This window comes from Diplotaxodon limnothrissa, linkage group LG1 (genome assembly GCF_057381915.1).
Source record: "Diplotaxodon limnothrissa isolate DT_005_m linkage group LG1, D_limnothrissa_male_GT1.1, whole genome shotgun sequence".
Taxonomy (NCBI): Eukaryota; Metazoa; Chordata; class Actinopteri; order Cichliformes; family Cichlidae; genus Diplotaxodon; species Diplotaxodon limnothrissa.
Genome location: NC_140596.1, coordinates 29,637,153 through 29,772,610, shown reverse-complemented (window position 1 = coordinate 29,772,610; position 135,458 = coordinate 29,637,153). Strand labels below are relative to the sequence as shown.

General features: G+C 41.5%; 4 protein-coding genes across 4 annotated transcripts in view; 2 read left to right on the top strand and 2 right to left on the bottom strand.

Moving 5' to 3' along the window:
* The first annotated feature begins 1,099 nt into the window (after positions 1–1,099).
* LOC146639983 (SHC-transforming protein 1-like) lies at positions 1,100–13,580 on the top strand. Its single transcript, XM_085356993.1, has 13 exons — positions 1,100–1,151; positions 1,230–1,792; positions 4,071–4,141; positions 7,452–7,512; positions 7,611–7,730; positions 7,832–7,885; positions 9,372–9,423; positions 9,520–9,646; positions 11,187–11,370; positions 12,169–12,241; positions 12,465–12,561; positions 12,660–12,807; positions 12,893–13,580. Exons 1-13 carry the CDS (start codon positions 1,100–1,102, stop codon positions 13,055–13,057), a joined length of 1,767 nt encoding a protein of 588 aa, XP_085213119.1. The 3' UTR covers positions 13,058–13,580.
* Positions 13,581–45,131: 31,551 nt separating this feature from the next.
* On the top strand, positions 45,132–119,574 carry fbn1 (fibrillin 1). The gene is made up of 66 exons (XM_085349505.1): positions 45,132–45,441; positions 45,625–45,900; positions 47,780–47,862; positions 48,631–48,729; positions 50,518–50,613; positions 52,256–52,351; positions 65,665–65,862; positions 66,868–66,993; positions 68,074–68,199; positions 69,223–69,375; positions 69,633–69,833; positions 70,269–70,421; positions 70,500–70,619; positions 70,705–70,830; positions 71,049–71,171; positions 72,069–72,191; positions 74,279–74,431; positions 74,933–74,986; positions 75,123–75,248; positions 75,334–75,459; positions 75,548–75,667; positions 76,025–76,162; positions 76,269–76,319; positions 76,420–76,545; positions 76,634–76,861; positions 76,956–77,081; positions 78,383–78,511; positions 79,542–79,667; positions 79,931–80,056; positions 80,147–80,269; positions 80,808–80,933; positions 81,502–81,627; positions 86,853–86,975; positions 87,195–87,317; positions 87,420–87,545; positions 90,065–90,187; positions 90,390–90,512; positions 90,637–90,804; positions 99,102–99,170; positions 99,283–99,408; positions 100,305–100,427; positions 100,518–100,676; positions 100,771–100,842; positions 100,932–101,057; positions 101,155–101,277; positions 102,038–102,163; positions 102,245–102,361; positions 102,453–102,578; positions 102,674–102,793; positions 103,341–103,466; positions 106,941–107,093; positions 107,216–107,278; positions 107,371–107,490; positions 107,581–107,700; positions 107,783–107,905; positions 108,430–108,561; positions 108,648–108,773; positions 109,388–109,594; positions 112,926–113,051; positions 113,269–113,391; positions 113,881–113,997; positions 115,790–115,918; positions 116,015–116,134; positions 116,593–116,824; positions 116,902–117,073; positions 117,497–119,574. Exons 2-66 carry the CDS (start codon positions 45,713–45,715, stop codon positions 117,881–117,883), a joined length of 8,664 nt encoding a protein of 2,887 aa, XP_085205631.1. The 5' UTR covers positions 45,132–45,441; positions 45,625–45,712; the 3' UTR covers positions 117,884–119,574.
* dut (deoxyuridine triphosphatase) lies at positions 119,433–121,879 on the bottom strand. Its single transcript, XM_085349515.1, has 7 exons — positions 121,727–121,879; positions 121,101–121,257; positions 120,846–120,937; positions 120,634–120,678; positions 120,455–120,529; positions 119,899–119,969; positions 119,433–119,495 (listed from the first exon to the last, which is right to left on the bottom strand). Exons 1-7 carry the CDS (start codon positions 121,833–121,835, stop codon positions 119,439–119,441), a joined length of 606 nt encoding a protein of 201 aa, XP_085205641.1. The 5' UTR covers positions 121,836–121,879; the 3' UTR covers positions 119,433–119,438.
* Positions 121,880–126,041: 4,162 nt separating this feature from the next.
* slc12a1 (solute carrier family 12 member 1) overlaps positions 126,042–135,458 on the bottom strand; it is a 10,733-nt gene continuing 1,316 nt past the window's right edge. The window contains exons 3-26 of the mRNA XM_085356980.1: positions 135,301–135,376; positions 134,601–134,696; positions 134,260–134,399; positions 133,950–134,060; positions 133,751–133,862; positions 133,515–133,642; positions 133,237–133,321; positions 132,858–133,021; positions 132,661–132,768; positions 132,415–132,538; positions 131,966–132,067; positions 131,547–131,702; positions 131,362–131,461; positions 131,093–131,204; positions 130,671–130,811; positions 129,991–130,097; positions 129,068–129,150; positions 128,572–128,697; positions 127,340–127,468; positions 127,045–127,156; positions 126,767–126,853; positions 126,471–126,606; positions 126,273–126,340; positions 126,042–126,177 (exon numbers count right to left, since the gene is read on the bottom strand). Of these exons, the coding sequence (XP_085213106.1) occupies positions 126,042–126,177; positions 126,273–126,340; positions 126,471–126,606; positions 126,767–126,853; positions 127,045–127,156; positions 127,340–127,468; positions 128,572–128,697; positions 129,068–129,150; positions 129,991–130,097; positions 130,671–130,811; positions 131,093–131,204; positions 131,362–131,461; positions 131,547–131,702; positions 131,966–132,067; positions 132,415–132,538; positions 132,661–132,768; positions 132,858–133,021; positions 133,237–133,321; positions 133,515–133,642; positions 133,751–133,862; positions 133,950–134,060; positions 134,260–134,399; positions 134,601–134,696; positions 135,301–135,376 (2,739 nt within the window). The remainder of the gene's footprint in view (positions 126,178–126,272; positions 126,341–126,470; positions 126,607–126,766; positions 126,854–127,044; positions 127,157–127,339; positions 127,469–128,571; positions 128,698–129,067; positions 129,151–129,990; positions 130,098–130,670; positions 130,812–131,092; positions 131,205–131,361; positions 131,462–131,546; positions 131,703–131,965; positions 132,068–132,414; positions 132,539–132,660; positions 132,769–132,857; positions 133,022–133,236; positions 133,322–133,514; positions 133,643–133,750; positions 133,863–133,949; positions 134,061–134,259; positions 134,400–134,600; positions 134,697–135,300; positions 135,377–135,458) is intronic.

Sequence of the window (135,458 nt, the reverse complement as noted above, 5' to 3'; positions counted from 1 at the left end):
TTTCAATATTGCATACTCTTTGACAATAGCTAGTGGTGTGTAATTATTATTTTATGGAAAAAGGTAAAGCTCCATGGTTTAAAATGCTTTTACTGTGGAATTTGAGAGTATGGCTGCACCGCTGCAATCTGAAAGACAATCTTTCAATCAGGAATAACACCAGTATGTAAAACACTGTTTAAATGGCGCCTGGAATATTGTTCTGATCGGGATCAAAGGGAAATGCAAATGCTTCAGTTAAATCCTCTTCCTCCTGTGTGTTAATTTGAACAATACAGTCACTATGGGGTACATTTTATTGTGTAAATCATGTCAGTCATGGTACCAGTGATAAAATGTTATTTTCCAAAGTAAGCCAAATTAATGATAATTTATTTAAAACATCTCTAAGGTGGAAGTCATGTTAGAAGAAAGGAATGGAGCACTGCTTCAGTGTAATACTGAGTGTGAGTGTGTGTGTGTGTGTGTGTGTGTGTGTGTGTGTGTATGTGCACAGCATGAGTCACCCTGCCTGCCTGTGATTGGATGGTAGTTTATGGGTGAGGGAGGAGAAAGAGAGCCTTTGGGGGCCGTCTGTCAATCTCTCCTCTGCTCCATTCACACATTCATCTGCATGCAGCGTCATGAGAGAGACAGGGGAAGTGAGCGAGATCTCATTCATAAAAAAAGAGAAAGTTCATTCATACACGCTGCACAATCCTGCTGCGCCTCAGAAAGAAAAGACAGAGGGGAGGAAAGTTGATGTGAAGGTGAAGCTGGGAGCCTGGCAACTGACTGAGAAAGTGTGTGGGTCAGTAGGATGGGGCTGTACTCTGCATGACTAGAGTGGAGCAGACTGGACTCTAGACTTAACAGGACATCCCAGAGTCCTACAGTGGTGAGTTGAATCTGCACAGCAGGATTCCCTTTAAATGATCTGACGACAGAGCGCACCCGACACAAAGATAGTTTTCAGACGCTCCTGAAACCTGATGTTATTTCTTCATCTCCTTTTACCAAAATCTTTAGTTAAAATTCCTTAATGGTGACCTGAATTTTCAAGTTTCCTTTTTTTTTTTTACATTTATTTCAGCGTTCTCCTTTGCTCTGTTTCCTGATTATGAGAGAGCAAACCTTATCCAGGTTGAAATCACAGACGGGACTCCTACCAGGCAGGTCGCTTAATCAGTACAATGAAAATCACAGTGCGGCTGATTTGATTCTGACACTTTCTTTTTCATCTTCTACAGGTATGCTGAAGCGTACTAAATACAGTCGACTGCGCAACGATTCTCCAACATCTCTGGAGGAGAACCCCCAGGGAATGTTGCCCCTGAAGCAGGACCTCTGCTTAGACTCTGAATTCAGTCAGCTGGGACTTGGGATTACTACACACCACGGACCATCCACCCTGAGGGATTTCATCCCCCGCATGGCCAACATCCGACTGCAAAGCCCTATTTCCCGGCAAGGCCTAAAAGGACAGACAGACACAGCCAGAGGCAGAAGCATCAGTGCCCCTACTGACAAACCCTTGTCCAGAACAGAGTGGGGTTCAGGAAGTAATGAGAGATTTTGCACTCACGCTTCCCTCAACGCTCCCCTATCCACGGGCCAAAATCTAATTCACCCTGCTTTGCTCTGCACAAAAAGACCTATCACCCTACAACGGATGGCAAGCCTTCCTTGGACCCCTGGATATCCTCCCTGCTCACATCACAGAGGTGGTCTGTGCTGTGTGAAGATTTCCTCTGCAAAAGGTGATCGTACAGTGGTGGGGACAGGAAGCAGAGCAGTTCACCATCACATCAAGGTACCTGACCCTGCACATGTGCATGATCAGATAGAGTAAACCAACATTTTACTTGCCCAAGTAATTCATATTCTTAATTTTGTTAATGTGTGTAAAATTCTTTGTGTGTAGAAATTACCAAAATGCTGTGCAAGCTCCTTTTCTCTGTACTATGCAAGTCGTCATGACCTAAAGATATGCCAGATTTCAGCAGTGTTAAATTACTGTTTACTTAGTGCCACGGCCAAAATAAATACACACACGTGAACATGGAAAATACACATATGCATACACTCTCTGCTCTATCCACACCGTCACACTCACAGTCACTCCCCTCCTCAGTTAGAGCCTCCTATGTAGGCAGTAGTGACTCATCCTAGCTCTCTGCTTCCCTCTAGTTCAGTCCTGCTATGTGTGTGAATGCATGTGTGTGAATATATCTAGTATCAGCATGCTGTCCTAGAACAGAACCCATCTTGTCCCGATGGCAGAGGTGTGTCCACACAGGCCTGTGAGCTGACCACTGGTGGAAATGAGAATGGACTGTCTGATTGACCTCTATAAACAAGCACACACATATGTTTCTTCTGCCCGCTCAACCCACCCATGTATACATATATTGATTTAAGTCTGGTTTTTATCAATGGACTCAGATTTTATCAGTCTTTGTTGTGGAAGGATTTTGACCCACTCTTCTTTGTAAGGTTGCTTCAGTTCATTGAGGTTTGTTGGCATTCGTTCATGCACAGCTCTCTTAAGTTTCCAATACAGCATTTTCTGTTGTGTTGCATTCTGGACTTTTGGTTGTTGCAGCACTTTTAGTCTTTTCTTTTTCAGCAATTCTGTTGTAGATTTGCTGCTGTCCTTGAGATCATTGTTCTGTTACTTCACCCAATTTTGTCCAAACTTTAGCTGTTGCACAGATGGCCTCATATTTGACTCCTAAATATGTTGCTATACAGAGGAGTTTATGGTTGACTCAGTGACTGCAAGGTGTTCCGGTACTTTGGCTGCAAAACAAACCCAAATCTTCACCCCTCCACAGCTGTGCTTGACAGTAGGTATGAGCTGTGTTTGCTGATATGCTGTGTTTGATTTTTGACAGTCGTTGTGCATCATGGCCACACATTTCTGCTTTGGACTTGTCTGGCCATTGTCCCTAATGTCTTGCGGTTTTTGCAGATGGAACTTTGCAAACCTAAGCCACGCTGCCATTTTATTTTTAGAGAGAAGAGGCTTTCTCTTGGCAATCACTCAGAACAAACTTGTTCAGTCCTTTTCTAATTGTACTGTCATGAACTTTAACGTTTCACATCCTAACTGAGATCTGTAGAACCTGAGATGTAGCTCTTAGGTTTGCTGGGACATCCACTCCCTGGAGTGACATAGTGTTAACATAGCTGAATACTCCAGACCAGCAAACTACCAAAATGTCTGGTTTTTTAGTGGTGGTCACACTTCCAGATGATCATTTAATTAAGCGCATTTGATTAGCACCACCTGCTTACCTTCTTAATGCCAGTGGAAGCAGTTAAGGTGGAGTTAGTTTTTCAGTGTCCTGTGAAATCTCTTTAAGCATCACTTAAAGAACCCTGGGGTACTTTCTTCTGAATAACTAAAATACCTTTATTTTAATAGCATGGTTATATATAACCAACAGACAAACAAAAACAACAACTCCAGTGTGTTTCAGAATACATTCCTTAAGAAGTTAAACCGATTTCAGGAAAACAATGACATAATTTGGATATGAACTTTAAATTTCTGCTCTGCGTATCTAATTTATTGATTGTTTTCAAACTAGCATTTCCATCCCGTCTCACGTGTTCTATTACACTTTTTTTTTAAAACAAAATTCCCATTCCCAGCCACAAAACTCTAAGAACGCACATGGATGGAACTTAAATGACTTAAACACAATGCATAAAACCACTTTCTCTCTCTATCAGCTTTCTGGAACCTTCTCGAAGGCCCAGTTATTTCCATTCCTCTTGACTCGTTACAGCTATGTGTAAATCTATGTTGTCTGCCGCAAATCAGCTCATGAACTTTTCACCTTTTCTGCAGAATCATTTTCTTCCATCATAAAAACTAAAAGTGAGGATGCAATAACAGAAAATTCATGAAAAGTGACCAGACTCCTGTAAGAGTGTTGTGTTTCTTTAATATATTTTAATTGTTGTTGAAAGTGCGCACCTCAGAGTCCTCAGGACTCTGTTGGATGTTCCTGAGACTTTTATTACTAGTATTATTATTATAATATATTTTTCCATTGTTTTTTTTCTGTGTGTTTTTCTAGTACATGGGTAGTGTGGAAGTGACCCAGTCCATGAGAACCCTTGACTTTGATACAAGAATGCAAGTTACACGGTAGGAGGTCCTCTCTGCACCCCTTTCTAACAAACACAAACAAACACAAATACGAATATATACATCTAATGATATAATACATGAACGTATAATACATGCAACATAATCCTGACTGCAGGGGAATGCCATATATGGATTAGGTGCTGTTTCGCTTGCACACAGATGAGGAAAAAAAGTGAGCAAAATTGCTTTATCCTGAACTCATTTAACTTTTATTTTCCCAGCTAACCATGTGTAGCTTATTTCAAAAATGTTTCAAAGAGGGAAATCAAATTAAATGTATAATATTTCATAAACGGGGCTTTCTCCTCATCATTTGATATTGAAATCCTAGTGCAGGATGCCATAACACAGCCCTCTCTGTTTACAGAAGCGCTGTTGAATGATGGAGCAGAAAATCCAATTAGATGAATTTCCTCCTAATGATCCCTCAGTCTTATTAAAAGAGAGAGAGGGAGACAAACCTCAATCCAATTCTTACAATGTGTTTTCAAGAAGAAAAACGGTCTTCCTGGAAATCAGCATTGCTTCCTAGGTAGTGGGATGTTCCATTCGTGCGCGTGGGGGTGTTTTTTTGCTTTGCCCTCGCTGACCCAAGCGTCAGAGATACAATCTCAGCTCAGATTGACTTGATTTAAAAAAAGAAACATACCAGGAATATTTTGAAGTGTTACTGCTTTAACACTGCAGATGGAAGTTTGTGATCAGCTATTCTAGTTATGTTTTTTTTTTGTTGTTCTTCTGTAATTTTTTCTTCACTACAGTGATTATTGCAAGTTATCCTTAAAAGAAGGATTTATAAGTTACAAGAAAACTGAATTTGTAAAAAGCTAAAAGCAAATTAACAAAAACAACATCTTGCAACTAGTTAGACTTCTTAAAAATAAAGATGAGGAGGATTTCGTAACACTGTAAAAGACCACGTGGGCAATGGCAAGCAGCACAACAATTTAATAATGTTTCTAAATGCAAAATTGCAAAGAATTGGAAGATTTCATCATATCATTAAAAGATTCCAAGAATCCAGAGAGACATTGGCGAAGGACAAGGCCAAAAACCAATATTGAAAGGGTGTGATCTTCAAGACCTCAGGCAGCACTGCATTAAAAATAGACAATACACAGATTTTATAGTGGAAATCCATGTGTGGGCAGCTGAAACTCACTGCTAGTGTAGACAGTTTGTGTCCTGGTCCACAAATGCAAATTGAAAATATGCCATACAATTAAAAACAAACTAAGAAACAAACAAAAGCAGTTAAAAAAAAAAAGATCCATAAAGGCCGCTACTGTACCTTCTTTAAGCCAAAGCTCATTTAAGATGGAGCGCAGATCACCTGCCTCCATCTCACCCTCCATCCTCCTTTGTCATACCAATCTGCATGTCCTCCTTCACTACATCCCTGAAACTTCTCTGCAGTCTTCCTCTTTTCCTCCTGCCTGCAGCTCTATCTTCAATATCCAGTATATCCGCTATACCTGCCCTCTACTCTCAGTACACATCACAATGTTGTCTGGAAACAGTGTAGTCCACAGAGACTCCTGCCTGACCTCATCTGTCAACCTGTGCGTCATCACTGCAACCTCAGGTCTCAGAGCTGATCCCTGATGTAATCCCATCCCAACCTTGAACCCGTTTTTCCCTCCAGCTGCACACCTGACCACTGTCTCGCTGTCTAACCTGCTGCACATCCTTTCCAGCTCCATCTCTCTGCCTCTGCCAATTTATACAAGTTTTTGAATCTTGCATACAACTCAGTATAAGCCTTTTCCTTTGCCTTTTTTTACTTCTCTCTTTCCTCCCAGTGCTGCTGTCCACTTTCTTATTTCCCCGATATCCCACTTTTTCTTTGCTAATCTATTCCTTGGAATATTTTCCTGTACTTCCTCATTCCACCACCAGGTCTCCTCGTCCTCTATCCTCCATCCAGAGAATACACCAAAGACCTTTTTTGGACTTTCCCTAAGTACTACAGCTGTTCCATTTCCTGTCATCTGGTACCTCTTCTCAACCGACCAACTCTTTCAACATTCTTCTTTCTTTCTTTCTCATTTAATCCTTGGCTCTGTCTTCACAAACGCTTTTTCTTGATTTCCAAAGTAATCATTCAGACTACTAACCAATGCTGCCTGGCACATTCTCTCCTGCCACCACCCTGCAGTCTCCTATCTCTTTCAGGTTGCAGCTTTTGCATAAGATGTAGTCCACCTGTATTCATCTTCTTCCACTTATATACATTACCCTATGTTCCTGTCTTTTGTTGAAGTACATGTTTACCACAGAATATTAACCAAAAATTCAGAAAAAGTTATTAATTGACTTGCATGTAATTGAGTGAAATAAGTATTTAATCACCCAGCCAGAATTCTTGCTCCTACGATTAGCTGTGTGCACATGTAACACACAGATTACAATCAATTACGGATACTCCTGATCTCATCTTGTTACGGACAAGACCAAATACCTGTCAATGGACATCAGGGACAAGATTTTAGACCAGCACAAAGATGGAATGGGGTACAAGACCATCAGCAAGAAGCTCAGTGTGAAGGTGACAACTCTTGCTGCGATTATTCAGAAATGGAAGAAGTTTAAAATGACCGTCAGTTGCCTCTGGTCTGCAGCTCCATGCAAGATCTTACCTCACAGGGTGAGGATGATCCTGAGAAAGATGGCGAATCAGCTCAAAACTACACTGGAGGAGCTTGTTAATAATCCTAAGACACTTGGGACCGCAGTCACCAAGAACACTGTTAGGAACACACTGCGATATGCAGTGGATTGAAGTCTTGCAGCACATGCTTAACAAGGCACATGAACAGGCTCGTATTAAGTGAACATTTAGATGATTCAGAGAAGGACTGGGAGAAAGTGCTGAGATTGGGGGAAGAGAAATGCTGAGCATGTGTGCAAACTTAGTGACCAACTACACGAAATGTCTTATCAGTGTGCATGCCAACAAGGGTTTCTCCACCAAGTACTAAGTCATGTTTGGCTTTTGAATCAAATACTCACAGCGACATGCAGATAAAAGGATACCTTTTGTGTAATATGTTGGGGGTTTTTTTTGGTTGTGTGTACTAAATGTACTCCAAAACTAAAGTAATAAAGTATTGCATTTGAGTAAGTATATTTGGTTACATTCTTCCAGCAGTGCATGTATATGTGCTTTCTGTAGTGTAGTTTTCTTCCTCTCACATGCACATCACATGTCCGCAGGGCACACCAGATCACATACAAAGGTATCTCTGTGTTACTGTGTGCATGTGCTTATGTACATGCTGATCTGTGTCTATGTGTTTGTGTGCAGAGAGGCAATCAGCAGACTTTGTGCGAGGACATTGCTCAAAACAGCAGTGAAAGCTAAAAGGGTAAGGCTTGTGTACACAGACAGGCACACACTCATACTCACACACTCTCTCTTTCTGCCACGTTCAGCTGGAATAACAGTGGTTTTTGTCATCATTAGCCTGTTTGCAAGGGACTGTCTTCTGTTCTGGGTCAGACAAACCTGCAGTTTTCTGGAAGAAGGATCATCCTCACTGTCTCCACCGACAGTATGACTCTAATCGCTGCCTCGTCCTTACAGGTGACAGTGTCAGCATGTTAAACCCCATCAAAACAGCCTCATGTCAGGTTTACTGGCAAACCTATCTGCTATTGTATCATTTCCTCTTTTCTCTTTCACAGAAGATTGCCCACCACCCCATGCAGACCATTTCATTTGCCTCCGGTGGAGATTCAGTATGTTCATATTCTCAAATCTTTCCCCTTGTACACGTTGATGATCAGATAGGGACACAAACAGGGTAGCAAGAGCACAATCACACACACAGTGAGTAATTTGATTTAGTCTGATTATTGCATTGGTGTACTACCATTTATGGAGGATTAAATCATTTCCTGCCTCAACTCTTGATCATTCTGCTCTTTTAATTAGTGGTACAAGGTCAGCATCTGAAAGCATGCTACAAATGAAACTTCAGACTTTGGCAAAAATGTCTAAACATTCCCTTGTGATTAATTTTAATGAATATGATTTATGCAAAGAACCTCTGATATTCAACAGTATATTATCCCCAGCATTCAGAGTGTGCTGGGGGTATACTGACCTTTATTTTGTTCAATTTAATTTGGATTCTTCATTCTTGGGAGTGTGTCACGTGAATGTTTTGCCTGTTTCAGAAGCGAAGCCTTCCAGAAAAGTTTGACAACCACCTCCTTAAGTGTTTAAAGCTTGTTGGTACTATATAAAAGAGCTGGCAAATATAAAGAAAAGATTTTATTTGATGGGTTATTTCTGCTAGAACTGTAGCAGTGATTAATCATGTGACTGCTTGTGAGTTTTCTCTTAAGGATTACTCTTTCAAGTCTGAGTCATTTAATAAATGTGTCTGTTTACGGTTTTACCCTTAATTTGGCTCATTGTAAAACTCTTGAATGTAATTCTTGTGCTAATTAATTGCTAAAGGCGACAAATCATGAAATCCTTTGCTGTGACTTATGCACTCATCAGAGCTAACTGCCTTCATCATCTTTACACCTTGCCAAGCGCTTATCAGACTAATTACTCAGGTCTATTCTTCTTAATTTGTTTCCCTCTGTGCGCACATATATCCACATGACAGGATTCAAGTTATTTGGCCTGAGTGAAAATTTCCTGTGCCCTAAAAATGTGTGTAATGAACATAAAAATCAATGCAGATCTGTCTGTAGGGCATGTGGTTATTAGCTGCTGTCTAGGTCAAACTGCATTTTGGTTGGCCTTTTAGTTCAAACACAGATTCACTACAAATCATGTGCAGAAATATACACTGACTAAAGATGAGAGAAAATAAGAAGGTAGTTACTCTCTGGGAAAGACAACACCAGCAAAGCTGTGGATGGGATTATAGCTCACCGTTTTTAATTAATTAGCCATACTAATCTTGTAGTGTGCTCTAAGCCTCTGCTCAGCTGGCTTGGGCACATGAAAGATAGCAAAGGGGAATTAAATTCAGTCTGACACAGAAGCTTTATGGTGAACCATATTCAGCTTACTGTGCTCTTGTATTAGGCTGAACTCTTCAGACGAAGCGTACACGTGGATGAACATTAACTGAAAATAATGGGTGAAAATATAAATTGAAATTGAGCTTTCCACATGGAAAAAGTCTATCGAGTCATTTTTTGCATTTATAATTTATAATCATGCCTTTTATTGTGTTTTTCTCTCTCAATTTGTTTACAGGACATGGCAGATTACATTGCTTATGTAGCTAAAGACCTTGCCAATGACAGAGGTATGAGAGAGAGTTTGCTTTGAGCTGGCCTTACACTCAAATTTCAATTTACTGATTGTTATGAAAATAATGTTTGACTTTTGCTCTCTATGGCAGCCTGTCACATCCTGGAGTGTCCCGAGGGTCAAGCCAATGAGGTTATCAACAGCATCGGTCAGGCCTTTGAGACGCGCTTCCGCCACCTTCTCAGCCAGACACCATCGGTCCTGTCCACCAGTTCCAGGTTATAGCTCTTACATGTATATATGTGAATATATATATATATATATATATGCATGTGTGTATATATACATAAATATTATAGTATATTATGGATTTGCTATTAAATATAGAAACAATATTATGCAGTATTTACTGTATGGGGCAGGGATAGTGGTGGTGGCCCCATGATCGGAAGGTCGGGAGTTCGAAATCCACTGAACAGCTACCCTGAGGTACCCCTGAGCAAGTTACCATCCCTACACACTGCTCCTCGGGCGCCCAATGGCTGCCCACTGCTTCACAGAGCGTATGGGTTAAATGCAGAGAGGAATTTCCCCACGGGGATCAATAAAGTATACATTATTATTATTATTATTATTATTATTATTATTATTATTATTATTATTATGTCAGTGACTCTGAGTGAATTCATATGTACATATAAGTATAGCTGAATATATGTGTATATGTATGATTGTATATAGTGCCATAAGTATTGGCCCCCGTCCTGATGTTTGCATATTTGTTACATTTAAATGCTTCAGATCAACAAATAAATTTTAATATGAGACAAAGAACCATAATCAATACAAAATGCAGTTTTTAAATGATACGTTTGGTTTATTAGGGCTAAAAACTATCTGAACCTACTGGGCCTTTGTGAAAAAGTAATTGCCCTCTAAATCTAATAACAGGTTGTGCCACCCTTGGCGACAAGAACTGCAATCAAGCACTCGTGATAACTAGAATAACTGAGGTGTGGAGGAATTTTGGCCCACTCTTCTTAGAAGAATTGTTTTAATTCAGACATACTGTTCATGTTAAACAAGCATGATTTATGCTTAAGTATCTCAATCAGATCATTTTGGCCTAATGAAAGTCCAGACTTTGAATAACCCATCAATATTTTTTTGAACCATTCGGCGTTGGACTTTATGGTCTGTTGAAAAAACCAAAGCGTCATTAAGCTTCAGGGCACAAATTGATGTCCAAACGTTCTCCTTCAGGTATTTCTGCTAGAGAGCAGAATTCATGGTTCCAGCAGTTTCAGCAAGTCCTCCTGAAGCAGCAACGCAGCCTCAGACCACTACACTACCACCGACATGTTTGGGGCACAAACCTTCCACAAAGTTCAGCTTTATCTCATCGGGCCACAGAATATTTTTCCAAAAGTCTTGGGGGTCATCAAGATGCTAATTGGCAAATGTGAGATGAGCCTGTGTGCCTTCCACTCCTGGGAAGGTTCACCACTATCTCTCACTATCTCACCCGGATATATGTAAATTAGTTTGTTTATCGGTTGTTTTTGAGATCTTTTAGCCTGTTTCACTTTGTCAGACAGGTTCTATTTAGGTGATTTGTTGATTCAGCAGGTCTGGCGGTAATCAGGCCTGGGCAAGTGAAACTGAACCCAGGTTTCAAAAAAATGTCATTAATTACGGTTAATTCATGGTTTAGCAAGGGAAGGCATATCAGGGTATCTTTATCTGATATTAAAATGTATCTGTCTTTTCTGTCCTTCCTTCCTTCTACCAATACCTCAACACTATGTGTATATTCAGACCGGCACTGAGAATCTGTCACAAATGGTGCCCAGAAGAGTTAATAATAAACCAAAAGGCAAACCGGGAAGGAGAATTCAGTGAACACCGTGACTATTACAATGTGAACCCAGGAGACCCAGGTGGAATAAAAGACTTTCAGGTCACAGAAGAGGAGAGCAAAGAAGATGCTAACATTCACAGGGTAAGACTTACCTGTAACACCAAAGCACTAATAATTTACAGTCACTTGAGTTTGTGTATATAAGGACAGGACCTTGAACACAATTTGTTCAGAAAGAAAAGTTCCCATTGTTGTTGTAAAAGCTTAAAACCACATCTCTTGGTGCTTTTCAGCATTTTTAAAGTGGTCGACTAGCATGAATACAGTTTAGTTTTTGATAGTGTTATGTCATAGCTTGTCACATTACAATTTGAAACATATTATGTTGCAATGCATGAGACTGCATTATTTAAACTTATATTGTATAGGATGTACTGTAGACTATAATCACATCTATGGACTAAGTTCACAAACTTAGCATTGGCTAAAAGTTTTAGCATTTAGCCAACAGATAAGCTGGATCTGATTACTTTGCAGTAATCGCTGTAAATGCTGAAATGCTTTTCCAGGAGACTTTGTAACTTATACAAGGTCATTTTTAAATGGCAGCCAAAACGTGGTTTTTTTGTGAAGAAATATAGAAACGATGTTGTTATAATTAAATATGATAGCAGGCACACAGTGCACTAGCACATTTTATGGTCTTGTTATTGAGCACAAAGGTTGATCCCAGAGGAGAAACACTTGAGCTACTTCTCACCAAACATCACCTCACAAGTTTTCTTCACTTCCCAGAATTACCAGATGATAATTTCCTGTCATGACTGCTCATCTCTAAAATGTTACCAGCGCAGTTGCCCCTAAACACACACACACGTTCAAACGTGCACAGCCAACAATATGTGTCTGGTGTGTATGACTCATGGTGTGCCATTGCAGGTCTGTTTCCCTCGGCCTGTTTCCCTTTATGAGAACTGCTCCATCACAGATGAGACTCCAGCTCCACCTGCAGGTGAAAATCAACTGCGTTATCCGAGTCCAGTTTCGAGTTTGTCCATATAATGCATGTGTCCCTCAAGTACAATTATGACTTCTATGCCTCTATGATTCAGAGGAAACTGTACTTTACTTTAACTTGGTTATTAAAAATCAAATAAAGTGAGCAGTGCTTCAATTGGGGTTTAAAGCTGTTGCTTTTCAACTGTTGTTTTCTTCCTCTATCTAATCTCCATCAGATTTAGAGCAGTCTGAGATCAATACTGAACAACGCTCTCTGCTCACTGAGACGCGGGTCCAGAAGCTGATCCAGGAAGAAGGATGGTTCCACGGCAGGTTGGTAATCAATATCTGTTTGACTATGAGTGATGCGTCAAAATGCTGCTAATTCCAAGGTCATTCTCTCCCGTGGAATTTTGTTTGTTTCATCACAGGTTGGGAAGAGAGCAGGCGGAGTCGCTTCTCACCTGTAGCGGAGATTTCCTGGTCAGAGAGAGCAGCTCTGCCGCTGGTCAGTATGTACTCAGCGGTATGGAGGGAGCTACTGTGCGACACCTACTGCTGGTTGATCCACATGGACAGGTACAGCTCTGCTGGTGGATTTCAAATATCGTTTAAAGAAGAGAAAGAAAGCAACTTTTAAGCATATTTTCCATTTATTGACCAGGTGCGGACCCGTGATCAGGTGTTTCTGAGCGTTGGCCACCTGGTGCGATTCCACATGGAGAATCAGATGCCCATTGTTGCTGGAAGCAGCGAGCTGTGCCTGAAACAGCCGATCCTGCAAACACACAAACATTCACAGACTGCCAGATGCATGGTCTTGAATTAGCAGTGGTTTTTGAGATGAAACACAGAGAGGCCTAGCAACAACAAAAAGAAGAAGAAGAACTTTTAAACCTTTAAACACTTTCAGCTGCCTCAAGAGAAGAGCACCCCTGGACATAATTTCCAGTGAGATCATTTTTCCAAACTGTTGGGACAATTTTGCATTATTTGCCCATTATATTATTTACTGTGTGTTTTGTTTTTTGTTTGAGTAAACTCTCAAGTCACTGCTTGTGCCTGTATTGAGAACAGCCTTTGGCCTGCAGAACATCCTGTCTCGCTCTCAGGCAGTTTGCTATTATTTACTCAGTGTCTCAACACAGTCTCTGGTGTTGGCAGGAAATAACCAGAATGTTGGCAGGCTTTCCAAATCCTTTTCTATATACTATATTTGTCTCGTGCTCATTAGTTTTGATTTTCTTTCGTTTTCGTTCCCACTTTCCATGCTTAACTTGAGAAAAATAACTTTTCATCCCACTTGTTTGTTGCATACTGAATATGAAACTGCAGTGGTCTTTGTATCTAGAAGCCCCATTTAGGTCCACATTACATGTGGTTAAACACATCTTTGGGTCTTTTACACAAGTGATTAAATCGGATTTTGTTGGTGATTTATTTGACGTTAAACCTCTAACCAGAATAACAGAACTTTGTTTTGAAATCGTGTTGCAGTCCATCCAAGAGTTCCAGTCAATTCACGCCACAACAAAAAGATATCAAACTAATGGAATTAGCTTCGAGTGACTAGGGATTGTACCACAAAATAAACAGTTCCTCACAACATTGCCCACATTATTGTTCAATTTAGAAAAGCTAAAAGCATTCAGATGTCATTGTATTCACGATAACATTTAACTGAATAACTTGGTTGTATTGAAATTTTCTTTTTTTCCCCCATTTACTACAAAAACCTTAGATACCCTGCATAATTATGAGTTGTTATACACATACAGTCACCAACCCCTTCGTCATGCATGTAGACATTCCCAGGATGACGATGACGTTTAAATTGAGGATCAGAATGGGAAAGAAAGATGATTTAAGTAACTTTGAATGTGGTGTGGTTATTTTTGTCAGATGGGCTGATCTTATTATTTCAGAATAATACGACCAGCTGACTCACCGAGATTCTAGTGGATTGGGAGATTCACATTGTGGATATGCAGCTGACAAATCGTCACATCCACATGTACATATAGTGATTTTGAATCATATTGGCATGCCATCCTATCAGGTCAATATGGATCAAACTCCCTGAGGAATCTTTCCAGCACCTTGTTGAATCGGTTCCATGAAGAATTAAAGCAGTTCTGAAGGTAAAAGAAGAAGAAGAAAAGTTGATGTTATGGATGATTCATCTTCTGTACTTCATGGGCTGAGCTCACATGGTGAAGCTTGAAAGCAAGAGCCAATAAAATGTATTATTATTATTTCGTAAACTCCATGTTTAGGATCAGCATGGTAATTGCAACTTTGTGCAACAATTTTAAAGATTCTGGCTGTTTTATTGAACATGATTAGGTTTGGCCTTGGGAGTTTTACTCTGTTTCATTAGTTTACTAAATTTAAACACTACCAGCTTTTTGATTGTGATAGATAAAAAAGAAACATGGAGAAAAAAAATTCCCTTGCATTTCAAATAAGTGGCCTCAAATGATTTGGACTAAAGTGGACAGAATTGAGCCCAACTTTAAAGAAAACCCCAGAACATCAGATCCTAGTCAAAAGGTGTGAATATCAAACCATTAATCGCATTATCAAAAACACTGTAGCGTATTTATTTAACACATTATTACATATTCAGAGAAGAGCTTTGAAGGCCTTTCTAGAAGCCTGGAGAACTATTCCTGAAGACTGGTTAAAGAAACGACAAAACGGCTGTCTAAGTTTTTACCTTATGTACTATATTTCCATGTATAGTTGCAGATCTTTCAATAAATCCATTAACTTACTTTCCACTTGGAAAATATAAAGAAATCAACATTTTTACACAATGTGTGTTTCTTAAAAGTCATTATGATTTTTCATTTTATTTAAAATTTTGCATATAATATCTAATTATTTCTTCTTTACTGAAAGAAAACAAAAGGATGTTTCACTGCATCCATGTTTCACTGGATATTTCACACCACAAGGTGGCGCTATCAGTCTTTACAAGAGCTCTTCATCCTATACTATGCCAGCACATTTTCCCCTGATTGGTCAAATAGATCTGGATAGTTTTCTAAAACTGTATCTCCATTTAATCTTATATGCAATATAAAGCAAATTCACAAGAGCTAAATACAAAGAGTGAAACCTTTTTGCATTTCAGTGTCTGTTTTAATGATATTCACACAGATGTGTCTGAAAAATCAGTGAAAATAGCTGGTAATAAACAGCCTATAACAACAACTGCAGCGCTGCTCCCTCAGATTTCAGCACCCTGTCACTTGTAGATTTCGGTGTAGTAAAAAGAAAATGACTGTATGCTCAAAGTATGCAGTGGACTGTTTGGGGCTGTGCTGCCCTCTCAGAGAGACTTGGAGGGTCTCTCCCACACTAATCACCTTCAGCACTGTTTGCCAGGCTGAGACTGAGGAACAACTGGCGGTTGATGGGTAAATAAACTGCTCTGCCAATAACCGAGAGAAAAGCGACAAACACTGATAGGATATCTAAAGAACAGCAACACTCGAAGCCTTTTGTTCGGTAACTCTTTTGGATGTTATCACAGAACCTACATGCCATTTAACTTCCCACAATTCTTGGTAAAGAACAGGAAATGAACACACTTGAAATATTGTCCCCGTGTTTTCCTGAACACTTTATGCAGAAGGTAAATGTAATAATGATATCTGCGTCATTTGATACAGTCAGTAAACAGGCAGGGACTGAATGCATCTCTGTCCAAACAAACAAACAAAAAAAAATAATCAGATATCATCTTTTAATATGAATGCTGTCACAAGGGTGAAATTAAATAATTTTACAACCAAGAAATGCGGTTTTCCTGCTTCGCTCATGCCCATGTCTGTCTGTCTGAGTCACACGGACCTCACCCAGAACAACTCACCAAAAACAACAATGACCTAGTGTGTGATGCCATTCTTTCAGACTTGTGAGGCCTGGTGAGGGTCACATGTTGTCAAACTTGCGAGGTCACCATTTGACCTCTGGCCCCTAGCTTGCAAAGCTGCGGAGTGTAACTGTACAAGACAGTCAATTTATCAGACTGGTGTTGATAATTTGAACAAAGGAAATGTTTGTCTATAGATAACCCTCTACTCTTGGACTCTTGAGCAGGATAAAAGCATATTTTTACTCTGGTATAAAAAGAAATTTGGCACTTTCAGTGAAAGGCAGTAATTTTAAGTGACTTCAAAGACACCGATGATATTTCAGTTAGAAAAAAAGAAGGTTGGACATTCAACATTTGAATAGATATATGATCAGGAGGTTTTAAATGGTAATACTGAGACATTTTTGGTCCCAGCCTTCCAAACATCCGTTCGCTTCAGGTTCGTGGGAGCCAATCCCAGCTGTCTTAGGGCGAGAGGCAGGGTACACCATGGACAGGTCGCCAGTCTGTCACAGGGCCAACACAAAGAGAAAGACAATTATTCGGACTCACATTCACACCTATGGGCAATTTAGAGTTTCCACTTAACCTAACCCCACTAACTGCATTGTCTTTGGACTGTGGGAGGAAGCTGGAGTACCCATGCAAACACGGGGAGAACATGCAAACTCCACACAGAAAGACCCTGGTGGACCTAATTCCTGGTGGAAACCACTTAATACATAATGGCCACTGTGGATGACTAGACAACAACAAAAATCTTAAAAGTGACCGTTAAGACAAAGAATATAATGTCACAAAATGGATAAGTAACCAATTTATCACTTGCTCTGACCAAAAAAGTTATTAAACTAATCCAGGAAACCATCGGTTTAATAATTAATAATAAAAAAGTCAGGGTTGTGGTCCACCGCATAACTTTTACAGCCCTCGAACCCAATAATTAAAATAATTGAATAATGTCCAGTACGTTTCACAAAATCTCCACTGTGTCAAGCTGTAATTCATTATTCAATCATCTGATTAAGAACATGACCCCCAGTAATAGATGCAGACACCCTTGGACATGAGATCTCCCTCCACCTCGCAACATGAGCCCATGAGGCCTTGAGTTTTCGCTTGCAGAAAGATTTACTGTTAGAGTAATTTAAATATTCAGCTCGACCAACAAAAGGAACTTTACTTTAAATGGTGTAAGCACATGTTGAGCTTTCCTTTGTTAGTGCATATGTGTGTGAGTGTGTTCTTTGAACCGATATCGAGACGTTTCCTCAGAAAAAGGAAATGATAAACTTTTTGTAAAAAAATCTTCAAGTTCTGTGGATTTAGTTCAGATCCAGAGCATTAATATAAAAGCCTGAACTTGAAGTCCTTTTGCAGAATAAACCTGAGTGCTGATGAGCCTGAGGGCATTAACTTTGCACACACACACATACAGATTGCTCAAATGACAAAGCATTCCCAGACCCTGAAGCGCCTTAATGGAACAATTAAAGTCATAAAAAGCGCCCAGAATACGAGAGCATGAAATTGTTCCTCGTTTCAATGTTATCAGAGTCACACAGAGTTCAGATCTGGAAGGAAGCAAAGCAAGACTTGGCCCACTGACTGGGCCATGTTGCAGCACTTATTGCCATGCCAAAATCTACATGTATGTTCCCCCAGAGGCAGCCCAGAGGTGGAGACACGTGAGTCATGTGAGATTTGCAAACAAAATGCACAAAAAAATATAGAGACCGACGCCTTTGTGCCTGTTTCTATTTCCTGTTTCCACAAGTCAGGGACCAGTGAGGGTGTGCTGTGAAAGAAAGAGAGAGAGAGCCACGAGTCTCTGTTAAATGAGTATACAGTGAGTTGCTGTTGGCTCGGGTCTGTGTAGAATAGATGAGTGTGTGCGTAACCCCCACAGCGACTGCCTCGCTCCTCAGCAGCCCTCAATCTGAGATTTTACCTCCCTGTGCTCACAGGCTCTTTACCCTGGCTTAGCATGGCAGCTTGGCAGGCCTTACTGAGTGGAATCGCACACATATGCACACACACATGCACACATGCGCAACACACTTTGTCCTCGAGCACAAAATGCCCTGGAGTTTCTTAACCTCTTTCAAATCTTCATCTTTCCACTCTCTCTTTATCATTGCCCCACTGGAAACTAGGTCAATGTCAGTTCATGTCATTAGCTTCTGCTCCAACTGTGCATGTGTGTGTGTGCTCTAACTGTGCATGTGTAGATGGACTTACAAGGGTGTGCATGATCATGTTCAGTTAGCAGCCATGCTTATCTGCCACTTGGCTAAAGAACTTCCTTGAAAATGTTTGTTTTCATGATCTGTGCCGGTGCATTGGAAATGAGTCTGTGCGCATGCGTGTGTGTCTCTGTGTGAGTGAGTGTGTGTGTGTGTGACACGGTGATGATGAGGGGGTGGGGGATTCCAGGATTTTTGCACGAGGCAGCAGACAGATGTGGGAGACTTGAATCAAAACTGTTTTGTTGGCCAACTTCAAAAGGCGACTTCTCCAGTGTTGGTCTCTTTTTGCTTTCCATTCCTCTGTCATTCGCTCATGCTTTGGCCAGCAGCTCACGCTTCTCCCCTGTCTTTCAAGCAGAGGCTTGGAATTGAGCAAACAGCAGGACGGATGTTTCAGTAAATCTTTATCATAACTTTCTGTCTTTGCTCCGGAGGACCTGTGGTCTCTATAGGACCTCAAAAGACATAATTAATAGTACACCCTAATTCACGTCTTTTTCCCCACTTTTTAAGAGAACTCCTGCTAAAGATTTTGAACAGAGGTCTCAAAGTTTCAGGGGAACCTTCTCGTAAAAGTTTACTACAGTATATAAACTGAAATCAGTCTTTCATCCATTTGTGACTGGTGCTGACTTTATTCATGTAATTTACAGTACAATTCACAAATCTCCCAAAAGTCTGGATTAGGATATGTTCTTGCAGTTTTATTGTTTGTAATTGCATTAGGAGGCTCAGCTGCAAATCAGCTGCTCTCAATGTTTAGTCCGCATCAGCTGATAGCTAAGCAGATACTCTTCTAGACATCCAGTGAGTAAACCTCACATGGAACATTATCTTGCATTACATATGCAAGCAGCTTTGTAACCCACCTCCACTCCAGCTCCTTGTTTTCAGGTTGTGCCCAACTTAATCATCAATTTGACAATCCCATCAGGCTCAGTCATTGTGTTTGTTAATCCAATGTTTTAAATGCATAGTACTTAAATGAAGCCTCCTGCAGTTGGTAGCATAGTGATAAATTATTACAATTTTTTTTTTCACAGTAGTGAGATTTATGCTTGGAAACAAGGAAACAAGGCCACAACAAGGTAAAAAAGCCTTGAAGCCACAGCTCTTTGTTTTCTCTTCTGTTACTGCTCTTTCTTCATCAGCAGTAACAATCCCCTTCTCAGGCATCCTCCTCACCTCCTCTCTGTTCTTCCTTTTGCAAACAAAGAATGCATTCATACTTGATGTCCTAAAATAAAGTTATAACATTAAAACTGGAGTAAAGTGTATTTGTCTGTCTTTTTGCACGGGGTGTGTTTATGGTTCTCTCTGCAAGTGTGTGTCTCTTACAGATGGCAGTGAACCACCAGCGGGAAACAGGGAATGTTTTCCATCCCTAAGATGGTCAGATTCTTGTGGGGGGGACACTGACTCTGCATAAATCGCACGTGGAGGGAAGATAGGCAAACTAGAACAGCTTGCATTGCTACTATTGAGTGTACCCCGCAGACCCTGAATAAATCTCTGAGTATTCAGCATGTGAACACCTGGCATCACAAACTACAACCTAAAAAATAAATGTATGCAAATACAAATGCCAAAAGGTAATTATTTAATGTTGAGTAGCTTTGTAAACTCGCTTTATTTAATACGGCTCTTCAGCATTTTGAGAAAACATTGCATTGCAGCCAAAAGAATAGTTTAGATGAGGATATTTTTAAAGCCAATAAAACTAGTGCCTCTGCAGCTAAGGTTATATCTGTGCTTTGTCTACAGCATTTATGGCCATTGTAAGAGCTGTGAGTGGAAGGCTTGGATACTGCTGTTGTCCTAAAAGTAAGGACAAAGGAAAAATTCGCGCTTTGGGGTTTGTCATTTGAAATTCATTGAAAGGTGATGCAAACTTGAAACAATATGGCAGTCAACAAAAGCTTGAGCCAGAATTGTACTAGGGACCTTGCAGTCATCAGGAAACTGTTCCTCGTAAGCACACTTTCATCAAGGATTTGAAACAAATATTTTACATTTGTATCTATCACTCTATCAAACCTGTTGCCTCTGATTTTCATTCTAGTTCTTGTCTAATTTATCCCTGTTTACTTCTTCTTATGAGGCTTCAGTGAACGGTTATTGGATCAAATGAAATTTCAGGTTTCTCATTCAGGTCCTGTGTCAAGTCTTTGGCTGATTTATTCTTATTTCTTAAGGAGAGCATTGCCAGATACTGTTCATTGGGTGTGCCACTTCTTTTGTCTTCCACTTGTCCAGTTTCCTCAACTTTTTTAAGAACACACTGCACACCATGCTGAGATTTGCCAAGTTACTGCCAAGCTTCTAGCTCTTTGGGAATCACCATTTTGGTGCAAAAATACAATTTCATGCCTATTGTATGATTGCGTTATCTTTGGCAATTTTCATAGGCTCATCTAAAGAAATGGGATTTGGATTCAGTTTGGAACCAAAAAAAGTCTGCCAAATGTAAAGAAATCAGATTTTGCACACTCCTGTATTTAGCTTTTACTTTTGTATTTACTCATATGTCTGTTTAATCAATTTTCAGCTCCTCACTTTTAAGTTGCCAAGCAATCAGTGAAGCCTCCAGGAAACCATTGACCTGGGTCAATGAAAAGTCAAGCACACACACCCAATAAAAACAACTTGTCCTTTCCCCCCTAATTTAGCAAGAGTATGGATTAAACAACAGACATTTCCTGTATACTGTGTTACTTAGTGATATGAAGAGATGATGACGGCTAATTTAGTTACTTAGGACAGCACAAAGAAAGAATTCCTTTTTATTCACCAAAGAGATGTTAAGGTGTTTCTCTCAGCTAACTCTGTATTGGTACAAAGCACTTTTTCAGTTGCCATTTTGACAAGTAATAGTGGAAAAACACAGGTGTTACTAATCACCTTAATTAAGGGTCTGTTGTGTTTAGGGACAGAACATTGATTAAGGTGATTAGTAACACCTGTGTTTCCACTTTACTACAAACCCAAATGGGTGCAGTGAAACAGGTCTATGCGGTGCATGCTTGCGTGAAACTTTCTTGATTGGGGTTTAACGGTTCCATTAATACAAGTTCTTTTATATTGATTACACTAGGGTAGCGGGCTTTTCTGATGTAACGTCCTCTTTTCTCAATCAAGGGTCACACAACTGAGTATTGCTGAAAAACATTTGGTTTACGTAAACCAGCTATTAAAACTCAGCTCCCAGGACTCTTAGGGATGACTCATGCTGTCATCCCCGCATTTCTCCTCTCCTCCTACACATGGGCCTTTTTCCTTGAAAGAGGCATCCTCCCCGTGAAATAGACCAACTACAACATTTCATGAGCCCAGAAATTCAATTTTTCTTCTTCCGTGGAACCAAAATTTAAGGGAAATGAGTTCACGCAGTGCCTAGGTACACATAATGAAAATGATCCATTTGGAGACGAGAAGGGATTCCTCTGAGTTATTTTGTGGTTATGTTTGAGTTTGTGCAGCACCAGTGTGCAGTCTGTAGTGTGCTATGTGGCAGTGAAGGGGACGATTTGTGATGACAAAGTGACTGAGCCCAAACATCTGAATTGCACCAGTACATTATCCTCATAGAAAATACAAATACAGAGCACCGGGCAGCCAAACTCACGTGTTACATGCATACACACCCATGCAGAAAGAAAGAGTGGGGTGTGTGTGAGTGTGTGTTGGGGTGAGGGGGGGGTTCGTTTCTGCTGCAGCTCATTTTCTTGAAATATTTCATATGAATATTGGCAGCAGTTGTGCTGCAGAAGACAAAAGGAAATGAACCGTGCGTGCCGGAGCCAAAGACAACATACAGTGTGAGAAAGTCTTGCTGCAGTTGCTGCTCACAGCACAGTGAGAAGCAATCTCAATCTAAGCTATTAAAAACTGCCAGGGGAGATGAGCTGGTGAAATGATATTTGGGTTGTTGCAGGAGATCGGCTCGCGTCCCATACAGCAAAACAAGTGAAATATAAAACGCAGGTTGTGTTATTACTAAATGACAGTTAGTTGGTATTCTGAGGGGGAGGGAAGAATTGAGGGGTTGTGAAGAAACAATAAGGCAGAACTTCTACTTCTACAGTGTTTATCTAATCTCTGTTTCAGTCTTACTATTTCAGGCTTTTTTTGGTTCAGCCATTTCAGGACAGAGGAGTAAACATTCCCTAAAATGAAACCCACGCTCAGTTTCTAAAAGTCAGGAGATTAGCTGAGAGACTGAAAGAAGGATGGGGTGATACACAGAGGTGGGTGGTGGAGAGGAGGAAAGTAGGGTGGGGTGAGGAGGTGGTGTCTTACTGTAAATGACACCCACTCTGTGTTGAGGAAGAGCAGAGGGTGACCCTGTGATGGGAACCATGACACGAAGAAACAATCCTGCCGTAGACTCTGACATCAGTCTGTGAGTCTGGGAATACAGCATGAGCCCATCTATTCATGCGTGCTCGTCCTATACACATGTCTGCATTGTTATATTCAAATTACTTTCTTAGCATCAAAGGGGGAAATCCAGGAGTTTTAAACATGCTGGTCAGAGCAAAAGTCTGGGGAATGTTACTCATCTGGTGAACACATTTTTAGATTATCTTGAGTAACTCAGAATGCATTTACTGAAGTGGTATGACTTGAATAAGCTTAATTTGTCCGTGAGAGAAAAGTCTAGGAAGCCAAAGTAAGCCTGTACTCTGAAAGTACAGTTTTACTAGGATGCACTATGAGGTCTTTAAGATATGAAGGTGGCTGATAATTCAAGACTTTTTATATGAGAAGGATTAAATTATTCATTTCTCCAGAAGGCAATGTAGAGAAGTTAATATGGGATGTATATCTGTTATCTCTATTCCACGTTAGCACTCTTTTTCTTTTGTATCCAATTAGGTTTTTTTGAGCCTGATAGTAATGAACTGCAACAGTCCAGCCTCAAAGTAACAAAAGCATGATATAATATTTCACCATCAATCTGAAATGTCATGTTGCCAGTTTTAGCAATGTTGCAAATATAAAAAAGACAGCCGGGCATGTGAGTAAACTTTAAAGGATATATAGTGATAAAAAATTATCAAAGAGTTCCACATGGTAGCAATGGAAACCAAGGCAATATTTGATTAAAACCATGTTTCTGAAACTTTTAGAACCAAAAACAAGAACTTCAGTTTCATTTTCGGACTAGAAAAGTACAGATTATCCAGGTCTTTCTGTCTAAGAGTTTAACCAAGTAATCTGTAATACACATACCTGAGTATAGCAGTGGAAATTTATGCATTGGCCGTGCAATGGTTACCTCTCCAGGGTGAACCCCGCCTCTCGTGTCAAGAATCGCTGTTTTGCAGGTAGGAGTTGGACCCAAAATGACCGTACAAACAAAAAACAGGAGCACAAAGAGTCCAAAAACAAAACGTGCACAAAACACACTGGCGCACAGGGAGCAGTTCATGAATGATTCAGGGGGCCGACCCGGAGGACGGCAACACAGGAGTCCAAAACAGTTCAGTTTGGGAGTCCAGCCGCGCCAAAGGCAGCGGCGGCGACGCAGTCGAAGGAGATCCAGAGACTGGCCACGCGGAAGGCAGCAGCGGCAACAGAGCAGGTCCGGAGGTTGCCCATGACGGTTATGACGCCCAGCCAGTGGCCTGGAAAGCTGCCGGCGATGTTGAGGCGCTGGATGTAGCTTGGACAGTGGCGTAGCAACCGCAGGACCAGGCGAAGCAGGCGATGGCATGGAAGCCAGAGGCCGAGGTGCTGCAGGCTGGATAGATCCCTCTGACCCTCCAGCGGAGACAGGGGGCTGAAGCGGTCCATCGGACCTTCCAGCGGAAAAAACTGACCAGCTACAGGGGGACCGACCAGCTACGGGGGGACTGAACTAGAGGGAGACCGAGCTGCTACGGGGGACTGAACTAGTGGCAGCGTAGGAGACCGAGCTCGGAACTGAACAGGCAAATGAGCGACCGACTGAACAGGTAATTGAGCTATGGATTGCACAAGTGGCCAAACTAAAGGTTGAGCTGAACACTGATTAGCAGACTGGGCTAATGGCAACATAGGAGGCTGAATAGCAGGCTGAGTTAATGGCTGATGTTAAAATGGAGCTAGTGGCGGAGTAGATGACTGAGCTAGCGGGAAACACTGGAGACTGAGGCAGTGGCGGAGAAGATGACTGAGCTTCAGGCTGGGCAGTTGACTCAAAAAACACGGCCTCGGAATAAACAGTCCCTAAGTCAGAAAACTCTTGATTATTGTCTCTTTCACTCATCACAGCCAGCAACTCTTCTGACTTCTGGCTGTGGCGATGGGCGGCGGCGCTGCTTCTTTTTTGATGACAGCACCGATGGGGCGGGCAGCTCCACATCCGGCGAGTCGGGCAGGTGAGCAGTAGTAGCTAGGGGATGAAGGTGGAGCTCGTTTAGGTTAAAATCCTGTGCGAGTGGGTGGAGCGTACCTAGTAGCCAAGGAAGACCGGAAATTAACCGCTGTAGCCTTGTTTCCACAGCGTGATGAAACTCCCTCCCCTTATGTTCAAGCCACAGTTGAAGGAGTAGATAATGTCCTGGCGAAGATCTCCTGACGGGTTGAGTGCCACTGGGTCCATGTCCGGTCGTGTCGTTCTGTCAAGAATCGCTGTGTGGCAGGCAGGAGTTGGACCCAAAATGCAAGCTCTCAGACACGAGGGATGAACTCAAAATACAGCTTTATTTGCTGACTCAAGGAAAAGATACAAAACGAAACTGGGAAAATATAAACTAAACTTCACAGAGATGCACACAAGGGAACACACAGCATGAGGGACAACACGACACTGACACAAAGAAACACAGGGCTTAAATACACCGGGGAATAACGAGGAAATGAGACACAGAAGGAGAGCACAGCTGGGGGAAATCAGAACTGACGAGACAAGGAAGCAAAGCAGGATACACTCACATGAGACACAGACCTTCAAAGTAAAACAGGAAGTATAACACTGGGATGCAGACTAGACACGGTGGAGACAGAGCAACTAAGAACACAGAGACATAAACCATAAGGCATAGAACTCTAAGAACCAAAAGGCTAAAGATGATAAATAATACACAGAGGGAAATACTAGGCACTAGAAACTAGACTCAATGAAGTAACTAAAGACCAACAATGAGAACATAATTCACAATACAAAGTGACAAAAAACACAGGAAACTCAAAACACTCAGTCAAAAACCCAGGACCCTGACATCTCGCCCTATGATAGCTGGGATAGGCCCCAGCATCCCCACAGTTGTTTGAATGCGATGGAGTATTGTTGCCTCACAGCAAGAAGGCATATTGAATTTCTTGAATTTCAAAATGTGAAACAACCACTTTGCGCGCAATACTTGAGTGAAGGTAGGCCTACTTTTACTCACCACAACTGACAGATGGCTGCAGCAGAAGCCTGGTGATGGCTAATGCCAAGAGTTTTTTGGTGTTGAAGCCAATGAGCTGCCTCTGACTCCCTTTAACTCACCCACAAACCACTTGGAATCAAATACTTAGAATTCAAAATCTAGTACTCAGAATTTCACCCTCATCTCAGCTTCTATCCAGGTCACACTTCTCTTGCAGAGGGTAATCACAGTTAGGTTCAGCAAGAGAGTTAAGGGTCCAAGATAACCAGGGAGAGGCAGTTTTACTGTCAACCACTCCAGCCCCGTTTGCCAGTAACCAGTCTGTTATCTTGGTGCAATATGAAGTTCAGCTTTAGATGTCGTTCACTTTTACCAAGCATACTCAACAGTACTTCCAGTATTATTCCTATTATAATGGAGCACATAAATGTGGGTCCAAATAATATTTAAGTGCAAAGATAATGTTTGAGAACAGAAAAGCTCACATGGATATTTTTTTTTCAGAGAACTCAGGGAAAACAGCAGAGAGGAGAAATGTTGAGTGAAAAGTTGGGGGAATGGTATGGGTGATCCAGTTATTTATGTTTGAATACCATTAAAATAAGCCTGCCTAAAACTTCAATACCTTCTGTTACTACCTTTGTAAGAAGTGGCTCATGACGGCATGACTACATGATAGAAGAGACTGATTTAAAGCTTAAAAGATGATTGCCCACAAATATGTGTAATGACTGAAGGGAAAAACTTTTTGCTTCAGTAATACATTGTTAAATGTACAGTTTCAAACGTTTTTATAAAAGTTGAACATAGCCAACAAAACATCATCCATTAGTTCTTTTTTATTTGCTAAGGTGTCAACTCACACCAGCAACCTGCAGGCTGTATGAATGCATAAACACAGATACCTGCTAATTAGTGCTAAATACCACACAAATAAAATGCTATAAACACTGACAAGGAGCAGGGTGCAAATCAGCAACCGAAATGAGTGAAGTTGAAGTCTGGCAGATAGCTAACAGCCACAGACACCTCAATGAACTTTTATCCAATTATATAGAGTTTTATAAAATTACAACATGTGTGTGTGGAGGATTTAGCTACTTTTGGAGCCAGCCTCAAGTGGCCACTCAAGGAACTGTAATTTTTGGCATCTCATAGTTTGTTTTTGGTTTGGTTTTCACATAAATCCCTAATTAACTTTGTATATCATTTGTATATTTTATCTACCCATACTTTCTCCACAGTAAAACATAGAAACATATGTTCAAACTGAGAAAATGTAAATGTTAAAGGTAGAGATGGACCGATCCGATATTACATATCGGTATCGGTCCGATATTGACCTAAATTACTGGATCGGATATCGGAGAGAAATAAAAAATGTAATCCGATCCATTAAATATCACGAAAGCACCTCACAAAACTTGTGACACGCTGTAACTCGCCTCATAACCTTAGCAGTAGGAGCAGTATGCATCATGTGATAGAGCGGCTGTGCCAGACCTGTCCACGGTCTGGTTGAGCATTTGGAGCTTCGCTACCAACCAGGCATTTCATCTCCGACAAAGTGATCCCAGACAGAAGTAAAGCAAGTGTGTAAGTCCATCTCTGAATGTTTGTAAAGCGACTGCCTCTCTCTCTCCCCCTCTCCTGCTGCTACTTCAATCATGAAACTGCTTAATGATCAGCTGATCGGCTTTTCTGTCGCCAGTCCGTCTCTCTTGTTTGTTTTTGGCCCACTTTGCACCAGAAAGAGGAAACCAGCGCCTGAGCAACAGCAGCACGTTTAAGCTTGATAAGCTGTTGTTAGAATTTATTTAATATTAGTTTTTACACCAGGATCTTTTTCTACGTAGCTGACGGCTGGTAACTGTGCAGGGGCGGATCTAGCAAAGTTTAGCCAGGGGGGCGGATAGGGCATTAACAGGGAAAAGGGGGCACAAAGACATACTTTTCTTTCTTATTCTCATTTAAAATGTCTAGCTTTTATTAAATAAATATCTGACACCCAAAATTTTAATTTGATGTAAAAATGAATAGAAGTCCATTACTGTATATAGTAACTATTAAGTCTAATATACTTTTTCCTTTGGGAAGGCACCATCTGTGCAGTCTGCAGTTCTGTTAGAGAAAGATGTTGAATCTATTTAATTATTCTTGAAAAATAATTTATTTCTGTGCATTTTTTCCCACACTGCATCAAATTAAGGTTGATTACATTGATTAAGCATCATGAGGTGGAGCGTGAGGGGTGATTCCCTATTTTTTATTTTTGTTGTTGCTGGGAGTTGGAACCCTATTAGCTAGGTTGCTTAATATTTACGCTAAGTACTCTTTCAAATACCAGAATAGGGAGGATGGTGCAGGTTTAAGTTTATTAGATTGATCAGTATTTGTACTGTTGCACCCAATGTGACCCAGTGTCCTATATTGAGATTCACAGCCAGCTAAACTCTCTCTTGCATCACTTCCTCCAAGGCACGTGTTGTATTTGGACAGGATTTAATGCAAAAAAGTGTGAAACTGAAATGATACAGAATACAGAAATGTCACATAAACATTAGCTTGGGTTGAACTTAAGTGGACATATAAAACACATCAAATGTTTCCAAATCGCTTCAATAATGTCATATACCCTGTCTGAAAGGTAAACACAACTAAGAAACTTACTCATATTGCCACTCAAAGAGATTTAACGGAGTGGGTGGCTTTGGATCGGAAGAAACACACCATGTCTTGCTTCACTCATGAGCAAACACTTCCTATCACACTTCTTTTAGTGACTAATTGGCTCAACATAGCAAACTGTGCAAACCTGCGCCCCCTATAGGCCTGGAGAAATAACATACAAACAGTTCCAGTACAGTATTGCTGAACTATGAAATATTTTTTTTACATACAGGTATAACAGAATAGCTTTAGTGTTGTTGTTTTTTAAACTTGAGTATGAACTTATACAAAATGCAGCAAGATATTAAAAAAACAGTTTTGTTGATTAAAAAACACTATATCGGATTCATATCGGTATCTGCAGATATCCAAATTTATGATATTGGTATCGGTATCGGACATAAAAAAGTGGTATCGTGCCTGTGGTGTATTCATAATTGTCTCTGGTACATTTGTTGTATGGGCAGTATGTGTTCACTGTTTGATTGTGTAATTACGTGTTACGCACTGGCAATGCATGCCGGTAGATGGTAATACAGGAAGTAAAAAGAGATGGTCTTACCGCACACAGTGGTCCCGCGTACTTATTCAGATTCAGAGTAAGAATCACACATGGTGTCAGAAGTGCTGTGTGACTTGTAAGACTCCATACATCTGCCGAGTGTGAGGAGAAGGGGAAGGTCGAAACAAAATGCCGAATGACGACGTAGACGATCGTCCGAGGGCAGGAGTTAGCACCGCGGCTAGCACTCCCAGCGCTACGTTTAGCATCCAACCACCGGAGCCCTTTGATTTTTCCAAACCACACGAATGGACAAGATGGGTCCGTCGCTTCGAGAGATTCCGTCAGGCAAGTAATCTGTCTGCGAGCTCGGAGGAAAATCAAGTGAACACTCTCATATATTGTATGGGAGACGAAGCGGATGACGTCCTGAGAGGACTAAAGTTAAGTGATGTAGACCAACGGGACTATGCTAAAGTGAGAGATAGCTTCCACAACTTTTTCATTGTCAGGAAAAATGTTGTTTATGAGCACGCACGTTTTAATATGCGCAAACAAGAGCCGAATGAGACTGTTGATGCATTCGTGACTGCCTTGCATGCATTAGCAGAGCACTGTAACTACGGACCGCTCCACGATGAGCTGATAAGAGACAGAATAGTAGTGGGCTTGGCCGACACGAGGCTGTCTGAGCGCATGCAGATGGAAAAAGACTTGGACTTGGTATAAATCTATAAATATGGCCAGGCAGTCAGAAGAAATCAAAAAGCAACAGTCAGCTTTGAGAAGTGAAACAAATGTAATGCATGTAAATGCGAAAACAGTTGACAGAGTGATACAAAAGCACGACAAAACAAAGTTCAACATGTTCAAAAATAAAACTGTCAAAACACAACAGCAATATAGCAAGAGACAAAGTAACAAATGCTACAAGTGCGGAGGCTCTCCACATCCGAAACCTGAGTGCCCAGCAAATGATGCAAAATGTCATTTATGTGGAAAAAAAGGTCACTACCAGCGAGTCTGCAGACAAAGCAAGACAGTGCAAAGTATTGAGGAGGAAGAGGAGCAAGGTTTCTTCCTAGGCTCAGTTTCCAGTGACGGCCAGGCGTGGACAGCCAACATACAAGTGAAAGATGCAAAAATCACTTTCAAACTGGATACTGGAGCAGATGTGACTGTAATAGCTGACTCGGACTTATCAAAGATTTTTGCTAACGAACACAGACCAGTTCTCCAGCAGCCAGAAAAACCTTTGTTAGGCCCTGGAAAAACACCACTGGACGTTGCAGGTTTTACAAAGCTACAGCTCAACTACGGAGCGAAACAGACAACAGAGAAGGTCTATGTTGTAAGAAACCTGAGCACTCCACTGCTAGGCCTGCCCGCCATTACAGCTCTTGGCCTGCTGGTGCGAGTTGACGCGGTTTCAATGGACACTCTGAAGACTACTTACCCTAAACTTTGCAATGGTCTAGGGAAAGTGCAGCGGGCCTATCACATTAAACTCAAACCGAATGCTGTGCCGTACTCACTCAAAACTCCGCGAAGGCTTCCTCTGCCTCTGATGGGAAGGGTAAAAGAGGAACTCCAACGAATGGAAGAGCTTGGTGTCATTACCCGAGTTGAGGAACCAACGGATTGGTGTGCCGGCATGGTTGTTGTTCCAAAGAAAAACAGCCCTAGGCTAAGACTTTGCGTAGACTTTACCGGACTAAATGAGTATGTGTGCAGGGAAAAATATGTGCTGCCATCGGTTGAACAAAGTCTCGGGAATGCTCGCAGGAGCCAAAGTGTTTAGCAAACTGGATGCCAACATGGGCTTCTGGCAGATTCCCCTGTCCGATGAGTCTGCCAAACTCACCACCTTCATCACACCCTTTGGGCGGTTCCACTTTAACCGCCTACCGTTTGGGATCAACTCAGCGCCCGAACACTTTCAGCGCATGATGGCGGAGGTCATCGAGGGTCTCGAAGGAGTGGTGTGTCACATTGACGATGTGTTGGTGTGGGGACGTAACCATCAGGAGCACGATTCCCGTCTCCATGTGTAGCTGTTGCTGTTCTGAGAGTCTATTGTGCAAATGGTGTGATATGCCCATGTAGAAAGGACGGCACTGCAACGCTGGACTTGCCCTTACTCTGGGCTCCCTCTTTATTCTGGCAACTGGTACAAAGAAAACAGCACACAGTCTTCATTAACAATCTGCAAAGCAACTGCAACATTCAGTTCACCAGCTTGGGAGTTTTTTTCCTTTTTCCTTTTCCAAACATAACACTTAACAAATGACTAAGATATATTTATACAACACAACATCAACAAAATCTTTATTTTAAAAGTTCTAGCTGAAACCAAACTTGTGATCGTATAGTAGCAATATTATTTATTTATTTTTCTCCTTTTTCCTAACCAACAACAACAATAACATATAAAAACAGCTTTTCTATTATAAAACAATCATCATTGTTCATCATTTTTTTTCCTATACAACAGCATCAATTAAAACTTATACTTAACAGCGCCTACCTGGTACAAAGAAAACAGCACACAGTCTTCATTAACAATCTGCAAAGCAACTGCAACATTCAGTTCTGTTAAAAAGAATTAGAACAATCACAATCTCATAGAGAAGCATTAGAGCTGAGTGCAAGTCAAAAAGCACCCGACTAGCTAACGAGTATTAGCTTAGCATGCTAACTAAAAATGCTACTCGTGAATAAAGTTACTACCCATGCATCAAAATGCCTGTAACTTTCGGGATACATGCTAGTACTGCTTACAATCAAAATACATGTTGACAATTACCACTATGAGGGTGTTTTCATTAATACAATTACAAAATTGACAACAGTATCGCTCACTAGCACCTACCACCAGCTTGGGAGTTTTTTTCCTTTGCTGAGGCATGCGCTGTGCAGCAATTTGGAACCTTAACAGTTGCAGTTGCTGTGTTTGTCCACCAGGTGGCTCCAACTATTCACAAAGCACATCAATTTTGAGGAAATTCATTAAGCTATTTTCTAACTCTGTTACATCCACCCCCGCAGAATTTCACTCAAAATTAAAGATGCACAACCCACAGCATCCACCAAAATCAACAAAACAAAAGAGAAACCCAAAAGAAAACAGACCCGACATGGTTATATAGACACACCAACTCAAGAAGTATCCCCAAAAGGATGAAGCAGAGTGAGCGGCGCCAACTCACTACCAGCTCCTGGATGCAGGATGCCGTCTACACCCCACACAAACCATGCCCCACAGAAAAAGAAATGTCCCCGCATCGGGACCGAAGTTCAAACATGGTGGTGCAATGGAAAACCAGAATGGAACAAAGAATACACCAAACTGGAAACCACAATGTAGAATATAAAAAAAACTTACTGAAAAGCCTGACGTAATGACTTAGAGACTTTGCCAATCATCTGACTTGCATCATTAACAACCTCTTGAGTGGACATTACATGGAGCAACCGATTGACTGGTTTGACAATGCGTCCAAAACGAGATCTGACTGGTTGTACATCGCCAGGACCAGAGTGGGTGGAAGGCGTGAGTTGTCTGTTCCCTCCCTGAGTGATAGTCGAGGGGGCCGATAAGCAGTCTCGTTCAGAGGTCACTGAACCGGCTTGATGGTGCAAATCACTCACACTCTCAGGCTCATCAGCCATGCTCAAAACATGACCAGAGGGCTCAGCGCCCTCACAGCTGTCCGAACGTGCAGCCGACAATTTGTCAACCCATTGCCGAGTTCTGTTCACAGAATCCCCACTCTCTGAGAAAGACAGCAATCCCGTCGCATCCATGGCATCGCCAGATCCAGCTTCAGAAGAAGACTGAAAGGTGCGATCTGCGTGACTGTCCACGTCCACAGGCAAGAAGTTAACAAGCATCAACAGGTTACGGTGCACAACCCTCTCCTGTCCAGTGATAGGATTCTTGATCACATATGTGTGAGTAGCAGGTTTCACACCAACGACAGTGTATATGGCGGACTCCCACCTGTCTGCTGTTTTTCGCTTCCCTCTCTCACGTCTGTTGGAAACCAGGACTCTATCACCCGTAGCGATCAAGTTCCCCTTCACACGGCGGTTATAGAGCTCAGCCTGACGTCTCTGTTCTTTGTCAACATGTCCTTGAGCAATAGCCATTGCCTCTTGAAGATCCTTTGTCAGGGACACCACGTAGCTATCATAACAACCGATTTCAGGATCTTTCAGTATGTTTTTGAACAGCACATCAACTGGAAGACGGGGGACCCTACCAAACATGAGATAGAAAGGAGCGTAACCTGTTGTCTCATGCACAGTACAGTTATACATGAATGTCAGGGTCTGGAGGCGCCGGGGCCAGTCGTGTTTCGCATCAGGAGGGAGGGCACGAATCATGTTGCCCAGTGTCCTGTTAAAACGTTCCACACTACCGTTGCCCATTGGATGGTACGGCGTCGTCCGAGACTTCTTCACACCAGCAACCCTGAGCAATTCGGCAACCAGCTGACTTTCGAATGATGCGCCCTGGTCAGAATGGACCCTCTCTGGGAATCCATAAATGCAGAAATACTTGTCCCAGAGTTGCTTCGCAACCTGTTTAGCAGACTGATCTCGGCAAGGGAAGGCCTGGGCCATCCTAGTAAAATGGTCTGTCACTACCAGCACATCAACAGGTTTCTTGTTAGAATCCTCCGCAGTCCAAAAATCAATGCACACAATTTCCAAAGGTGCAGATGTCTTGATACTCTCCAGGGGTGCCCTCCCCTCAGGATCAGCTGCCTTACCAATGACACACCGCTGGCATTGTCGCACATAATCCTTCACATCTCTGTCAATGTGCGGCCAAAAGAACCTCTGGCGGGCCAGACACAAGCTCCTAAACTGCCCCTGGTGGCCAGCATTGTCATGTGTGCCCTGGAGGACCTCGGGTTTAAGGGCATCAGGAACAACAAATTGGTATCTCTTCTTCTTGGAGACCTGATCCCTAGATACTCTGTAAAGGACACCATTACACATCGTCAGTTTGTCCCAGTGTTTAAGGTACCTAATGACCATGGCACACTCACTGGATCTTTCCCTCCGGGAAGGTCGACGGCCACGTTCCACAAAGTACAGCACTCTGGAGAGGACAGGATCCCTCAACTGCCCCTCACGAAGCTCACCCTCAGAGAACACAGGTTGAGCATCCGTTGCAGGGAGAAGTAGCTGTGGAAGCTGTTGGAGGATGTCAACAGCACGCGTTCTGGCACCCGACTCCCAAAGGGTATGTGTCTCAAAGATGGCAGAGACCTCTTCTTTAGTCAAGGACTGGTTCTTAGCATGCACCGACACATTAGGCTCCTCCTCGACCTGGCCATCGAAGAGATGTCGACTGGAGTTCGACTGTCGAAATGCCTCCTGTACTGAGCCAACAGAGATGGGAAGAGCTTCTCCAACTAGGTTGCTATAGGGACAGCAGAGCAACCTCTCTCCGACAGCCAACTTCACAAACGGTCGACAGCTTAGTGCATCTGCGACAATGTTCTTAGAACCAGGGACATATTTGATATCAAACTCGTAAGATGCCAGCTTCGCCACCCACCGCTGCACACAGGCGTCCAGATGAGGTTTAGTCATAATGTGTGTAAGTGGATTATTATCAGTCCACACCGTGAAGGCATGTCCCTTGAGCCAGTGGCTGAACTTGTCACACACAGACCATTTCAACGCAAGGAATTCAAGGCGATGAGCAGGGTACTTACGCTGGGCACGGGAAAGGGATTTACTGGCAAATGCAACTGGTCTAGCCACAAAATCACCTTCCTGAACTTGTGAAAGAACTGCTCCCAGCCCATCCAAGGAGGCGTCGGTGGACAAGACAAAAGGGCGAGCAAAGTCAGGATGGGCCAAAACTACTGAAGACACCAAAGCAGCCTTCAGATCCTCAAATGACTGTTGATGATCATGTGTCCAGTCAGTAGGTGTCAGCTTCCGAGATTGCATAGCACGGCTCACACGTGCCCGCCCCTTGCGCTTCTGCTTCTGGCCAGACAGAAGGTCAAAGAGGGGCCTTGCCAAGGCAGAGCAATTGGGCACAAAATGCTGGTAATAGTTCACCATCCCCAGAAATGATCTGACACGGGACTGTGACGGGGTGATCCCATCAGGCTCCATTAGGTCCGCAATGGTCATATTGCTGACAGCCTCGACCTTAGCAGGATCTGTGGACACACCAGACTCATTAATGATGTGCCCGAGGAATTTCATCGTCCTCCTGAGAAGCCAGCACTTCTTTGGGGCCAATTTCAGGTTGTGTTGGCGAAGTCGGCTGAAAACCATTTCCAATCTCTCCAAAGCCAACTGCTCAGATGGTGCAAAGACCAACAGGTCATCAAGGTAGCACAGCAGGCTGAGGAAATTTTGATTGCCAAAAATGCAGGTCATCATTCTCATGAAGCTGGCTGGGCTGTTGCACAAACCCTGAGGGAGGCGGTTATACTCGTACAAACCCATGGGTGTTGTGAATGCAGAGTATTTGCGATCCTCCTCATGTAGCGGCATGTTATAGAAGCCAGAAGTCAAGTCCATCGTGCTAAAAAACGCATTGCCACCAAGGGCTGCCAAGCAATCAGCTTGATGTGGCAGGGGATGAGCGTCCTTTAGCGTCCGCCTGTTGAGCCATCGAAAATCGGTGCACACTCACAAGTCGCCATTTCTCTTCCACACAAGGACAAGAGGTGAGGCAAACTCGCTAGTAGACTTCCTGATTATGTCTCTCTCCTCCATCTCGTTAAGAACCTGGCGGAGCTTGTGGTATTCGGCAGGAGGCACACGCCTGTAGGGGAGACGAAATGGCCTGTCATCTGTCAGTCGAATCCTGTGTACAAAGCCCTTAGCCTCACCACAGTCCAGATGATGGCGAGAAAAGACATCTTGATAATTGACCACAAGGTCAGCCAACTTTTCTTGCCAGTCCGATGACACATCACAGGATTTCAGGTCCAGGTCACCCAGGCCAACACGGTCCAGCCTCTCCTGTACAGTACCAACATCCACTGTGGGTACAGATGTCCCAGTGGGCTCTGTACGAGTAGACTGTTGACTGAGCTCTGGAACCTCCATATCCTCCAATGCAAGGCAGGTGTAGACATCAGCAAACTTGGCATTCCTCCGCAGAATAACAGGGTTGTCTGTGACATTAAGGAGCTTGAGTGGGACCCACCTGTCTCCCCAGAGAGGAGTCACCACTCTAGCGACCATGATGCCCCTGGGTGCAGAGCGAGAGGTGGTTGGCTCAGTAACTACAGTAGAGCCGGGAGATATCTTAACATCTTTCGGAAGTTTCCCCCATACAAGAAACTCACTGTTACCTGGCAGGGTGACAGCCCTGTTGCACCTGACTGTGCCCACTTTGTTTGGTATCTCAGTACCAGACCAGCGTTCCAGGCCAGCAAGCAGAGAGAGGAACTGTTCAAGTTCCTGATGCCCTGAACGCGACATCGAAACTGCCTCCCAGTAGCTTGCATCTTTCTTGAACTGACGGATTAAATGTCTGATGACATTCGAGCCAACTATTAAGTCATCTTGTTGATTCTCAACAACAAAGGTTGGAACCAAGATACGACACCCATACACTTCCATGTCAAGCTCCACCACTGATTTAGGCTTCACTCGTACACCACCACAGCCAACAAAAACAACAGTGGGTGCCCCCTGATTTCTCAAATCAATAGCACCAGCAGCAGCAAGCCTCTGCAGCGCTACTTCACTCAAAGAACAGGCCATTGAACCACTATCCAACATAGCACCAAGGGATGACTTGCCTCCAATTGTAACAGGAGTGTAGAACAGGCTGTCACTGCTGCTGATTCTCTGTGTGTCCTGAAAAATAACTCTCTCAGACTTGTCTAAGTCCTTTACATTGTCATACAGTTCTGCTGCATCATGTGTGTGGGAGTGTTCTTCATGACCTGTACAGCCTCCCTCAAAGCACAGGTCGTCTAGTTTCCCTGGGCATTGTCACCCGTAGAGGCCCCATTGGCACACGAGCGACGTGTGTGACCGGGCTGAAAGCATGTGAAACAGAGTCGGGCAAAGCGGCAATGGGACTGTGTAGTGTGGTCCTCCTTATTACAGACCTGACAGCTCCTGCCATTGAACAAAGGGGCCCGATTCTGTACTCGTCTGCCACCCTGCCGTGAGGGGGAATGTCCATCCCCAGCCTTCGCTTTATTCAACAGCTCCCTGAGCATCGACATCATCTCACCAAGCACAGCATTGTCGCTGGGCTGCTGACTGTGGGGGAACTGCTGCTCAGGAGCAGGGAGGGCAGACTGCTTCTGGTAATGCAGGGGAATAGTCTGGCATCTATTCTGAGTTGAGGTCGTCGGATTCCGTTCCCCATCCTGTGACAATAGAGGAGGAACAGTGGGACAGCTTGGAGCAAGAAACATCTGCTGCGTCTGGGACAAGAGAGGAGAGGGTGAGACAGAGGGTCCTACCCCAGGTGACGGGGGTGACGTAGGAAGCGCGTCAACACCAGAAGACTTCCTGTCATCGTTATTCAAGAGCTCAACACGCGTGTCATCACGAATTAGCGCTGCTGCATGGGCCTCAACCACGCGCACTCTCACAGAAGACACCCTCTTGCGCCGATACTCATCTATCCTCTCCTGAATCTCCTTGCACGTCCACTCATGTATCTGTTTGTACTTAAACACAGATGCGAGCTCAGGATCTGGGCAGTGTTTCACAAACATTTTAGCGATCTCACCACCAATGTCCTCCATTCGCCTGCCTTGACGCTTCAAACCTTCCTCAGCCATATCAGCAGCCTTGTTGAGGCGTATCCAGTAATCAACAGGATTCTCCCTGTGAGAAGGCAGAGTTGAGTAGAAGTCCTGCAGGGGTAGGCAAGAGGAAGTGCTGCTGAAGTACCTTATCAGCATGTTGAATATGACATCAGGGGCGCAGGAAGTAATAAGCGCAGGATCACTTCTCAAGCCTATCTTAACTACATCCCTGGCCTTCCCCATTAGCCTCCCCATCACCTCCTCTGTCTGCAACGACACATCAAGACTCTGCTTCCTGATGTATGATTTCATCAACTCAACCCATTCAGTCACTGTGTACTTGTCTGTACCATCACCCCTGAAAATGACAGGTTCCCTGTCGGATTTTACAATAACACTGAATTGAGTGTTTTCACTAGGTGTATTCGTATCGCCACCCGAATGTGAAGTCTGGTTATGTGAGTGAGCATTATTTCGGTCGACATCACCAACAGCTCCACTAGACAAAAGTCTGGCCGCAATAGATTCACCTATCTGTGAACCAAGTTGAAAGATCATGTCACTAAACTGGTTTAATGTGTCATTCCCATCACCGGGAGTGGAGTGACGTGCTTCGCCCCGCAAAAATTGCCCCACGGGAGACTCATCCGGATCTAAATCCGACCCAAAGGCTCCAACCCTCCCAGGCAACACAGGTGAAGCTCCCTCATCCCTCCCAACTGACCCATGTGACAGTAAATGAGCACGTGCTGCACCTCTACCCCGCCCAACAGAGGAGAGAACATTTTCACATATATCACTCAGCTGGAATTTGCTTGCCATATTAGCATATAAACAGAAAAAAAAAGGAAAAGCAAGAAAAACAAACCAAAACAAAACGTAGACAATAACAAATATTCAGAGTTGCAGGTGTCAGCACAAGCAGTCCGGAGAGAGTCCCATCAAATCAAAGAACAAACAGTCCAGTACCTCAACGTAATTCACAGTCCAAGACGAGCAAAGGATGAATCTTTAAGCACAATACACTGCAACCTGGGTTGGAGATCTGCATCAAGTTGATCTCAAATCACAGAGTCACGGCACCAATGTAGCTGTTGCTGTTCTGAGAGTATTGTGCAAGTGGTGTGATATGCCCATGTAGAAAGGACGGCACTGCAACGCTGGACTTGCCCTTACTCTGGGCTCCCTCTTTATTCTGGCAACTGGTACAAAGAAAACAGCACACAGTCTTCATTAACAATCTGCAAAGCAACTGCAACATTCAGTTCACCAGCTTGGGAGTTTTTTTCCTTTTTCCTTTTCCAAACATAACACTTAACAAATGACTAAGATATATTTATACAACACAACATCAACAAAATCTTTATTTTAAAAGTTCTAGCTGAAACCAAACTTGTGATCGTATAGTAGCAATATTATTTATTTATTTTTCTCCTTTTTCCTAACCAACAACAACAATAACATATAAAAACAGCTTTTCTATTATAAAACAATCATCATTGTTCATCATTTTTTTTCCTATACAACAGCATCAATTAAAACTTATACTTAACAGCGCCTACCTGGTACAAAGAAAACAGCACACAGTCTTCATTAACAATCTGCAAAGCAACTGCAACATTCAGTTCTGTTAAAAAGAATTAGAACAATCACAATCTCATAGAGAAGCATTAGAGCTGAGTGCAAGTCAAAAAGCACCCGACTAGCTAACGAGTATTAGCTTAGCATGCTAACTAAAAATGCTACTCGTGAATAAAGTTACTACCCATGCATCAAAATGCCTGTAACTTTCGGGATACATGCTAGTACTGCTTACAATCAAAGTACATGTTGACAATTACCACTATGAGGGTGTTTTCATTAATACAATTACAAAATTGACAACAGTATCGCTCACTAGCACCTACCACCAGCTTGGGAGTTTTTTTTCCTTTGCTGAGGCATGCGCTGTGCAGCAATTTGGAACCTTAACAGTTGCAGTTGCTGTGTTTGTCCACCAGGTGGCTCCAACTATTCACAAAGCACATCAATTTTGAGGAAATTCATTAAGCTATTTTCTAACTCTGTTACACATGCTACACTGCAAAGACTGGAAAAAGCAGGCATAACGCTGAATGTTGAAAAATGCGAGCTCTCCCAGAGCAAGGTTGCTTTCTTGGGTCACATCATAGCGGATACAGGAATCAGTCCTGACCCGAAGAAAACGGAGGCAATTACAGAAATGACAGAGCCAACTAATGTGTCAGAGTTGCGCAGTTTTCTGGGCATGGTGAATCAAGTGGGCAAGTTCATCCCCCATTTAGCTGAAAAAGACAAAGCCCTGCGAGATCTTCTTTCCAAAAAGAACGCATGGTATTGGGGAACTGACCAAGTGAGAGCTTTCAAAACATTACGAGATGCCCTGACCTCACCCCCAGTGCTCGCAATGTATGACCCCAACAGAGACATTAAAGTATCAGCAGATGCTTCATCCTATGGTCTCGGAGGTGTTCTTTTGCAGCTGTGGGAAGAAGGATGGCGACCAGTGGCGTATGCATCGAGGTCCCTTTCTCCTACAGAACAACGATAACCACAAGTGGAAAAAGAGGCACTGGCATCTACATGGGCGTGTGAGCGTTTTCGTGATTTCCTGATTGGTAAACATTTTTGTCTTGAAACGGACCACAAACCTCTCGTTTCCTTACTGGGAGGACAAGCTCTGGATCTCTTGCCACCCAGGATCCAGCGATTCAGAATGAGACTCATGCGTTACTCGTACACTGTGCAGTACGCCCCAGGGAAATCGCTCTGGACAGCAGATACTTTGTCCCGCTCACCTCTGAAAAAACCAATGAACCTGTCAGACAAAGAGCTAATGGAAAGCACAGACATATATGTCGACAGTATTGTAGCAAACATGCCCGTCAGTTCATCTTATATGCAAACACTGAAGGAACAACTGAAAAGCGACAGTGTGTGTGCTCGCGTCATGGACATGTGCACCGAAGGCTGGCCAGAACATGCAAAACAAGAGCCTTTACTGCGAAATTACTGGCCTGACCGAGCCACGCTCACTGTTGAAGACGGCCTTTTGTTAAAAGACACACGGCTTGTCATTCCTTCAGCAATGAGAAACGAGGTGCTGGAAAAACTACACGAAGGACATCAAGGTGTTGTAAAATGTAAAGCTCGTGCACGCCAAACAGTGTGGTGGCCCGGGCTGAGTCAACAAATCTCTGAGATGGTGCTCAAGTGCAAAACGTGTATTCAAGAAAGACACAATAACAGTGAGCCACTCATGCCAACAGAATACCCTGCCCGCCCATGGCAGAGAGTGGGCACAGATCTTTTCGAGCTGGGAGGGAAAACTTACCTTCTCGCTGTTGACTATCACTCTAGATTTGTTGAGATTGCTTTGTTAAACAGGACAAAATCAAACGACGTCATTACTCACCTGAAATCTTTCTTTGCATGGCATCCCAGAGGTCCTCATGTCTGATAATGGGCCACAGTATTCAGGTCAAATCTTTACAGACTTTGCAGCAGCATACGGCTTCAAACACATCACAAGCAGTCCCAAGTTTCCGCAAAGTAATGGAGAAGCAGAACGTGCTGTGCAGACTGTAAAAAATCTTCTGAAAAAAGCAGCTGATCCTTATCTAGCTCTTCTTGCCTATAGAGCTACACCACTGCAGTCCGGATACAGCCCTGCAGAGCTTTTAATGGGCAGACGTCTGCGAACCACACTGCCGATGCTTCCATCGCAGCTGGAGCCCACACTGCCGGACAACGCACTGCTCGCTCGAAAGGAAAGGGAGAAGAGGATGATGGACATGGCAAACTTCAACAGGCGCCACCGCGCAAAACCTTTATGCAGCCTGTCCCCAGGAGAGCAAGTTTGGGTGACTGATGTCAAAACTACAGGCACTGTTATCCAAAATCACTCTACACCCCGATCATACACAGTGGAGTTACCACAAGGGACTGTGAGGCGTAATCGTGTGCATTTGATTCCTTTAAGTTCACCTGTGCATGAACCTGCTAATGTGCCTGTGTTGCAGAAGCCTCAAACACCCAGTGTGATCCCTGCTACACCTGTTAACACTGATGTGGTCAGAACCAAGTCAGGGAGGCCAATAGTTAAACCTAAAAAGTTAGATCTGTGAGAGAAAAAAAAAAAGGTTGTTGTTATGTAACTGTGTTATAATGGTTTTGTAGAGCACAGTAAAATAAAGCTAAAAAGAGTTGTTAAGAAAAGAAAAGAACAAGAAAACAAAAACAAAAGGTTAAAAATGTAATGCAGATTGTTTGCCAGATGTTCTTGTATGGCTTTGAAAAAGAGGAAAAAAGAATCAAGAGGTAGTCTGGTTGGAAGTTCTGTCTTGAGAAAAGTAATATTCTGTTTTTGTTTAAAAGGGGAGATGTGGTGTATTCATAATTGTCTCTGGTACATTTGTTGTATGGGCAGTATGTGTTCACTGTTTGATTGTGTAATTACGTGTTACGCACTGGCAATGCATGCCGGTAGATGGTAATACAGGAAGTAAAAAGAGATGGTCTTACCGCACACAGTGGTCCCGCGTACTTATTCAGATTCAGAGTAAGAATCACACAGTGCCATCTCTAGTTGAAGGTACAGTCAGCTGTTTTTTGAGTTTATTTAAAAGAAAAGAAATGCTGTACTCATAAATATTCCTCGGTCAGTGTGTAATTATGTTTTCTTGGTTTGTGGAAGTCCCCATGTTGGTCGCCACCTTGAAAACAGTGGCTTAGATGAACTGTTCTGCCTATTCCCTTTTTATGTGTTTGTCTAGAGACTGACCACATGGAGTACACCAAAGGTGCAGGAAAAGAGAAGGCGTAGGCATTTGCATGCTGTGGAGACAAATGTTACTGAAAAAATAAAAAGAATTTATTTATTTTTGTTCTTGTCCTATGCGCACAGAGATTTCTCCAAATCCTCTGAATCTTTTCATGATATTATGTACTATGACAAAAAAAAGTGTTTTTTATACCCAGTTATGTTACTGACTTACTGCCAATTAACTGTTTCTTTTGGTACCACTTAGTTTCCCTGCCTTTTGTTGCCCCAGTCCTACGATCATATTCATGAAATATTAAACATATGTTTGTTTTAGGCTTTTGCAAAGGAAGGAGTCTTATATCAATAATTAACAATTTGCATTTGGGTATTATTAACATATTATTAACATAATCCTGTGTCAAGAATATAAAAAAAAATGTTAAAAATCTGCAATCAAAGCCAAAGGAATCAAATTTGGGCTATGAATTTGTGAAGCACATTTTTAAAAACCTGTATACAAAAGAGAGCACTGGCTGGTGGAAAATATGAGTTTCCATATGAATTAAAATAGTGAAAGTTACACTTAAGATAGATCCGCCTGCAATATTTTGGTGATCTGCTTTGAGGTTCACAGTTTTTATAGAGCGAGCTGCAATAGCCCAAAACAGACAGTGAAAGCAGATGCCTTTTAAGATGCTTTTCAAAGACACTGATTAGAAAAAGTTGGACTGGATGAAGCTATTCAAGACCAAACCTGCTCTCGGGGAGTTGCCTCACAGTTGGTCGTCTTGAGGCAGACGCAGATTCTTGGCAGTCTGCTCAGGAGCAAACGTGGTCTTGTACGCAGTGATGAAGAGGCCTTGCAGAGGGCAGGACTTTCCAGAGTAAAGAAAAAGCAGCACAGCATTGTTGAGACTAAGTTTGAGTTGGTGGCCAGACATCCAACTGGAGATGTCAGCAGGCCTAATGGAGATGCGTGCCTCAACCTGAGTGTCAAAGAAAAGAATAGCTGTGGAAGCTGATATTGTCACAGTCTGGCGAGGGCAGACTGTATGAATTGAAAAAGGACCCAAAATGCAGACTCCAAGGAACAGGGAACAAAACTTGAATGTTAACAAAAAGCGAGCCGTTTAATATGGCTGGAAAAAAAAGGTACAAACAAAGGGCAAGGCAAACTGAAGCAAAATTAACACAAACCTAAACTGGGAAATCTAAACAAACAATAAGAAAAACCTAGACAAGAAACTTGGAAGCATGGCATAGGAAACATGGCGTGGACAACAGACGACCTGACAATCACACACTGAAAACAGAGGACTTAAATACACAGGAGGTGATTAGGGGAAGTGGAGACACATGAGGAAACAGCTGGCACACATGAACATAATGACGTCACAGTGGGAGAGTAAAACTGAACATGATGAACACAGAACACCAGACCTCTTCACAATAAAACAGGAAACATAATGAGACATAGACATGACAACCCGAACTTGACAACGTAAGACACAGACATGAAACGCATGAAGAGCAGGGGAGATTTAACATGGTTGGAAACACGAGGGGAAAATAATAACTAGAAACACTTAGGCATAATAGTACAAACTTGATAACATAAGACACGCAGCATGAAACACGAAGGGTGAGGGGAAGCTTAAATACAGGGGAAGAAAACACAAGGAGTCTAATAACCAAATGAACTTAGATAACCTAATGAACAAAATAAACTCAAACTTAAAACGCTGGGTCAAAAGACCCAGGACCATGACAGATATAAACTGTAATGCAGATCAACTCCACATAAGGTGGGACACCTGTTGGAGCAGCTGAAGCAAGTTGTCATCAACGTCTTTACAGAGGGAGGTGAAAAATGGACAGAGGGTTACATAAAACACGGAGAATTTAGTGTGTTGTCTCAACCTGGCAATGGCAACTTTCTGTGGTGATTTCATGAGGCTTCGTTCAAGCTATAAAATCTAAAATGCAAAACGAATGTGTAAGACTGGGCTGTGCTCAGACTCATGTGAAAGGAGAATGCGCATAATAGAAGGAAAAAAAGACAGCGATGAAAGCCAATGCAATGGAACACATAGCCTATACTGTGTCAAAAACCTTTTTTGTTCTTCTTGGTTTTAGAGGGATAGCAGACTGGAGCGAGGAGCAAGTTTGACTCTATATTTGCTGGGTGTGGCTGCAGACATGAAGCAATGCGTGTGAAAACTATCACTGGACTGGACAAAATTCCTCAAATATGGACAGTGTAAATATCCACCGGACATATATCAAGAGGAATAACAGTGACTTTTTTATTTTTTGAGGGGATGAGCGAAAGAAATTACATTTCTTTAATATTTATAACTACTGGAGAGAATGGTTCGTCTGATTATCGTTTGGAACTGTTCTGTGTCACCACGTTTAAACAAAGGAGGAGCAGGTGTACTGGTTTCAAAGATGAAAAAAAAGACATGTTATTTATATTATTCAGACTTTAAACAAACATATAAACGTCTTCATCCTCCCGGTTTTTTCTGGGCTGACTCTGTCGTTATAGTGTCGCTGCATGCTGAAGGTCCGCGGCTTAAAGTGCATTTTTAAACTCAAGATTTTTATTGTATCGCGAGAGCAGGGCACGGAAGGGGGGAGTTTGGGGAAAGTTGAGCTGAGCAGGGATGAGGAAAGACCTCAGCTGGAAAGGAGAGACGCAGTGAGTTTTACCATTCTCATCCTCTGGAATGCATCAGCTAACTTATCTGTGCACAATTCACGCACAATTGGATGCGCTCGGGCAGACTTCAAAAGTTGCATCTATTTATAGCCTAGGAGCCTAAGCGACGGTTTTCAGTGGCTTTTTTTTTCTTTTCCACAGTTTGCTCCTACACGTTTTTTTGTTTTGTTTTTTTATTGTTTTTGTTTTGTTTTGTTTTGTTTTTACCTGCAAGTCAAAGTGCAGACAGTCCTCTGTCGAATCCCAAGCGAATCTCCTATTCGGGAGACAAGGTAAGGAATTGGCTGGTGATACATTTTTTTATTTTTTTTTTGCATGCTTTTGCAAACCTATCACCACCAACCCAGTGACAACAGCAGAGTGTTTTTTATTTGGTTTTTTGCCCACGATTTCTTGCAGTCTCCACTGTCTCCTTTCAAAATGTTTTTTCCCCTCCTGCATTTATTGTTGTGCAGCTTTGACTCCAGACAGGAGAGGTCGACGGGGCTGGGAAACTACATAAAGTGATTTTTCTTCACTGAAGTCGTACACTTGAGAGTGGAAATGACAGAAATTAAGCGTGGAGGACGGCTGCTGCAGTTGGCCGTGACTGTGGCTTTACTGTCGCTCTGTGCCGAGGCTAAAGACGCAGCAGAGGTGGCAGATACCGAAATCACTGAGTTGGCGACGAAGCAGACCGACACCAGAGCCAGTAGGGCCAAGAGGAGGGGAGGGACGGACGTCCTCAGAGGGTAATGTGGTTCTAATAATCCGGCAAAGTCAGTTTTGGAAATCTTTTCTTTTCTTTTCTTTTAAACTTGGAGCAGGTGTCTGTCCTCACATGTTAATTGGTGTGTGTGTGTGTGTGTGTGTGTGTGTGTGTGTGTGTGTGATTTTGTGTATTTTTAAAAAGGCAGACTGGGACCCATGAGTGACATTGTCTGTGATGGGAAGTTTGGAGAAAAGGTTTAGTAATTAAATACTGGCAAGAATATCACATTCCTGCTGACTGCAATAATAAATTACATCCAAACAAAGGAGGCCATTGGCCGTGTGGCTGTGGCAGAGAGAGAGAGAGAGGGGGAGAGAGAAAGAAAGAGAGTAACAGCCTAATCCTCTTTCTAGCCAAAAACACCACACCCCAGTTGTGGATAAATCACATCTGCAGCTGTACACAGTGGGTCACTGCTGGAGAGGTTTTGTGTGTGTGTGTGTGTGTGTGTGTGTGTGTGTGTGTGTGAGAAAGAGAGAGCGACAGAAAGGAAAGACAGACAGGAGGAAACCAATGCAGAAAAGAAAGAACGTTTGTGTTCAGTGATGACAGCAAACAGCTGATGAAGGTCACACAACTCAATGAGCATTCTCCACAGGCATTTTTATTTGACATGCTTTAAGTTAATCTATCTGAACATCTGGGTTCAGTGCAGGAAGTGCATACAGGCTGCATACTGTGTCATGCAGACTTACCACTGTTTCCAACATCCAAATGGCTTCAATTGTCTGGTTTGAGTTACAGTGTACATTATGTATATACTGACCCCTTGGTCAATGTATGCAAAGTGATTATAAGTTCACATATGTCGACCTGCTCAACATCTGTAGGTGGGAGGACGGACTAGGTGTTCACTTTCATGTCAGATAAAACATTTTTGTGTACAGGTGCAGTAAATTTCTTATAGTGGCTGTGCTCACATCATAGCATATTCCAGTGGTTCCCTACATTGTTTTACACACGAACACCAGACAGCTTTATTCGATACTTAAAAAGTTAAGAAATGAAAGAATTAGTTCTGTCATTTGTGCAAGGGAACATCAGATCCATGTGAAAAAAGCTTGGGAACCACAGGCACACACAAGAACTTTCTAAGTAAAAGCAATGGACAGCTTGTGGTTTTTTTTTTTGAGGACTGTTAGGATATGATTCAGGCAGTTCCTTTGTACATACAAAAGATTGTGATTAAGATTGTCATTTACTTCTACAGTAATACATGGCTTATTACTGGCACATGGTGACAAAGAATTTGGTATTAAGTGAGAAACGGGGTGACAATGAGAAGTCGAGATGAAGGTGGGTTGCAAAGCAGCTTGCAGCTTGCAGATGTGCAGCTACTGTTTCTGGGCTAAAGAAGCATAAATAGTTCACTCTGTGTGGTTTTTACCAAGTGAAAGTCTACAAACTATGTTGAGCCTTGTGTATAGGTGCAGTGGACTTGGTTTCAGATCAGCTCATCAGGTGATCAGCAGGGATTACAGGTTATCTTTACTTTGTGGCTCACCTGATCTATCACTATGCCTGATTGTTAGTATTTTTGGGAGGGTCTCAGTGTTTGTGTATTTAACAAAATATGGATGCTGTGCTTGGACAACACAGACAGATCCCAACTACCATTCTATTAAAGTGTCCATGAGCAGTGTGCCATTATTCCTGCCACCTGTTTTAAAAGCTTCAAGAAACAGACCATCAGTTTCAATAATATGTAGACGAGTAAGTAATATAGAGTAATTAGTGTTTGGTGTGCCAAATTTCAAGCCCACTTGGACAGATCTTCGATATATATCTTAATTAAAGGACTTGTCTTGAAAATACTTGAGTTTTTTTGACATGGATCATCACTTTTTGATCGTCTGCAGCCCAAATGTGTGCGGCTCAAGAAACAACGCCTACTGCTGCCCAGGTTGGAAGACTCTGACTGGAGGAAATCAGTGCATTGTTCGTGAGTATCACCTCTATTAGTCTACTTGCACTTCTCATTGTCAATTTTAAATCAATTTTTGCCATAAATTTCAGTTTTTATTTATTTTATCCAAAATTTATTTGGTCTATTTCTCTGGCTGTGGTTACTTCAGGTATACTTTGTCATTAATTGTATTGACTCCACATTTTGCTCTGTCAAACTTCACCTGCCTTCACTCACTTAGTAGACAAGAGAGTCTGAGAAGCTGTGTGATTGCAGCGCTGGCTGGATGCCGGTCGCAGCTCTAATGACATTGTTTAGCAGTGGGGTTCATGGAGTAGGGTTCATTGGCTGGACTCTACCTGATGGGAGCTGGGGGGGAAGTGGACCATGCCAACAAAAGTCTGTGGGAAAGAGAACAACAGAGCAACACAGACGACACCAACTGAAAACACATAACATTTATGGTAACAAAACTCACAGAAGAAAATAGCTCAGCAACGTTGCCAAGTCAGCTTCTACAAGTAAAGCACGATCAGGGCAAAAAGAAAGATTTGGCCTTCTTTGGACTGTGGTCTGTGTTTGAAATATTACAGAAGAGAGTTTAGCATGAGGTTAAGATCAGCGCTTTAGCTGCAACAACTGATATTCTAACCTGAAATTCAAAACCGGCAGCGGACAGGCTGACAAGCAGCAGACCCACAACATCAGAATTTCTCGAACGCAAAATAAAGTCAAGTCCTGGAGCGTTGCTTTGTTATTTGGCCTTGTATTTTCTTTGACCGAGTATCATTTTCTCATTTGCAGCCATCTGCCGGAGTTCATGTGGAGATGGTTTCTGCTCCAGACCCAATATGTGCACCTGCCCCAATGGTCAGATCGCACCATCCTGTGGATCCAAGTCAGGTCATTCACTCACCTCCATTTTCATATACTTTCTTCTGAATCAGCTCCATTGAAGTGTTATTAGTTTTGTAATATATAATGTGGGTGGCTGGAATGGGAGTGGGGCAATAGACAAAGATAATTATGATTTATGCAAATAGGAGTAATGGATGACAGAAAATATGCCATCTTATATAAATTTTCTTTTATTACAGAAATTGCAATCGAATTGATTTTTTGGCACTTAAAAAAAATCACAGTTGTTTTTCTCTCCTTATCATGAGTAATGGGCACCAGCTTATGTGTACTAGTAGGGCTGGGCGATATGACCCAAATTTCATATCTCGATATTTTTTAGCTGGATGGCGATATAAGATATATATCTCGATATTTTTTTTTTTAAAGCCATAAAGTAAGAACAAAAAGAGAGTTCTTAGTCAAAGCTGTGTCCCAGATGTCACACAGGCACTTTTATTAACATAGAGCAGATGTACATAAAATTTACTCAAAAATAAATTATGAGCATTTATTAAATAATAATGCTCCATAAATAAAAGAAAACAATGTTGTTTTTGTGCATAACAAAAAGCTCACAATTGTGCAGTCAGAATGTAAACTAAAAGACGCTGAGCACAATAACATAGACAGATTTCACAGCTGCTCTGTTCCCAACTTCTCCTGTGTGACTGATAGCCTGGAGTTTGAAATCCGCTTCGTAACCACGTCTCTTAACAGGTGCCATTTATGGTCCTTATACACACACAATACGGTAATATTACGCTGAAGCACAGTACGTATCACTCCGCGAGGCTCAGCCGTAATGCTCCGACAATCCATCAAGCGGTGCAGCTCCGTAGCTGACCAAAGTCGTACTAAAACATTTTGACAGATTGCTGAGCGCCGTGTACCACATAAAATCGGTTCGCGGCCATCAAGCACAACCAGAATTCATACATAAGGCGCGCTGTCAACTTTTGAGAGAATGAAAGGGTTTTAGGCCGTGCAGCCCCTCTGGGCTGCATGGCGTTAGCGTGGTTAGCTCGTTAGCGTGGTTAGCTAGCTAACACGTTGACGCGGTCCAGCCCCACACACGGGGCGATGCGCAGTAACTCGTTAACGCAGATTTGCCGTGTCCATCTTGTCGCTTCCTGCAGGTGAAGCGATGGGGGAGGAGGGGGAGTTGTGTTGAGTGAAGGAGAGGCGAGGCCGAGTAACGTTGCGTAAAGACAAAAGTGGACGAAAGAGAGGCAAACTTGCGGCTCCACAAGTATAATTATAACGTAACATAGACTATATCGATATAAAGGATATTGTCACATCTTATATCTCGTATAAAAATATATCGATATTTTTTAAAAACTCAATATATCGCCCAGCTCTATGTACTAGCATATGAGATAGCAGGGCAAAGAACCTGAACGCATCCCTTTTAACTGCCTAAGACTGAAGCAACTGATATATGTTGCAATCACATCCTTGATACTAGCGGCCGGTCCTGTGGGTTTTGTGAACGGGTGTGTGTAAGTGTCGACTGGGAGTGTGTATGCTTTGGAAGATGTCCACCATCAACATCTTCTCTATGTCGCTCCCTTGCAGCTCACCGCACTTCAACCTGGTGTGCTCATCTGTTTACACACCATAAATTTTTTTAGGAAATATCTAGAAGCATAACGTTTAAGAAACATGGTTCAGTGTCAGTTTTGTTGATGTCGTAAATATAATCTGCAGCATGTGTTTGGATACACTGAACTGAACCCTAACGCTGGTCTGTGTTCATGTGTGTGTATCTTTGTCTTGTTCTTCCCACAGTCCAGCACTGTAACATTCGGTGTATGAATGGGGGATCATGTGCAGAGGACCAGTGCTTGTGTCAGAAGGGCTATGTGGGAAACCACTGTGGACAACGTAAGGCTCATAATAAAACGCATTACTCTGAATAACTTCATCATTATCTGCCTCCTTTTTAATTCTATTTCTTAGAGTTTCTGTTTTACCCTCAAGCTTGTAATAGTGCTATTTAGTAAAACTTAGCGTCAATAACATTGAGGCCCTCTAGAAGCAAGTCTGGCAACTCTTATTTGGGTGGAAAAAAGAGCTAATGAATGCAAGAACAGAATTTATTGTCTAATTAAAACACTGTGTATAGTCATGTGAAAAAGCCTTACTGCTTTCAAGGGAAATCAGAGAATAAGTAGCACTCAGGTGCTGCTAATCAAATGAACCTGATTAACTGATCATCAGCAAGTGTGAGCACTGTGGAAGCAGAGGTTTTGGCAGATTTCTGTTCTGAGCGTTGAGATGTGTGTTAACACAGCGCCACAATCGTCCCAAGACTGGACAGACAAGCTAATCACAAGGTCAGAGAACAGCACAGATTAAGGTTGAAAATTTGCATCTTAACAAATCAAAGGAATTCTGGAATAATGTTTTTTGTGCAAGTGCGACCAGAATGGAGAGGTTTGGCCGTAATTTACAGCGCCACATTTGGTGAAAACCAAACACTTAACACCAACTGTGAAGCATGGTAGAGGAGAGGTGATGATTTGGGCTTGTGTTGTGACCTGGGTGCCTTGCAGCCATTAAGCTGACCATGAACTCTGAATATCAAAGTATTCTAGAGTCAAATGAGAGGCCATCTCTCTGACAGCTAAAGCATCATTATTCTGACAGTATACAGCATTGAATGTGCAATAAAATGGCTTAAAAAGAAAACACTTGAGGTGCTGCAGTGACCCAGTTAGAGTCTAGACCAGCGGTCCCCAACCTTTTTTGCGCCACGGACCGGTTTATGTCCGGCAATATTTTCACGGACTGGCCTTGAAGATTTCGCAGATAAATACAACAAAATAAACCAAAAAAAAGAAGATTTATTCATAACACATGGGAAAAGACCCAGGGAAACCGAGTTAACGATAAAAACGATAAAAAAGTAACTATTTTAAAACGATAAAAACCCTGAAAAACCATGAATTTCACAGCCGAGCCTCAACTCTCATGGCTCGGTACCAAACGACTCATGGACTGGTACCGGTCAGTGGCCCGGGGGGTTGGGGACCGCTGGTCTAGATATCAGCCTCCTTAAAATATTGCTGCAGGACCTTAAGAGAGCAAAGTATAATCAGATGCCTGGAAACCTCAATGAACTGAAGCAAACACTGTAAAGAAGAATGGGTCAGAAATTCTACACAACAATGTGAGAAACTAATAATATCATACAGCTTATTTGGTATTAAATCATGAGTTATGAGTCCTGTGAAAATATTCTTTTTCACATGACTGTGCTTACTAAATTTCACTATAGAAAAGGATCACTGTGTGTAGGTTGGGTGTCTTTTTCCCATGGTTTTAAAGCTAAGAGCATGTGCCTAAACTTTTGATGCTCATTTCTTGCTCCACCTAACCACAACTAGTGACATCATTGTGTTACTGAATTCCTTCACTTTGCATCAGTTATATTTGGTGACACCCTACAAAAACAAAATCCTGGCCCCGTCTACACAGCGGTGTCCTCCTGTTGTGACATTGTCGATTTCTCTCTCTTCTCCAGCGGTATGTGAAAATGGCTGTCTCAATGGAGGAAGGTGCGTGGCTCCCAACAGATGTGTATGCACGTACGGCTTCACCGGAGCTCAGTGCGAGCGAGGTAATGAGCGCCACACCGCATTACTCCGAATTTTCCTCCTTCACTTTACATGAAACTGTTCCTGTGCTCTACATTCACTTCTCACTGCTGCTGAAGTAGTTTTTAAAGGCACACGTGCTGCTTCTTTAAAAACGTGACTTGATATTGAGTGGTGGTTGTGTTTTTTTGTTTTTTTTTTGACTGAAGGCAATTCCTGCTTAGTCATGCCATCGGCTCCAGGAATGTGGTTTGTTGTGGAACATTTGCATTTTAAGCTCAAGCTCAGAAATTACCATTATTTTCCACATCTGCTCTGAAACAACGCTTTGGGGAATGTAATGTCTTTCTAAATGTGAGCTGTTTGTTAACTGAAGACCTCCCAACCTCCTGTGGTTGCTCTCTGGCACATGTGAGCAAAGTCTCCAAAGTATACAAGCACACGCAAACCAAGGGCAGCCTGCAATGTGTTTGAACAAAAATGTGAGCATTTTTTCAGTGTACGTGTTTTGTGCTTGTGCTGACGACCTTTAGAGGTCAAAATGGTGACCTACTAAAACTAATATTTGGATTAGAAGCCGAGATCCTAACTATGCTTGGGAGGCCTGTCAATTAAGTCCAACTGAAGATGTGCCTATTGGTTTACTTTAGTATGTTCATTAGCCTGTATCTAATAACAACTTATCTGGCTGCTCAACACTTGTCTGCTGGGTTTCTACTCTTTGCTGCGGAGTCTTTGGAGTGTTTGTGAGATTTTGCAGGAATGTAAATTAAGCCTTTTTTTCAACAAATTAACTTGTCAATAGTCATATTTTTCAAGAAACACAAAAAAGCACAAGGAAAAAACATGTTTTGTCTTATATAATTATTTCTGACAAAATAATTATGCACTGGGAGGGAAGGGGGCCATAACTTTTTTAACTGTTTGATTCGCCATGTAAGGTGATGAGAATTCAAGGAGATGATACATTTTTAAATGAGTGAAACAGGTATACTTGCGTATTTCGGGCAACTACTTAGAGACCACCCTCCAATTTCAGTCAGGTTCTTAACATAGTGTAATATACTGTATGGAGTTATCCATTGATGCCATTGCCAGTTCATGTTTAGCCAAAATCTAAGATGATGAAAGCCAGAACAAATCAATAAAAGTGATGATTTTGTAGTGATGAGTATAAATAGTGGAAAAATAAAAAATAATTCATCTCTACATCTTTTCTTTGATAATATGCATCTTTTTCTGTGTGTTATTGTTAGCTTCAACTGTTGTCAGCACTTTGAAGATGTCCGTTTAGGATATGAATGAAACAGCTCAGAATTACAAGCTAGCTAACTGTATTTCACTGAATTAAAATGTATTTTCAACTTTTAAGGGTAATGTGGGATGATATTTTTCCTCTATTTGATTGACTTTTTAGTGAGAAATAGTGGATAGAAAATAAATAGAAATCCATAAATTTGCTTTTTGGCTATTCTTCTGGTATTTTGTTCGGCCCAGTCTGGGAACTGATTGGCTATCATCTGATGATAGAGCCTTAAATAGTATTTCTGGGCTTCTGGTCTAGCCAGGCAGATATCTGACCCGAAACCTTCTTCAGGTAACTTTTTTTACACTCACTAGCTACTTTGTTTGGTACACCTATTCAGCTGCCCAATTATGCTATCTAGTATGCCAATCACATGGCAGGAACTTAATGTATTTAAGCATGTAGACATGGTCAAGATGACCTGCTGAAGTTCAAACTGAGCATCAGAATGGGGAAGAAATGTGATTTACAGTGGGGCAAAAAAGTATTTAGTCAGCCACCGATTGTGCAAGTTCCCCCACCTAAAATGATGACAGAGGTCAGTAATTTGCACCAGAGGTACACTTCAACTGTGAGAGACAGAATGTGAAAAAAAAAATCCATGAATCCACATGGTAGGATTTGTAAAGAATTTATTCGTAAATCAGGGTGGAAAATAAGTATTTGGTCAATAACAAAAATACAACTCAATACTTTGTAACATAACCTTTGTTGGCAATAACAGAGGTCAAACGTTTACTATAGGTCTTTACCAGGTTTGCACACACAGTAGCTGGTATTTTGGCCCATTCCTCCATGCAGATCTTCTCGAGAGCAGTGATGTTTTGGGGCTGTCGCCGAGCAACACGGACTTTCAACTCCCGCCACAGATTTTCTATGGGGTTGAGGTCTGGAGACTGGCTAGGCCACTCCAGGATTTTCAAATGCTTCTTACGGAGCCACTCCTTTGTTGCCCGGGCGGTGTGTTGTGGATCATTGTCATGTTGGAAGACCCAGCCTCGTTTCATCTTCAAAGTTCTCACTGATGGAAGGAGGTTTTGGCTCAAAATCTCACGATACATGGCCCCATTCATTCTGTCCTTAACACGGATCAGTCGTCCTGTCCCCTTGGCAGAAAAACAGCCCCATAGCATGATGTTTCCACCCCCATGCTTCACAGTAGGTATGGTGTTCTTGGGATGCAACTCAGTATTCTTCTTCCTCCAAACACGACGAGTTGAGTTTATACCAAAAAGTTCTACTTTGGTTTCATCTGACCACATGACATTCTCCCAATCCTCTGCTGTATCATCCATGTGCTCTCTGGCAAACTTCAGACGGGCCTGGACATGCACTGGCTTCAGCAGCGGAACACGTCTGGCACTGCGGGATTTGATTCCCTGCCGTTGTAGTGTGTTACTGATGGTGACCTTTGTTACTTTGGTCCCAGCTCTCTGCAGGTCATTCACCAGGTCCCCCCGTGTGGTTCTGGGATCTTTGCTCACCGTTCTCATGATCATTTTGACCCCACGGGATGAGATCTTGCGTGGAGCCCCAGATCGAGGGAGATTATCAGTGGTCTTGTATGTCTTCCATTTTCTGATGATTGCTCCCACAGTTGATTTTTTCACACCAAGCTGCTTGCCTATTGTAGATTCACTCTTCCCAGTCTGGTGCAGGTCTACAATACTTTTCCTGGTGTCCTTCGAAAGCTCTTTGGTCTTGGCCATGGCGGAGTTTGGAGTCTGACTGTTTGAGGCTGTGGACAGGTGTCTTTTATACAGATGATGAGTTCAAACAGGTGCCATTCATACAGGTAACGAGTGGGGGACAGAAAAGCTTCTTACAGAAGACGTTACAGGTCTGTGAGAGCCAGAGTTTTTCCTTGTTTGAGGTGACCAAATACTTATTTTCCACCCTAATTTACGAATAAATTCTTTACAAATCCTACCATGTGAATTCATGGATTTTTTTTTTCACATTCTGTCTCTCACAGTTGGAGTGTACCTCTGGTGCAAATTACTGACCTCTGTCATCATTTTAGGTAAATGGTAAATGGCCTGTATTTATATAGCGCTTTACTAGTCCCTAAGGACCCCAAAGCGCTTTACATATCCAGTCATCCACCCATTCACACACTGGTGATGGCAAGCTACATTGTAGCCACAGCCACCCTGGGGCGCACTGACAGAGGCGAGGCTGCCGGACACTGGCGCCACCGGGCCCTCTGACCACCACCAGTAGGCAACGGGTGAAGTGTCTTGCCCAAGGACACAACGACCGAGACTGTCCAAGCCGGGGCTCGAACCGGCAACCTTCCAATTACAAGGCGAACGCCCAACTCTTGAGCCACGATCGCCCAGGTGGGGGAACTTGCACAATCGGTGGCTGACTAAATACTTTTTTGCCCCACTGTAAGTGGCTTTGTCATGTGGCATGCATCAGAAACTACTGATCTACTGTGATTTTCCTGCAAAACCCTCTCTAGTGTTTACAGAGAATGGTCCAAAAAAGAAAAAAGGTCCAGTGACTGGCAGTTCTCTGGGTAAAATGTCTTGTTGATATCAGAGGTCAAAGGAGAATAGCCAGACTGCTTTGAGCTGTCAGGAAGGCAACAGTATGGGTATGCAGAAGAGCATTTTTGAATGCACAACATGTTGAACCTTGAAGCAAATGGACTACAGTAGCAGACGGCCACACCAGGTGTCATTGTTTAAAACTTTGCACTAAAAATCCAGGTAGTTATGAAGGCAAACGAGGCTCCAGTCCAATACTAGCGAGGTGTACCTAATGAAGTGGCCAGTGAATGTATATTTATAGAGATTAGGTCATAATTAAGTGAAGCAGAGAAAGTTGGCTGATGCATTCAGTGGCATTTTTGGTTAAGCTACTTTCCCTGGAATTTCCTTGGCTATAATCCATTACCTCCCAAGAGAAAGACATTGTGCTCTCACATAAATACAAACAGATGCATAAAGTACATGTATACATACACCCCACAGGGTTTTCTTAATGTAGTTTACAGAACTGCGTCCCATTATGGCTCTATCTTATCGCATTAGCAAGAACACAAGCTTTCCACACACGTCATGTGACCAGAAGTCACTAAACTCAGGAGTTCGAGGTTTTCACGGCTGTAGCGTTATCATGACGTTGTCATGGCTCAGCATGAACATACTGAGCTGTGTGTGCTAAACTGGCTGGCGATCTGCTGACCAGTCGTCCCACCACCAGGCACAGCTGACTGCAGTGGAAATGCAGTCTGGTACATGAACGTGTTCTTTGTTCGTTGCAAATATGATTAAGGTTGGAATGTGGAATTGGTGATTGCATGCAGGGCTCCGTGCTCCGGCTGTAGAGTCATTTAACTGTGGAGCAATAAAGTCGAGCTTTCAGTATGACACCATTGAGACGGTGGGGAAAGACTGGCCTGAAATGGTGCTACACGTGAGTTACACAGTCAACAAGTCAGCAGCCAGAGCACAACAGGGAAGTGGGTCAATCAGCTGAGGGGCTCTCTTAGCATCTCACTGACACCCCCAAGTGTGTATGTCTGTGTGTGTTTGAGTTCAATTTGTTAGTCCGGGGAGGATGAAGAAATCTGCTGACATGCCATTAGGGAAGGCCCCACCCAAATATTAAGACCCATAACACGTGCAATGAAACACACACATGCACAAATCTCACAAACATATGCAAATTACACACACATAAAAGCATGTAAGGTGTATGTAATGAACACCATCTGCAAGGGAAAAACTTAGGAAGGGTGGATATGGAGAAGGTGTGCAGATATCTTTGTGTATGTGTTCCTGGAGTTAATCCAGGAAACTCTTTTACCCACTTCCCGTCGTGCTTTCCCTCGTTTCTTTTCTCGATGATGCTGTTATTGTGCATAAACTCGCCGGGCACTGAAGGAGCATTTCTATTGTGTTCTAAAAGTAACCAAACCTCAAAACAAACACTAAAGAGCTAACGAATCAGAGTCAACGCAAAGTCTTGAAGCTAAGATACTTCTTTACTGAAGGAGCTAAAGCAGCTACTCACCACGTTTTTCCAAACTGGGGCAAAAACAAGAGTAACATTTTGCAAGTTTTGCTGTGTTTTTGAGATCATCGCTGGCTGGAGTGGGGATGAGGAGTTGGGACATGGGCAGAATTTTTAAGTGTGTGCATGTGTGCGTGAGCGTGTTTGTGTGTGAGCACGTGCGATTACTCCCAGATGTACAGGACATGGGTGGATCCCCCAGCTGTATGCAGTTCACAGAGAGACAGTAAGATGACGGATGAAATGACACCATTTTCACCCTACAGCTGTCTGCCTCTCCCTGTTTACCTCAGCTGACTGTTTAAGTGCAGTGCTTGGATCTACTTTATCTTGTGCTCAGATCTTTTGCCTTAACACTCACTCACTCTCCTCAGCTAAGAGCTGTAATAAGCAGATATCAAGTTAGATTGTGTACTTAGAGCATTGTGAATAAGACATAACAACCTTTTTTTTTTTTTGATGAAAAGAGAAACCTGAGTTCTCTTTATACAGCCTGTTGCACTCACTCAGCCTGGGCTTCATGTGAAAACTTTCCATAGCTCCTCAAACTGCTTTGCCTACATAGAGATTTTCGCTTTGTTATTTTAGATGAGGCACATAGTGTTAGATAGAAAATAAGGCTCACAGTGTCACAGGCTGGGTCTCCGACCCAGCACTCTGAGTTTTCTTTGTATTTTTTGATATGTTATTAGTTTGTGTTATTTCCTATTTGCCTTTAGTTTAGGCAGTTATTGTTCCTGGGTTTTCTATGTTTTGGGGTTTTCTATTTATTTCATCACGTATTAGGTCTGTTAAGTTGTGTTGTCATTTCCTGTTTTATTCTGACAATGTCATGTGTTCTTTGTTCATTGTATTTAGCTTTCCTCTCCTGGTCCTGTCATTAGGTTTATGTCTGTCAGCTGTTTTCCCCCATGTGTCGCCACTTCCCCTGATCACCTCATGTCTGTATTTAAGCCTTTTGTTTTCTTCATGCCATTGTCAGTTCGTCTGTTTATTCTCACCAGAGTTACAGTCATAGTCATAGTCTTAGCCTGTTTATTTTCCACCTCGGTCATAGTTATAGTTTTTGGTCTTAGTACCTTTAGTGTTTTGTTTCTTAGTGTTTTGCCAGCTCAGTGTTTTGTTTCTTAGTGTTTTGCCTGTTTGCTTTGGTCTCTTGGTTCATTTCCTGCCGTCATCGCAATAAAGGTTCACTTTTCTGTTAATCATTACTATTCCTCGTCATCATCTGCTTTTGGGTCCTGTTTCCGCACACATCGGCGCACCCCGCCGTGACACACAGTTAGTTAAAACAGAACATTCTTGATTAGTAGATCCCTTAAGTAACTTAGGCAAAATTTCTGTGTTAAGAAAATAGAGTGAAAGCAGGAAATACTGGAGAAAATTCCCCCTGAATATATCTTTTTTAAAGCAATCTTTGGCTTTCTAGTCTAGATTTTCACAAAAACAAAATCATTCCACTCCTGTCAGCACTGGCTCTTTGATCACTTGCAAAATTATAACCATTTCCTTCTGTTGGAGATTTCATAGTTCATGCTTTTCCCCCTCTCACCTCGATTATTGCAGTTCTTTTTGTGTAGTCAAGCCTCATCTCTCCTGCAGTTTGGAGACCATATCACCCCTGTGCTGGGCTCTCGTCACTGGCTACCAGTGAAGTATAAAAATTGGTTTTATGATTTCTTCTTTTGTTTTTAAAGCTGTGGCACCTATTGATACACCGCGATTTAATTGATATCAATAGTGATCCTGTTTATCAATACTGATACTTATGAATACTTGTATTGATAACATGCAACATAGGCAACATAGCTGTGATTTTAATAACATCATATGGCTGGTTTTGCAACTCTTGATACAAACCGAGTTAAGCACAACTTTGCCAACTTTCAAGGTGACTAGAGAAGATGATAACATTTGAAGACATTGAAGCGTCAGCAATTTTTGAAGTGTGATAAACAACTTTATTGCTTGACGAGCACACTTCGGCTAGTGGTCTTCATCGAGGTCATCATGTTCTCACTCTTGATGAGTTAGCAAGCTAATGTCAAGCAGGTATTGAGGTTTCTTGCGTGGCGCAATGTACACATTGCTTGAGAGTTGTGTGTTTGAGTATTTGTGTTTGTAGACATATCCGTCAATTCTGATCAAGCTACAACAGCAGCAGTATACTAGCAACCAAAGTAACGAAAAATAGCTTTTTGCCAACTGGTGCAGAAATACTGATTTTCCCCTCACGACCATTGATTGCCAGATGGTTGCAGACTGGTCTCTAGATCAGTGTGACCAGGGCCTTATTCAACTGATTCTACATTGTTACCATGATTGTCCATTTTATAGCAATTCACAGTTGTTAGCTTTTGGCTCCTGACCATACAATACTTTAACAATGCAAAAGAATCTAACTTGACTAGTTGTGTTTTTTCCTGCTTGGTATTGTTTACCAGTTGTGGACAGGTTGGTCTTGACTAAGCTAAAGCTTTAGAAGTGAAGCCTGATTAATTATTACTGCCTTTGTTACTTATTGAAGTTCAAGCTCTGGCTGCCGGGCTGAAGTCTGCATACCTTTAGCTCTACCATCACTCTGGGTTCTTTGCTAGCTTTGTGTTAGCATGCTGTCTTTGCAGATGCTTGCAAAGAGCTGATGTTGAGTTAGCAGCAGTGGAGTTGTTTTTGTCCTGGACTTTTCTACTTTACCATCACATTCTTGTCCTTCTGTGCAATAAAGAAAATAAAGGTTATGTACACATCTCCACTCCTCAGAAGTTACAGTCTGCTCAACCATTTCCCTCCTCCAACATATTTTAACAATGACTGCAAATGCTGAAATTTTTTAGTTTCACAAATCCGACCCACATTAGAACTGGCGAGCTCTGCTAGAGCAAGCAAGCTGCACAGCTTCGCATTTACAGAATCTCATATTTGCAAGTGTCTTGTTAGGTTGCTGGTGTAACTTGTTTTCCACTGCTATCTATCTGCAGGCTAGCTGCTTTTTTCAATAAAAATGTTATGAAGAGACATTTATTCCAATCAGATGTGATCGCTTGACTGGCAGCTTCATTATTAGAGGATAACTTGTAAAACATGAATTATGTTAGAAGGGTAGAATATTATAGATGAATTGATTGGCTTTAATACTGACAAGCTTTTCTGCTACCTACTTATTTCGATATTTCGTTATTTCTGCTGTGCCTAGCCAATCAACTGCTGGAAGTGCTTTAATTTACTACTCACATGGGTGAGTTTAGACCCGTTTTTTATCAGAGCACCCCTAAAAAAAATATTAATAGTATTAATAACTTTTCCCCCTAACTTTTCCATTGATGACAGTACAGGATAGGATGAAAACAGGTTTTATGTCCAGTATTGTTGATGTCATGATGTTACAGTGCGCTCACACAGAGGTGTTGCTGCTTCAACAGCGTGGCTTGTCATTAATCGCTTAATAAGACTTTCATTGCTGCGGCAGAAAGAAGACGAAGATGACACAAATCAATGATGCAGATTTAAAACACACTTTAACTGGAATATAGCAAAAGTTCAAACTCTTCTCATAATTGCATTGTTATGCATATAAAGTGCCTATTTTGTTTAAATTGTTCTCTAAATAGTGTTAATATTAGCTAACGTAGAGTAAAACATATTTGGAGTTGCCAGCCGAGGAGCTGATATACTTTATTACTTTTGTTTGCTAAAAAATGTTCATTCCTGTTCTGATCGAATTGGGCTTCAGTGTTTGTTTACAGTACAACTCCAGATCCAGGTGACAGCAAGTTAAAATGATCTTACCTGTCTATGTCCAGCAAAAGCCTGTATTCAGTTTTAATATTGCTATAAACTGATAGTGATCCGTTTATGTCTTTTATTCACTGTAATGTTTAGCTTTTGGGTGATAGTACAAAGAGTGACAGAGGAGTATAGAGAGGGAAAAAAGGGAGAGAGCAAAATGAAAACAGCAAAGAGAGAGAGCAAAAAGAAACAAGAGTAAATGTAGACAAATTCACCCAAAATTATAAAGCTGTAGCTTCTGTTTGCCTAGCTAGTTGAGTGAAGAGGATGGACAGGAAGAACGAGGGAGCAAATCGTGAAGTTAGCTGGGGAAAAAAAAGTTATTTTTCTCAAAGTAGTTTTTCATGTACTTCATGGATGCTTTGCATGTTTTGCAGTAGGACACTTAAAAAACGCCACTGGACATTGTAAACAGAGCGTATTGATATGAATGGTAGCATTTTACAGGACTCATACCACTGTAAACATGGCATGAACAGGATGGTTGCCACTACACTGATGTGACAGACTATAACACTCTTCTGCTATGCTGATTCGGCATAATAAAGGAAGGGTTTGTGTGAACTGGTAAAAGAACTTTGTTACCAATTTGCTTCATGTACAGGTCTGGGGTGATTTTCCAGTGTCTGTACTGAATATTGCTACTTTATGTGACTGATGATTTGGTGGGCTGCTTCTATGTGATTAAAACACTGCATGTTTTGTGTAGGGCTGAACGATATATCGCATTTGCGATAATATCGCGACATGATCAAGTGCAATTTTCTAACCGCAAAGGCTGCGATTATACTCTGGACATGTCCAAATTCATGGGCTGCATCCTCCTGAGGCCGCATTTGTAGACCGATTACGTCACAGCGACGCGCCGAAGGCTGTCCAAATTACTACCATATCCCAGAATTCATAGCGCGGCCCAGCCAAACTCCAGTTTCCAGCAATGGCGGCCGCTACTAAGTTTTAAAATTACTCATACTAATCTTTCAGGGTCACAAAATAAACTTTTAACATATTTTCAGGCGAGAAAGTAGTTGTGTAAACATCAAATATCTGCTCGGTTTATCAAGATATCCCATATTTGCAAAAGTGCTTCGACGTTTTCAGAGGCGTCTGCTACCCACCAGCTCGACAGCTAGCCGGGAGCTCGAGGGTTACTGATGCGGCCGAGAACGGCACAACTCCCGGCACATCATTTTCAGATCACCGCGGAGTTTCGCTGCTCGGGTTAAACGTAATATATAAGTCACTTAGACAACCTAAAAATGTTATTGTTGGGCTTTTTTCAGTGTTTTGTTTGTTCGTGAGTAAATCGGTTTGGCTGAGATTAAAGTTATTAGATTAGATAAAATAAAACTTTATTAATCCCCCGGGTGGGTTCCTCCTTGGTTTTCACACAGCTGACTAAACGTCAAACAGAAAACTTATTAAACAGAAGTATGAGACAGTCGAGAATTTACACCAGTGTCTGGTTATATTTTAGATAGCAAGAAGCAGACGGCCGAGTTTATTAAACTCCACCGAGACAGCGGTGACGCTAATCAGAACTAGACCGTCCAATTTCACGCCTTTAAATTTTAAAGGCGTGTTTGTGTGTGTGTTTATACAATTGCTATTATGTTTGCACTTTATGTGTAATGTTACTGACTGCAGAGATCAGTAAGATGTGTGTATTTTTTATTTATTAGTTTTATTTATTTAATATTATTTTTTAATTTAATGACTGTCTAGTAGTTCACAGATGTCGAAAAACTGAGTGTGGTAAAGCCACTGATTTTTTTTATGTATATTTCTGCAATCTGCACATTGTACTGACTTTCATTTTAATGTTTACACCAGGGTTCCTTGTCAGCACTTTATGCTCAGATGTTTGTAAGCTAAAAATAAACTATTGTGTATGTTCAAATATACTGTTGTGATTGAAGAAGTTAAATAAAAATGTCAGTCATCAATTCATGCATCACCTCATGTCATCATAACAGAGGTCTGTCTTCCAGGAAAGAACAGTTTAAAATTAATGTAATATAGTATTGGCCATACTATATGATGTATTGCTTGTCTTTGTTTAATAATACAGAAGACAAAGACCTTAAAAAAATAATCGCATATCGCATCGCAATCGCAATATTGGGGCAAAAAATCGCAATTAGATTATTTTCCATAATCGTTCAGCCCTAGTTTTGTGTATGTTTCTCATCTTGTCTCCTTTGGCACAAATGGTTCCTTATCTTCTTTAACTAAAGGCTCCACCCTAAAATAGTTTGCATTTGAAGGTAACACTGTAATGTGTATCTAAGTAAATTTAGGTTTGTAAATGTGAAAAGGGTTGATTACATTTGTAAACAGCATGTTGCATTAATAATAATTACTAGGAACTGCTGACATTATGATTGGGAGCTGAGCCCCCCTAAACTTTTGAACCTAGAATCACCCCTGCTGTACAACATATGTAAGTTATTTCTTTTTCATTATATAGTATTTTTTGCAAAAAGGTGAAGTCGTGTTACAATGTGTGCTTGGATTTGTTTTGCTAAGGGTCCCATGAATGTACTACAGCATGAAAAATTAAACCAATGAAGAGGTAGAGCCCTCGTTTGCCTTTCAGATTGCATCTAAGGTGTGGGCTGCCTCTCACATCCTATGAGCAATCAGGGAGCAACATTCAGCACAAATTTAAATTAATTAAACTGGGAATTAACACAAAAGTGGCAAAACATGGGAGTGTCGCACTGGGTTGTGTTTAGCCTGCAGTCTGATTGTTGACTTTTTGGTAACTTTCAGGTTATTATTGTTCAAGAAAGAGACATTATCCTGGAGTGTCTCATGGAGGTTTTCCAAAATAGAAATACTCAAGTAAAGTACAAGTATCTTCAAACTGGGCTTGAGTAAATGCACTGCGCTACTTTCAGCTGCTTGTTGGAGGGAGAAGTAGACAAAGAATCAAAAGCATTTGGTCTCCAATTGAGCCTGAGCAGGAGGGGAGTGAGAAAGAGAGATGACCCAGTTCTGTTTCACACAGTACTGGTGCCAGAGGCAGAGAGACGGTGGAGGCTGGGGTGCACGTGACGGGACTGGGCTGGGCCCCGGTCCACATGGGAAACTCACAATGTCTCGTTTGTTTTAAACGACTGCGCTGCTGGAACTGGTCTCCCTTTTTCCTTACTGTCTGTTGTCTGCTGTGAAATGTGGAAATGATTTTTGTCTTTGGCTCATGTCCAGATTCTTTTGGGAAAGATGTATCCCCCTCCTACCCTTTTCTTCTGTGCCCCTATCTCTGTTCCATCTTCATCTTCCAGGCCTTCACCTGATAAGAGTAAATGATTGTGTAAACTCCTTGGGACTTGTAAGGAGAGAGTGGAAAAAAGAGGGGTTAGATAAAGCAAGCAGTCGGCTCTAGGGAATCTGATTTGAAGGGAAGGAGAGATGAATAGTCTTGATGGAGGGACTTTCTTTACACTCTGTTATTTATTATTAGCCTTTTAGTTTTAATTCTAGGCTGTAGTAGCTAGTGTGGAAATCACCTACTGTGTTCCACAGACACACCCTTGCCAGCCAGCCAGCCTCCGGTGGCTTTAGGGATGATGATCTATACCCTAGATTGTGGATTATTAAGAAAATCGCAAAAGGTAGCAAACTGCTGATGGTAAATGTGACATTTTACAGAATAGCAGTAGCATCGGTAACTAATGAGCCGGTGATCATATAATAGAAGCAACAGACTGAATTTTCTTGTCCTTGCTTGTGTCCGTTGCTCTCCATAGCCGCCCACACAACTTTAAAAGGTTTTCCAGACCTCTTCCCTATCTCTTGTTTCTTTCTTTCTTTCACTCACTCACATACACACACACACACACTCACACAGACACGCGCACACATACACACACTCACAGAGACACGCGCACACATACACACACTCACGAACAGTGCACCTGAGAGCCAGACCAATTAAAATGCCAGGAAAATACAATGCATGCTTTATGGAGTGCGTTACCGTCTGCTCTGCAGGCCCTTTATCACTTATAATCTAAGTGTGTTGTAGATGTCATGTGAGATTACATTGAGTTTGAGCGTTTGTGTATGCCAGACAGCCATTCGCTCACTCACTCAGGATAATGTTCATATTCTGTGATTTTAAGCTCCAGCTTCAACCTTTTTCTTTGGCCTAATCTTACAACCTGTCTTTTTGCTTTGGGTTTAAAAAACATCACCCTTTTACCTCTGCAGACTATCGCACCGGGCCGTGCTTTGCCTCAGTAAATAACCAGATGTGTCAAGGACAGCTCACGGGCATTGTGTGCACAAAGACTCTGTGCTGCGCCACAGTGGGACGGGCGTGGGGTCACCCCTGTGAGATGTGCCCAGCCCAGCCTCACCCCTGTCGAAGAGGGTTCATACCAAACCACCGCACCGGGGCATGCCAAGGTAAAGTCTATTCCTCTGTGTCTCTGCCTCCCAGTCTGTTTTCCTATCTTTCTTTTTCTCTGTTACTCTCCCTCTACCCTCTGCGTTCTTTGAGTAGTGTGCTGCTGCTGCCATCTTTTCCTTTAACTCCTTCTCCCTCCTTGTCTGCTTTCACCCCCCTCCCTCTGTCACCCTCTGAGCTCTGCCCACCATCCCTTTTCCAGAGGATTAGCTCTAATTGGGTTAAATTGGGGTGGGTGGCAGTGCCTCCCACATGTGTATGGAATGCCCGCAGACGCCCGCTGCGGCGGGACTGTCAGAGTCAGTAACACGGGTCAGTGGCGGTGCCACGTGGGAGAGCTCATTTCTGGTAAGACGGCCCTGTGTCTGCCTGCTCCAGACCCAACAACATCAGAACCTCCGCAGGGGAGGCGGACCTGAGCCAGGACCCAGAGGAACATGGAGTACTCTGAGACAGCATCAGGTCACAGCCTCCTGTAGGTTTCCAGCCTGAGACCTTCGTTTTAGTCTGTCACATTCATTAAATGAATTTCATTTAATCATCAGCATCACTGACAAAGTAACAGATTAGAAAGCTGCACAAACCTGATGGTCCGGGTCACCTCACAAATGGCGTCATCATGACCCTCCTTTCAAGCAACATCTTTATGTACATTAGTCTTCATGTGCGTGTGATCATAAATGTATCGAACCTGATGCTTTACAGTCAGCCTTTTTTTTTTTCTATATTCACTTCATTCCTGTTTTTTTTACCAGTTTGGTTGCAGTTTTTGTTCATTCTGCTGGAGAAATTCCTCTCCCCCTGTTTCTTTTCGTTTGTCATACTGTTGATCTCAGGAAAGTCAGAGAGAGACTGTAAAAACAGACCCATGTACATCCAAGGCTGTTCACATTTGTGCGTTAAACTCAGTCAGCATGTGTATTAACTTCCTGCTCCTCTTCTAAGTTTATTTTACCACAATAATGTCTGTGTTAGAGTATTAATTCTGTGATATGCATGTACAGATGTGGATGAGTGCCAGGCCATCCCTGGCATCTGTCAAGGCGGAAATTGTATCAACACTGTTGGATCGTTTGAATGTAAATGCCCCGCTGGGCACAAGTTCAACGAGATCTCGCAGAAATGTGAAGGTAAGCAACAGTGAAGCCATGAACTGTCTGGTTTTCGGTGTCAGCTTGAATGACAGAGTAGACTTTCGGATATTTTTTAAATCCGTAAAAGTTGAGACAGTTAAAAGCCACATCCGCCAAGATGTGGTTAACTTCACCTCAGTCGTGGTAGTCTGATTATTACTTTGTAAGGAAAGACCACACATAAGCCACATTTTTGCCCTTCCCTTGAAAAAAGCCTAATTAAAGCAAAGCAGCGCTCTGGTTTCTCTCAGTAACCCCATGTAACACTCAATTTTGATGTTTGAAAGAAATGCTGATGAATTTTGAAAAGAATTTTCCCCCTTCTATACAAATGTTAAAGCTAGACTATGTAAGTTGCTGCTCCAGACTAACTAAGTCTGGTATGGACATTAGATTTGGGAGGCTAATATTGTGTTTGTTTTATTGAAATACTCATCATTAACTTACGTCTCTTCTTTACAATACTTCTGTTTTATTGCTTTGAATGTTTCACCTTATTAAAATTCGTTATTAGCATTAATTATTGCTGTCAGTTGTAATCAACATGGTTGATCTGCACCATGAATCCTAATTAGACTCAGTTTCAGGATTACTTGATAAAAACACGTTTTTTCTCCCTCTGCTGTGGGACTCACATGGATTTTAATGCTTTTGCTGGAAAATTTTTACTACTCGTCCACAAATATAGGCCTAAATCGATCCTGCGAAATGTATTGTCTGTTAGGCGTGTATGTAATAATTTCAAGGCCTAAGCTCAGAGAAAGGTAAAGGTAATCGGGCACTTCTTTACTTTATGTGTGCTATTTTAATGCCCAGAAATAATTACTGGAAAACTTCTGCACTTTGTAAGAAATATTTCAAATGTGTCGAAGTCACAGCGCTATTCCTGCAGACTTTTGTGCTCCATGGTGTGCGTTTGGTGTTTAATGGTGCTAACAGAAGAGGTACGGAGGTCCCTGGATTTGATATCCTGTGACAATGCCTCATTTCCATTGTTCCTGCCAACGCATGCTCTAGTTTTGGAGAAATTCACGTTTCAAGATAGTTTTCACTTTCCTCTCCTCTCCTCTTTCGCAGATCTGGACGAGTGCTCAAACATTCCAGGTATTTGTGGTGTGGGTGAATGCTCTAATACTGTCGGCAGCTACTTCTGCAAATGTCCCCAGGGCTTTTATACCTCAGTGGATGGATCCAGGTGTATAGGTGAGTCCACCTGTCCGCTTTTCCACTCCAAAGAGCTGCAAGTTTCATTGCGTGTGATTTGCTTGTGTTCATAGTTGCAGTCATTATTAGGCATGACAAAATAGGAGACAAAGCAAAAGATGCTGCTTCATTCTCTTTCCTTTTTCCACTCTATTTTGGTTCTTCTTGGCACTGAAAGCAGAGAAAGGAAGCTCTCCAAAGTTCCAGCTGGTAGAATTTAGGTCAATAGTCACTTGTTGAGTTAAACTCTCTTCAAGCTGTGGCGAGCACATGATGAGAGAAGTAAAATGAAGTCTTATTTCCAGGTGACTTTCTACACAGCTGGAAAACGCTAAATCTATGTGCGTCTTCGTAAAGAAAACTCCTGTATGCTTCCTAGTTAAGCTCATTTTCGCCCTAAAACCAGAGCAGGAAAAAAATTAGGTCAGAGCAGCCTCTTGCACATACACGTGCATACAGCACACACGCACAAACATATGCAACCATGCAGTCACATTACTCCCCCCCAGGAGAGCGTGTTCCTGAGGAAGGAATGTCTGTGTGTTTCGTTTCCAGAAAACTTTTGCCCAAAACATTTTCGTCTGTTTCTCATGCAGTCACACTTCTCGCCCGACCCCCTTAAGACCTCGTGGTTGCTTGCGAGCAGTTCTGTGCCTGACATCTTGTCGAACTGGAGCAAGCGATCTGTAGTTTAGGCTGTCATTTTCTCCACATGAAATCTGCCCCGGATGGTCTGGGTGTGAAACAAAACATGATATATTTATGTTAATGCGCAACTTGAGTGTGAGTCATGCTGGCACACAGTGCCAAAAACTGCAGGATGAAGGAAGGGTTCATATAAATAGGAAATGAGGACTATTGGAAGTGGCTTCCACCTTCCAAATGATGGAAAATCTGAAGCAAAAACAACAATTTTTTTTCTGATTGTACTCTTGCCAATTTGCTCACCACGCAGACAGCACATGCCATATTCCATGCGGCGCGGTTAGTTTAACCGACTTCCTGCTGTGTCGTTTCCCACAGATGCTCGTGGTGGGTATTGCTACGCCAGCCTGCTGAACGGGCGCTGCGCCAACCAAAATTCACAGCTGTTGACCAAAATGCAGTGTTGCTGTGATAGTGGACGCTGCTGGTCTGATGGGTCCACCCCTGAAATGTGCCCCATTCGTGGAACAGGTGCAGTCATTCACATGGCTTAAGTATTGTGATCTTTGTGGCATTGTTATTTAATTATACTCAAAATCAGTGCTCTTAATAAAAATGTAATAAATCTGTGAGAATCTATGGAGATTTACAATGAAAACAACAAAAACAAACTTTACAAAGAATAAAATGCAAGTTAACAAACAAACTCACTTGTACACACATATTCGCACACACACTAGACAATTCAGAGCTAACCTCTATCTGCTTTTCAAATATGCTTGTTATAGAAGAGCACCAGAAACTGTGCATTCAGATACCCAGTGCACCGATACCTGATCGTGTCCCAGGGAGCCCTGACATACCCAGCATCTACCCGGTTCCATATCCTGGGCCTGACATTCCTCAAATTCCAATCAAGGTCCCTGTCCAACCTGTGCAGCCTGATTATCCTAGACCACCTGTAGAACCTATACCTATACCTAGGCCAGGTATGTCCCAGCTTTCTGCCCGTGATTGCTTCATGTTTGCATGTTCAACCTGCAATTGATCTTGGATTGCCATCAACGTCCAACTTTTGATATACAAACAACCGGTACCGTTGAACTAAAAAATGAATGGCAGTGAGTGTCCTTTCTCAAAGAAACCATCCTTACACAACTGCATAGTAGTATTTAGAGTTATATTAAACATGTCCAAAATCTTTGGCTTTAAAAATTCCGACATACTGTTTTGCACAACTATTATACTACTGCAGTGTTGAGATTTATCTGGCAATGTAAAACTACATATGTGTAATATGCCAGAAACAGGTGTGTTGGCTACACTTCCTGTAAATTAAGATGTTGAACTAAACAAAAATACGATTTTTCGTTATATTACCTCACGTTTTGACGAAAAACGCTCGCGTGATTTTGTTCTATCAGGTCCCGTAATTATCCAAACCCAGAATATCACCAATATGTGCCAGGCCTTTCGTAACCTCTGCCTGAATGGCAGATGTATCCCCACGCCAGGCGTTGGATATCGCTGTGAGTGCAACATGGGCTTCAGGCTGGACAGAAGGGGAGAGTGCATCGGTGAGTTCTGACGAGTTTTCTTAACACAAAACTCAAAGTGCATGCGTTTGGCTGTTAAATTTCATGCTTGCTTTCCAGATGATAACGAATGTGAGAAGAACCCATGCGCGCACGGAGAATGTGTGAACACAGACGGCTCTTACATCTGTCAGTGTCCTGCTGGATTCCAGTCGACCTCAACCAGAACCGAGTGCCGAGGTTACACATTTACATACATGCAACATATGCGCACTTTAAGAGTGTGTATGTTTATTGTGCTATCTGTTTCTTTTTTCCCTGCCAGATCTGGATGAGTGTGTGGCCAATGGTCGTATTTGCAACAATGGCCGCTGTGTGAACACTGAAGGCAGCTTCCACTGTGTCTGCAATGCTGGATTTGAAATTTCTCAAGATGGCAAAAACTGTCAAGGTCTGTTAACTTCTCATGTTGGTCACTTACTACTCTATGGGGTAAAGATTCCTTTAGTATTTATGACAAATGGACCATGGATATGTTAGAGGTGGTGGAAGCATGAACCATAATGGGTGAAATCATGCACAATCACTGAAAATAATTATTACTAGAGTAAACCTCTAGTGTTACTAGAGTAAACTAGGGTAAATCATTTAGTTCCTCTTTGTCCACAGACCTGGATGAGTGTCTGATCAGGAACATGTGCCTCAATGGACTGTGCATCAATGAAGATGGGAGCTTCAGATGCATCTGTAAACCTGGGTTCTATCTCGACACCAGCGGACGCATGTGTGTAGGTACGTTTGTCCAAAAGCCCACAAAGTGAAGCATCAGCAGAATGTATTTTGAGTAAGATATTCTCTTGACTGCATTTTCGCCTAGCTTGGAGGATGACTACCTCTCTGGCATGTTAATAGCTCTGTTATATGACTCTTAACACACAGGGCAAAAAAATCCCCCTAAAAAGCCTTGGAAAAATCCCTTTGCTTCCTTGCACGCCAGTTGGACATAGTTGGATAGTTGGGACCCGCCTGTTTTGAGATTTCAGCAGACAGCCTGCCCTAAACTTGTTGAGTGCAAAGAAGAAAAAACGATTTGGCTTTTTCTTGTTACGTGCTTTAATATGCTGTAATAGCCAACAACTATTGTATATGCCAACATCCGAAGCTATGTCGAACCTTAGATGGCAACTAGAGTTTCATGGTCTCAGACACAGACGTTTGATTTCAGAGACACTGACCTGGTTAAGTCATTACAGAATAAATAAACAGGAGAGTAGAGTGTGGCTGAAATGTGCTGATGTATGCAGCCATTAATGAAATGTGTAGTCTGAAGGGGCCCTGGGGCCTCATTGTCTCTCTCCGCAGTCTGTCTGTCCTCCAAGACACCCAAACAGAACACACACATACACATCATACACATACGTTCATAAACACAGACTTCAGCATGCATGCTTTATCATGGTGTATGCTCGTTATCGTAATTATTGTAACACAGTGAGAAAACAAAGAGAACACAGAACGTTTTCTTAGCTGAAGTCAAAGCTGAAATTTTAGGAGTTGTGGCTGCATTTTTTTTAATCAGTTATTTATTTCAATCTGTTTTATCTTCTTACCTCGTAATATTGTGAAGAGAAAGGTATATAGTTTGATATAGATATATACAGAAGTGTTTTTTCTTGTCTCTATTTGTAGACATCGATGAATGTGAGACTCCGGGCATGTGCATGAACGGCCACTGTGTCAACACTGAGGGATCCTTCCGCTGTGAGTGTATGGCCGGGATGGCAGTGGGCCTGGATGGACGGGTCTGTGTTGGTGAGTACATAGAACTAGAGTGAATTGCGTGATCAAGAGTCAAGAATAATCCCACCATTTTTTTTCTTCTTTTTTTAAAAATAAAGCAAAAAGTTGAGTTTGTACAATTCTAATAAGTCAATATTTGGTGTGACCATCTTTATTCTTCAACACAGCCTGAACTCTCTTATTTAGCTTTCTTGTAATCTCTTTGAGTAATCTCCAGGAATAGTTCTCTGGGCTTCTTGAAGGACATTCAAAGCTCTTCTTTCAAAGTTCTTCCAACTTTTGGACTGTACTGTCAAGATGATCCCACACTGTTTCAACAGCTTTGAGGTCCGGGCACTTGGGAGGCCAATCCATGACTGTTGTACCTCTTGACGTTTGTACTTACCGATGAACCAAAAAACCTAAAGTTTCAGATTTGTACTCATCACTCCCAAATACCTGTTGGTCCAGATTTTTGGTCCAGTTCTTGTGTAATTTGGCATACCTGTACCCCTTCCTCAATAATGACTTCTTGACAGCCACCTTTTCACTGAAGTTGTTTCTGAGGAAAGTTCATTCACTTCCTCAAGTTTCTAAGAACATCTGCACAGCATACCAAGATATGAAAAGTGCTTGGCTATATATGGAAATCACCTTGTTGGTGAAGAATAACAGTTTTATACCCATTAAACTTTACTATCTTTCACTTTTTTTGTAGATTGTATATTTGATAGACTGCTAGTAACAAGGTGCATAAAGATACACTTTAAAATTGTCTCTTTGCTAAGTTGTCTGTTATGTGTAGACACAACACTGGTTCAACCCTTGAGGTGCATTTTTTTATTTCGTATGTGCATTTTCACTCGCTGGGCCCATGTCCTGGAGCTGCGGTTTGTTTCGAAGGGGACTGGCGGCGGCTCCCGGGCCTGGCTGATCCCCATGTACTACATAGAGGTGAAGAAGTGAAAGAATCGAAAAGGGGAGGGAGGCTGGGGCACGAAAACCTTGTCGAACTGGGGGATCATATACAGATAAGAATCGGAAGGAGCGTGTTTGGAGGTCCCACTCCTGAAATTCAGATACTTTATCTCCAAACCAAACAGAAAAGAAAACAACACATAAACAGGAGTGTAGAGTGAAAAAGAAGCCAATGTTCAAAGAAATCTCTGTAAGACCTCCATTAAGACTGGACAACTACTGCTCAAGAACACTTTAAAAAAAATACAAGAAATCTGGCTCTTTGTAAGAAAAATATGAAAAATGATGGTTGGCTCCAGACTTTGTACTGCACAAGTCCAAGAACAGAAAACATTGTCTGAAACTGTTTAGAGCAGACTGAAAATTTGCTTTTGATTACTTGTACATACCATGATGTCAATATTTGAAAATTTGTTCATATTTAATAGGAACAACCAGCACATTAAGAAAGAAAAAAGTAAAAGAACTTTAAGTGCTTTGGCGAAGACTTCAGTACATGTGACCGTTTTAACCAACAAAGGACAAGCCGGTGATGAAAGCGTTTGTTCCACTTTTCGAAGCACCTGAAAGCACAGACTGAACATACTTGTAAGATGGGTTAATCCCACAACTGTCTACAGATGTTTACCAGCAAGCGTACATATTTTTTCCCATTCTGTGCTAAAATTCAGCAAAGATGAACGTGATAAAGCAGAGAGTATTCACGTCATATTAACCTTTACCATCAACCTGTGCTGTTCCTGCACATTTACTGCAGTTACTGAGCACATGTTGATCAGCACTCAAAGAACTTTCTGTCTCTCCTTCTGCTCCGGTCCCACGGAGGAGCCCTTTGAAAGATTTGCTTTGCATTTTCATAAATGATATCTCTTTGTGTGAGAAATGTCGAAACGCTGTTGTTTGGTCTATGTGAACATTTGTCAGAATGATATCAGTGCGAGAGAATTCCTCAAATCCCTGGATATTGTGAAAAGAGAACAACCATTTGTTTTGCCAGTGTTGTTGTTTATTGGAGCTGCGGCCTCTTTCCTCCTTTTCTCTCGCTCTCTCTCTTTTGCTTGGTCTTCGGTCTCTTTCGAGATCTCTTTCCTCATCTCGGTTTCTCACACACATGCTGTCTGTCTTATTTTTGTTTCAAACAGACACGCACATGCGCAGTACGTGTTACGGCGGCTACAAGCGAGGGCAGTGTGTTAAGCCTCTCTTTGGGGCTGTGACCAAGTCGGAGTGCTGCTGTGCCAGCACAGAATACGCCTACGGAGAGCCCTGCCAACCGTGCCCACCACAAAGCTCTGGTACGGCTATTCAAATTGCCCCAACCTTTACACATATAGAACCACCTCCTGCTGCTTGACAGATGCAAACGCAGACAGACACAGTTTGCGTAAAATTCGAAACACACCCGTTGATGTGAGGATGACCAAATGAAACACTGCATCTCCTCTGCATGCCAGCTTAGATTTCACAAAAATATGAAGTTAAGTTGTTTGACGGTGATTCCCGCAGTTTGGAAACACTGACAGCCACCAAACACACACACAAACCCATGTCCACAACCACACACACACACACATAATCCAGTCACTTCTCATTAGTTGCGCCAATTAAGGTTTCGGTATCAAAAGATGCCAGAGCTGCACCACATTAAGAGCCTGTTTTGTACACATCTAAGCTAAATGAGAAAGCGTGTAAATGGATAATGACATGGTATTAAATGGCTTTTGGCAAATGTGATATTACTTCTGTTGCTGTTGTTGCTGCTTTTTTCAAGCAAATTGTGGTGTGTGTGTTTGTAGCCGAGTTCCTGGCTCTGTGCCCCACTGGCATCGGAACGACCGGTGATGGACGAGGTAATGTAATACATAAGCTCAAACCACTGACAACCTTGAAACCAAGTGGTGCTGCGCATATTTAAGAGGGGGTTTTTTTTAGAGTTTGTTGGGTTTTTTTCCTGCAGATATGTTCAGCGGTTTATTGTTTTTGCAGATATTAATGAGTGTGCCCTCGACCCTGACATCTGTCAGAACGGAGTATGTGAGAACATGCTGAGGACGTACAAATGCACCTGCAATGAAGGTTTTGAAGTAGACCTGACAGGGAAAAGCTGTGTTGGTGGGTGGACTGTTCTGTAATGTCCTTGTCTACAGCTTTGATCTCAAAAGCCAGTGTCGTCACGCGTCCCTGTCTGTGATTTCAGATATCGATGAGTGTCTGATGAACCGGCTGCTCTGCGAAAATGGTCAGTGCCGGAACACGCCGGGGAGTTTCTCCTGCCAGTGTTCGACGGGATTTCGCTTTGATCCCGAGACAGACGTCTGCGAGGGTCAGAGACCCCTTCATTCCCTTGTGCGGCGCAGTGTAGCTGCATCTGCCGTGTCTCAGATTTGTTGTCTCATTTTTGTGTCCCACAGATGTCAATGAGTGTGAGTCTAGCCCTTGTATAAATGGGGACTGTGTGAACAGCCAAGGGTCCTTTGTGTGCTTGTGTTCAGCGGGTAGCTCCCTGGACAGCACCGGGCTGGAGTGCATAGGTAAGTATTATACCAATACATTACCAATAGATTTTTTGTGTATTTGAAAAAAAGTTTAAAAAAGGTACACTGTAGTATGGATTGATTCAGTCCTACCAATTATAATTAGATCATTATAGATGAAAAATGAAAATTTGCTTCACTTTTGCTGAACCTTAACCCAATGCATCGCCCCTAAATTAGTGCTACGCCAGTGCTTGTAAGCCAATCAGCACATTCCTTTTTTCCAACGATCAAAGGAGATTAATTGAATGTAAACGATATTATGCACTGTGTCATACTGTATATAAAGCCAAATCCAAGTTACTTCATGTAAACTGATTATCTAGTAACTCTGAGGTCTGTTTGATAAACCAGAGACTATTAAGAGCACTTGCTGGCTGAAGATGATCAATGATCGGTGTGAGGTCAACATCAACGGGGCCACACTGAAATCCCACTGCTGTGCCACACTGGGAGAAGCCTGGAACAGCCCCTGTGCCAAATGTGAAAAAGGTGGACAATCGCTAATTTTTTTAGATATGAGTTTATGTTATATAGTTTTTATTTTAACCGATGACTTCATTGATTTGGACCGTGTTATGTGCCCTTCTTTGTTTAGATCCGATCTGCAGTAGAGGCTTTGCTAGAGTCAAAGGAAACGTCTGTGAGGGTAAGTGCTGCTTTGATGCTGGGTTCTGGAAAATCAGACTTCCACTCTTATTCCTGTAATGTTCAGATTGATGATGCTTTTTTTCTCTGCTTACCTTCAGATGTGGATGAGTGTCAGGTATTTCCTGGAGTGTGCATCAATGGCAAATGCGTCAACACACCGGGCTCCTTTTACTGCCAGTGTCCTCCAGGAATGACTGTTGACATGAGTGGCAGGATGTGCATCGGTAGTAGCTGTCCTTTATACTTGTGCAATCTATAGCGCGTCATAGTCTTATATCAAATACATGTTAAATGTGTGTTTGTGACATCCAGACCTGCGCACGGAGCAGTGCTACCTCACTCATGAGGATGAGCGCTGCGGGACTCCTATCCCGGGGCGGCACCGTGTAGATGCCTGCTGCTGCTCAGTGGGTGTGGCCTGGGGCCCTGAATGCGATGAATGCCCGGAAAAAGGCACTCCGGAATTTAACCAGCTCTGTCCTCGGGGCCGAGGTTTCTCGCACAGGGGTGACTTCATTAACGGCAGGCCCTTCCTTAAAGGTGTGGCACTGTTCACAAATAGCAAAGACTGCTATTGGTTGTTGCATCAACTACCTCTCACCTGTGTCTTTAATCTCTCTGTTCTGCACCTCAGATATAAACGAATGCAGGATGATAAGCACGCTGTGCTCCAATGGGAGGTGCAGAAACACTATTGGTAGCTTTCGTTGTCGCTGTGATAACGGCTATGCTCTGGACTCTGATGAGAGGAATTGTACTGGTGAGTAGAACTGAAGCTGATTGGTCATATCATTTGGTCAAGGCATGAAAGCATTAAAATAAATTCTTAATTTATTGTTATTGTAGTTTATACAGGGTGGGCCATTTATTGTTTTTCTTGTGACATTACCAATAAGTGATGTGTCACATGGCCCTCTTCCTATTGAGAAAACAAAAGTTGTATCCAAGATGGCCGACTTCTAAATGGCCACCATGGTCACCACCCATCTTGAGGAGTTTGCCCCCTCACATATACTAATGTGCCACAAACAGGACTTTAATATCACCAACCATTCCCATGTTATTACGGTGTATCCATATAAATGGCCCGCCCTGTTCAACCTCTGATTCAACCTCTATATTTAAACAGCGAGCGTCTGTAGGGCATTTGCTTATTTAAGCGTTCTGCTTTCTTCTGATTGGCTGCCCCTCAGCTGGCTTCCACAAACAATACCCATTACTCAGGAGCAACATCTCCTCCTCAATGTAAAATAAACTCTTAGATAGTTTCTTAATGGATTACTTGATGGGCTCTGGTCACACACTGATCAGCATGTTTCAGTATTTCTCACATATATGAAAGAATGATTTACTGAACATTTTTGACAGCTAATCTGTAATGAAAATAATCTTTAGCTACAATTAAAATTCTATTGTTGACTGGAGTATGTCAGCTGCTCCATTATGTCTCTGCAAGTCTAACCATCCTTCATCAGTTCCGCTTTCTCTGAATCCCTCTGCCAGCACTAATTACAACAAAGTGTTGCAAAGACATTGCCTCCATTCATCTCATTCAGTCTAATGGGAGTCTGGCTAGCTTTGGGGACTTGTTGGAGCCGGTCCTTGCAGTCTGGTTAGCTACATTGCAACACTGTGCACACATCACTTTAGGTTTAAATGCCTTTAAGTTCTATTTCGTTATTCTGAAATAATTTATAGGCCCAGACAGAGTAAATGATATCTGGGACCCTTTAACCCCATATGAGGGAAATCCCAGCCCAAATGGTTTGAGTTAAGTGTTTCAAAATGTGGATTCAAGTCAAAAGGGATCAGACCTTTAGCTTTCATTGGCCCTTTAATCTTATTGTATACTTTAACTTTCATGTAGTCGACTATTTTTAAGCGTTCTGTGCTTTGATATGTTAATTTGCCCTCCGCTTAAAATAAATTCTCTATTTTATTTATTTTTTACTTATGTTACAATAAATAAATACATTAAATATGCTCTCTTTACTCGTGAATGTTAGTGCAGTTTTATGGATAATATCTAACTTGCTGCATTGTTCTGTTCCTTTCTTATAGACATCGATGAGTGCCGCATCTCACCGGACCTGTGCGGACCGGGCACCTGCATGAACACGCCTGGAGATTTTGAGTGCGAGTGCTTTGAAGGATACGAGAGTGGCTTCATGATGATGAAAAACTGCATGGGTGAGCACTGAATCCCCACACAGCAGTACCTGAGGATTCAGACTATGCATACCCCCTCATCTTCATATGATCCGGTTCAGTAATATGCAGAGACGACAGCATGCTTTCATGTGAAATCATTTCATCTGTCAGGACATAACTGAGTAATTTGATGTCCTTAACAGCTCTCTCATATACCCTGTTAAAGGGACAATGTCTGAGTGGAGCACAGCCAGGTTGAAAAGTATAGTGACGGCCTGCCACCTCCTTCACGTTCCCCCCATGGGTCATAATCTCTGGATGAGGTGCCTAGGCTTGTATGCCAGACCAGGACCTCACTGTTGAAGAAGATGATGTAATCGAAATGAAATGAAAGTTTCGTTCACTTAATTTCAGTCCCCGCGGGGTGTTGAAAGCATCTAGTCTGGGCAGCCCAATGTGGTCACAACTGCTTGACAAAGCTAGTCCATAATAGCTCTTTATTACATGCTATACTTGACCTGCACGCGAAGGACCCGCACACAATCAGCTGCCCAACCAAAATGAATTTTATTTGAAGCTTCAAGTTCTAATACTCTAGTGAAAAAATGGTCTATTTCTGTTCTGGTCTGCCTTTTTATGCCGTTTGATTAAATATCTTGGAAAAGTCATACAAACAAAATGGTGAGAGTCAATACTTTTGTTGGTGAAGAGCCGTAATTAGCCAGAAATTGGCAAAGCAAAATTTACTGCTGTGGCAAAAAAGCAGCTGGAAATGGAAATAATGTGGGCAGAACTACAATCATAAACTGGTGGTACTGAATGGGTTTGCAGGCTGACTGAAATAACGTAATCATGCCGTTATATTGACTGAGATATAACAAGTACTTTGTGACTGCCAGTCCCACGGTCTTTGTTAAAATGGAAACAGAACTTCTGAAGTTGTCAGTCCGGTGGGTTTCTATGGTGAAGCAAACACGTGCACAGACTAATGTTGCCTCGATTGCCGATGGCTAGCGCTGAATGGCTGTACTTGCATCATTGTGTCTACTGTGTGTTCTGCCATCCCCAGACATCGATGAGTGTGAGAGAAACCCTCTGTTGTGTCGAGGAGGTGAGTGCATGAACACAGAGGGCAGCTTCCAGTGCGCGTGTCCGGAGGGACACGAGGTCGCCCCCGATGGATCGGCCTGTTTAGGTGAGTGTTGAGAGAGAAGAGAGTCTCTTCCTCTTTCCTGTTTTTCTCCCTTAATTGATTACTGCACATTAGGCCCTTTCTACTGTATTTTCTTTGGATCCTTGGATTGACTTGGATCATGCTGTGTGTGGGCTCATTAGAGAGCGTTTGTGTCCTTAGATAGATGGGCAGACATGAACTCTGGGCCAATGTGCTCTCCTATATGCTGACATTCTTGCAGTCGTTGAGAAATAAACTAATATGATGTTTTTTTGTCTTTACAGACATCAATGAATGTGAGTTGAGCGACAGGCTGTGCAAGCATGGTCAGTGCGTGAATATGATCGGCCGGTACCAGTGTTCCTGCGACACAGGATACAAATCTACTGAGAACAGACTGGAGTGCGTCGGTATGTTCTGACTGTCACGTGACTGTGTTTTAAAGAATAGATTTTATTTCGATTTTTGCCAACAGTATGTGTGTTTTGTCTGCCGCTTAGACATTGACGAGTGTACCATTGAGAACGGTGGCTGTGAGACTTTCTGCACCAACTCAGAGGGGAGCTATGAATGTAGCTGCCAATCTGGGTACGCCCTGATGCCCGATCTAAGAAGCTGTACTGGTGAGTAGCTGCGTTACCTGTCTGTCGTTGTCTTACAGTTGGCATTTTTTGTACACTGCATGGAAAATGTAAAGAAAATACCCTCAATTTTTGTGTTTACATCAAAAAGCCTGCATGTACAATACAAAGACGTGGCTGTGACTTGGCTGGCACATGTTTAAAGAAAGCTCACACTGAGCCGGGTTATGGTGCCAGAATTTTTTTTGGAGAATGAGTGCAGGTTTCAGGCGCTGCTTATAGACTCACTCCTGTGATGCTTATTCCTTTAATTAACAGAGACGGATTTACAGACAGAGATCCAGGCAATAGAGGGGTTAATTGGAGAGAACTGTTCAGTTTCTTGCAGAAGTGCTGTCCTGAATTGAACTTGCTTATTTATGAGAGACAAAGTAAATTCAGTCCTGACTTCCTCTTTGAAGCTGATGTGTGCTTTTCCCTCATTGTTTGCATACCTAGCTTTAAAATATGTTTTTTTTTCTTTCCCTCTTGTCCCTCTCTTTTCTATTCCTATTTCCTTTCTGCTTTCTCCAATCTGCAGATATCGATGAGTGTGAAGAAAGCCCAGACATCTGTGACGGGGGCCAGTGTACAAACACACCAGGGACTTATCAGTGTCTGTGCTTTGATGGCTTCATGTCATCCGAGGATATGAAGACCTGCCTGGGTAACGGACGTTCTTTTTATAGCCCAAATAAAACACTGCAATTGTAGCTCTGCGCTTATTAGATCCAGGGGATTCTCGCATTTACTGAAACTACATAATGAGCATCTTCAGGGTTATCCAAGATATGAGTCATGAGAATAAGTCTTAAATGACTCAGATCAATGAGTCTGTGTATGAGAGAACGGGGCAAGTGCTGTTGTTGATTTATAAAATAGTGAACATTGTGTTAGCCGGAGGAATGTGTGACATTTAGACGTCTGGTTCCACTGAGTGAGAAAACAAAGAACCAACTTCTAAATGGATCTGCACAAGCTGACTGTTATTGCTGTATTTATTTAAAGTAAATGTTTTAAAGCCTCAGTGTAGCTCATGATGTAATTTTTTGTGCTTTCCTAACACCCATGTTATAGCTTATTTAAAACCATTTTTTTTTGGCTGGCTGAACATACAAAAGCGAATTCATCTCTATTAACTGCCATTAACCTTTCCTTTATTGTATTCATTTTAAGCAAGTTCTGGATTTTTATTTTTTAAAATGGCATCGCTCTGTTCTTACCTCACCTCATAGATGTGGATGAGTGCGAGTTAAACCCGAACATCTGTCTGAGTGGGAACTGCGAGAACACCAAGGGATCCTTCATTTGTCACTGCGACCTGGGCTACTCTGTACGCAAGGGAACCACAGGCTGCACAGGTGAGTGAAACAAGCACACACAAGCATACAAACCCACCAAACCAAAATGCTCTAACTGTGGGGGAAAATGAACAGAAGTGAAAGAACGGTGAGTCAGTCGGAGCCGGCTACTAATTAATCAGTGTGGAAAGAGTGTGTGTGTGTGTGTGTGTGTGTGTGTGTGTGTGTGTGTGTGTGTGTGTGTGAGACGTTGTTTAACAGCAGCAGTGAAAACAAGTTGAAGAGAGGTCAGAAATGAGAAGACCCGGGGAGAATGCCTGTCTAACCCGAAGCAGCTCTAACATTACTCATCACCATTCGAAAGCTGCTGTCTGAGTTGATAAGAAACACGCTCACACATACACACACACACTCACGTGTGCAGACAAACATGCAGCATCGTTAACAGCAGCAGGAGCAGTGAGGTCACCGTCTTCCATCTAATGCATGCATCATTTTGCACCTTTGTTTATTCTTTTGTTGCTCTTTCATTAGGGTCAGTTAAACATTACGTGATGGTTGGAAGAGTTCGGCAGCACGTAATCACCTGTAACGTCTCCAGAACACATAAATACAATGTCTGTCCGTCCGCTAGAGTCTTTTGCTAGTTTGGACTCGCCTCTCGTCTAGAAAAAATTAAGTCTTGATTTATGAGGCTACTTAAAAAGTGTGCGGTCGAAGGCTAGTTGTGACTTTGGCCGGTGATTTCTTTTAATCTAACACACTCAGCAGCAGCAGCAGCAGCAGTGCATTTTCTTCAGACGCAAATAAACAGGTTTTTCTGAACTGTTACACCTCCACCTTCTCCACACACACACACACACACACTTGCAAACACATAACTCCTGCTCATTCTAATCCCATTTAAATGTTCATACAGTATTTTCCTTGTTTTCCCCGAGGCTGCAGCAAAAGCAGCCGGTTCTGATTCACAGCTTTGGAATTTCAGCCCCAGACCAGGGAATCGAGATGCTAATTCCTCTCGGACAGGCATGATGTCTTCTTATACACAAGAAACAAAACCTGCTACTCTTTCTTTTGGAAAAAGGTCTCCACCAAATAAAAAATTCGGACAATGAAATTCACAAAAAATTGGTTGCTATTGTTCAGCTGCCTCATGCGACCTTGTTGGCATGCAGGGACTAAACCTTCTTGTGCGTGTGTGTGTCTGTGTGTGCGAGTGTTAATGAGTGAGCGGTGCTCTTAAGCCCAGATATGATCCAGCTGTTTATGTGGCTCCCACAAGAATTATTTTTGTTTTTATTCCACAACATTGAGAACTCAGGGGCAGGGTGTGAGTATCTTGAGCGTACACTCAAGCACTTTTGCATCTCTACATATGTATTGGAAAGTTGGGGCCTGGGTGGAGATGTATTGGTAGAGTTTACAAGCATGGAAGCATCTTAAAGGGGTGATCATTATCAGAATTTATGGTCTGTTGTCTTTATCGTCTCTCAGCTAAATGACAAAACAATGAAAAAATTCTTGCTTTAACAATGTGTTGAAGCAAGACCATGCAACTTTGACAATAACAAGTTACACTATCTGTCATTTGAAAGTGAGAACTTAGATTCCAAAGAGTCAGTTGGTCAGTTTTTACTACTGCAGCCGAAAGGTCAGATTGGCTATATTTTAATTCCCAATCTAATCGTGTTATTAACCATATATGGTATGACCAGCAGCTTTCGCTGGCTAGTGCTTATTGTTATCAAACTTAACATGAATATGACTTTAAACATGGGCTGCATGCTAGCAAGATGGATGCAGCCACAATTTCAGTTTGTGCTGTTTTCAGTTTGAGTGATAAAGGTTAGATTGGTACTTAGTGCTTTTCTTATTTAACTGAGCACTCAAAATGCTTTTTACTACAAGCCTCATTCACTCAGTCACACACTATTCAATTCAATTTTATTTATACAGCGCCAAATCAGAACAACAGTCACCTCAAGGAGCTTTATATTGTAAGGTAGACCCTACAATAATACATACAGAGAAAAATCCAACAATCATATGGCCTCCTATGAACAAGCACTTTGGCGACAGTGGGAAGGAAAAACTCCCTTTTAACAAGAAGGAAGCTCTGGGAGAACCAGGCTCAGGGAGGGGCGGGGCCATCTAATTCAACCAGTTGGGTTGAGAGAAGGAAGACAGGAAAAAAGACATGCTGTGGAAGAGAGACAGAGATTAATAACACATATTCATACAAACACTTTTTTCTATATAATCACCTTCTCTTAACAGTCACACACACTCATGCTCATGGATGAGGCAAATCGAGATTCAGTAACTTGCTCAAGGAAACTTCAGCACACAGCCTGGAGTAGGCGCAACTAGTCTTCCAGTTGGTACCTCCTGAACCACAGCCACCCCAGGAGCTCCTATGGTTTATGGTTCAAATAGATTTAGAAATTGGGTATAAAATAAATAAGGTGTATCAACTTGAAAAGATGAGAGTATCTCATAGACAGTATCAAAGATGGATTTAACTCCTGTGATTTCATTTATTGGTTTCTGAAGTCGTGTTCTGAAGCCTTGAGAGAAGTATTTCTGCTGTCACTATCTTGGTGAGCAGTAATTAAAAAAAAATAAAAAAATAAAAGGAAGTTATTGAGAAGTTATTAGGAGTTTCTTTCCACAGGTAATCCTACATTTTAGGAAAATAATCTTTTATTCATTTTTTTTTAGTCAAAATCAGTGAGTCCATAATCTCAAGTCTTTAAAGAGGTCAAGATGGAACATTGTTTTCCCTTTAGGACTGGAAATGTTTCTTTTTTCCCCTCAACCACAGGTATCATCGTCTCCTTCAGATAGAGTGCAGGTTTAAGGCACTTCCACATTGGCTTCATTTTCCAACCTGGAAGCTATTTCCATGTTTTGTACAATGACTAAAACTCTGGTTTCGCTTTATGTTTTGGCTTCTTCTGCTCCTGTGCCAGTGTTGATGTGGAGGTTTTTACCCTTCAGCTGTAAAAGGCTCATGGGGAGTTGTCGTCACCCTGCTGGGTGGCTGGCCAACATGAACACCCAAGTTTGTGAATGCGGTACCTTGAGAACGAATGTTACCGCTGGGGTTTCTTTAGATTTATGTGCTTTTGAATGTATAAATGATGGGTTTGGGGTCTAAAAAAGGGAAAATAAGAGTAGAGCTGCATTATTTTTAATGACCAGCAGGGGCAGACTCTCCTAGTTGCAAAAAAGCTTCTGATTGCATAGAAATCTATGAGAAAAAACACCCCCCCGATCATGTGCTCTTTGACTTGGGTAAACACTTTCCCAAAGACTTTATGGGCTCATAACCAATACGATGTAACAGTGGCTCTGTCTTTTGTACTGTGTATGGTCTGACGCAGCTTCAAACAGCCGATGATGGATGGCACTTTTGGCACTGGCACTTCCAGTGTGTGAATGTGTGTGTGAATGGGTGAATGACTGGTTGTGTAAAGCGCTTTGGGGTCCTTAGGGACTTGTAAAGCGCTATACAAATACAGGCCATTTACCATTTACCATTTACCATTCTGCTTTGGCATCATTATTCCACGCTGGCTTTAGTTTAGTTTTAGTTTTTCACGACTCTTATTTTTAACATGATAATATTTGTCTTTGTAAATGATTCCCTTGTACTCTTGCTTTGATTATTTGACTAGTAGATCATGGTGATTAAAACAGTAAAAAGGCTTCAAAAACATGTTAGTGGTGGTACATAAAGTAGAGGCAGATCCTTCAAATGCAGTATTAAGTATTAAGAGAATGCGGCACGTTAATATGGCAAATACATAAATGGTAAATGCTTGACAGTTGTCAAAACATGTTGGAATAAAACGAGACAAGAGGACACTCAGATAAACTGGCAGTCAGGCATGCAAACACACTAACAGCCAGCTAAGCAGCCATGTATAGGCAAATGTGTAATTCGCAACTTTTTTCCATCTGTCAAACACTGTCCTAGTTCATTCAGCCCTCTTTTTTGACCGATGACACGCTTCTCACATGCAGCAATCTTTGTTTGCATTGTGTGTGTATGTGTGTGTGCGTGTGTTTGTGTTCTTTCTTTCATCAAAGGCTTGGAGGAGCTGATCATTAGTTTTGCCTGTAATCCAGGGAGATTCGTTTGCCGCAAGCCCTCATATTAACCTTGTAATCAAATGTAATGAAAATATGCCATACCCTGTCCTTAGGAAGACTGTAAACCAGCAGCGCTAATCTCTAATTGACTGTGTCTTGAATTACTACCCTCACAAAGACAGACACACGCAGAGAGGAGTGTGTCTCATTCCCTGATAGGTCGTAAAAAATTGAGTTCTCAGCATGGTTTCCCTTGAAGTACATGAAGGGAACATGAACTAACTAACTTGTACGCTCTTGCTATTAAAGCTCCACCTCTAGCTCAGGCCTCAGTCTTTGAGTGAGGCTACAGCCACACTCAAAGAGATCCTTATTGGTTCCACCCCACAGGATTTAATCAACTTTTTGGGAAGGGCAGATATTAATAATATTCACTAATTGCTCCCATTAATTTTTATTGCTCATTTATTAGAATCTTGAGTGGCAAACAGTAGATCTGTACATTCAGAGAATAGATTACCCCGAATATTTCATTGGTTGGGAGATATTATTGTCATGGTTTTGCTGTGAAGGAATGTTTATTTGTAGAGTTGGCACATCACACTTTTACCACATCACATTTAAAGAAATTATGTTTTGGAAAGATTAAATTTCCACACTTGACATCTGGGGCGGTAAGAAACCCAAACATGAACATTAAAGGGGGGGCGGGGGTCGTAATGTGCTGTTCCAGAAGCTTCACATTAGAGGTGCAAAGTCTGTGGGTAAAAGGAGGTATCTTTGCCTAAAATAACCTGCGAGGACTAGTTCAGACGGTGCAGACAGAACAAGGCCTCAGCGTTAGGCCTTCGTTCCACCTCTTAGCCGTTTTACAGCTCTCAGGACACACTTGAATGACGAAAATCCAGAGACCTGCTGCGCTCATTAAACCTTTGTAGCAAGGCCATTAGTATCAGAGATCATGAGAATGCCTCGTTGCCTTGTGCTCTGAAATACAGAGACAGTGAGCCAGAAAGACCTAGCCCTGTCTTCTCCTGCTGCTATCTTTATACAAATCAAACCAAGCATCAACTCACTCTACAGCGCCAAGAACCCAACTGGAATGAGAAAGCAGACCTTAATCATTGGACCATCAGACCTGTGTCTATTTTTCTTTATGTTGTTTCTTGTTCTCTCTTTGTCAGATATCAATGAGTGTGAAATCGGAGCCCATAATTGCGATAGACATGCAACCTGCACCAACACAGCCGGCAGTTTCAAGTGTAGTTGTGCTCCGGGGTGGATTGGCAGTGGTCTCAAATGTACAGGTAAGGCTGATGGCCTGGAATGCGCAAGTAAATGGTAAAAATACATGAACCATCTGAAATGAATGAGCTTGTGTATGAGATGCGCAATTGCGAAAAGCGAACCTGTGCTTTTGGCTATCGTCTTTACTTTGATATTGATTTAATACTGCAAGGCTTATCTTCAATATTTGGATGAATTCGGTTACGTTTGCAGGAATGTAATCGTTTGTTGTGTTTCAGACCTGGATGAATGCTCAAATGGGACACATATGTGCAGCAACAATGCTGACTGTCTCAACACCATGGGCTCTTATCGATGCGTGTGCAAGGATGGATTCTCTGGAGATGGATTCTCTTGCTCAGGTCACACATACAAAATCAGTTTCTTAATCCACACTTCAGCCCTTTAAAAGATCCACGGATGTATTTTGTGCTTACTGACTCTGTGTGGGTGTGTGACTGCAGATAGCGATGAGTGCGCAGAGAACGGCAACCTGTGTGAAAACGGCCACTGTCTGAATCTGCCAGGAGGCTTCCGCTGTGAATGTGACATGGGCTTCATCACCACTGCTGACGGCAAGGCCTGTGAGGGTAAGGCAATACAACACAGACTATCATAGTTCCCAGGATTTGAATGGGTGCCCTCATCCTAAATTATGTTGACAGTTTCAAAAAACAAAACCCAAAAATTGCCCGGTGCTATTTGTTTGTTTTGTTTTCCTGTTTATGGAAATAGCAGATCCAAACAGATGCTGCCTACTAATTATATGGATTTTTGGACATCAAAGAGCACAATATGCTGAGCATTAATGTGATTTAGGCTGTGAGAACATTTCGAAGGACTGACAATAACAGTGGAACTCGCCTTGATTTTCTGTTCACGTTTGCTCGATAATTTAGTGTTTCAACATCACGCTTCTGAAACTTGAAGCACACATCACAGCGTGCGAGCTCGTAACTACGAGATGTTTATCTGACTCAGGAGTGTATATCAGTTGTGCAATTGCTACAATTTGGTTAAAGGTTGTATCTAAGCTTTGTGATGGAGATAAAAATGAACTGAGTGGAAGGAATTCTTTGAAAAAACCGGTCCAAACATTATTTCCTGCTTACAGTGTAATTCCTTGTAGCATAAAAAGGCTACATATTAGAATTGTAATGAAAGGCTGCTCTAAAAACAGTCTTATTCTTAAAATTAGTGCTTGAGATGCACAAGCTGCTTACACAACATACAGCTGTGGACAGAATTTTACTCATCGTAGGCATAAATTGTAATTTTGAGCTTTTGGCGATTTCTTTGAACGGTTCTTTTGCCAGGGTGGAATGATTGTACAGCGTACACCTTTAATGACCCAAGCAAGAATTAGGTGCACAATTTTCAATTTACTTTTTTGTTTTTCTAATACACACAGGGCCAAACTTATACATACAGACCCAAGACCTTATACATAGACCCCCACTAACATGTTGTTAAATGGCTCTTAGCAAGTTGCAACTTGACCAGATGCTTGTCAAAAATTGGAAGAGTTCATTTAAATTGGTTGGCACATTCTTGACTTTTAAATGTAGTCCATATATTTCCGATAAAGAGGAGGTCAGGGCTTTGGGAAAGACATTCCAGAAGCCTAATGTCAGCCTGCTTTAGTCATTCCAAAACCAGTTTGGATTTATGTTCAAGATCATTGTTGTTTTGAAGGATACCATTGTGTCCAACTTTCAACGGTCTAGCTGTTGTAGTCCAGCTTCTTCATTATTCCACCACTTTGTGCAGCATACCAGTACCATTGCTGGCAAAACATCTCCAGAGTATGAGCATTACGCTACCACCACCATGCTTATCAGCTGTTTTCTTAGGTTTGAAGGCCTTTACTCTTCCAAACATACCTCTTACCATTATGGCCAAAAAGCTTAAAGATTTTTCTCCAGAAGGCAGTGACGCTGGTGTTCCAACAGTTTCCAGTTCATGACACACTTGAGCCTGGAAAGTTCCCAGGTTGTTCTTGAAATACTAACCAATTTACAAGTTACAGAAGTGGTGACAAATCAGAATAACTTGCATACAGTTGTTTGAACTGATAATCTTAGAGTCTGCACTTGTTTAGAAATGGCTTCAAGAGACCTTCGCAACTTGTGTAAATCTGCAGTTCTCCCTTTTACATCTTCACTGAATTCCTTGCACTTTCCCATTTTTCTCAGTTTTAAATGAGCAGTGTCAAACAAATGCTTTTTATGCTGGCAACTACCGGAAACTACCGGTTGTATTAAATTACAATCACTAAACAGAAGATAATATGTCAATTTAAAAGACATGGTAGAACCTTCAGCACCACTCATATTTTTTTAAAACCCCTCTGTGGATTAGAGTAAATCCCAAAACAATTTAAACCAGTGAAACCAGTTATTGGTTTTTAAAGCCATTAAAGATGTGTGTACAGTCATTTCATACTGGAAGAACAAGTTCCATGAAATCATTAAAAGTCCAAAATTACCATGACACTCATGCCAATGATGAATATAAGTCAGCTTCTGACCACAACTGTATAAATTCTGGATTCCTAACCTTCATAATATACTGACATATGATTCAGAGTTGCCATATGTGGGAATCTCAACTGCAGGCTCTTTTTTAAAGATGTTTTGATTGGGATGTATTCCGCTCATTTACTCAAAGTCTGAATAAAATATTAACTTGTTTTTAAGATTTCTTGTAAGCTGCATATGAACACATTTATAACTTGTTGCAGATGAATGCTGAGTGCAGTGATAATGCACTGCAGGATTCAATTGAAAGAGCAGACTGACCTCATTGCACTGATGTGTCAAACATCCTGAAATAACCTGTCCAGTCCTGCCTCCATCAGCTCAGTCGGAGCTGGACAGTAATGACTTGTGCAGAGTGTAATGATGTGGAAGAGCACAATTTCATAACCTTGGCTACAGTTCTGATAGTGTATGTGTGCGTATGTCTGTCTGAGTATGTCTAGAGCTGTCATTCTGTAGCAGAGGTGAGTGGCCTTCACTTCCTAAAGCCCACTGCCAGTTTTCCACCGTGATCTCATGATCCACTAATCACTCACAGCTGGCTCGCTCTTTATCTCTCTTTTTCACAGACATAGACGAATGTACCTTTGCTGACATCTGTGTCAACGGACAGTGCCAGAATATCCCGGGACTTTTCAGATGTAAATGTAGCATTGGTTATGAACTGGACAGAAGTGGAGGCAACTGCACAGGTAAGACTAGTCCAGCTCCCCTCCATGTTCCTGTGTTTAGGCCTCAGCAAACAGGGGAAATATATACAAGTGCAAAAGAAACGCAGCACATGTGTAAAGATAAGAGCTTTCATATTCTGTGATCCATCCAGTTGCTTTTGTATTGGCCAAAAAATTGAAAGCGATCATTTATATATTAAAAAATGTACTTTTTCTTTCTCAGATATCAATGAATGTGCAGACCCGACCATCTGCATTAATGGAGTGTGCGTTAATATCCCTGGAAGCTACCATTGTAACTGCCCACCAGACTTTGAACTCAATCCCACTCGAGTGGGCTGTGTAGGTGAGACTGCAACACTAAACATATTTAAAACTGTTCTTAGCTTGTTCTTTAACTAATTTCAAAGAAAAGGCTTAACCAACATAGCTGAAAATCTGTGCCTGTTTATGTGTGCGTTTGTGTGTAGACACTCGCTCTGGTAGTTGCTTTCGAGATGTTCGTTTGCGAGGAGACGCATCTGAAAATTTGGACTGCTCCAATGAGATTGGAGTTGGCGTCTCCAAAGCGTCCTGTTGCTGCTCCATGGGCAAGGGCTGGGGAAATCCATGTGAATTATGCCCGCCTGTAAACTCAAGTGAGTCATCACATTATCCTTTGTAACCACACATTATGTACTTTTTGTTTTCAGTTCAACTGCGAGGAATGTCTACTCTAGCAAGAAATACTGCGTGACGCACCTCCAGGAAGCCACAGCGTCTATAGCCCAAATACAGTGCATAGTTAGCTAACCTTAGCGTCTCTTTTTGGAGCTGATATACTCAGTGGCTTGTGATAGTACATGAGAAGGTAATTTATTGCTAGCATTACTTACTTTGATAAAGATTTCCACGATTCAACATTTTTGTTCATTTCAGCTGTAGGAAAGCAACACAAACATCTGAAGAATGATGGCATGATAAAATTGGAACCATGCAGTGGGTTGCATGGGTGCATCACTCAGATATAGTACCTGCTAATTAATATATACAAATAAAATGCTAGGATTTAGGAAGACTTTATCAAGTAGGCTACATTTGTGCATAAACCAATACATGTCATTTGTCAGATAAATTGATTAAAAAGTGTTCCATGAGTCTCCAAATCCATAAGCAGAGCAAAGGTGAAACACACCTCACAGTCAAACTACAGTTATGGGATAAGGCATAAGGGATAGATTAGCTATGGATTGCAACACCATTCTTTGTACCAGGATCTTCTTCTTTCAGCTGCCCCCTTTAGGGGTCACTACAGCAGCTCATCTGCCTCCATCTCACCCTATCCCTAGCATCCTCCTTTGTTATACCAACCCTACATCCATGAAACGTCTCTGTGGTCTTCCTCTTTTCATCCTCCCTGGCAGGTTCATACTCAGCATCCTTTGTCCAGTATCTCCACTATGCCTTACTGCTCAACCTGAGCTGGTCCCTCTGATTTACCATCTTATAAAGCTTCCCTTTCATTCTTGCGGCTATCCTTCTGTCACAAATCATCCCTGACATGGTTTCCACCCTGCGTGCACTCCCTTCCAGAGGTGTGGACTCGAGTCACATGACTTGGACTCGAGTCAGACTCGAGTCATTAATTTTATGACTTTAGACTTGACTTGAAAAAATGTTCTAAGACTTGTGACTTGACTTGGACTTTTACACCAATGACTTGGGACTTGAATTGGACTTGAACCGGTTTACTTGAAAAGACTTGATATTTTACCCCAAATATAAAATTTAACATGCATATTATATAGAGATTGAAAATGTGACGTCATTCACGGGTAGAACCGCAAAGGATTCTGGGAACTCGTGGCAAGCGGTACTAGCTCACGCAGGCTTTCAATTAAAATCAGTTATACAGCGATAAAAAGAAACACAAAAATGTCAAGAAGCCGTTGTATTATTAACTGCAATAGCCGGTCGCATGACAGCCACGGGAAGCCGACGGGTAAAGAGATCGGTTGTTATCGGATTACGTCGTTGAAGAGAAATTGTTCGAGCCATGTTTCCGAAGTAACAAAGACGCGACGGGTGGCCTGGATTGCAGCCATTCAAAGATCAAATATAACGTCCCAGAACACTCCAGCTCACAGGTTAGTCTGCTCCAAGCATTTACACGAAGGTCAGTGTTTTTTAGTAGTTAATACGTCATTTTCATAACATAATTGGTGATATAGGTTACAAGCAAGTCTGGCGCTGAACAGAAATTGTGGCGCTATGCTCCTTTATTTATTGTGCATAAATAGTGAATTGTCCTGACACAATATTGCGTTTCGCTTCTGTTATTATGGTACATTGACAAAAACATATACGTTTATTCACAGGATAAAACAGGTTTTTTTGTATCACTAATTGTCCAGTACGATTACAGCATACAGTATTATTGTCACTGCTACATTTCTGTGATGAACCAGAAATTATTTCCACTACTAATTAATTACCGTTGAGCTCAAAGGTTATATTAATAAACGGTTAAGGAATGTGTATTTATGACGACGATTTGTGAGACTGGTAAACTTATGATATGTACGATGGTCTTTCGTTCTACACGGTGCATTTCAAGGTCCTGCACCCATCCGTCGGTAAACTGTACCTGGACTTGTTGCAGTGACCGGAAGTTACTAAACTTCATGAGTGTATGCACTCACTCCAAGAACCGTATGATTATTAATATGCATATAAATAAAGAAGCTATTTTGTGCAAAGATGTCAACTGTAAGAATGCTGTGCATAAACATTTACTCTGCTCCATGTATGATGATATAGTGACTGCTCTGTATAAAAGTGGCACACTGCTTGATAAACAATATAAGCATAAGAAACCTAACATCAGACCTGGCTGGAAAGAACATGTATCCATGTACCATGATGAAGCTCGCATAGCTTATAAATGTTGGGCCATGGCTGGAAGGCCTAAACAAGGCCCAGAATTTGAACAGAAAAAATGTGCGAATGCCAGATATAAGTACGCTGTTCGCTTTATAACTAAAAATGAGCAAATGCTAAGAGCAGATTCTTTGGCCAGGAAAATGCTGTGTAATAATACGGCAGATTTTTGGAAAGAGGTGAAAGCTCTTAATAACTGTAAACCATCTCTACCATCAACTGTTGAAGGTGTTTCTGGGGCAGATAACATTGCAGCATTATGGAGACAGCATTACAGTGCGTTGTTTAACTGTATAAAAAGTGAACCATATGAGGACAATCTTGACATGAGTAATGACACAATAAGTGTAAGGACACATGAAGTATATGAAGCCATTCATAGGTTGTCTGATAATAAATCCTCTGGTTTGGATCACATCACTGCAGAACATTTAAAACATGCTAGTGTAAGGCTAGCTCCTCTTTTAGCACTCTGTTTCACTGGGTTTATGATTCATGGCATATTACCAGACTCAATGCTGTGTATTTTACTGGTACCAGTTATGAAGGACAAAGCTGCAAAAGTGAGCTGCTTGGATAATTACAGGCCGATTGCACTAGCCAGTATTTTATCTAAGGTGTTAGAAAGAATCTTGTTTGACAGAGTTAGTGTGTTCATCTCTTCTCTGGATAATCAGTTTGGCTTCAAAGCACGGCACTGACATGTGCATATATGCACTCAAGGAAATAGTCAGTTTGTACAGGGCTAAAAATTCATCTGTCCTCATGTCTTTCATTGATGCCTCTAAGGCTTTTGATCGAGTGAACCACAGAAAACTTTTTGATAAAATGAAGAGATGGGGAGTTCCTCAATACATCGTGAGGATTCTCTCTTACTGGTACGCTCATCAGAACATGCAGGTTAAATGGGGAAGCAGTATTTCTGCCCCCTTTGGTGTCAGCAATGGTGTTAGACGGGGTGGGATTTTGTCTCCAATTTTATTTAATTTGTATGTTGATGATTTGTCCATACAACTGAGAGCCTGTAACACTGGGTGTATATTAGGTAAAGCACTGATAAATCATCTTATGTATGCAGATGACCTGGTTGTTTTTAGTCCAAGCAGTGCTGGGTTACAGGATCTTCTTAATGTCTGTACTGAATATGGTGTGCAATATGACATTGAGTACAATGCTGCTAAAAGTGCTGTTTTGATATGTAGAACCAAGCAGGATAAACAGCTAAATTTCCCTTTGTTTAAACTGGCACAAAAAACTCTTGAAGTTCATAAAAAGGTGAAATACCTCGGTCACTTTATTACTGAGCAAATGAATGATGATGATGACATATACAGACAACGGTGTAAGCTCTATGTGCAGGCAAATACTATTGCACGCAAATTCAGCTTTTGTTCACTTCCAGTTAAAGTGGCTTTGTTTAAAGCGTATTGCACACCGCTATATACTGCCCCCTTGTGGTCATCCTACAAACAATGTAGCATGCAGAAGCTGCATGTTGCATATAATGATGCGATGAGAATCCTTTGCAGGATACCTAGAAGTGGTAGTGCCAGCCAGATGTTTGTAGCTGTGGGTGTTTGGACTTTTAAAGCACTTTTAAGGAAGCTAATGTTCAATTTTAGAGAACGACTGGATGGTTCGAGTAACAGTATAATTTTAGCACTCACAGATCCGACAGTGAGTGGTTCCCGTTACTCATCCAGTCTCAGAAAGCACTGGTTAAAGTGTTTGTGTATTTATTGATTTATTTTAAGTAATTGTGTTTTATGTATATTATGGTTTTATGTTTTTACAAATGTTTTAGATACTTATTTATATACATATATATATTTAATGGTGTATACCTTGTGTTGGGGGGGGGGGAGTGTTGTGTGTGTGTGTTTTTTTTTTTTTTTTGTTTTTTTTTTGTCTTGTTTTTATGGACATGAAGTCTGCCAATTAAGATTGAATTGAATTATAAAGATCCATTAGAGTGTTCATCATATCGTCCTATATCACTCTTAAATGTAGATTTAAAAATACTGTCAAAAACACTTGCTCTCAGGCTAGAGCAACATCTACCATTGTTAATTTCTCCAGATCAGACAGGTTTCGTGAAGGGTAGGCATGGTTTTTTCAACCTGCGCAGGTTTTTGAACATATTACACACCAAGTCAACTACAACCCCTGAAATTGCCTTATTACTCGATGCTGAGAAGGCATTTGACCGGGTGGAGTGGGATTATCTGTTTTATACTCTGCATAAATTTGGATTTGGCCCTAATTTCATTTCATGGATTCAGTTACTTTACTCCTCACCTATGGCACGTGTTAGAACAAATTCGTTATTCTCTTCTTATTTCCCACTTCTCCGTGGTACGAGACAAGGTTGTCCCTTATCCCCTCTTCTTTTTGCATTATCAATTGAACCACTGGCGATTAAACTGCGAGCTGACAGTTGCATTAAGGGCATCTTCAGAGGTGACCAGGAGCACAAAATATCCTTATATGCTGACGACCTCCTGCTGTATATGTCAGAGCCTTTATGCTCTCTTCCCCGTGCTCTTGCCATTTTTGAATGTTTTGGTAATATTTCAGGTTACAAGTTAAATCTGCATAAAAGTGAACTTCTCTGTGTCAACTCTATAGCCAGAAAGATTTCATTTTCAGGTTTTCAATTTAGCGTTAAATCAGGGTATGTGACCTATCTGGGGGTTAAGGTTACCCACTCATACAAAGATCTTTATGAAAGAAACTTTGTCCCGCTGCTTAAAAATACTGAGACAGATCTTCAGAGGTGGAACAATTTACCACTGTCATTAATTGGCCGCGTCAATTCTATCAAAATGAACATACTTCCCAAGTTCCTTTACTTATTTCAATGTATCCCATGCTACTTACCCAATAAGTATTTTATAACACTGAATAAGCATATCTCTGCATTTATTTGGAATGGCAAAAGTCCACGAATTCGTAAAGATTTCATGCAGAGGACTAGGCCAATGGGTGGATTAGCCTTGCCAAACTTTCAGTCTTATTATTGGGCAGCAAATATTCGTAATATGCTGTACTGGATGAGTAATGTTACTACAGAGACTCCAGCTTGGCTCCAAATTGAGTCATCCAATTGTGGCAAAATTTGCCTATCAGCTTTGTTGAGTTCAGCTCTCCCATTAGAACTATACACCTATAAACGTAACCCTTTGTTGTATGACTCGCTCAGAATCTGGGTGCAATGTAGGAAAAGGTTGGGGTTACACTTAATGTCAATTAAAGCACCTATCTGCTCAAACCATATGTTCCCACCCTCCATGATGGACTCTGCCTTTAAAATATGGGAAAGTAATGGCCTTAGAAATATCAAAGACCTTTTTGTAGATGGGATTTTTGCCTCATTCACGCAGCTCCTGAAGCAGTTTAATGTTCCTCGGCAACATTTTTTCCGCTATTTACAAATTCGTCACTTTGTAACGAGTCGATTTCCTTCATTTCCGGAACTACCTGAGGAAACTTCTTTGGATAAAATTATTAATATAAACGTTCATAAGAGAGGGGCGATTAAAGAAATCTATGCTATACTATTAGATCTTCAATCTCCTTCTCTCTTCATCCTTAAAGCACAGTGGGAGAAAGACCTTGGGATGACTATAACAGATGAGCTCTGGCAATCTTTTCTCCAGAGGGTACACTCTTCTTCGATATGTGCCAGGCATGGGCTCCTTCAATTTAAGGTCCTACACCGATTACATATCTCCAAGGAAAAGTTAGCCAAGTTCTATCCAGGAGCTGACCCTCTGTGTAACAGATGTAAAGCAGAAACAGGTTCGCTCCTTCATACCTTTTGGACATGCCCCAATCTTCATACCTATTGGGTGTCTATATTTAACACTCTGTCAGAGATGTATAACGTTAAATATGAGCCTTCTGCTCTAACGGCTATCTTTGGGGTGATACCTCAAGACATCACTTTGCCAAAATGCTATTCGAATTCTATTGCCTTTGCTTCACTTATCGCAAGGCGCCTTATACTTTTAAGATGGAAGCAGGAAGCTCCTCCCACACATGAACAGTGTCTTGCGGAGCTCATGAGGTTTTTACATTTAGAAAAGATGAGATATACACTGGCAGGTTCAACCACCAAATTTCTTAGGGCATGGCAGCCATTCTTGATGTACATGGAAACATTTAAAATGACCACCTTATCATGACCAGATACCATATCTCTATATCGCTATCATAGCTAACTGTACGCTGAATGTCCCTTATACATTTTATTTTTCTATTTGTTTGTTGTTGTTTGTTTGTTTTTTGTTGTTTTGTAGGGGTTTCTTTGGTTTGTTTGTTTGTTTTTTCCTTCTCTATTTCTGTTATCTTTTGGGGTATTGTAAATACTGAACAGCAAACTACTGTATGTTCAATGTTTTGTTGTTAACATGCTGCTGTGACTGAAAATAAAATTTATAAAAATAAAAAAAAAGATTGAATTGAATTGAAATAAATATGCTAAGATGAGATAGCTGACTTCATCTAACTAGCAAATGTTGTCCAGGCTACGTTGGTGATACAGTTTTTTTTAATGTGTATGATATTTTTGTCATGCGATTTTAAAGCTGGTCCTACAACCGCATCCAAGAATAACATGCAGCGTATCTCAGAACTGTCGGTGAAAATTATTCTTGGAGCTAGGTTTAATTGAGCTGCATTTTAAAGAGGTGCAATTTCACAATTTGTGTATATTTTCTAAGTTCACTATTTTGTCATGTGTTGAGAAAAACACAGATTTTAAAATTACATGGTCTAATATTTACATTTAGCATATAACTGCAACATTATTTTTTCGTTTTTTTTTTTAAAGACTCGAAAGGACTTGAAATTCAAAGTTTCAGACTTGTGACTTGACTCGGACTTTTACACCAGTGACTTGAGACTCGACTCTGACTTGCCTGACATTACTTGAGACTTGACTTGAGACTTGAGGATAAAGACTTGAGACTTACTTGAGACTTGCAAGACAATGACTTGGTCCCACCTCTGCTCCCTTCTTCACCTCACTTGTGTACACATTTGTTTGGATGCCTGACCCCAAGTATTAAACTCACCTACCTTCACTACCTCTACTCTACTGCATGTTCACCTTTCCACCTTGCTTCTATTGACTCCTCTTCTCTCTTGTGCATACCTCCACCTCTCCAGGATGTAAACATTTTTATATATGCTCTTACGCTCTTAAGCTTTTGCACCCTGGCTGAAGTGGTCTCTCCTGGAAATGTGATTTTTGACAGTTCCTTGTCGGCTTGACTTTTCACCCTGTATTCTTGTTGGTGGGATGGGTTGGCTTGTTAGCTGTTGGCTGTTTTGAATTGTGGTTTAAAAATTAGATTTGAATGTAGAGGAAAGAAAAAGATTTGGTGTTTATGTTTAATCAATAACCCTGTCAAATCCATCTATTTGCGGCAGGGTAAACAAAACAGACCTTAATTTCCTTAAACCAAACCTTAATTTCCTCAAATTAAGGGCATCTGTAAACTAATATGAAAAATCATATCCAAGATCAAAATATATTAATATACCAGAGTACATCAGGAGTCTTAAGGTGCAAACTAGCTGCTCTGCTTACATGCAGACTCACATGCTGGCTTCTCTTGCCATGCGATTAGTGTGTTTGCTGTAATTGCTGTTGCTGGTAAAAATGAGACAGCTTTGTGCAACTTATTTGGAAATTGCCAACAGATGTTTCAAAACATTACAGGGAATGACTCATCCTTTTCAGCTCAGGGAACTATTTGCTTCTGTGACAAGAACAAAACCTTTTTCTTTTCGCTTTGTAATTCTGAGTAGCTGCAGTCATGTCCGGTCCTCTGGGCTCTGTGGCTAACGCTGAGATCACAAAAAGCACGACAGAAAACGAAAGGAAACAAGTGCATGACTAAAAATGGCTTTTTCAAGCACCACGATTCATCGCAATTACTGGCAAATTCTGCTATAACGCACACCCTTGATGCAGGCTTGTAATTCGTTTCTGTGTTTTGTGTTACAGCTCAGTACAAGACTCTGTGTCCTGGAGGGGAAGGCTTCAGACCAAACCCCATCACTGTCATCTTGGAAGGTTGTAGCAACATGCTATTATGCCTTTTTTTGTTTTTGAGGTCGCCCCTGGGTATACTTACAGAAACACCAGCCCACAATGGTGCTGAGTTTTCCCTTTCTCTCTCCCACAGACATCGATGAGTGTCAGGAATTGCCCGGCTTATGCCAGGGAGGACGGTGCATCAACACATTTGGTAGTTTCCACTGTGAATGTTCAAGAGGCTTTGCCCTCAACCTGGACACCAGAGTTTGTGAAGGTATTAAGCACACACATGCACAAATGAACAAACAGGTGACCCATCCGTCTCCAGCTCTGGCCCTGGGACATTTCACTGGGGAGGAAATTGAGTCCAGCCGTGGAGATGTTCTTTCAGTGACACATGGAGAGAGAAAGAGAGAGAAAGAAGCACTGGGAGCAAAAAGGCAAAGAAAATATTGGACCCTGTTGTCCCATAGACAACACTGCAGCTCAATAAGTGTCTGCTCTAGTTCCCGTTTGTTGCTAACCCAGCAAAGCTCAGCCAGAATGATGAGACAGCTGAGAGCGCTAACTGTGTCCAGAAGAGCAAGGCTCTGATGTGGTCAACTCTTTCCTTGGGGAAGTACGCAGTGTCCCCTGTAGGCACGCCAGTGATGACGGAGAGAGGAACGAAAGGCGATGAAATAGAAGGCTGTTTAAAAAAGAGAAAAGGGAACAGAGAAAGGAGGAGAGCAGGAGGCTTAATGGGTTGACAGTGACATTTTAACTCAGCCGAAAGCGTGTAATAGACACGCCGGTCCACCGTGCACATTTCACGCTTTGCCCCCCCCCCCCCCCCCGTGAAATGCACACACATGCAGTAAGTTGCAGTAACAGCAGAGGGGGATATTTTATTTCAAGCCAACATGAAAATAATCATGGGAAAGTGTTTAATTAGTGTGTTTTTGTTGACCTGAAGTACAAAAGTCTAGCACTGCAAGTCCTCCTTGTTTGTGGTCAATGAACTGTTCAGCTATGAGCTGGGCTCATAGGCATGCTCATGGCTTTTTAGGAGTAATGCTGATAAAGAATTTAATATATTTAAAGGCGTGGACCAAAATATGTTTCATAGAAGTAGCTGGCACCTTTACTGAAGGAATGTTTTTTCCCCCGTGCTGCTCTCTCTGTGTACAGATGTCAATGAGTGTGAACGGCCAGGCATCTGTGGCCCCGGCCAGTGCTACAACACCATCGGGAACTACACCTGCATCTGCCCTGTGGATTACATGCAGGTCAACGGAGGGAACAACTGCATGGGTAGGTAGGCTTGCTGGGTTTTCACGATTGTCGCTGTCGTATTTAGGGTTACCTGCAACTCTGCATTTCTCACAAACGCACCACACACAGACATGAGGAAGAGCTACTGCTACAGGAACTTTTACTCTGACAACGGAACGTGCGACGGCGAGCTAAACTTCAACATGACCAAAAAGATGTGCTGCTGCTCCTACAACATCGGCCGTGCGTGGAACAAACCCTGCGAACAGTGCCCTGTGCCCAGCAGCGGTGAGGTCTAGAACAGTAGAGTAAATACGTAGTATATACCAGCACGCGGAAGTGGCGATGAACTCGTATAAACTCGTGCCTCCTGTCCATTCAGATGAGTTTGCGATCCTGTGTGGCAGCGAGAGACCGGGATATTACATCGACATCACCACTGGACAGATTATTGGTAAAGATTTTCACACTGAAACGCTTACGCGATGAGGAGGAACGCTTCTCTTTTCTCATGCCGCCGTTGGTCTCTCGTTCATTTGACAGACATCGACGAGTGCAGGGAAATTCCGGGAATCTGTGAGAATGGAGTGTGCATCAACATGATCGGCAGCTTCAGGTGCGAGTGCCCCATTGGCTTCATCTACAACGACAAGCTGCTGATTTGTGAAGGTGACGTTTGCAGTCTGCTGTAGAATCCCTGTGTTTTACTTTGGTCTTTTTATATTTATGCCTGCTGTATGAACATCTCTGTCCCTCTTGTTGTCAGATATTGATGAGTGTCAGAATGGACCGGTGTGCCAGCAAAATGCAGACTGTCTGAACTTGCCAGGAAGCTACCGATGCGAGTGTAAAGCTGGGTACCGCTTCACTCCCACTGGGCAATGTCTTGGTAAGGATGTGCTGGTTATTAGCTAAAAATGTTTGCGGTATCAGCGGCACTCGAATTACACTGCAGTTGTATAATCAGCCTCCAGTTTAGTCGTCTCCTGTAATGGCATAAAATGGAGACAAAATTAGTGGACAGATGGATAGAATGATAGAAAACATTAGCCAAAAAAGAGCAGCCAGAAATCCCTCTGTCATTCCCTTGAGAAAGATGCTAACTTCACAGGGTCTTTCTGTGGCCTCACGCTAACGCTGTCTCACTTCTTCCAGCTTTATCAAATGCGGTTATGCGAAACTCTTTGAAGTGCACATTCTGGCCAGTTATTTGCCAGAGATAAAGCACACAAAGAGGCAGCACAGTTACAGTCAGCCTGAGACTGAATTCTTCATGGTGGGCTTGTTATTAAGGAGGAGAGAATGTGAAGCAGGTGTTGAGCTGCTGAACATGTGCTACAGCATATCTAAATCATGTTGCTGTCAGTCTGGAGAGTCCTAAACGATAAGTGAATGTTATGCCGGCATCCTGTTTTGCTTCCTGCTTTTCATGCAAGTCCTAACACCCAGACACGCTCAGGCTGCACTTGATGATGTTACACTGGCCTCATGCAGTCTAATTATTGAGTTATAGTGCAAAAGAATGTTTGGTCAGTTTCATGTATTATGAAGAAATATATGAATTTTAGTAACTGTTTGAGGATAAAATATCTAAATACTATTTGAATATGGATTCAAAGTGTGACATTTGTTTTTCTCTTTTGTCTCAGACCGTAACGAGTGCGACGAGAACCCCGGTATATGCAATCCAGGCCATTGCATTGACACACTGGGGAGCTATCGCTGCGTCTGCCCCAATGGCTTCAAAGCAACTCGGGACCTGTCGATGTGTGTCGGTAAGCGGTGCTACTTCCCATCAGTCTCACCGGTGTTCCTCTGCCAGGTGATAAAACTGTGACGCTGCTCTCTGGTTTCAGACGTGGACGAGTGTGAGAGACAGCCCTGTGGAAACGGGACCTGCAAGAACACCGTAGGCTCCTACAACTGTCTCTGCTATCCTGGCTTTCAAAACTCGCACAACAGCGACTGCATAGGTGCGTGTGTGGACGTGAGTAAAGAAAAAGTGAAAAAGAAGAAGAGCCATAGCATCTGTGTTAACTGTTGTGTTGCCTGTGTGCCGAGCAGATGTCGATGAGTGTGCGACGCAGAGGGGCTTGTGTCGAAACGGGCAGTGTGTCAACACAGTGGGCACATTCCTCTGTGTGTGCAATGATGGCTATGAGCTCACTTTAGACGGCAGACTGTGTGGAGGTAAGGAAATGCTGTTTGTCCTTTTTTGATATTGATCTAATTATGATATAGATATGTTCTATAATATGTACATTTATATCATCCCTTTTCTTCAGATATTAATGAATGTGCAGTGAATCCAGGCACATGTGGTGCAGGAACTTGCCTGAATTTGGATGGTTCTTACAGGTGTATCTGCCCACCTGGCTACCACCTTCATGAGGAAACCTGTGAAGGTAGAGCGTCATAAATCCCATTCATTCCGTGTTGTGGTTAAAAAAAAACTGAGAGGTGAAAAACAAGAATTACTGAAGCAAAAAAAATGCACATAGAGGTGAATTTCTGCTAACATCTAACTTAGACTAGCTTAGATCAGCTCTACTGGAGTGCACCAGAGGAGGGGAAGCTTCGTCAGACCCCCTTTTTCTTCCTTTCACATGTGAGAATAAGGCTGAGCCAAAAAACATGGATTGTTTGTATAGCGGGGCTGATGAGGAGATATTCCGGAGACTTCAATACATTCCTGCTTTGTGCTGAGTTCCTAGACGAAGGGAGGAACAGCTATGAATTCTCAGCATCAGAAGCAGCCACAGCAGCTGGTTATTGTGATAAGTGAACATGTAACAGTGAGGCAACTGCCTTCGTGCAATTATTCACGTGCGAGATTACACTGACATTTAGATGTGCAGTGACATACTGGAAACTGGAATGCTTCTAATGGTTTAAACAACTGGAAATGTCATTTAATGAGGTTCACAATGTTGTTTCTCTCTTTTATGTCAGACACCGATGAGTGCGCCCAGTCACCTGAGATCTGTCAGTATGGAACCTGCTCTAACACTCAAGGAAGCTTCACCTGCTTGTGCCCTGAAGGCTTCCAGCTCTCTGCGTCTGGACGGAGATGTATAGGTAACTGTGTGTGCACGTGTGGGAGTGAGACGGATGGGAAAAGAAGCTATGAAATTATAGCATGCGTTTGCTTTTACAGTGAAAAGTGAGCACTAGTGGAGACTAAGCAGCAGCCAGTGGTGTCCGGCTTTTCCTGCTCTTTCATGATAGCACACTGTGTTCCAGCTGGTTCTGCTGCTGCTGCCTCAACAAGGCCAAGGGTGGCTCTGAACAGATCACTTTTCCATTTCCTCACTTGTGTGTGTGTGTGTGTTTATACAGTATATGTGTGTATTTTGGATTGGGTGGGGGTGCGCTGAGTCCTCTGCTAGGGAGTTCCCTCTCCAAACACTGAAGTGATGACATCACCAGAAGCGTTCGACTGAAGGTTAGGGGATAAACAGGAGGAGTTTGGTGGAAAGTGAGTAACACTGGCAGTAAATTAGTTTGTGGTTTGTGTGTATTACTGAGAAAACACTGATGATGGTGAGATTTCCAAAATGCACGTATAGTTTCTATAGCTGCATAACCCAAAACAGCCCTTTAACACATTGAGGAATAACATTGTTTTATTTTAGATTATACTCTTCATAATTTAGCAGACTGGAATAGATGTACATATTTAGATTTGACCGCAAAGCCTAAATTTATTTGTGCTAACCGCTCTCCTCCGTGACATCTGTATTTTACATGAATGCTACAATAATGAATGAAGACGTAGTTCTCGGCCACAAAAGGGATTATGGCATTATGCAATATAGTGTTAAAGCAGCACAAGTTAAGAAGAGTTATGTAGCCTGCGTATGCAATAGCAGAGAGAGTACTGACGGGGACAAGAACGAGTAGAAAGTTAAATCTAAAAACAAGTTTAAAATCCTTCTACTCACATCCAAAAACTTTCCTTTTTGATAAAGCTTTTAGGGTCAGGTGACCCTGAACTAGCTCCCTTTGATAGGCTGCAGTCGCCCTAGGTTGCTGGGGGGCTTCCCGTGATGCACCGAGTGTTTCTTTTTCACTCACTATTTGTTTTCAAACTCCGCTTTGACTTCAATAATTATTTGTTATTAATCTCTAGCTCTCTTCCACAGTGTGTCTTTTTCCTGGCTCCCTCCCCTCACCCTAACCCATCGTGGCAGATGGCTGCCCCTCCCTGATCCTGGTTCTGTCGGGAGGTTTCTTCCTGTCAAAAGGAGTTTCTCTTTCCCACTGTTGCCAAGGGGGTCGTCTGATTGTTTGGGTTTTCTCTGTATTATTTTAGCGATTATCTTGCAGCATAGAGCGACTTGAGGTGACTGTTGTTGTGATTTTGTGCATCGCTGATGGTCACTGAGGTTCTTTGACATCAATGATTTATTAGTGATCACTGTCACTGTGCTCTGTGCAGTTCTAAATTTAATCTGTATGTATAATCATTTGTGACAGATATTGTGACAGCATAGGTGCCACAGTGATGCTTTTGATGTCATTCCCATTGGCGTCTATTGATTGCCTGGAAACAGGGAAAGAAAATGAGGCCACCCATCAAAACAAACTCAGCTTCAGCACTGCAGTTAGTAACATTCCCAGAAATGAGCCTCACAAGTTTAAAGTGGCTTGAAAGAACAAATGTCGAGATAGTGTGAAGGATATCAGTAGTTTCTCTATTAGCAGGATGTTTGTTTAACATTCTTTGGTAACAGAATCATTCACAAAATGCAGATATGCGGTGAAGAAAGAGGCTGTGAATTTCATGTTTTTTCTGGCGTCGCAATAATCGATACTGGTAGGAAAACAGAAAGAGAGAATAGGAGGGTGATGACACGCATGATTAGTCCTTGGATGGAACCATTTCAGTGATTAGGGGAGTTGCATTTGCAGTATTTGGTATGTGTCTTAACCACTTGGCCACCAGCGCTCGCCAATTAATGATACGTTTTAAATTATAATGCTTCAGTGGTTTTGCAAATGAACATAATTATAACTATTAAATATTTGTCACCACACTTCAGATCGTTGTCCCTGCTGTCATTGTTAGCCAAGAGTTGATTCATTTAAAAGCTTTTTTTTTTTTTATCAGGCGACTCTCTTGTTTATTTAGAAAATTTCTTTATTTCACAATTTTCCTTTTATAAAATGCAAAATATGAAGGAGATATGCACTTGGAGATTCCAATGCACCCGTGCATATGTGTACATATACTTGCAAGGGGCTGTGCATAGAGCTCCATCAATCTCTCGCAGAGAGGCTGACAAATCCGTTTCATGGAGGAAAGTAATGTGACACTCTTTGACATTCTCCTCACAGCACCAGGTGTTCATGTATGTGATCTTTGCTCCTGAGCCAGGTGTGTGAGTGATCTATGGTGGTCAGAAAGCTTATTTGTGTTGAGTTCACTGAAGGCCATTGTTAGCAGGAGAGCGAAACCATATGCTTCCTATTACAAGTAAGGGGCTGCTTAGTCCTGGAGTAACCAGACACACACAGATTGGTGAGTGGAAATAATTATGCAACTTCAGTCTGTACAATTAAAAAATGGTTGAAAACAAGAACACTTTTTCTCATATCGAGGTCCTGTTTTGTACACTGACGTAATAATCAAGTCGCAGGTACAAGCACTACGTAAGACTTTACAGCTTTTACATTGTGGCCGCAGAATACATAATACTACAGCTGTTTCTAATTCTGAACCTTTAACATGGTTGTTGTTTAGGGGCCCGAAATGAAGCTTCCTTCTTTTTCATTTTCTTCTTCGTATTTTTCATGTAAAAACGTAGGATTCTGCCACACTGATTAGGAATAGTTTCTTCATTCTTTTGTGTTAGTTTCATGTCTTGCCCTTGAGCACTCTGGCACCACCAATTGCTCAAGCTCAGACCATTTATGCGCGTAACTTTTGAACCTCATGACTGATTGTTTTCCAAACTTTTCCCGAAATGTCACGGATGATTTTCGGACTAAGCCTGCTCATTATTCATTCATGTGGATTTTTGATTCTCAAGCTCTTTTGTCTGTTACAGCCAATTGTTTGTGGCAAAGCTTCCAGAAAATGAAAGGAGACTGAAACCAACAACAGAAACAAACAATCAGGAAGATGGTGATCACAGTGATTAACTTGCCATAACGACTCAAGACCCCAGTTTGAGAAAGCACGAAAAAATTTGAGTTGTTTGAAAAAACAGAGTTTTGTCATATTTGCCTTAATCAAATAATCTTTGTGCCTGGGAATCTTCTTCTTCAGGCTGAGGCTATAGTGAACCAACCAGCTATGGATTTACTGATTTATTGAATTATTCAGAGGCAACAAACTTTTCTTACAATCTTTACGGTTGTCAAATAGTTTCTCGAGTTATCTGAAAGGTTTTAGATTTTCAGAACCAGTTGTCCTCTGCCAAAACAAGCCAGACAGGATCCTGACTTGATATAGATTATCTTGACGACATTGCGCTTCTAGATATTTCATCCATCTGTTTATCACCATTCACTGTTCTTGCCTTCTCTATGTGTGTTATCCCATAGATGTCCGTGTGAACTACTGCTATACCAAGTTTGAAAATGGGCGCTGTCAGGCTCCAAAACCTCAAAACACTACCAAGGAAGTGTGCTGTTGCATTGGCATGCCAGGTCAAGGCTGGGGAGACCCCTGTGAAATCTGCCCCATCAAAGGACAGGGTGTGTATTCTACACATAAAACAGACACTGCTGCGCAAAACACATAGATGTGAGAAACCGCTCATATTCATGTAAGCTCATGATCAAAACGTTTGATGACTTTTGACATCTGACGGTTCCAGAGGGGTATCGCGATCTCTGCCCTAACGAGGGATATCAACGTGGGCCAGATGAACATCCAAAAGGTAAATAGGCTGATAATAAATCTGCATTTTTCAATATCTCTGTTATGGTTGTGGCATTTAATTTCAATCTGTGTTGACATTTCTGATTGTAGATATTGATGAATGCATCAATAATCCTTGTGTTAATGGCCAGTGCATTAACACGGACGGCTCTTTCCGCTGTGAATGTCCCATGGGATACCGCCTTGACATTAGTGGAGTCAGATGTGAAGGTCAGTCAGGTCATTTTCTTTTTTCTTATCCTCCTGATTGCTCTTTTAGTCATTCTGAGTCGCTTTTTTCGTTTTTTTTCTTCAACACAGACACTAATGAGTGCGACATTGGAAATCCCTGTGGAAACGGCACATGCACTAATGTTATTGGGGGATTTGAGTGTGCGTGCGATGACGGCTTTGAGCCTGGGCCAATGATGACCTGCGAAGGTATCCGAAGCTGTATCTGAGCCCCCGTTTAGGTCATGGGTGTCTTAATGTGTAACTTGTGGTTTTTCTGTTTCCGGTCCAGACATCAACGAGTGCGCCCAGAATCCTCTGCTGTGCGCCTTCCGCTGTGTTAATGTAGTGGGTTCGTACGAGTGTAAATGCCCAACAGGCTACGTGCTGCGGGAGGACAGGAGGATGTGTAAAGGTATAACAGTAAAATGACTCACCCGTGTAGTCAGAGTTCGCAGGTCCATTAACGGGAAAGCTCTGGTAGAAATTCTCACAAAAAGCCATGCCAGCACCTTCCATAAAGTTACATAACGCACTCTCGCACTGTTTCTGTGAGATCCTCAAGGGTTCTCTGTCTGGGATGAACTTAAATCACTCTGACAACTGTAACCCACCGAGTCTCTGTTTACACCTCTGATCTCTCATATACCTCGCACGCCATAGCAACAGTTGTATTTGGAGGGAAGTGGTGAGTCAGGAGGAACATGTCAGTGTCTATAACGTCACTGTTTACATTACAGCTCCAAACAGACCACCAACTACCCCACTACAACCCTGTTATCAATCCAGAGCTCAGTGTTGGATTTAGTGGTTAGATTAAACTCTGGCATACTTTGTCTGAGTGTCTGTGTTACGTTACCTGTTGCACAGGCATGAATGCACGTGGGCTTCTTGAGGCTTTTGCATCCACTTACTCTTACTATGGTGTTTGTCTTCCAGACCAAGATGAGTGTGCAGATGGTATAGATGACTGTGACAGCAGAGGCATGACCTGCAAGAACCTGATTGGTACATATATATGTATCTGTGCACCTGGATACACACGGCTGCCCAGTGGAGAGGGCTGCATGGGTAATTATCATGGTGTCGTAGGTGGTTTTACCTTGAGTACATTTAATATAGTATGCCTCTTTACACTGTGTGTCTGTCTGCTTTAGATCTGAATGAGTGCACGGCCAAACCGGGTATCTGTAAGAACGGCCGTTGTGAGAACACTGTCGGAAGTTACCGATGCAGATGTGACCAAGGATTCATTCCCAACCCCACTCAGACAGAATGTATTGGTATGTACACTGTCATCACTTTAGAAAGGCTGTAAGGTTATCATCAGAAGAGAACCCCTTTATCTTTAATTTGCTGCCAGATAGATGAGATTAGGAGTACATAATTAAAACAAGTGTTTGCAGTGTCTAGCCACAGAGACAGTAATTGATTAAAAATCATCCATGCTACTTAATAGTTTAACAATATAAATAATTTAGACATTAATGTGCTGTATGTGTTTTGGAAGAACAGATGCTGAAGCTGAATTTAATGCTTCCATGGGAATTGAACTTTACCATGATGGTATCCAAATCTTCCTAAAATAAACAAGGGTCTGTTACTATCAGCAGAGGAGGAAGCAAGGAAATACTGCTCAAAGCCTTTCCTCCTAGTCTAAATATATAGTATAGCTCTGGATAGCTGTTATGTGTTGAGCATGGTGAGAAAACCTCCAGTGGGACTTTGTAACTGTATGGCTATCTTCCTCCTTACAGACAGTAGTGATATAGCAGTGTGGCTTATCTATTTATGTCTGCTGTGTGAGGCCAGGCCCTGTCTGGGTGGTTTGGTCTGCTTGCTGTTATTGTCTCGCTCTCACGATCCTTTCTGTGTGTGTGTCTCTCTCACCCTGCAGATAACCGTGAAGGCGTCTGCTTCACCGAGGTTCTGACCACTCTGTGTCAGATGACTTCTACTAACAGGGTCCCAGTGACCAAGTCGGAGTGTTGCTGTGATGGGGGCAGAGGATGGGGTAACAACTGTGAGCTCTGTCCCCTGCCAGGGACGACCCAGTACAAGAAGATGTGTCCTCTGGGACCTGGGTACACCACTGATGGAAGAGGTAGCTTAATGAGTATTTAGTAATCCACATTTACCTTCTACAATTCAGAAGCGTTGAGCTGGAAGTCACCGGATTTGGATGACACTGTGAAGTTATTAGCTAGTTCTAACTAGCTTTTCTAGCAAGGTTCATCGACTGTAAACAGACACAGACACCTTCTAATTAGCGCTTAAAATGCTCAATTTTCACTCACCAAAGCTGAAGCACTAACTTCTAGGACACTTTGTGCAGTTAGCCAAACAATAAACAATCATCATTTGAAAGATAGTTGAATTAAAAAAAAAACATCCAAAAGGTAAAACATCAACACAGCTGTATAGCCCATCTGTTCCTCGTGCTATATAGTTATCACTTTACTGGCACCAAATATCTGTATTTTTATTAAAATATGAAGACACTGATTTGATGTCCTTCTGAAAATGAACCAATTTTTGTGGTGAAGATGATCAGGGTAATGTAATCAGAGATATTTAACTACACAACACACACTGCGGTGAATAAACACACTATTGTGCCATTTTTTTCCTTCAGTTACCAAGGAGATTGGTGATTTTTTTTTTGAAATATTACTCTGTGGTTTATAGTTACTCTGTGATTTCCACATTGAAAACCACAAACATGGTTCGGCGTTTAAGTGACTATAATTAGCTGAGGTGAAGCCTAGCAGAAAGCTTCCGCTTACAGCAGTTTATGTTGGCAACCACCTATCAGTCACAATGGACATGGGCTTAATAAAGCTTAACTTTGAGTCTTAATACAATCTAAACAAGTAGATTATCACTAAATTCACACCCCATTCAGTGAGCACAGAGTAGAAAATTATCTATGACAGATTCTTTTTTTTGTACCAGGTGCTGTGTGTGTGTGTGTGTGTGTGTGTGTGTGTGTGTGTGTGTGTGTGTGTGTGTGTGTGTGTGTGTGTGTGTGTGTGTGTGTGTGTGTGTGTGTGTGTGTGTGTGTGTGTGTGTGTGTGTGTGTGTGTGTGTGTGTGTGTGTGTGTTTTCCCCCAATTCTAATTTTAGGCATTTTAACACAAGACAAAGGGGACTGACTCCATTTTGCAGCCTCAAATGGTCTAACAGAGGAACTTTTTGACACTTTGACTCAGTTTTTCAGTCCAGAGAAAATAGTGATCAAACATCAATCGATGAAAATAAATACTATGTATCTTTTTATCTGCTTTTGCATTAAGTATCCCTGTTGGTGTGAGTATATGCCAGCAGGCAGTTCCTCCCTCACTGAACTCCCTTGACATTACAAGGCACAAAAGCAGCATTATTTTAATCATTCCCTATATGTCTGTATTTGGTCAATACAGATAACAATGACAAGGTCAGTGATCATTGTTTCTAAGTTATAAGGCTTTCTGTCAATTTTCAACCAGTAAATTGTGAACTTGGCCTTGACGACCTTGGTGGTTGTAAGCCAAATTTTAATAGACTGTTAACATGATCCCATTCTACACTCCTACAAGTTTTATCAGAAGTCATTCAAAACTTTTCAAGCTATCGTGTTTACAGACATAAAGAATTACACACACGCACTCAAACTAGAGATGGCACGATACCACTTTTTTATGTCCGATACCGATATCATAAATTTGGATATCTGCCGGTACCGATATGAATAGTGTGTTTTTTAATCAATAAAACTGTTTTTTTTAAATATATTGCTGCATTTTGTGTAAGTTCATACTCAAGTTTAAATAAACAACAACACTAAAGCTATTCTGTTATACCTGTATGTAAAAATACACTGCACCCAAAATATTTCATAGTTCAGCAATACTGAACAATCTAATAAACTTAAACCTACTTTATCCTCCCTATTCTGGTGTTTTAAATAGTACTTAGCAGAAATATTAAGCAACCTAACTAATAGGGTTGTAAACTCCCAACAAAAAAAAAATAGGGAACCACCCCCCACCCCCCACGTCATGATGCTTAATCGGCGTGATCAGCTTTAATTTGATGCAGTGTGGAAAAAAATGCACAGAAATAAATTTATTTTCAAGAATAATTAAATAGATTCAACATCTTTCTTCAACAGAACTGCAGACTGCACAGATGGTATCTTCCCAAAGGAAAAAGTAGTATAGCTTACTAGGGTATATTAGACTTAACAGTTACTATATACAGTAATGGACTTCTATACATTTTACTTCAGATTAAAACTTTGGGTGTAAGATTCAGATAATTATTTATTAAAAGCTAGACATTTAAAATGAGAATAAGAAAAAAAAGTATGTCTTTGTGCCCCCTTTTCCCTGTTAATGCCCTATCGGCCCCCCTGGTTAAACTTTGCTAGATCCGCCCCTGCACAGTTACCAGCCGTCAGCTACAAAAGATCCTCGAGTAGAAAGTAATATTAAATAAATTCTAACAACAGCTTATCAAGGTTAAACGTGCTGCTGTTGCTCAGCCGCTGGTTTCCTCTTTCTGGCACGAAGTGGGCGATGAACGAACAAGAGAGACGGACTCGCGACAGAAAAGCCGATCAGCTGATCATTGATCAGTTTCAAGATTGAAGTAGCAACAGGAGAGGGAGGGAGAGAGAAGAGGCAGTCGCTCCATATATCGGTTGTTAAGCTTAACGCTGGAATGCTTTACAAACATTCAGAGATGAACTTCTACACTTGCTTTACTTCTCTCTGGGATCACTTCCTTGGAGATGAAATGCTAGTTTGGTAGCGAGGCTACAAATACACACAGCCACTCTATCACGTGAGCACACTGCTCCGATGTGCTACGGTTATGAGCAGAGTTACGCCATGTCGCAAGTTTTGTGAGGTGCTTTTTTTTTATATTTAATGGATCGGATTACATTTTTTATTTCTCTCCGATATCCGATCCAGTAATTTACGTCAGTATCGGACCGATACCGATATGTAATATCGGATTGGTCCATCTCTAACTCAAACGCTGCAAAATAGTGCAAAAAACACAATACGGGACACAATACGATGAGTTGAGGCCCTAAAAATGGGGCCAGTGATTAATTTTTCTAAAACTGCCATTGCGTGTATGTAAACCAGAAACCAGACAATTATGAGTAGTGAAGGTTAAATAATATAAGATGGTTGTTGTTATCTGTGTTGACATCACTTGCAAAGCATTAACTTTTTTTCTGGTTAACAAAATTTGTAAGATCAGTGATTTTATACCCGAAATACATTTTTTAATTGATGGTGCATAAAAGAACGCATAACAGATATTTCCTCCAACTTTTGTGGAACTATTCGGTCTTTTGATATGTAATTATTGTCAAAATCTGAAAGAAACCAAATCTTGAACTAACTTGAAGTAAGCTGGCGTTTCTCATTTCTGTCCAGATATCGATGAGTGCCGTGTGATGGGGAACTTGTGCAGGAATGGTCAGTGTATCAACAGTCTGGGCTCCTACAGTTGCATCTGCAAACCTGGCTACACTGCTGACATCACTGGCACGCAGTGTGTGGGTAAGGCTTAAATTCACCTCCAGTGTTTACACAGAATTGAAACCTCTCGTTCTCATTCCTGCTGTCTAGTAAAGAACCCAAACTATGTGGGTGGACTTCCCACACCACTCCTATGAAAAATGCAGCTCGGGTCTGTCTTTCTCATGATCTCTGTTTATGGAATTTCTGGCTACAGGATCTGTTTCTTTATTTTGAATCATTCTGCCTCTCCCTCTAGATGTGGATGAGTGCATACAGGCACCAAAGCCTTGTAACTTTATCTGTAAGAACACGGAGGGAGGGTACCTCTGTTCCTGCCCCCGAGGATACATCCTTCAGGAGGATGGAAAGAGCTGCAGAGGTAACTTGCACAAGCACCAAAAGAAGCCCGCAATTAAGCCCAATGGTTGTCACATCACTTGAGTTCAGCGATTTTCATGCTTGATTTAGTTTCCAGGTTGGAGCTGCTACATTCTGCGTTCTGCTTGCTGTCCTAAGATGCTCAATTTTAAATGCTCACTGCAAGTGTGCCCTTTGCCTTTGACACAGTGCATCTCTCTGTATCTGTGTTTATCAGGCGTGTTTATACGCCTAAACAAATAGTGCTCATAGTGTTCTTTATTTACCATAGTTTTAGCTTCCCCCTCTACAGTACCCCTCTATGTTTCCGGTGTCTAGTTCATTTGTAGGTCAGTGACTGTAGAAGGACTGGAATTTGCTTGAAAAAGAGCAGTCCACATACAGTAGAGCAAGTAGTAGTCTTAGATGACTGCGACCCCTGTATCTTAACTATGAAGTATGAAATAGGTTCAGTTGGGAAATTCATTCTTTATGTTGTTCTTGTTTACAGATCTGGATGAGTGTTCGACCAAACAGCACAACTGTCAGTTCTTATGCGTCAACACCATCGGTGGCTTCACCTGCAAATGTCCTGCTGGCTTCACCCAGCATCACACTGCCTGCATTGGTAAAAACACATATACAGTCTACACAGTCGTATACAACATCCGGTGATTTTTTCCCTTTAAATTCTGAATTGTCTTTAATCAAACTGCCTGTGTAGTCTGAATAGGATTTCACACAGACTGTTGGTCTTTTCAAAGAAGAATTTTTTAAAGTGTCATCCTGCCCAGCTCATAATAGACACGGGAAGCACTGTTTTGTCTATTTCTTTATATACCCATTAAATGTTAATGGACTCTGGCGGATATCACACTGATCTTATTAGGCCGGTCTGGTTTGTAGTCATGGCAGCTTAACAATGCTTGTTATGGAACATTGCAGTAGATCGCCATGACAACTCCAAGCCTTTTTTCCAGACCATAAAACGGCACCCGAGACCTCACATCAAATCAGTGTCAGGGAATCCTCGGGTTTGGCTTTTTTTAGAGTGTAACCCAAATGGCACACAGCAGGTGTGGATGTGCTGTTAGTCTACGAGCAATGAGCTGGGAAAAACATGACTGTGACGTAAAGCTGTTGTTCCAGTCATACTATGATCGCTGTTTGCCAATATTTAAGAGAAAGTGGTACAAAATGAACCTCTGAGTCATAGGAGGATAGTGTCATTTGGCTGTAGATTCCAAATATGCTTCAAAGTTGACCTAAATTGTTTTTCCTTATTTCAGTCATATGTGTGATTCACTAAGGTGGATGCTCATCAAACAAGCTGTTCAGTGGGGAAAGTAGTGGCCGTTTCCAGACATATTATAGATGCTACTCTTCTTCTCTCCCCAGCACATCTATTTTGTGCATGTCCAGCACCATCATTTTTTTTGTTCTTCAACTCTGCTAGACTAGCTTGTGTCATTTCACGTGTCGACACAATCTTTGTTTTAAATGACCCCTCTTTCAATCAAGCCATTTTGATCCTTTCCCTTTAAGCCATCTTTCCTGTAATTGGCTGCCCCTCATAAACAGTGGGTGGGTGTGTCTGCTATAATCACCGACCAAATTAAGAATATCCAATGTCCTCGACATCTTACAGAAACAAGAGTAAATAAAACAGTTTGAGCATTTACTAACATGCGGTTTGCTTGTACATGCACAGATTTTATTATGTGAATCTCTACCCGTGTTTAGCATGAATCCACAACTGTAATACTTTACATCCACTGACACCAGTAAGGAAAATCATAACGTGTCCACTTTAAATCAGCTTTGAAACCCATAGTTGGGTTGCCTGGGGACAAAGTAGACTATCCTGCTATGCTTTAGCATTATGTCCCACGCACTGATTGTTTCTTCAAATGGAAAGCTAAACTGCAAACGTGTTAGCAGTCTTTCTAAATCTCAACCAACTGTGAAAAATAACAACACATTTAAAAGCTGAGATTTAGAGATTACTCTGTTTCCCAGCATGAACTTCAACGTTGTGTTCAGATTTACACAGATTCCAATCACAACAATCAAACCTGTTTCTCAAACACCCACTTCTACATTTTTTCCCCCGAAAACTCTTGTTAACGAGCGCTGGCTTTTCTTTTATTCCCAAGGTCAGGAATTCAAATTTAAATATTTGTTTTTGCCACTTCTGATCTGATCTTCGTTCAGCTGATTAGGGATTTTATTCTTGAACCCCTTTCAGACATCAAGACAGTTTGTACCAAGAGTTTACAGTAACCTGACCTATTTTTAGAGGCCGGTGCCAACTGTGAATGAATTTTTATTGACTCAGCAAGTCCAAATCAGGGTAATGAGCCTTTATGCCATGTTTCCAGTTTTACCCTTGTCTGAACCGTCCCTTTTTGTCCATGCAGACAACAATGAATGCGCAACAGACCCCAATCTGTGCGGCTCCAGTGGCGTCTGCCAGAACACGCCAGGCAGCTTCAATTGCGATTGCCAGCGGGGATTCTCATTAGATCCTAGCGGACAAACCTGCGAAGGTCTAAAAACAATTTGTTCCAACCCAGCATCAGCTGATTAATCACAGGAAAAGACTCTGAGTAATTTTGTGTTGTGTGTGTGTGTGCGTTTGACAGATATGGATGAGTGTGACGGCAATCACAGATGCCAGCATGGCTGTCAGAACTTAGTAGGTGGATACAGGTGCAGCTGTCCCCAAGGCTACCTGCAGCACTATCAGTGGAATCAGTGTGTTGGTAAGTTATACCGCTGTCCTCTTTGACAGCAAATATAACAATTCTTTCATTTTGGAACATCCTCATGAATTGGTTGCTAAAATATCAACCATATAGCCTTGAAGTTCTCCAATAGAGTCTATTTTATTAGAAAATCTTCTCAATTTATTGTGTTAGTGCTAATGAACGATTGAAGTAGGTAAAAAATCAAATAAAAGGTAGGGTAACATCAAAAATGCATTTGGTATGTAAAATAAGTAGGAATAGCTAAGTTATCGAGAAAGCAATTATATGTACTGTGTGTGTCCTGATGTGTGCACCGCCGAATAAACAAGTGGTGGTTAGTTAAATCTCTAATTTTAGTTTGAATGTCTGCACATATTTACGACATTCATTGCAGGCTTTCCCAGTATTGTTTGTCTCTTTTAACTGGAATGACCCCGTGTTTGTTTACTTCCCGTCAACTTCCTGTGACCCAGATGAGAACGAGTGCCTGAACAGCCAGATCTGCGGGGGAGCGTCGTGCCACAACACCCTGGGGAGTTTCCGTTGCCTTTGCCCCACCGGCTTTAACTACGAGCAGACCGGCGGAGGCTGCACGGACATCAACGAGTGCTCCACGAGCCAGAACCCATGCAAGTTTGGCTGTTCAAACACGGATGGAGGCTACTTATGTGGATGTCCACCTGGGTACTTCCGTGCAGGACAAGGGTAAGTAAACGAGCGAATGCGGTGGTAACGTTTCCTCTGTGTTTATAGGTTACTGATGGCTTTACTTTTGCTTTCAGACACTGCGTCACAGGTTTGGGCTTCACAAGTCCTGGACAGGGAAGTGAAATGGAGGATAATTCCCTCTCACCCGAGGCCTGCTACGAATGTAAAATCAATGGCTATCCCAAGAAGGGACGCAAACGTCGCAGCATTAACTCAACACAGGAAAATCCTCTGGAAGACATGCAGGTATGTATGAAGCCCACTGTCCCCTGTATTTTTTTAAGAGAAATTGAAGGTTTTGAAAAGTTGATGGATTCTATAAGAGACACTACGTTTATATTTCACTACTTTAAGTCTTAATAAAATAAATAAATGAAGGTCCCTGATTTCTTACAAAGAGTTTTCCCCTCTATAGCAGGGAAAGGCCTTGTAACAGAAATGGGACCAAAACCTTCATGTAAAAAAAGGAACAACTTTGTGAAAATCAGTATTAAATGACAGATCTACCAACTGATTACAAGTCTTTTTTTTTTTTCATAATGTCTCCAGCGTCTAGTCAGACTTTAATTAACACTGATTCACAGATTCACTCTGCTGTGTTTGCACACGACTTTACTATTGGACATCTTTAGCCTCTAAACTCAGCCAGACCACATTTTCTCTTTGCAGCTAACTGAGACAGAGGCGGTCAGCCTGGCCAGTGTGGACATCGAAGACACTCTCCAGTTCCACCTGAACATCAGTGACCTGAGTAACCGCGACCACATCCTCGAGTTTACCCCGGCCTTAAGCACACTGAGCGACCATGTGCGTTACAGCATCGACTACGGGAATGAGGAAGGCTACTTCAAAATCAACCAGCGGGAGGGTGTCAGCTACCTGCACTTGAGCAAGAAGAAGGGCCTCGTGCCAGGCGCATACTACCTTCAGATCAGCAGTATGCCCCTCTACAGGAAGAAGGAGCTGGCTGAGCTGGAGGACCAACATGATAAAGACTACCTCACAGGACAGCTGGGAGACATACTGAAGATGAGGGTGCAGATCATGCTCCATTAACCATCACAAGACTGAGAGAGGCGGATGTTGCCAGCAGCTGCTAATCCAGTGTCAAGCTCACAGTCCCTCCTGAAAAAGGCCAAACATTTCTGACTCTGGTTCAGCAGCTAAGGGTTAACGTCTACTCACTCGAAGGGCTCGCCACCAAAGAGACAAGACGGGGGTGGGGGTGGGGGGGATGGACTGTTCTGTGTCATTTGATCACCAAAGATGATTCTGCATATCATAGGTACAATTTCTGTGGAAAGTATCCACCGAAGGTGTGAAAGATTCCAGTCGAAATAAAAAGCATATCACCCCGACACACCACTCCAGCTGCGTTTAAAGCACTAGAGGGTGTGGATAGGGTTTGTAATTGTATGGTTTAATCTTGTATAATGATATGTGGAATCGGATGCCGCATTGAAGGGCTTGTGGACTGCAGAAAGCTCTAAGGGCCAAGTTTGTTTGTTTTCTTAGAACTCAGCTTAAGTGGCGGGGGGATAAAAAGAAAGAGGCGAGTCCCAATAGTCTGAAATAAATTCATTTCCTCCCCTCAGGTAAATGACTATCAAACCTGGATACACACATTTCTTTGTTTCCCCAAATAAGGCTTAGGAGAGGAGAGGAACCCATTGTGGACTATTGAGATGTAGCTATGTCGGAGGTTGAACAACTCCTACCGCGTATTTTTGAACTATGCTTTTCCATTTTCCTACTGACTAGAATAATTCATATTTACTGGTGCTAGCAACACATCCACATAGACTTTTGAATGCACTCAGTAGTGAACAAGGCACAATCCCATTGGCCTTTCTGAAGGTTTCGTGTCTTTGCAACAGTAACAGCTAGCTTCATAGCCTGCCTGCTCTCCTCTATACTACATGTAAATTGTGTTTATACTGTAATAATCAATGCCACTTTTAATCTATGAAGCTTTTGTAAACTAGAGGATACCCCTGGAATAGAGGGGAAGGGGTTGTAATGGTGCTTATAATGACCAACTACTTCCTTTGTAAACTGTGTATACATACAGACACACACACAAACGCACACACAAAACACATTGATGATGCCAAACCTGGGCCTTCATGATTATGCACTGAGGTCTTCATGGCCACATATTCTCTCACAAGTCAAAATCAGTGCTGCATTGCAATGGACCAGCCTGACACATCAGTGAGGGTTTAGATGTAAATTCACAATAAAAACATTTTTGGAGTACATGTACTCACTGCTGTGTTTCCCCCCCTTTATCTGAATTGTATTACCATTGTAACCAAGTTGAGCAGGCACCTATATGTCCTCTTTCTGCACACGTCTGTATTAAGTAAAGGGAAGTTACCAAGTCTCTGGCGGATGAAATAGTTAGAGCAGATTACATTCTTGTGTATGACTGCCCCCATGTGGCCATATGGAAGAATAGCTTTGTTGAGAATTTATAACTTTAGTGAACTTTTACTAGGAACGCATGGTTTTAAGTCCCAGCAAAACTCTAGACTCAAATATAAAACAAAACTTTATTTCTTATTTTATCAAAGTTAAGACTAACATATTTTAAAAACACATGAGGGTTTCAGTTGGTTCCAGTTGATCCAAAACCTCCAGCGCCACGGTCTGTTTCATCGAGTGTCTAAAACAGAAAAGATAAATAAATAAAGGCAAACACTTGGATTTAAAGACTAAAACTAATCTGAAGAAATACACAAGAAAACAAATGCATTATTAAACCTTTATTATTTCTACATAGTTTTCTTTTTCCTACTCTGAACACAAAGCGACTTCTTTAAGCAACCTTAAAGAAGACTAATTTTCTGGTTCTGAAACTCAGAGGATGAGATTCAGCTTTATGACAATTTCTGTGTCACAGACATAAGCCTAGACATCTTTAAGTAGAATAGCCTATAATAATTCAAGAGCAACCAAAAATGGCAGCTTCTAATAGCCACACAGCTGAAGCTTCGCATCTTTTCATGACCATCTATGTTGCACCGGTTTTAATTAGATCTACCCAATAAACTCAACTTTGAATTTACCTCTTGCTCCACCAGATCTGGGTAGCAGATCTTCTCACACACCAGCTGAGCAACTCTGTCGCCCTTTTTCACTGTAAGGTTAAAAGGAAGCAGATGAGATAACCTTTAAATCTGACTGATCGATAAAAGTATTCATATCAAGCGTTTATGTGTATACTTTCATTATTAAGCTCCAATAGGCTGAAAAGTGTCAACAGTAAAAATATTATTTATTTTTTGTCTTAAATGAAATATAAGCAATATATGTGAAGCTCAATTTATCATTCTCAGATCACTTTTAGACCTTTTTTTGGTCTTCAAAGTGAAGCCAATAGCTTAAATAGTCTTTCACACAAATACCAATTCTTTTTTTTTTTTTTTTTTTTAATCACAAATTTTACTGATAAATAATAGCTGATAATTGCATCATTCTTTTAAAGTATCCAAGTCTACTTTCGTACCATACTGCATCTATATTAAGCGGAGCGCATGGATATCATCCCCTAATCTGATTACTTTCATTGGTTACTGTGGTTATGAAAGACTGACAATATACATTATTGTCACCATAACTCACCTTCAAACGTCTCTTTGCCAAAGTTGAACAGCACAACACCAACATTTCCTCTGTAGTCCTCATCTACAACTCCAGCTGAGGAGAACATGCGACACATAACACAAATTAAAATGTCATGTCTGTACACTACTGGGGTTAACTTGCAATGATTAGGTCAGATAGCTAGCTAGCTAGCTCACCACCAACATCAATGAAGTGTTTTGCTGCCAGTCCAGATCTTGGTGCTGGGGAGGGAAAAACCACAAAAAGACAGTTACAGGCGACCTGGTGTTTTACAACTGGTGCACAAACAGGAAAGACTAACACGAGTTCACACAACAGATAACTCAAATAAAATAAAATTAAAAAACCCCAAAAACAAATAAAAATTGAATAGCAGAGAGACACTCACCAACTCTCCCATAGTAGCCATGTGGAACTGCTATCTGAATGTCTGTCTTTACAATGGCCTTATCCATAGGAGGAATGGAGTAATTATACGCACTGTTAAGTAAAGACAGTAAAGGTAAGCGTATCTGCATTTTTAAAATAATACTTTAAGTTAAAGGTACAATCAGACTTAAATATACATGCACACACATCAACAGTCACAAATTAGGCATCTAGTGAACCTAACCTAACAATTTCAGTTTAAAGAGTTACTAACCTGTAGAGGTCATAACCTGCTGCTTTAGCTGAGCCTCTGGTCGGGGTCGTAGCATGTTCAGAAAGTTTTGCAAATTTGAGGACAGGTCTTTCCTCTGCAGGGTTTGTTTCTGTCTTTGTTCTCTTTGATGGAGAAACTGCAGAAGCATCTGTGACTTCTAGGACGGGCATGTTGGCAAAGTATGCACAATTAAAAACCTACTAAAAACTAAGTAATTGATAATTAAAGGACGACACTACAAACTTCCACCAACAATCTGCTTCAGTGTGTTCCCGGGTCTGCGAGATTATTTGTATGAGATTCCCGCGTTCAGTCAAAGTAGTTAACGTGAGTTTTCTCGCGAGAGTTACTAATATAAATATTTCGAACTTCCGGTGGAAAAATATATCAGCCTACAAAAACAAAAAGGAAATCGTTGACATAAGCCTTATACATTATATATCCGAACAAAGCAGAATGACTGTTTCGCTTACGTGGTTCGAACACGACAAACAAGAAAGAAAAGAACATGACCAAACCAAAGCAGACAGTTACAAAACGCTAGGCAGGCTAGCAAAGCTAATGCCACTAAGCACTTCCTGGCGTGTCGGTCATGGTGGTGTTATCGCTCGTAATTTCTTGCTTGCCTTTATTTTTAGTTGTCATTTGAAAGTGCAGTTCTTTCCCCAAGAAACGCGGAGCAGCGTTAAAAACCCGCGAGCATAGTTGAAAGTCCTTCAGCAGTATTCGGGCCATACTGTTAATAATTTCGTTTTGCAGGTTTCTCAGGTTCACGAACGCCGCACTCCCCCCCCCCGTGTCTCGGAGCAGCTCTAAGCTTCAGCAGCGTATAAAGTACGCAAACGATTTGATAGGCTAGAACCAAGAAACGAAACACGATTTATATACTCTTCGTCGTATCGACTCGCAACCCAGTTCTGGTTGATAGGGTATGTTTTTCAGCTTTTATGCTCCTTATATCTGGAACAAACTCCCAGAAAGCCTCAGATCAGCTGAAACACTCAGTTTATTTAAATCCAGGTTGAAGACTCACCTGTTCTCAGCTGCATTTGAATAAAGCACCAAATCCACACTTTAAGCTTAAATTTCAAAACTTACATTTAACTACTGATTTTATCTACTGTTCTGATTTTATCTGTTTTGATTTTATATACTGTTGTTTGTTTGTTTGTTTGTTAATTAGTTAGTTAGTTTATTTGCTTGTTTTAATCAATTTTAAATCATGCTTTTTATTTGTTCTTGTTTCTAATGTCTCTGTAAAGCACTTTGAATCACCTTGTTGTTGAATTGTGCTATACAAATAAACTTGCCTTGCCTTGCCTTGCCTATGTTTTTAAATATAAATTTAATTTGCTGTCACAGCAGCTGGGCTAGTTCAAATCGTGGCATCAGCACCGAGATTTGGCATTATCCCCAAACGCTGCTGCATCATACCCAAAATGCTGTGCAGTCATCTCCAAAGAGCAGGACATCTCCTACTCCATATGCCACAGCATGACCCCTACATGCCGTCATAGCATCTGAACGTGCTGGTATCACGATTTAAATCAGAATCAAAATATTTTATTAATCGCCAAGGAAATAATGTCGTTACATTTGCTGTAAGACAATAACAGTAACAAACTGAACTAAATTTAATAATGTAAAAAGAGCATGTGCAAAAGAGTCTAACTATTGCACTGTGTAGTGTGCATTAGATGGGCAGGATTACTGTGGCCCCTAGAGAGTTTGTACATGCTTTGTCTCTAGGGGCCACCGTACAGGATTGATTTCTTGCATCGTTCTTTGGTGCATTTGGGTAATTTCAGTCTTTCACTGAATATTCTCCTGTGACTGGCCAGCATGTCATGGCGAAGGTGGGAGGTATTATCCACCATTGTCCTTATCTTGGACAACACCCGCCTCTCTGACACCACCTTAAGGGAGTCCAGCTCCATCCTCACAACACTACTGGCGTTTCGGATCAGTTTTATTGAGTCGATTGGCATCTGCGACTGACCACAATAGCAGGGTGGTATTGACCACAATAGCATAGAGGATGGTACTGACCACAACAGACTCGTAAAAAATCCTGAGCATTGTCTGACAGATTTTAAATGATATGGTATGATCACCTTAATTCGTCAACACAGCCTGAATTCTTCAGGCATTTTGAAGCTGTTTTTTGGAAACAGCTTCGCTCTGTTCTCTGGCAAGATGATTCCGTGCTACTTAAGTAAAGTTAAGGTCCAGGATCTGGTGAGGCCAATCCATGACTAGTGGTGCTGTTTTTCTATCTAGGTATGCTTTTACTGGATTGGCCATGTGTTTGGGATCTATTTAAAAATTAAGCTATTGGCAATCAGATGCTTTCCAGATAGTAGCTCAAAATCTGATTTTTCTTGGTTCTTGAGTGTATTGATTTTGACAGGATCCCATATATCACAGGCTGAAATGCAGTCTTAAACCACAGCCTACGAATGGCTATAGACACTCATTGTTGGACTCCTTGCCTTCTCTGTATACAGTGATGATTTGAACCAAAAGTGTCAAATTTGTTTCCTCAGTCCATAAGACCTGGTACTACTGATTTGATCTTGTGTCATTTGGCATACCTCCATCTAGTCTCCCTGGTCACAACTGAAAGGCCAGATGCATCTCTCATATTCTGGATCAGCTTTTTAGGAATTAAGTTGTCTGTTACAGTCTTTTTTTATGCTTGAATGATTCCTAGATCACTGTTAAACAACTTAAACAAACAAACAAAAACATGGTCAGGTACAAGGACTGGCCTGAAAATGACTGAAAAAACAGCCGATGTTCAAAGATCATACTCAGAGTATCTATATCCCTTTATCTGAGAACAGAGTTGAAGTTTAAGATTTTCTCCTTTGAATTCAATTCAATTTTATTTATATAGCGCCAAATCACAACATAAGTCGCCTCAAGGCGCTTCATAGATACAGAGAAAAACCCAACAATCATATGACCCCCTATGAGCAAGCACTTTGGCGACAGTGGGAAGGAAAAACTCCCTTTTAACAGGAAGAAACCTCCGGCAGAACCAGGCTCAGGGAGGGGCGGCCATCTGCTGCGACCGGTTGGGGTGAGAGAAGGAAGACAGGATAAAAGACATGCTGTGGAAGAGAGACAGAGGTTAATAACAGATATGATTCAATGCAGAGAGGTCTATTAACACATAGTGAGTGAGAAAGGTGACTGGAAAGGAAAAACTCAATGCATCATGGGAATCCCCCGGCAGCCTACGTCTATTGCAGCATAACTAAGGGAGGATTCAGGGTCACCTGGTCCAGCCCTAACTATATGCTTTAGCAAAAAGGAAAGTTTTAAGCCTAATCTTAAAAGTAGAGATAGTGTCTGTCTCCCGAATCCAAACTGGAAGCTGGTTCCACAGAAGAGGGGCCTGAAAACTGAAGGCTCTCCCTCCCATTCTACTTTTAAATACTCTAGGAACAACAAGTAGGCCTGCAGAGCGAGAGCGAAGTGCTCTAATAGGGTGATATGGTACAATTCAACTGATGGTGAATATCACCATCAGTTGAAAAGTTTGTGTTGGATCACAAATTTTAGCTCTTTCTGTGGGTTAAAAGTGGTTAAAAGGGGATTCACATTCAGTGTAATATATTCATAGACACATAATATAATCAGGGAGTTGTGGCCCAATACTGACCAGTTATGCCTGTATAGGTGTGTTTTTTTTCTTGTTTCTTTAAACTGCAAAATTTTAACTACAGCAATTAAAATAATAGTTTTAAAGTGCGCTAAATTATGTTTGAACTCTGTATTGTTGATGTGACACAGCAGATTATGGCTACTGCCAATGGTAAAGGTCGTCTTATTTGCTGATAGGGAAGGCTGATCTTGATTTGGCTGATATGTAGGTGGCATGTGCAGCTTTACTTTTAACTCAAAAGATCTTTTATGGTTTGCAATGAATAAATATGTCTGATGAAGGGTAAACATCATTATTGTTAAACCTTAGGTTCTGCTGACTACTTTCAAAGTGTGCATACTTTTTATTCCCAGTGTGCCAAACTGTATAGAATAATCATCATAAAATGAGAAAATACCCAAATGATGTCTGTAAGGTACCAAGTAAGATACTATACATTTAAAATAATAGACATCTAATTTATGTACTGCAGTATATACCCCATTTCCCCCTCCACTGACACATTTCTCTGGACAAAGAACATCTGACACTATAAATAAATATAATATATTCACATAAGGAGACATCACAAATGTTTTTAATCTTTATTTCAGCTGATTAACATTATGTGCTTAAATAGATAGACTAAAATAGGAAGGGTAAAATTTACAGAATAATCTGATTTATAATGTTCTACCTTATTCCATTGCCCTTAAAAAGTGTACTATGAAAGTAACATGAAAAATATTGAAAAAATGTCACGTGAAAGGTAAACATCTGTATAATGGCAGCAGTGTATTTTACACAGTGAATATAACAAGTGTTTAAAAAAGAACTGATAATAAAGTTGCCAATAACAAGATGTTGATCATTTCTAGAATACACACATCTACTATATACAATTATTTTACAGTCTGACCATTGCACAGCCGTGGTTGTGTCTCTGCCTTTGTTTATGAACTGATTTGAATTGATTTGACTATGTGTTTTTCTAAGCAGCTACATTCATATTTGGACACATTTCACATTTGCAAATTCAATTTCGGAAATACAGACTTGTGTGTGTGTCCTTTCTTAGCGGGCATATATATATATCTATATATACCTCTCTATATATATGCTTATATGCTGGAGTTATCCACAAATGCTTGATTGTGTTACACTTTTCTGCTGGCCTGGAAGACTAAATATTCTTGTACATTTTATTTAAACATGGCTTGTCATTATGGCAACACCATTCCTTTTCCTTTCTAGCTATATCACACTCGGATTGTTGGCATGGAAAGTGCTCAAGAGTAGAAAGTTAGCACGCTCTTGTGGTTGCCTCTAATGAGCAGGGTGGGTGGAAGGTCCTTTGTCAGGATGTCCAGCCAGGCCATGTAGAGGAAATCAGAGATCGTTTCTTTACGAGCTATGGGCATGCTCCTACAGGGGGTCAACAGTGTAAACAAATATGTTAGACATTGTTCTTTCAACACTGGATTAAGCTTGGTAGTGTTATTCAGACAATATATACTTACACAATGATTAAATTGGCTGATCTGGAGTGTTCCTTGAGGAGCTCATTCAGTCGTACCTGGAGGTGTGTCTGTAACCAAGCGACAGTTATTTTTTTTTAACAATCAATTTTTTATTTTGTTTATATTGATATGAAGATAATACATGATATCTTCACTGTAGCCTGTGTAAGGTTATTACTTAGTGTCAGTGCTTTTTACCTTCTCCTCAAACTCGCTTAGCTCTTTGTCGGTGACCTTCCAGGGCTGCTCTTTCTGCAAGGCTCTAATCTGATCAGCGTCTTTGGACCCTTCATGCAGACGGAAAGGCTCAATCATCTCCTGTAACTCCTTCAAGCTGGAGAAATGCAAATAAGAACATGAGCTTTCTCTATAAATGTTCTTTTTCTCCCCTAAACTTGTAGCATGCTGATATTACAATGTGATTCAATTTTACTATTACTACTTCAGCATCTGGTTCGCTGTTACTTGTGCATGTGAAAAGAAATGGCAGTTACCTTTCAGACCTGGGCTTGATATGTAGGTCATCAAAGACATTAATGTCACTGCAGTTGATTCTAAACTTCTTCAGCAAGCCCTTCATCCTGCAAGTCAAATCACCCCGCACTGATTAGCTGTCCTATACATGTACTTCCTCATTTTGGTGTTAATGCTAAATAGCATTCCAGTAACGTTAGCAGCACATGAATTTTCATATCTTGCCAATTAATGTATCCAGTCTAACTTCCACATATTAAACTGTAATTGATATTGAAATATTAATTAGTTTACTCACTCCTCCTTATCCAGATCACTGCGTCCAGGCTGTCCTGCCATGAAGATCCTCATTTTGCAGTCTTTCCACTTCTTCCTGGTAGTGAGGATGTAGGGGAGGAGCAGTGTAAGACCTGAGAGAAGAGAAGCACATTTTTTATTTATTGGTCCGTGTTGCGTCTTTCAGAGACTACTATTTTTTTAAAGATTTGGCTTGTTTCATATATTTTTGTCTCCAGTGATATCGAGGAGAATGTTATGGATTTGGATCTGTTACGAACTTCAGGCAGTGTTCATAAAAATGATCCAAGAATTACCTCCGTCATCAAACAGCCACCACACATCAATGGTGCCTTTGGGCTGTTTCTTCTTGAACTGAAGACTGGCTTCCACCAGCTTCTCATTCATTTTGGCAACCTGTGGCGGTGGAGAGCCACACACCGACACTGGGAGAGAGAAAGAAAGGGAGAAAGATATGAGAGCAACAGCAGGAGGGAATATAATTCACTGTAAAGTCGGATATGAAAACTATCACAAACCAACATTAAGAGATGACTCTACATCACCAGAAATGGCCGTCTCTCAAGTTTAATGCTCCAATGAGTAGGGTGCATTTTGTATACTAATGACTGCCTTGTCTCGCTGTCTTGCCAAGATGCAGCTCAGGGATGAGTGTGTGTTGGCGTGTGCGTGTGAAACAGAGAAAGATTGAGCTACAGGCTGCAAGCACCCTCTGCTGTCTGGGTTAAAGGAACATTCTTAAAAGATGCTCTTCAAAGTGGACGAAAAGGAGTATATTATTGGATTACAGCCTCAGGGGCCTCTTTAGTGGGAATGGCGGATTCAATTATGTCTCAATGTGAGCACCCCCCCCCCCCCCCCCCCCCAAAAAAAAAAGAAAAAGAAAAAAGAGAGTCATTGGTTTCATTTATTAAATGTACGCTATTTGAGTCTGTGTGTGGAGGAGACTGAAAAAGAGAAACGTGCTTCCACATATTAAGAGATCACATTAATCTTTTGATGCAACTTTTTCTTTAACCCTTTCAGGCATAGTGGTCGTTACAGTAGACAGCTATTCAAAGGCTGTTTTCTTGTATTTGTGTCAGTGTTGATGGTTTACTTGCACATAAACCACTACATTAGACACTAATGTGTCACTCCATCCCCCGCCACCCACTGGTCATTTAACGTTACTGGAGATATATGACGTGTTTCATTGTAATTATTGTTATTTAACCCTGTTATGCATGAATTATGACAATCTCAATCTGGATTTTTTCATTAAGTATTTTTATTTTTCATACCTAAAGATGAATGTAAATGTGAGGCTGTCATAATTCGTGCATGAAAGGGTTAACCATCTCAGGCTCAAATTAAGTTTTTTTGTTGCTAATGCACAACCAAGTCCGGCAGTGGTACTTCTGAGTAAAAAAAACTCATAAGATATGTATGTGGGGTAATCAGGTTGTTAGTTTTTAACTGTTGCAAATCGGCAACGTCTGCCTTGAGAGGGTTAAATAGGAGTTAGAGACAGTCGTAAGATGGGTACCTCTGGTCGTGAGCACTTGCTGAGATGACTTCCTGGATTTCCTGAATAGTCCTTTTCCCTTCCCTCCATTTGGCATCATCTCATTCTCCAGAGCCTCTTGCTCCTTTGCTGCCCTTAGCATCTCCTCTGAAAAACAGAATGGGAAACATGACTGTGAATATGTGTTACACAAGGTAGGATCCCTTTTCTTATTGGAAAACAAATCTGCAGAGACACAGCTATAAATGGCATTTTTTTAAAATATCTTATCTGTGAACTACCTGACCGTTGTAAACCTTTATTAAAAGCTTCTAATCTACAGAACAAAGTATCTCGGTTTATCAGTGTTTTTATTATTATAAAGGGTTATTGTGAGTTGTTGTGACAGATGTACAGCAGTTTCTTACAACAGTTTTTCTTAATTTCTTGGTGGTTTGTTTTCTCTACCATGGGTATGTTGATGCTGGAGCTCTTGCGGGTTAAATAATTTAAAGCCTAACGACAATATCATACAGACCTTCTGCCTCGACAATGTGAGACACATCCAGTCCCTGGTTCACCCTCAGCATTGCGGTCCCGTATTCAAAGTCAAATGCATCGCTGTCAACAAGAGAATAAGGATGCTAGTTCAAACACAGATCTCCTGTTTATGCTTAATTACCTTTATGCTTAATTACGGAGGTTGTGCTTTCGGTAGTCTGTGGTGTACATGTGTGTCATATACAAATACAATAGCTCAAAAACTTTTGAATGAATTCTTATGAAAAAATAAAAATTCTGGCTTACATCCACTAAGAACTTCAAGGTCAACTTCATGATTAATTCGCTGAAAATTGACAAAAACCCTTATAACCCAGAAACTATGACACTTACATTTGTTGTGTACAGTTGGTGTGTGTGAAATGCATAATTTAAAATATGTCACATTTGACCTATGACCTCCCCTTTAAGGTCATTAGATTGATCTGAAGGTCAAAGTGAGAATAATGCTATATAGAGTTATTAAATGCTAAGTTTCTAATTTCCATTTGCATTAACAATGTGTAAGCATATGGGGAAGGATATATGGGCATTTGAAATATCACATTATTATGGCTTTGTAATGTACATTATAGGAGCAGGTTATAAATGTTTAAGTACATAACAATGTGAATACATCCACAATGTTTATTTGTATGTTCCTAAAGATTTAAATGGAATTTACTGTGAAATAAATGCTACACATGTATTATAATGACATATTAAAATAGATTTCAAATGATCAAATAAAAGAAGCCTACACTTTGCACTGGTTTTTTACTGCACTGCAAACTTCATAAAGTACATTTAAAAAGCACAGAGAAAACAAAATAAATGAAATGATAACTCTCAATGTGCTTCTCATTACTGAGTGTGTTATTGTTATAAAAATGTATGTGTGTGTGTTTATTCAGCACTTACTGAAGTATTCCCACGTAACTCTGAACTGCTTCTGCCCCGGCAGTCCTCCAGTTTTTCTTGAAGCCTATCATTAATGTGTTAGGCTTCATACGGCCAAGACCAGAAGCCTATGAGGAAGATATAAAATCCCAAATCACAATGAGCTGTTAAGTGAAGCAATACAGACACCATGTTACCCTGGGGTTATAAAACCGAGTGTAAAACCTTGATTAAGAGAGGGAGGGGGGAATGATTTCTAGAAAGCTTAAAAATTTCCAAGCGAAATAGACTGTAAGGCTGTTTTACTGTCAGATCACTCAGCAGACCTCACTTTATCTTTGCCGGAGCTCATCCAAATGCAGTGTTAATCAGTTATAGCTTTTAATCTGCCGTGTTGTTTGAAGTAAGCTATCCGGACAATCATAAGAGGCCTTATCTCGACGGTGCAATAGTCTGAGCCATACCACTGTTTTTCCGCTCCGAACTTTTCTACTGCACATATGTCCTGGCCAGATTTTTAAGACAGCTCTAGATCAACAGATGTAGGGTGTTGTTTGGAAGACATGGGTCAATAAAACCTGCTTCTGTGAATCTGCTATCATATTCTCATCAAAACTCACGTTACACATTAATACGCTGGATTATTGTGGGTTAACTAGATTTTTTTATTTACCTCTTACATAAATTATGACCATACTGACCTGCAGCAGACTCTCAGCCCCTTCTCTGAAGTTGTCACAGGCCACGGCAGCGTAAAATGCCTTACGTTTTTTCTTCTTAAGCAACAACTGGTTCTTCTCCATTGCATTGTTCATCTCGTCAACGGTCTCTGATCTGGGGCCCTGAGGAGATCACACCATACGGCTGAATGTAAGCGTTTTTGTGAAAGGGAAAAGCGGTCCATCTTTTTTTATATTCAGAAAGTGCACCTGACCCTAAACTTTGGTGTCAGACAGTTGGCATTTCCCTCATTCCTACTTCACATTCTTTTGAACATCCACTGCATGCTAAGTCTGCACTCTGATGAATTACATTTGCTTGATTTTGCAAATCTTAATATAAATGTGAGGTTGATTTTTTAAATCAAGATTTTAAGACTGTCTGAGATTGCAATATTACATACCACAAACACTTCGCAGGTGATGCATAGTCCATAGTTCTTAGAGAAGGAGTGAGCCAGATCAAGGAGAGCCGGCCTGCTTCGTGTCGAACCCGTCAGAACTAAGATCTGAGGCCTGAAGACGGGAAATAAGAACATTATCTCCTTTTTTTTTTTAGGTTTCTGAAAATCCCCTTGATTGAAAAGTTTTACCTAACGTAAATTATCTTTGAAACTATTATGATAATAATGTTTCTCATATGTGCTTGCAGGAATTGAGTGCAGGATTTTACCTGAAGTTCTTGACGTGATCCTCCACGCCTGACAGAGATAGAGCATTGCTGACTGCACTCACAAACGTCACCGCTTGCGTGGACGAACCCCAGTTCACATCTGAAGATAAAATCAGTCCGGACAGGTTAGCTCTACTTCTCCTGTTGCACAGCAAAAATCCTTCCAAGCAATCAAATAAGCTCACCGGGCTTCTTCACTGTGACATATATGTAGAGGAGGAATTCAATGCCATATGTGAGCAGAGCAGCCCACCAGTTGATAACAAACATAACAACGCAACAGAGCAATGCTCCCATCAGGGACAGCCACATGTTATAGTATTTATATGCCGGTCTCCAACCTGCATTAAAACAAAGAGCAATGTGAGAAAAGTGATGGAAAACAGACTATATATAACAAACTCCATTAAACATAATCCACTGCTGAAACAGCTCGGTTTGTCAGGTAGTGCTTTATTTCCTAAATATTTGAAGTCACTTATACAAAGTAATGGATTAAAACACTAACAGCAACAAAAAATGGTAAATGAGGATAGGGACAAGCAGAACTACCTGATTTTACTAACATAATTTTTCCTTTATAATCTACTTTTTAGACACCCACCTGGAGATTTGGCATAAGATGCATGGAAGCAGGAGAAATTGATGAGGGCATAAGATGCGAGGAAGAAGTTTGAGATGATAGGAGCGATTGTGTTGAGGTCACCTGCACAGACAGAAAATCTCTGTCACTTTAAATTCTTTCACAGAGCGGGAATATCAAACTTAAACATGAACCAATATGTATCTGAAACAGGTTTGTGAATATACACAATAAGCAGATTGCTAAGAAGGAGTTTTAACTGTATCACTTTGCATGGACGCCACTTGTCAGATGAAATCTTCCTTTCGTTGTTTGGCTTGTTTAGTTTATGTCAGTGATCTGTTGATGTGTGAACGTGTTTTCTGATTCATTCAAACTGGAAGACTTTGTTAGCTATGTGGTTTGAGACAAAGCATGAAATGTTGGTTTAAGGTTGTTTGGGTGGTATGGTACAGCAGCAGCGAGCTCACCGATGAGAATGAAAGCAACAGAAATGATGAATGTGAGGACATAACCACGGATTGGCTCGTTGTTTTTGCCGTGTCCTTTGGCAAAGAAGTGCAGGGCCCTGTAGATGTTGTCTTTACACAGTGCCTGAGGAGAAAAGAAATGATGTGAAGGAAAATATTTTCAGAGGTTAAGAGCAACAGGTTTGCTTCTCTATGACTTTGCATTTTATTGTAGTACATTTAAAAAAACAGTGGCGATCTACTGACCTGGAAGACTTTAGGCGCACTGACAAGGGAAGCCAGGGCTGATGACAGGGTGGCTGAAAATGTTCCAGCAATAATGAGAGGACCAAACCCAGACACCAAGGTCATGACCTGAATCAGAGGTGATGAGAAGATGAGAGCATTACAGATGACGAAATTGAATTCTTCTTAAAAGTTTCTTTATTTAGAAAGTTGTGTACCTGGAAGTTATTCATCAAGCCAAACTTGCATTTCTCTACTTCACAGGAAGAAAAATCGTAGCCGAGTTCACAAGCAACCGCTGTTGAACCGTTGCAAATTACTGGTGTTGTGTGATTTATGATGCTGGATGAGTTGCCTGTGGCATCACGGACAACAGTAGCAGCTGACCAGTCGAAGAAAAGAGCAGATGGATTAATTAGCATTTTTTAGATAAAATTTGTGCTTTCAGGACACATTTATATTCAGGGACATAAGTGATACTGATTGTATGATCCTGGTAAAACTGTATCTGCCCAAGGTAATGCTATACACAGTTTTACTCATTCCAGTGAAGATTTTATTTCACTGGAGCTGCATTTAATCAAACATGTCACTTACCGACACAAAGAGCCATAGCCAGATAGGTGAGACCAGTGATCAGGATGGCTAACAAGGTACCTTTGGGTAGTGCAGCTTGGGCATCCTGTGAAATAATAAAGATTTGTGTTAAATTATGCAGATCTGTGCTTGACAGTTAAATACAATGACTTTAAAGAAATGTATTTATGTAAAACAAATAAGTTTGAATTAAAAAAATAAAAACTCTTTATTCAAGCCTATGTTACGTAGCAGTTAATGACCCCCATGTATTACTCTTCTCTGTATGAAAAAGTTACCCGCAAGTCTCCAGAGATGTTAGCTCCAGCCAGGATCCCAGTTGCCGCGGGGAAAAAGATGGCAAATACTGAAAAAAATGTCTCACCGTCCCTAAATGCTGGAGTAAAATTCTCTAAGAAGATTTTGGCTGTGAAAAGAGAGAGTGAGGAGAAACGGCAGGGGTTAGCAGCACTTTGTGAGTGAGTGGGATTATTTGTAATGAAAAATGTGTATCGGTTTGGAGCGGATGTCTCACATCTGTAATTGAAAAACCCCTGGGCTTTCTTTTCGTTGGTTGCAGGAATGACTGTTCCTACAAAAACATTCACTATGGCCACCAGCAGGATAACCAGAAGAATAATTTGCGCCTGTGGTGAGAAACAAATGCAAACAGTTTAAGCTTTTGTACAAGTAAACGAGACTGGTGAACAAACAGCACCGTTTTTTGCTCTAACCTTTGCCTCCCATTCCATCCCAGCAACTGATATACCCAAGAGCAGCACAATAGTAATACAGCCAATGATCCTGATGTCGTTCATTTCATCCACCATGATAGCAGAGTTCTCCTGTGTATGACAAAAAACCCCCCCAAAAAACAATATATCTATATCTATATATCTATATATATAGATATAGATATCTATATCTATATCTATATCTATATATATATATATATATATATAGATATAGATATAGATATATAGATATATAGATATATAGATATATATCCTTCTACAACAGCCTAATCAATATAACATGTCTCACCTTGAGCAAGTCGACCACTGTCTCAGCAAATCCCACCACATACATGGATACGCCCACTGCATTGGCAAATGCAAAAATAAGACCAATCGAACCACCGAACTCTGGTCCCAAACTGCGAGATATCATGTAGTAGGCACCTCCTGAAATGGCAATGTAACGCACACAGACACATACAGTAGGGAATGATTAATAGAAAATTCAGTGACTGGTTGATTTAATGTCAGGATAAGTTAAATACAGCTTTAAAAAAAACACAAATAAAAAGTGCTTCAGGAGCTCATATTCAGGTGTTGTTTGGAACTTTGTGCCTTTATCTTTATCTTGAAATTTCGCTGCCTTACCTCCTCTCACCACACCATTAGTACAAATAGCGGACATGGAAATGCCAGTGATGGTGGTGACCACACAGCTGAGCGCGATGATCACAATTCCCAGACCTGAAATGCAAATATGCAAATAATCACTTTTGTAAAGTCCAGCTACAGCACTGCTTAGTTAGGTGTAAAACACTCTGTGTGTGACATGAAAGCTTCCTCCCCACAGTTAGCTTTAAAAGTGCTAAACTTTAACGTCTCATGGGAACCCCATGGGTTACCCAGCTGATCTATAGGTTCTGAAGCAATGAACAAATTAATGAAGTCATACTCAAAGCCCCACTCCTATTTTTATTTCTCTCACTTTCTCTCTCATCCACACACACAAACACCACTATCTACCTCTCCCAACAGACCTTGAGCAGGTATAGATCATTAAGGGAGCTCATTAATTATCCTTTAATTATCTCCAATCCCTGCAATTACATGGAACAGCATCGGCACTGGCCTTGACAACACAGACCTCTGGGATCGGTCTGTTTTTGCCCCAGATTATACATTTTCACCAGGTAAATAGATTATTTTTTATTGCGTTCACTGTTTGATAAGGGCTGGAGTTACAGGCGGACTCATTTTCAGCAAAAGTGCTCACACACACAAAAAAAACATTACTGTGGGCTTAGTGGCTATTTATGTGTGCGTATGTGTGTATCGTTGCCACACTCACCCCAGCCTGCTTGACCAAAAACCCAGGACAGACGGATGAACAACATGACACCCCAGATGTTGAGCATGCATCTCACCTGTGGAAGAGAGCAGTGTAAGTCTATTTTTCTCACTGTGTTTCATGATTTAATGTTATTTCAATTTATGGAGTAAATGTCA

What these genes read in the sequence shown, in the direction of transcription:
- fbn1 (XM_085349505.1), top strand. Translation starts at nt 45,713, where the DNA reads ATGACAGAAATTAAGCGTGGAGGACGGCTGCTGCAGTTGGCCGTGACT. An exon ending in GTGCCCCATTCGTGGAACAG is followed by an intron (nt 69,376 to 69,632) that starts GTGCAGTCATTC and finishes TGCTTGTTATAG; the next exon opens with AAGAGCACCAGAAACTGTGC. An exon ending in GACAGGGAAAAGCTGTGTTG is followed by an intron (nt 75,249 to 75,333) that starts GTGGGTGGACTG and finishes CTGTGATTTCAG; the next exon opens with ATATCGATGAGTGTCTGATG.
- dut (XM_085349515.1), bottom strand. Translation starts at nt 121,835, where the DNA reads ATGGCCCGAATACTGCTGAAGGACTTTCAACTATGCTCGCGGGTTTTT. An exon ending in GCAGGTTATGACCTCTACAG is followed by an intron (nt 120,938 to 121,100) that starts GTTAGTAACTCT and finishes TTTACTTAACAG; the next exon opens with TGCGTATAATTACTCCATTC. An exon ending in TGGCAAAGAGACGTTTGAAG is followed by an intron (nt 119,970 to 120,454) that starts GTGAGTTATGGT and finishes TTAACCTTACAG; the next exon opens with TGAAAAAGGGCGACAGAGTT.
- LOC146639983 (XM_085356993.1), top strand. Translation starts at nt 1,100, where the DNA reads ATGAGAGAGCAAACCTTATCCAGGTTGAAATCACAGACGGGACTCCTA. An exon ending in ACAGACGGGACTCCTACCAG is followed by an intron (nt 1,152 to 1,229) that starts GCAGGTCGCTTA and finishes CATCTTCTACAG; the next exon opens with GTATGCTGAAGCGTACTAAA. An exon ending in TCGCTGCCTCGTCCTTACAG is followed by an intron (nt 7,731 to 7,831) that starts GTGACAGTGTCA and finishes TCTCTTTCACAG; the next exon opens with AAGATTGCCCACCACCCCAT.